The 123,046-nt window shown below is 38.1% G+C and overlaps 1 protein-coding gene across 3 annotated transcripts; it reads left to right on the forward strand.

Moving 5' to 3' along the window:
* The first annotated feature begins 27,708 nt into the window (after positions 1-27,708).
* On the forward strand, positions 27,709-78,545 carry LOC100888618 (kinase suppressor of Ras 1). 3 transcript variants are annotated; one of them, XM_030991853.1, is made up of 19 exons: positions 27,709-27,866; positions 44,321-44,468; positions 49,213-49,615; positions 50,960-51,093; positions 51,865-51,934; positions 58,177-58,290; positions 58,977-59,077; positions 61,128-61,163; positions 63,713-63,950; positions 64,588-64,651; positions 65,720-65,821; positions 66,663-66,751; positions 67,493-67,577; positions 68,019-68,107; positions 68,916-69,012; positions 69,824-69,957; positions 70,542-70,682; positions 72,509-72,638; positions 72,889-78,545. In XM_030991853.1, the coding sequence occupies exons 1-19, from the start codon at positions 27,774-27,776 to the stop codon at positions 73,042-73,044; spliced, it is 2,424 nt and encodes an 807-aa protein (XP_030847713.1). In that variant the 5' UTR covers positions 27,709-27,773; the 3' UTR covers positions 73,045-78,545. The 3 variants fall into 3 exon arrangements, with proteins under 3 accessions (XP_030847713.1, XP_030847715.1, XP_030847716.1); XM_030991855.1 differs by having other exon boundaries at positions 58,198-58,290; XM_030991856.1 differs by lacking the exon at positions 61,128-61,163.
* Positions 78,546-123,046: the final 44,501 nt, after the last annotated feature.

A 123,046-nucleotide genomic window follows, 5' to 3' on the forward strand; every position in this document is an offset into this window, starting at 1 on the left:
GATGACACCAGTGTATTGCCGGGTATCTAGGCACCGCCACCCGTGACTAAGACAATGTCATTGCTAAATATATCAGTCCCATATGTAGACATTGGTGATTCATACCAGAATGAAGGCCAAGGAGTGTACATTGTAGCTGTGAATGTTCATGGCTATACTATTGTTTAAACATATTTACCAGGGATCTCTGTACATGTATACTGAACAATTGACAAGTGACAACAATGCCCTGCATACTTGTACATGTACATCATGGGCTAAGTTCTTTGAAAAACAGTAGTTGTCTCTCTAAAACTAGAAAAACATTTAACATTTGCTGATGATGATTATTTCTTCTTTTACAGCAAGAAGCTTTTGCTAATTGCAGAAAGTTATTTTGTGGTTATGGTTCAACTATTCTGCTATTAAATGTACAGGTACATGTACTTGTACAATGTACATGTACATGCCTATAAAATATCAATCAATTTGAATTTCTCTAATGAGCTTCGTGCATGTTATATAGATTCTGGTTTTTATCGGACTACATGTGTACCAAAATAAAATCTGTGTTGTTATGGTTTGTGCTCATATAGCTTTGTTAGCCAACTGCAGTGTTATACGTGTACAGATGAATATTTGTCTATCGCACAGCTACATCGTACTGCTAATTCCTAAAACATGTACAATCATTTTCTGCAGAATTGTATGAAATTGATGAACGGAATACAATTTGAGTAGAATTATTTTGTTATTAATTGCTCAGTGCAAACAAAATGAGTGCAGACCATTTACAGTAGGGTACAGCATGTCCATGTACATTAGATCGTTTGGCCCACTACATAGTGCAGAGCTGCCAAGTCTCCCGGATCCTGCGGGAGACTCCCGGATTTTGACCCAATATCCCGTTTTCCCGACCCCATGCAAAAATCTCCCGGATTTCCAGATTTTAAGTTGTATTATTTTCATAAACGACTGTTTCACAAGACTAGCATGTTGAGTTCGTACGTACGTATACAAACACACGGCAATTCTGTAATATGAATTTTCCTGTTATCCAGTCGTCGAATATAAATTTACCGTGATATCGTACTTTATTTAACAGCGTAATAAATGAGAGTTACGCCGAACGACTGGCGGGCTAATCTAACAAACCATTGGGAACATGTGATAATGTGAGTGGTGTTTGTGTGATAGCAATTCGCCTGCTTGCTCTGCCGGGCGGCTTCCTCGCCGGCCCCCGTAGCGTCCCGGTACGTTGGTGCCGGTTTCCGATCGGTCGCGTCAGAGCAGCCAGAAGTTGCACTGATACAACAAGCAGACTTTGTCTGCTGCGATCGGCCCAAAAAACTGCACATTTCAACATCAGTTTTTGGATTGATTTGGGGACTTTTGCGATGTGATTTTTAAGTGGATTATCATTTGATACCAACATGGCAGTGTTACTGCAGAGTGGATTTTGAAGCCGACTTTTTTTTTCTGATCTCCTTTGCCGTTGGGAACGCATCGATATAACTTGCATCTTCCGAAGGCGTAAGTCAACTTTGTCCAAAACAAGGCTGTATTTTGCTCTCTGTTTGAGTATTAAAATATCATCCAGGACAATGTCGAAGTCGAAATATTATCAGAAATATAAAGATGACTACCACTTGGAATGGCCTTGTGTTGGGAAATCTACGAAAGGCGAATACTACGCATTTTGTACAGTTTGCGGCGCAGATATCTCCATCAAGAGTGGGGGAAGAAATGATGTATTTCGCCACATCACATCTGACAAACACAAGCAAACCGCGAAAGCAAGGGGCAATACAAAAGGAATACAGAGCTTTTTCAGGTTAGTATGAACAGTTCTTAGATTTGTAAAATCGAGAAATAGTCTACCCCTCTATACCATAGACCTGAGTTCATTTCGTCAGTAGTTGGGGACCTCATTAATCTCCCTAAAACTTAGACTTACTCATAAACACGTGTGCGGGACTTGAAGGGTGGATTTTCTCACGATTTTATGTTTTTATTTGAAATACTAATCTGCACGTTGACTGTTTTATGCCAGTATCATGAACTTTAATAGTTTGTTAGGTTACACACATTGCAAGACAATAGCATCATTTTTATGAATTGCTTCGATCCTTAGTTTTGAAAATTCGAATTTGACCGTTAAATCGTATTTAGCGCCCTCTCTCGGTAACAATGATGTTTTGTTAATTATCTGGCATATGCAAGGTTATTTAAAAGATTTGACCACAGAATGATAAAGTGCAGTATGGTAAGAGAGATTGCCAGAAGTCAGATAAAGATCTAATGATTGGAAAAGATGCCAAGGAATACCTGGAGAGTACAACAAGCCCAGAAGATGATTCTCCCCTTCGTCTTACAGATGCTGATTTGACATACTTCTACTTGTCGGTGAGGAAGTATTATGAATCAGCATGTGACTATGCCTTGAAAACCTGGCCACTAGATGTTAAGTTCCTTAAGGAGGCTGAAGTGATTGATGTCAGTTCCAGAAGAGATGTGTCATTTTCATCTGTGCAATACTTTGTTGAAAAGTACCCTTGCATTTTGAACAGACAATCAGAGAATGGAGACCTGGACAAGCTTGAGCTGGAATTTGCACAATACCAGGTTGAAGACTTTTCAGGGGAACCAGAGATCCTGAACAAAAACTTGAGAATAGACAAGAAATGGTCTGCAATTTCAAAGATGGAGGATGGCAATGGCTCAAAGAAATACACACTTCTGAGCAAAGTGATGAAATCTTTGCTTGTGATACCACATTCCAATGCTTCATGTGAAAGAGTTTTTAGCATTGTTAGGAAGAACAAAACTGATTTCAGGGGATCAATGAATTTGAAAACACTTCAAGCACTCCTAACAGAGAAAATTGCCAACACAGATGTCCCATGCTACCAAAGGGAGTATAGCAAGGACCTCCTTAGCAAACTCAAGCAAGCAACCTACCAGTCACTTCAAGGAAAACCCTCAAGCACACCCCAGTCCTTGCCTTCCACAAGTACATCCCCCATTTCACAATAGAGGTAACAGGAGTTCATAGTCTGAAATATGATGTGAAGTTCATATGTTATCAATTGTATGCAAATAAAATGTGCCATATCAAAGCCTTCCATTTTGAGAAATCATTGAAAAAATGTGTTCTAAAAGGGTTTCAAAGAGGCTTAAAACCAAGAGCTTTTGGGGGCCTGCCCCCTGCCCCCCCCCCCCCACCAGGGGCACTAAAAGGCCATTCTTGGTTCCCGCCAACAATGAAGTCGTTCGATGCTGCTCTCTCAGAAATCTCCCTGATTACCCAAATCAAATGTTGGCAGCTCTGCATAGTGACCTTAGTTGAAGTTTCTTGTGCTGTACATTGTAGAGTTGCATTGGTGTCCCCTAATTCTTCTTTCCCTTGAACTATGGGATGCCCCGGGCCGTGTCATCTCCTATCCAGGCATTTATCCAATAGTCTATACCTCAGACATGCAAACTTTTATATCTATTCCATAAACGGTACATGTTCATGTAGGCAACATACTGTACATGTTCATACAAATGCGTATTGAAGACCTGTAATTTCTTGGTGCCGGCAGAAATTCAGAAGCATTTCTTGGAAGATTTTACATACATGTACTTGGACATGTGCATACTGCAGAGTGACATTAAATTTGCTTTTTTAAAAAAGAGATACTCCTGGATTGATGTGTTTTAAGCCCTTGACTGTTGACACAGATTTGGAATGTAGTTTAGTTGGTAACATCTGTATTATATTCAGAGTTGATGTTTTCATGTTAAATGTAAATGATTTGTTTGCCCCCCCCCTTCCCAATCTCTGATGAAAGCTTTTTCTTAACAGAGCTATGTAGTAAAAGGCACTGCTTTTCATGGCACTATACATAGTACAGTGACTACAGTCCACACTGCCCCTTTAAAAATTGCTTGTAATATTTTCCCTTTTGGTGAGCTTCCAATTATTTTCATAATTGTTTACCACTACCGCAGTTGTTGTGTATTGTCAAAATGACCGTGAATAGATACTTGTAGGCCTACATGTGTACATACTTTTCATACAAGCTTTCAATAATATAGATATTTTATACTGTAGTGAACAAATAGGCTACAGCACCCCTCCCCTTCCCACATATGAAATAGGCTTAGTTAGAGGCTATTAAATGTTCAGAAATCCTGATTGTTACACTTTTGTACATGTAGTCATGTACATAAACATTTTAACTGCAGCATTTGTTTACATTTTGTCTCACAAGGGATAACACAATACAAAGAGTATTGTACATGTTGATTGACCTTTGCACGCACCTAGCAAGTACCCAATGGAAGATAATATACAACAGTGTAGGTCTGTAAAATCACACTAAACACTGAGCTAGCTGGATATAAACATTCCCACCATAGGCCACACACTGTAGCAGACACAATACAGTCAACCAATACAGTGTGTGTCTTCGTATTGTGCCCATGCATGTACTGCACAGCACTGCTGGATGGCAGCCTATCATATGAAGACTGATTCCATGCATGCAGTGCTAAATGTGGCTCTGTTTTTTATTGTATCCATCATTTTTTTCATACTTGTGTAGATCATCATTTTATCAGGTGTTTTTCTTCAGGGGGAAGGTCATATTTTGATTAGTGGAATAATGATGCACAACTCAGCTACAAATATGTGCAGTGTAAATTTAGATTTATAAAAAAAAATGAAAAAAATGAAAAATATCGTGTATACTGTACATACATTTATGTAAGTTACAATATCATCAGTCACAATCAATAATAGCTCAAGTGCATCTTATAATGTATACTGTACATGTACCTGTAGGCCTAGATTTAGAAGTGTTCATGTACATGAAGCCTACATGTAAATCCTGTGTATTTTGTCAAACTTGATATTTAGGCAAGTTTATGACCTTGATGTTCTGAATGAGATCACGTTTTTCAAGATATGAAGGGAAAAAAAAGGAAATTCCTCAAAAAGAGCTACTTTACATGAATTTGCAAGAAGTGGCCTTGGCCATAACTTTTTCTCACATGTAATGTAAATATATATGCATTCAGATTTCCAGTGCTCTCTTTTCTCGTCAAAGAAAAGCCCCCCCCAAAGAGGGGCATACCTCGCATACCTGAGATAACAATGACATCATGGGAGTGTAGATTACAATGGGCTTGGACCAGATAAAAACCCCATACTCTAGCACTTTGTGAAATAGAAAGACAAAAAGGTTACAATGTACATACAAATGTACTTCACTGCAGACAATGGGCAAACATGCGTGGAATGTGAGCGTGGGAACAGACATGTATATTGTATCTGTCGATTGGTAGCTTAGCAACTTAATAATCATAACATTTTTATTCTCTTTTTCTGCTCTTCTTTGATACTTTATCCAATCGGTTATTTGCCTATCCATGGGTGGATCCCCAAGTGGCAGATATTGGGCGAGTTCCTTTGAAATTTTCTTTATTTATGATCACAGTAAACAAGGGTGGAATGTGTTTTGAACCTGTTGAATACTTACACGTAGCCTGAAAAGTCGGAGACAACTGGGGCTCAAGGCCTATGCCAAATTCAAGTTAATCTACACCCAGATCAAATTGTATTCCATGTGTTAAGAGTAGGTTGGGTGATATCACACAAATTATTGCTTTTACTCTTTAATTTTTCAGAAATAACAATAAAAACATTTTAAAAAAAAATTAAAAAAAATATCACACAAATTATGCGTATAAACGATTGTATAGTAGAACAAAAAAAAAAAAATCAACAAAGTTGATAAAGAAATGTGAAATGCCATACATTGTTTGGTTATTTTGTAATTGTAGAGATGTATATTATACTTTACTGAATATACACAAATTTAACTTTATTCAAAACAAGAAATGATTGCATCTTGCATGTACACTGTTTATGTATTTCTGTAAATTAAAGATATCAATTGAGTAGCAATGACATGTAGCCTACAATTAACAATCATGTAACATTGCAATAATTATGTTTAGTGATATGATCTTTGGGATAAGTTTTGGCTCTTGCCATTAATCCTTTCCCAGGGGCCAGCAAAAGCAGAGCCCACACCCTGCCTGCTAGTGCTAATGACTGTGGCAGCAACCCTGGCATGGGGGATTAAGAAGGATTAAGCTAATCCCATTCCGAGCCTGTGGTCAAGGAGATTAGAGGTTAAAGAGGGCCAATTGCACCCCAAATGTTATGCTTGGTGTACTCATGGAGTAACTCCATTGCGTACTTGAACAAGTTTCATCCTGTGAACTCTACTACACACATTCAAAACATCAACTTTTTAAAGACACATTGCAAGTTAAAATATAATTAGAATAAAGATAAAAGTCAAAAGAGACTTTATGAGTTAAGTCACATTCCAAGATTATCTCACATTTACAAGACAAAATGTATAAAGAGCGCTATTGAATGAAGAGGATCTTAACATTGTGTTCATGTCTTTGACAAACTGAAATGACTGAGTAGTGTAAATATTATAGTTGTACTTTTGTTTGAAGTTGAAGTTGAACTTGTGCATTGTAACATACAAAATCCACCCAGAGCATGTAATGGAGGGCATTTAAACATTCTCTGCTCTCTCTCTCTCTCTCTCTCTCTCTCTCTCTTGAGACGCTACACTGTACTTCTTGACTGAAACTTGGCAGTGGAGCTATGCATGAATTTACTCTAAAGATGTTTTTCATGAATATACCACTCATTTTTCCCTGTTTGTCAGCAAGCAAGCACTGTCTGGGGGCAGCCTCCAGACGAAAGCCTTCTCACCCAGGTTCACACGACCGACCAACAGTCTGTTAACTTGGAAGTTAAGGTCGTGGTTATAAACTTCAAACTTATCTTGAAGTTGGGGTTCGTGCGGACAGAAGTAATTGTGGTTACAAAACTTTAAGTTAACTTTAAGTTAAAAATCATGACAGATCTAAAGATAACTACGAACAGCAGGGGTATTAAAGGGGGGGGGGGGTGTCCTCACTCAAAGTTACGTGCCATGAGGATGCCAGCTTGTAGACAAAATGAATTTCCCCCTCGTTGTTTTAGACCCCGTTCTCACTCACTTTGAAAGTGGTCTTAGTTATGTAAGGTTTTAATTTCACTGATCAAAGTGGTTACTTGTTTATTTCACACTGTACATTTAGTTTTCCACTCCGATATGCTTTAGCGCACTCCTGACCTACATTCATTCTCTCCTGTCTGCTAGCTCTTGGCTTCTATTGTTCTGTCCCTATTCATTCATCCTCATGCACATTACCTGCTATAGCACCACACACACACACACTCTTCCTTATCTCTTAGCTATTCAACCCAGCACACATGGCACATGGCACTCTATCTTTTACAAGCTTTTCTATTGGTTACCTATTTATTGTCCAATCTTGTGATTGGTTATTATTGTTTGATGGACTGGATGTCAGCCATCTTGGCAGCCATTTTTGTGGTTGGAATAAAAATCTAAGAGTGCAGCTCAAGTCCTCAACCATGTGAGACCACTTTTGTTTTGTGTGGGACTTTACAACTGGTGCCAGCAGTGGTTTTTCTGCACTAAACTGTAATTGCAGCCTTCCTTCATATGTAGAAGTTCCTGCAGTGTTTTTAGTGGTGAGTTGCAAAGTGAAATTCTCCCTCCATCTGTATATGAATGTGAATGTTTGAGAGCATGATATCACCCTTCTTCTGCACTGATTGACCTCCCTTCATTTTAAGCTGAGGCAGTTAGTGTTTGTGTGTATTCAACCTCCTTCATTAATTACTGAAGTTTCATCTTGACTTTTTTGAGCCTTGATTTCTTCCTACATCAGTAGTTTTGTGAATTCCTTCATTCATCCTTCATCAGTAAGTGAGATTTCCTTTACCCTTCTTCATACTGGACCTGTATTTTGGTGAATATTCCTGCATTCATCCTTCATCGGTGACTGAGGTTTTTTATCTTCACCCCTCATACAGTTCTGTATTTATTAAGCAACTTATCACATCCAGTTTGCATGTATAGTCTGCCTTTGGCTGCCGTACATTACAGCATTCTGCCATATCAACCTGCATATTCTACATAGTGTTGGCGTAGCAACGTAACCAGTTGCAGAATACACCCTCCTTCCATCATAGCCGCTCGCCACAGGTATTTCAACTGTTGAGTTTGCATTTTCTTCATCTGCACTCAGAGTGACCCCCCCCCCCCCCCTCCTTCACATTGACTCATTCAGTAAGTTTTACTGGGTTGATATCTTGTTGATGATCATATCTGTTGAGTTGATTGCTTATAACTCCTACAGTATGGCGTCTTATCGCATGGAATTGCCAGAAGTGTTTACGGGAGAGAACGGCAAAGACTTCCGTCAATGGATACGCCGATTTGAAGTTGCTGCACAGGCGTTTTCAGACACTTCTATCAACTTGACCACCCTCCTTCCTGCAAGACTAGCAGGATCAGCCTTCATCGTGTGGGAGAGCTTGTCTGCTTCGGACAAGAAGGATTTCAAGAAGATGAAAGAGAAACTCTCTCAGGTTTTCGGCCGGACACAGTTTATTGACACATTCAAGTCTTGTATTACTGCCCGAACTCGCCAACCAGGTGAGCCGTTAGAGGTGTTTGCATCAGCCATTGCTTCCTTAGTAGAAGAGGCTTTCCCGTCCTATGATGACAATGCAAAAGGTGGTGAGAGATTTCGCCGATTTGTTGCCGGGGTAGACAAGCCGCTTCAAGTGAAGATTCACGAGCTCGGAGGCTTTGATTTTGACGAGGCCTTGAAGATCGCACTTCGTGTAGAAAGAGCACACCAAGCACACGATTTTGGTATAGTAGCAGCTGTAGATGATCGGGTCCAGGACAAGACGCCTGCAGAATCATCAGTCTTACGACTACTACTGCCAAGACTCAACGAGTTAGAAAAGAAGCTGGATAGGATGTCCTTAAAGTTAGAGACAGTTGAAAGGCCTAGCAGATCTCAGCAACGCGGTGGCAGCCCATCAGGACGCTCCCATGAGGGAAGACACATGGAACGTCGTGGGTCTCCGTCACCAAGCCGTGACTACCGAAGACACAGGTCGCCAGAATATGCAAGACAGAGATCTCCTGAATATGCAAGACACCGATCTCCAGAATATTCAAGACACAGATCTCCGGAATATGCAAGACGGATATCTCCAGAATATGCAGGACGCAGATCTCCTGAATATGCAAGACGCATATCTCCAAGCCCTAATCGGAGCTACGCATATCAATCTAGGACTTCACCCTCTAGACGGCCCTATGAATCGTCTAGCAGCCGAAATCAGCAGCATCCTTCCACTGCAGGTTATCAAGTTGACTCCCATAGACAGGCTCCCTATCGTCAAGTTCGTTTTGAAGACCAGCAGCAGGGAAACTTCTGGTAGTTGAGGAAGAGGGCCATTCATCAACTACACGAACCAAGGTCCCAATACGAATAGCACCTATTTCGCCAAAGAAATCGCCCTACATCCCGATCGTTATCGACAATGTCTATGTATTCGCACTTGTAGATAGTGGATCATTCATCTCTCTGTTGAGTGCCAAATTTTTGTCATCCATTCCAGCATCGCAAAGGAGCCCGTTGGAAAAGTTGACATCCATGGCATCTACTATCACAGGTGGGCTGGTAGACAACATTGGGACAATCGTACCATCTCTGCACTTAGGGAACAAGGCTACACAACACAAGTTCGTTGTTGCACGCAACATCACTCATTCAGTTGTCCTTGGATGGGACTTTATTGACAGCCAGAATGCCTGCATATCGCCAACATCGTTCAACATGCCTGGAAATGTTATTCCCTTCATCGATCGTCAGCAATACCAAGCCCCGCTGAAATGTAAAGTTTCTCTTGTTGGACAAGCTCGGATTCCCCCAAGCTGCGAAACTCACGTCCAGGGAAGATTGTCGTCGCCACAGTTCGACATCATACCAAGAGACTATGATGGCTACTTTGAACCAACATTGCAAGATCACATTCCTGTTATCGGTGCCAGATCTCTGTTCAAGCCTCAAGATGGTCTTATTCTAGTACGCCTCATTAATCCCTCTGACGAAGCAGTTGATTTACCTGCAGACACCTGCCTTGGTCAATTCTTCTCCATTACTGGGGATACCGAAGAGGAATACAAGATCATGAGCGTAACTACTGACGCTGATCCACAAGTGACAGACAAGTCACCAGTTGCTGGTGTTCTCCCTTCTTCAGAACTCACGAGGACAGAGTACGAGAAAGCTGAACATCTTCTTCAGACCTACAGTGATATTTTCAGCACGACGTCTCAGGATATTGGTCAAACTGACATTATTCATCACCACATTGACACTACCACAGCTACTCCAATACGGCAGAGAGCTTACCGAACTTCACCAGCAATGAGAGTGGAAATTCAGGAACAAGTGGACGAACTTCTGCAAAGAGGCATCATTGAAGAGAGCTTCAGCCCATGGGCGAGCCCAATCGTCATGGTGAAGAAGAAGGACAACACATACAGATTTTGCGTGGATTACAGAAAACTCAATGCAGTAACTGTTCGAGATTCTCACCCTATTCCACGTCAAGATGATTCAATTGACTCCCTTTCTTCATCAGCATATTTCAGCGTCATGGACTTATCAAGTGGATATTGGCAGGTCAAGCTCGATCCCCAAGACACAGAGAAGACTGCTTTTACCACAGGCACAGGGTTTTACCAGTTCACTGTCATGCCATTCGGACTGGTCAACGCTCCCATGACATTTCAGCGTCTCATGGAAGCCGTTCTACATGGCCTCCACTGGTCTACATGCCTTGTATACCTGGATGACTGCATAGTCATGGGCAAGGACTTCGATGATCATTGCAAGAACCTCCAAGAAGTATTGCAACGATTCAGAGACGCTGGACTCAAACTCAAACCCTCAAAGTGTGGCTTTTTCAAGAAAGAAGTTACGTATCTTGGCCACATAATCAACACCGAAGGAGTGAAACCTGACCCAAACAACGTTGAGAAAGTCAAGTCCTGGCCTCAGCCGAGGACACCTACAGATGTCCGATCCTTCCTTGGCCTGGCATCTTTCTACCGACGTTTTGTGCCAAGTTTCTCTAAGATTGCAACTCCCTTGTCGACCCTTACACAAAAAGGTCAACAGTTTGTATGGACAGCAGAGTGTGAAAATGCTTTTCAACATCTGAAAGAAGCTCTAACCAATCCACCTCTCCTCGCCTATCCAGACTTTGAAAAGGAGTTCATCCTATCTTCGGATGCATCCCTTCATGCAGTTGGTGCTGTCCTCTCACAGACTCAAGATGGTAGAGAACGTGTAATCTCCTACTTCAGCCAAACTCTCAGCACTACGCAGAAGAAATGGTCTACTTATGATCGAGAGCTCTGGGCAATTGTTACAGCTGTTCGCCATTTTCGTCATTATCTGAGACACCAACACTTCACTATCCTGACAGACCACAAACCTCTTTTGGCTCTCAGGAAGTTCCCAATTCAAGACGATGCAACTGGGAAGAGAACACGATGGATATTGGAACTCAATTCCTACACGTTCAGCCTTATTCACAAGAAAGGACAATCACACAGAAATGCAGATGCATTATCTAGACGCCCGAGTCAAGAGAGCCAAGTCACTCCAAGATTGACGGATCAGCTACTCAAGCACATGGTGACCAATTCACTGTGTAATGCAGTCGAGACTCGTTCATCAACAAACATATCTACTCCCAATGATTCAACGAGGCAGTCTGCACCAAACGTCCTTCATCCTTATCGTGGTGTAATCCTGGACAGTGATGTAGATGTTCAACATGAACAGCAACTAGATCAAGACATCAGTACAGTCATCGAATGCGTCAACAATGGTGAGCGGCCAACCATTCGACAGATCCGTAGACACAACCCCCGGGTTAGACGTCTCTTGTGGCAGTATCCCAAATTCATCCTCCAAGACGGTATACTCTACAGGAAGAAGAAAGACAAGCTTGGTAATCTCTCATTCCAACTTGTCGTACCAAACTCCCTCATTCCAAGGGTACTTCAAGAGTTACACGGTGACCCATCATCCGGACATTTCGGCGCTCATCGCACAATACAGAGAGCAGAGTCAATGTGCTATTGGCCCTTCATGAACAAGGAAATCACTGATTTCTGCAACACATGCACAGCTTGTGAGTCCTTCCGGTTACCAACCCCTAAGCATCAAGCACCCTTACGTCCCATTACCACTACTCGCCCTTTGGAGATGGTCTTTGCCGACGTTGCTGAGCTTCCAAGTTCAAGACGAGGATTTCGCTATATACTCGTTGTGACTGATCATTTCAGCAAATATGTCAATATCTTCCCAATGAAAGATCAGACTGCTCCAACCATCGCTAAACATCTGTTTGAAGAATATGTGAAAGAACATGGTATTCCAGAGACTTTGCACACCGACCAAGGTCGACAGTTCGAGTCCAGATTAGTGCAAGAACTATGCAGCAAATTGGGCATCAAAAAGTCTAGATCGACACCCTATCATCCCCAAGGAGCTGGCATAGTCGAACGTTGTAATCGCACCATCAAAGATCAACTTGCGAAGTACATTTCTCATCAAGGAGGAGAATGGGACACTCACATCAATCAAGTCCAGTTAGCGTACAACACAAGTACTCATGCCTCAACAGGTTTGACGCCATACTACATCATGCATGGCAGGGAAGCCCGTACACCTGCGAACATCACCTGTTCAACCCCCCCTCCATCGTCATCTGGCAAGACACTCCTCGAATACACAACCAACCTGTCTGAGCGATTGAGAAAAGCATGGGAGTACACCATACAAAACACACGACAGCAACAGCAACAACAGAAACGACAGTATGATGTGAAGAAACGCATTTCGAAGTATGACACAGGTGACTTTGTTTGGTTACATGACCCAACCAACATCAGGAACAAACTTGAACCAAACTGGAAAGGTCCTTTCAGAGTATCTTCCTCATCAGATGATGGACTAAATTATGACATAGTTCATGTCCATGATGAAAAGTTCAAGCGACGGGTCCATCATAATCGTTTGAAACCGCATCGAGCTAGAGCCCCACAAGTGATGTCAACTCCCCCATCCCCACCAACCCCACAGCCTACGTCAATACATGGGACTGAGAGGACAACGACACAGTACCCACCAGGTCCCCCAGCAGAAGACGAGACTGGGAGAAAGGTGCAGACAAATCAACCTACTAGCCATGGACCAGCCTACATCACGTGGACATCTCGACCACCAGATCGCATCCTCCATCACGAGCAGTCGAACCATGACCGACCATCACGGTCAAGTTTGTCTGTTCGGCAACAAGCCTCAAACCAGCCAACCAGTTCAACAGAACGCATCCTCCATCACCGACAGTCAGACCATGACCAACCATCACGGTCAAGTTTGTCTGTTCGGCAAGAAGCATCAAACCAGCCAACCAATTCTAGCCACCAATCCAGGCTAATTGACTCAGCCCCACTTCAGCAACAACCTAGGCCATCCCTGCCGACTACCCAAACCCAACATCAGCTGCCCTCGCCGGTTGGCCAACTTCAACTCAGACCCCGATATCAACTGAGGTCGACGACTCACCAATCCCAACTTTGGCCATCCTCATCAGCTGAGCAACCTAAGCCGTCCTCATCCGCTGACCAACCTCAACCTCAGCCATCCTCATCAGCTGACCAGCGCCAACATCAGCCGTCCTCATCCGCTGACCAACCCCAACATCAGCCGTCCTCATCCGCTGACCAACCCCAACATCAGCCGTCCTCATCCGCTGACCAACCCCAACATCAGCCATCCTCATCCGCTGACCAACCCCAACCTCAGCCGTCCTCATCCGCACGTTCGAGATCTGGTCGACAGGTTAAAGTACCCGCCAAGTTTCAAGATTACAAACTGTAAAGACTTTCGAAAACTAATGTTTGCAATAGTGATAGACGATTGAAAGACTTGCTGATTTTCACTTTTCGCTGTCATACCTTGCATTCGCCATGGCCCCATTGTTTGTGACAATATGTTATTGATAGAATTCTTGATTTTTGAACGTCTTGGAAGATTTATGATATTTTTGTAGGACTTGTCAGTAAAGATAGGATTAAATTGTCAGTTTTTAATGTTTAGACAGGAAAAAGAAAAAGACGAACTTTCAAACATTTTGTCATGTGTTTTTCCATCAAATTTGTTAGTTACACGTCAATTGGGTGAACTCCTTAATGCGCCCATCTTTTATTTTCAAAAAAAGAAGAAAGAAGACTAAAATGTCAATTTTTGATTGCAATTTTGCAATTGTGCTGAATTTTAAGATACAAAAAAAAAAAAAAAAAAAAATGTGAGATTCAGATTGTATTGGTCACAGGGTTGACCTGCATTATTTTACAAAAAGGACTATATAAATGTGTCAACAACAAAAATTGTTGGGATTATTTGATTTTAAGTACATGTTTACATTGTTTTCTGAACATCATTTTTAGTCATTTGACTTATATTGATGTTTTTAGATATTTGGATTTAAAACAGATTCTTGATACATGAATTCATAAGATGTGTTTTTTTCTCATTACATAAATCATGTGTAGTCGAGATTATATCGACCATAGACACGGTATTTGTTTAATGTCTCCTTAAATCTGAGACAGTTTTGAAAGAGTTATGTCAGAATGCATGCATATTCTCTGTGTACATTGTATTTCATTATTCAATTGGCTAACTTATTCCAAAGATAATTTTAACAGTAACTCACGAAACAGTGATATATATTTTTTTTTTTTAGGTGAAGACATTGCCTGTTCATGTATTTTTTTTATTTTTTTGAAAATTGCCAAATTGGATATGAAAGATGGGATATTTTGTCACCGACAGAAACAGGAAAAAAAGGAAATTATTTAATGTTTATGTCTACAAATCATCAGACTGGAATTTTCAGGGTGAAAAAGGATAGAACCCATTGAAGTTGGGACGTTGCTTGAAAGATGTTCATTGATGAAAGCATACCATTTTTTTGTATTCGCTATATGTGTGACCTTTCAAGTTAAACAGTTTAATTTTCCCTAATATGAATAGATGCTGTTCCTTAAAAAAAAAAAAGGGAAAAAAGAGAGAATTGTACAGAAGGAAAACTTCATGATTTGATGCGTTCAGGTATTTCAAGCAAATTTTATGTGACGCATTTTCTTCGGAAACAAATGCATGTTAATACGATGTATCTTTTAAAATGAGGACATTTTTCTGTGAAGATGGTATATTATGTAAGGTTTTAATTTCACTGATCAAAGTGGTTACTTGTTTATTTCACACTGTACATTTAGTTTTCCACTCCGATATGCTTTAGCGCACTCCTGACCTACATTCATTCTCTCCTGTCTGCTAGCTCTTGGCTTCTATTGTTCTGTCCCTATTCATTCATCCTCATGCACATTACCTGCTATAGCACCACACACACACACACTCTTCCTTATCTCTTAGCTATTCAACCCAGCACACATGGCACATGGCACTCTATCTTTTACAAGCTTTTCTATTGGTTACCTATTTATTGTCCAATCTTGTGATTGGTTATTATTGTTTGATGGACTGGATGTCAGCCATCTTGGCAGCCATTTTTGTGGTTGGAATAAAAATCTAAGAGTGCAGCTCAAGTCCTCAACCATGTGAGACCACTTTTGTTTTGTGTGGGACTTTACAGTTAGACCGCTCCAGAGGAACGGGTCTTGAGGAACGGTTTGCGAGCGTACACACTCCGAGCAGTTTTTAATGGCTCAAACCGCTCCACGAGTCAAAGTGGTCTTGTTGCTATGGCAGCTCAGGTCAGCAGATCAATTTTTTCACGCGCGGAATACAAACCGTATGTACTTGTACCGTACTACATGTTTCGCACCAAAGGTCACTAGCTCACTTCCGGTCAAAGTACGCTTTCCGTTCACATTGCACGTTAGAGCGCTCCAAACCGCTCTTAATAAGACCCGCTCCTCAAGACCGGAAGGCGGTTTTCTGGAGCGGTCCAGAAGTCCACTTCCTGGACCACTTTGACCGTTCTCACTCACCTAAGAACCGCTCCTGAGGAACGGGTCTTAGTTAGAGCGCTCCAACGAAGTGAGTGAGAACGGGGTCTTAGTCCCGTGTGAACCCTCTTCGTCGTTGGTGGATTGTTGTTTATGATTTCAAGGTTACATCAAAGTAACTTGTGAACATCGTCGCTGATATTTTCCTGGTGTGCTGCACATTATCTATCCCCACCAGGCAGCTCAGAAAAAAACTTGTCATTTATGAGTTTGTTTGCTCAGTATTTATTGCTTGCTGACATTTTACTACTACAGCCAGGGCTAGACAGATAGATCTCATGTTTGATGGTTAATACCATTCATCAGCCAAGTCTCTGTTCTCTCACTCGCTACTGACTGTACAAAATGTACATGTATATACTGGGTTAAATTTCATGTCCTTGTTGGTACATCTAGGCTTACATGTTCACGTTTGAGATTCAGTGAATTAAATTGATAATGGTTTTATTGAGAATAAAAGAATAAGGTAACCTCTGTAACCGATCGTTGGCTGATGAGGTGAAATCGGATAATAAATTCTGATTGCCGATCAATGATAATGATTTTTTTTGTCCTAAAAATTGGGGTGCGTCTTATACTCAGGTGCGTCTGATACACAAAGATTTAGGGTATATATTTTTTTAAGAGTTGTTTACGTATTATCAGGATGTATGTAGATGTAACTCAGTACATAAGGCCTATTTATGCATATAAAAGAATATAGTTTTCATGTTTGCTCTCTCACACCCCCCCCCCCCTCTCTGTGTCTCATCCCCTTTCTCTCTTTCTGAGTGTTCTTTGTCTTTCTCCTTCCCCCTCTCTCAATCTCGATCTCAAACACGGAGGAGATTTCAAGAAGTAATTAGGTAATCTAATTCTTGTCGTTTAGCCCCCTTAATTTCAGCATCAAAAAGCTTAAATATGTCGGTGAAAAGCATGCAAAGTGGGAGTGAGATGCTAAAACCAGTAAACAGGGGGTGGAATTTCCGGAGGCATTCCATTTTTGGAAGATGACAAAAGCATTATGAATATGAATAAGCCCCTTGGAATACTGTTTATATGGATAATAATGACATCAGGATTACATTCTGTGCCTCCCGTACGTGTGCACATGTATGATCTAATGTGTATGAAAATTTTAATAGTGGATTGGTATATCTATGAAGCATTCTAGAATACGAAGTAAAATGCTTGGAGAGAGAGAGACAGAGAGAGAGAGAGAGAGAAAGTGAGAGAAAGAGAGAGAGAGATAGAGAGAGAGAGAGAGAGAGAAAGAAAGAGATAGCGATAAGAGAGAGAGAGAGAGAGAGAGAGAGGGGGAAGACAGTTTACTTTTTAATTGTATTGTGGCCTACGCAAAAAGGTAATGAGACCTGTTTCTAAAAAAAAAGTTTTTTAGAGACTTCTACTAATTCTGTTATTGCAATGAGATCAGCAGAAAATTAGCCAATTATTTGACCACTTTCAGTGACCAATGAGTATCAAATACGTAGCTTTTTTTTACCAAGGAGGAGGAAATGGACAGGATGGAAAAAGGTCCTGCATTTAATCGATTCATTTCCTGAAATATTGGATTTTGATTAGAAAAAAACCACACTCTGCTTTTGCATGTAACTGGTATACTGTAGTATTTACATTTACTGTATTTATTTAATTATTTACACTGCAAAAAAAATTTCATGGACATTCCATAATTTTGTTGGAAATTACTAAGCAACTACCAGTATAGGAACCCCCTAAAAATTCACCTCTGGAGTGTGATTTTCTTTAAACGCCGCCAAAAATTTTGATGGTTTTGCATTTATATTGCTTGTTCTCATGACATCGATGAAGATTCCATATTTTTGTTTATGTTACTCTCCTCGCTAGCGGGACAGGAGAGTCGCACAACTCATCAAAAACCAGAATTATCAAACATAGACTGTGTCTTTTGGGTTTTTCCAGGAGTGTAAATAGCAGTCAAAAAAAAAAGATGGATTTCAGATTGGTTTGGGGGCTACATGTATGTTTATCGGCCTCTCGTGTAACTTTGTTCAAGTTTGTCGATTAATATTATCTAAACATGAAATAAAAAAATGAAGAACCACTCGAGAATCCTCTAATAATCAATGCTTTGTATTTGATACGCTGGAGAATTCTTTCTTGGTCAAGAACGAGGCATTACAAGGCAAAGTGCATGACCCAGTGATGTCTTATTCTTAACAAACCCAAAATAACCCTTCATAATCACCCCGCATTAAAACGCCAAAGGAAAACAAAGTTCATTTTAGGCCGGCAGTCTATTGGAAACGTAATGTGGTGCGGCTAATAGTGATACCATCATCAACTTGAAGGGATTAGCGGTTAAATTTAGCCGTCTGCAGCCTATAAATAGAGCCGACCCATACCTGGGAGTGGGATATGTTAGTCCTCTACGTCACATGCTTGGTGATGACTTGTGCATCATCATCGCACTCTCGGATGAGTTGTGGAGGAGTTCTCTCTTCCCCCATTCACACCGGCACTGAATGATGGGTCAACAACGTTTTATTCAGCGCTCTGTAGCCATCTGTAGCATATAAATAGAGCCGACTGATACCTTGTGCATCATCATCGCACTCTCGGGTTGAGTTGTGGAGGAGTTCTCTCTCCCCCCCCCCTTTCACACCGGCACTGAACGATGGGTCAACAACGTTTCATTTATCACCCTCAGACATGTACAGTGTATAACCATATTCTGAGAACTTGACATTGAGTGTTGTACTGTATAGATATACAGTGTAGTCAGTAAATGTGAAAGGACCCAAAGTGTGAAAATTTAGAAATTGATTTTGCCTCAGTCACAAATCTTCTTGCTTGTCAAAATTTACATGAACCTATTGCAATTCTTCTCTCTAATCCCTGCTAATATTTCGTAATAATTTTGTCCGTGAAGTGAAGCTTGAATTATTTTATTTGCATTCATTTTATTAACTTGGTTCACGAAACTCACTGAAGATGATTGAGTTCTTCCAAATTCCAAATTCCACTTCCAAATTCCAATTCCAGCCTTGCACATGTGTGAACAGAGTTAAATGCACTAGCAAGTTAGTAACTGTATTATCTACCTGTAAAGATCCTTTTGCTTTTCAATATCATGCAGTAACAGTATTCAGAACGTACCTGTGTGTGAATGCATGACTAATCTTGTACATGTACGTCACATGGTATAAGCAGTGCATCATCGATCACGTCTAGTGTGTTAGGCCCTTTCAACAAGGCATCAAGGAGAATTTCTGGAATGTTTGCTTTACCCAATATGAGATTATATCAGAAAGAAAAGTAACAAGTTTTAAAAGAATTAAAATATCGTATTTTCTTGCAGATGGTTGATATCTTAAAGGGAATCCAGCCTTGCTATTTGCTAGTAGTAGTAGACCACTCTTTATTAAAGAAAGCAGAAACATTGTAAAAGCAGACTGGTGACAGTTTAAATGAAAGTTGTATTGACCACTATAGACAGGCGGTCTTTATAGAGAGGTGGACACTAATCTTATTGCTCGTTGTCATTTGAAACACTTCTCTCACACTCACATGTAGGGTCTACTGTATCTGCGATAGAACAGTAAATGTGTAGACATGTTATTTCCCCATTCCTGTGAATCCATGGTAGTAGATTTCATGCATCACAATTAGGGACATGTTGTTGGGCAATGTTGTTGTGCTGGAAATATACATTAGGCAAAGGTCAACAAACTTTTTGATATCCAGCGCTCTCATACCCTTTTCACATCTACCAAATATTGCTTAACCCCGGGAAATAGGTGGGGCTAAGGGGGCTCTTAGCCCCACCAATTCCTTCCTTAGCCCCACCAATTACGCGGGGTAATTTTAGCCGGCTTTCTGTTCACATTACGTTTTGCCAAAGTGGGCTAACCCCACAAATAGTACGGGACTATCTGGCCCTGCAAAATAGCAGGGTTAGCCGGGCAATTGCGGGGTTAGCCGGGCAATTGTGGTGCTAAGCTGCGTAGTGTGAATCCGAACCGGGCTAAGGAGAAGCGGGGCTAAGCAACAGCCAATCACAGACAGCGTGGTCGTGTGGTCGTGAATTTGCATTTATCGCGCGCTATGCATGCAGTTCACGTTACGCATGCATGCAGTTCACGTTTAGTCGAAAGGCGCATGCGCGGTAGCAAAAGCATTAATATTCATGAGCTATCGAATAGTCCGGGGCTAAGGCGAACGTAGTGTGAATCGCGTGATATTTCTTAACCCCGGCTAAGCACATAGTCCGGGGTTAAGAAAATAGATGTGAACAGCAAAAAAAATAGTATGGGGTTAAGGATAGTATGGGGTTAAGGATAGTCCGGGGTTAAGAAAAATAGATGTGAAAAGGGTATCAGTGTTTTGAGGTACCCAATGTGTGGATTCACATGCAATCGACATGCGGAGGACATGATGAGGGGATTTTGGGAACAATTGACATTGTGAGCTGGCAATCTTCCCAGGCATGTTGTCCATTTCATAATTCTCTAGTCTTGGCGTCCAGGCATATTTATGTAACAAACCAATTAGAGCAACAATAATGCATCATACATGAAGGCTAGTTACATGTAGGCCTAATTTTTAAACAATTCATCTGTTGAAAGCCAGAAAGGCTTGATCTCATATACCTTTTTTTACACAGAGCTAACGACCTTCTGTCTCCATACGGATTACTCTCATATATTTTGCAACCTGTTTTAATGATCATCTGTATAGAAAGACCACTCCCCCCCCCTCCCCCCGTCATGTAATGTTTCTCTCATGGAAACCTGTTGTATATGATGATTATCTGTCTGCAAAGATTTTGTTTGTTTCTCCCTTGACTGTTTGAGCGGTCTTTCGCTATAAAGCAGGTTTGACTGTACTTTCAATGTAGCTAAAATAAAATTGGTAGCAGTCCAAAAGGATCCATCTATGTCGATTATGAAACACTTGCATTTGAAATCAAAAGCCACGTCTTTTTTGTAGTGAAACTTGGGTTTATTTCTAGCCTCCTGGGAAGAAAAGGATGTCGATCTTCTTGGCAGTGTATTTCAGCATGTTGCCAGTGCCTGGGCAGTTCAAGGTTGCACTATTAAATAGTAAGCTGGAAATAGATCAGCGTGATTCACATTTGAACATCCCTCCCGAGAAAATTGTTATTTAGCTCACAAAACAACAGCATGAGCAACAGACTTGTGCTTGTGGTGAGAAGAAGAGGGAGCTGAGGAAATGTTCTTAAAGGCCATATCTATGTTTTTTATAAGATTTTACCACATAAAAAGCTATTAATTTCATAATTTATGGTGTATTTAGAGATCAAGATGCTGGTATTGTGGCTTCTGACTTTGTCCTTCCATTATAGATTTCCCATTGATTTTTATCAAAGGGCTCCTTGAAGTTGGCCTGCAATTAAAACGTGGCCTACTTCTACTGTATAATGTACGTGTCCTATCAAGGATCATGCATTCAGTGTGTTCGTGTAGAGAGGGAGATCCCTGGATCATGCAGGGCCTGGTTTCATAAAACCTGTTATCAGTCACAAGTAACATTAACCGTTATAAGCTACTGAAATCGTGGCTTGTGATTGGCTGAGAGCAAATTAGTCATATAGATTTATTATTGTTATGGATAACTGATTATATGAAACAAGGCCCAGATATGTACAGGTGTTATGATTAATATCATCTTTTAAGAACTCTGTATTGAAAAATGAACCCACATTTAATGACTTTTACTAGCCCACTTTGGAGACATAAACTTGATTCAAACAGCCCTAGGCCCTGTTTCACAAAATTTGTGATCAATAACAAATGCTAAATTTCAATGACAAATTTGCTATCAGTCAATCAGATGCAATGATTTTGGTAGGTCATAACAGTTATTGTAACTTGTTATTAATAACATGTTTTATGAAACAGATCCTTGATTTTACTTCCCCGAATTTCTGTCCAGAAATTGAAGTTTGCTAATCCAAAGTTAATTGAGAATGCCCTGTACTGAGCATTCATGAGACAGTTCTGTTGTTTTTACCCAGAATAAGTAGGCATTGTGCACAATAGGAATATGTTCTTCTACATTATAACATTGATGATTGAGAACCAAAAGGACATTTAAATTGTATCTCTTGACATAGTTTACACATAGTTAATGCCCTTCTGGCTCCAAACAGACAATATTTAGGTTATCCTGACAAGCAGAGTGATCGAAATGATAGTAAATTCTGGTCTGCCCTCTCGTTGACTCCTCAAAATGCAGTTGCTCTCGCATTCCTAATTTCAGTCTGGTGGATTCGGTTTCAGGGTCCCTGGATTCATGTTAATGCAAACTGGCATACCCTGATGTACATGTATGTATGGAGATCAGGAATGGGAATTTATACATGCATGTACATTACATGACATGAACAGTGTATATGTATGTGAAGACTACACTCAACAGCCAGTTATTCCTTGTCCATAATAGGGTTTTGTAGGAAGGAGAATAATATAGAAAATTGCTTCAAAACAAAAAAGTGTTCATAATGGAAGCATTTGAATTTGCTTCTGATTTAGCTCATACAATTATTATCCCAACATTCAGAAAATATAAGGGGTGTTTTGGAGCAATTTCTTTTTACAGTGGCTGCAGTGATTAAAGGTAATACAAAGTTTTGGTATGGGGTCATGAATTTGGTCGAAATAAACATATTGGAAGCTTATCCTACAATATGCAGTGATCGTTGTCTAGGTTGAAATCGAGTCTTAAGTTATGAAATTGTAAATAATAAACTCTTTATGGAAACTACATATCACAACTACATATCCTGAGATTTTCATGGATGCAGCTGCCATCGTATGGCCGTAGGCGCTATTTGAATTTCTTTTAAATTTACCGGGAGCACCGGTAAATTTGTATATTCAATTTATCTCGAAACCAGAGGCATTTTAGGGGCTAAATTTTCTAGTGCTTATGATACATCCACAGGAGCATCCAAATATATCAAATTTGTAAAGAATCACTATCCACCAAATTTTTAAATTTTCCAAAACTTTGTATTACCTTTAATATCAATAAACTTGCTCTTAGCTACATGTATTACAAGCAATTCTGAAAATTTATCTTGGTACTATTAAAGCTCCTATAAACACCCACTTGGGCCAACTCTTGCTTTTTCAATGGGGATAATCTTGATCAATATCGTTTCTCTTTATGCATATTTGACAAAAAGAGTTTAATACACGTAGTGAAACAACACTCGTATATCATACATTTTTTTTAAAGAATCACAGAATTTTTTTGTATGGGATGACATAGAAACTCCTGAAGAAACTGCATGTTTACGTAATTCCTGGCTTTCAACTTCAAGTATCATTAGAATAATAATGTTCAATTTTAATGATATTTTTCTTCTCTTCAATATCCATGAGACTCTCTTTAAAACATTTATTGTAGTTTAAATAATTCAATATGAAGCCACATAATATTCATCATGAAGGTTATATAGAAGAAACCATGCAGTGATTAGCAACGAATGCCAATTTGCATCTCAGCCTTTCACAAATACGGTTTGACATACGGAGTATAATCAAGCAAAAAGGCAGCAACTCCAATGATTTTATAGACTTTAAAGGTAAAGACCAGTTATGGTCATGCGATTGGATTGTGAAAGAAACGTTGTGGAATCGATCAGAAAAGGTTGATCATCTAGCATCTAGCATCTGCAAGGTTCTGGAATCATCAAAATGATAAGAAATTTGGCCCATTCTTCGTAAAGTTACAAGCACTATACACAGAAAGATGTATATGGGACTACCCTATATCTCTCACAGACCATGAGAGAAACAAATTTACCAAATATATGAATTAGTAGGCGGTTTGCCGGCAAATTTTTTATCATCATGTATTAGTCAAAACATATTCTTTCACATGATTGGTAATGAGAGCTTCCATTTAATTTTTTGAAATTGGGGCGTTTCCAATACTGGTCATTAATGGGTTTCAATATATATGATGTAAAATATCTACATTGCCATATTGAGAACTGACATCATTCTTGTTTTAAAAAATCTCTTTACTGCTCTGTTTAACAACTCATAAGGCCAACAGTCATCTATTCAGTTTGACTCTGTTGTGAAACAAACTTCTTTGAATTATATTTTGCCTGCAGTATATAGTATGTTATTGTCATAAAAAGTTAATTACCATGGTTATTGTTTCATAAACACAAGTGGAATCAGTTTTGGTTTCAAAGATCATAATATCCTGCTTCCCTTGGATGATTTGCACATTGCCAAGCCAACGTACATGATACAAACTCTATTCTACCGGGGGTTCATTTGGAAGTATTGTGATTTAATACAGATGGTGAGTTTCTGTGTTTTGTTAATTTGTAGATCCGTGTTAGAATGATAACAGAAAACAACTGTAGAGCATAAAAAGATATTAAAGAAAAAAAGAAAGAAAGATTGTTAGTATTAACAGTTAGTATTATATTCTTGAGATTCTAGTCTCACTGGGGTGTGGTTGGTAAGGGGTGATTTGATGATGAGCTTTTGTATGTGGCATCATTTACATGTATGAGTGGAATTTATGTGATGAACATATGAGACAAATATTACTCCTATTTGAAAGAAAGTAAACAAGATGGCATACCATGTTGAACGTTATTGCACAATTTGTTTGCAATAGCTACAAGTGAAAATGATAAACTCCATCTTGTATTGAACTGTAGGAACCCTCCCATGTAACTAACATTAGCATAATGAAATGTACATGTACATGACTGCATGTACATTTCTGAGACAGATCATACTCTTATTTTGAGAGAAAGAAAACAAGAGGCCAACCGACCAAGCGGGCAGTCGGGCTAGGGAGCAAGAATCGCACATCTCTAGCCAGAAATCCCACGCCCACGCAAGCACCCATGTGACTGCAGTGAACGCCCTTTGATAAAGGAACAGCTGTACACATTCACAGGGCAGACGAAAGCCTTCTCTTTTCCCCCTTTTCCAAGTATTTTGTTATTGGCTTCCATTTATTTCTCGCTGGGAAGGAAAAAACAATTATTCCCAGTTTTTATTCTTAGAAATGACAACGTTCACTGAGTATTGCAGGCATATATGTTTTTTCAAGCAATGACATATTTTGTTATCAGGTTTTAAATAATATTTTGTATTAATGAATGAAAGTATTTTCTAGTGCTGTAACATCACGGATATCTCCAATTCCGTTTAACCGCCAGTCAAAACCGGACGGTTTTCGGTTAAACGATTTATAAAAAAAATTAAAAAAAAAAAAAAAAAAAACTAGTCACAAATAATAGTAACAATTAATGTCGTTTTAGAATAATGTGTAAGATCATTAATGTAAATTAAAAACAGTAGAGGACCTAGGATAGAACCTTGTGGTACACCATGTGTTAAACTTGGATGAATATATATATATATATATATATATATATATTGAGATCTATTACAAAGATTACTTTCAAACCAAGATGACAGACAAATTGGAGTGTTGTTCTAGTTTCCAAGTGGTAAGTCATCACACCGATTACTGAGGGGCATAAATCGAAACTTTAATTTTTTTTTTTTTTTTTCTTTTTTAAAACAGGAAAACGAAACCGTCCAATTGAAAACGGAATCCGCCATGGGCGGTCGGATACCGGACGGTTAAACGTTTGACTACAGCACTAGTATTTTCACTGAGTAGAAACCTTTCTTCAGTTTTCAGGCACAGTGTGAAATTTTGTTTATAATATAAAGAAATTTGTCCAGAGCTATTAAACTTGTATTTTGTAAGCACAGTTGCAGGGGAGGGAGAATGCACAAATTGTCATCTGATTTGGGGTCCTTTTTTAATCGAACAGTCACTAAAGGTCACACACAAGAGTCAAAACCCTCCACTAGGGTTTGTAGGTTGTCACTGGATGCAGTTACCATAGGTCATCCTCCTTGTCATAATTCAAGTTCAAGGTGTCATTGCACCGGTCATCAAGAACTGCTTGATGATATTCTTCACATGCACATGAAATTTATACACAATGGGGACTCAGTGGGCGTCTTTATTTTATAGAGTTTTGAGGGTGGACCACTCACCACAGGTTCACCACAGGGGTTTTAAATCATTCTCAATCTATACCATATCTCTTCCTGTGGTTAAGGTGAAGTCTAAATTAGCAGTTAGTTATGATCAATTATGATCTTAATGTAGAAAACAAACACACTGTGAAGGACATTTGGTACCTCTGATTTACCTGTTTCCCAACTGAATGAAAACAAAAACAGAATTAATTGATCTATTCACATGTATGTTACTATAGTGCATCATATGGCCTTCGGAATATTCAGCATGAACATATCAACTGTAAACTCTTGTTTACTATCAAGTAATCAACCGTGTTTCCTTTTTTCTTTCCTTCATTTTTTCTTCTCTTCTACTTTTCCTTTCGATTCCTTTCATATCATTTTCTCGGCTTAATGTCTTCATTTTATATTCACCAATTTCATATCATACTCTTTGCATGTATTTTGTATGTTGCATTTTTATTTGTAAATTCAAGATGTTTCAGCTTTAAGCTGTGATTTAGATTTTTGATCAGTAAACCTTTTGAATTCAAAACTCATGTCAATTCAATACTCCTTGACTTTATGAAAAATGATTGTTATACCAGAGTAAAATTGTACATAATTGATTAATTATACTGAAATTCATCAGAAGGATTCAATGGACTGCTGTGGTTGAACATTTTTGCAGGAAAGCAGAGGTGTTAATGGGAGCCACCCTTTATTATGCTTAAAACTTTGATTTATAGTCCGTCTGATGTCTTTCGATTGAAACAATGACATTCTGCGAAAACAAAGCTGACGTTATTACAATTTGATGAGTGTACCCTTTGTGACTTCCTTGATCCTCCCATGCAAAGTTCACACCGAAGGTGGTGAAAACTGAAAATGAAAAGAAAAAGTTGGATTAATAAAATGTGATTCACATAGCAGTTAATCTTGTGCTCCATACCAACTGGTAACGAAAATAACCTCATCCTTCCCCAAAATAATCCAAAGACAAAATAGGGGAATGTTGTATCAAGTTTACTCTTAATGATATGGGTACACTGTAGGAGTGTAACCGACACAAAGTAATTATCCCACTCACTTTGATCAATTTTATATCCCAACCAGGGAAAAAATATTTAAAAATTTTGAGGGCTACTTTTCGAGCTTGCTTGCATGAAAGTAACACTCTCTAATTTGTTTTGCATTGAACTCTAAGCAATTTTTTCGGGGGCTCTGTTATGACTTTCGGGAGCTCTTTTACCCCGTGCCCCGTGTATTTTTGTCCCTGTTCCTAACTGTGATATTTTGTGCTATTGCGATCAAGTTTGACCTAAACTTTGATAAAAAGTATGCCTAAATTTATTTTTGTACATCAATGAGTCTTTACATGTATGTAACAGGGCTTAATCCCACTCGTAAAACAATGCTTTTGATTTTTGTTAATGTTTCATCAAAGAATTACATACTGTACATGTAGATGTAAAGAATTGTTTCATGGCAATTTATATCCGTTTGTAAAACTCCTTTCTCATGTTAAAGTTAAAATTTTCATCCACATTGGTTTAACCAGTTTTTAAATTCTGGAGTTAAAACATTTTGTTTTAACTCCACGTTATGTTTCAACATTTTGCTCAACGATGGATCTTTTTTGTTTTGATCGTTTCAGGGTCGTCTTATTCACCTGTTTGGCCGCCAGCTGGCCAGCAGCAAGCACGGCATGGACACCGGGTCAGGGTGCAGTGAGCTCAACAGGTACCCCAACTTCAAGCAGTGGCTTCACGTAGTGGATGTTCATCCTCCTGCAGCCGAGGTAAGTCTTGCAAGCTTTAAAGGGATCGTTTAACAATGTTAAATCTGAGATGCATGGCCCTACGTGTTATCAGTGTCTATAAAATGATGTAATATTGAAGTCCTAAAAAAAAAAATTTTGTTTCAAAATGGTCATGAAGTGCCTCAAAAAAGTAAAAATCTTTGATTCACCGGTTTTACCATACTCATTCCCCCCAATGTAGTATTATAAAAACTGTTAGGAAAACAAATTTTGAAATTTCAATTTCCAATCATAAATATCTTGATAATCAGACAGGCGATCGGCCTGTAAAAGTCATGGAATACCTGACTGACCTAAAAGTTAATAATTATGATTGCAGCATGAGCTAAATCTGAGACAATGTTAACGAGCCCCTTTAATATAACATAATGAAGATAGTGATGATAATAGTAATAATAATAGTAATAATAATAATAATGATAACCACAAAGACAACAACAACAATATCAATACTGTTCTACCGGAGGGTTTCTGCAATCATTACTACCTCAGCAATTGCCAGGTACTCATTTACACCTGGGTGGAGAGTGGCCAATGTGGATTGATGTCTTGCCAAAGGACGTTGCTGCCGGGCTGGGATTCTACAAAACCCACAATTTTTGTGATAAAAAGAGTTGAAATTGAGTCTGCATCAACAGTTACCTGTCTGGAGTATGTTTTATGGAAAGGGCAAGGATGAAACCGAAACAGATGCTTCCAGTAGAAATCATTAATTTCCAAGCCGTATCACGTCTCCAAAACTGCCGCTTCTCCAAAACTGCTTTGATCGATAGAAAGATATAATTTATTCCCACGGGTGACAATTATTTTAGCGTGGTATAGGGCAAAGATAATTGGGAGGTCTTCTTCTTCTCTAAGAACTGGGTGACACTTCACAGAAGACATGCCCTGTTTAATAACAGTGACTGTTTCTCTGCAGTCTCCTTTCTCACGAAACCGCCCACATTGATGAGGGCAGGTACTCAGCATGAATTTGCAAGATTTATGAATCTGAGAATATTTGATGGGGTGAGTGACTGGGTGGGCATATATGGTTAGAAAGTGCAATTAAAATTAAAAAAAAAAAAAAAAGTGAAAAAACTCTATGCATTGAAGGTATGGTCTAGCATCCAATGTTAGTTGTAGGTGGTGTACAACCCTTTATGGGTATCAATTGTACACAAGGAATGCAGTTGAAGACTTTCCAGATTTGTACAGTATATAATTTGTGATTGTGATAGTGTACAGTTTGAAACTCAAAATTGTGGTCATTTTTTCTTTAATTTATTTTGGGAGGTTTTATATTAATAATACACAGTAAGTAGATTCTTATATATTTTTAGCGAATTATATTCTAATAAAGTCTCTATGCGCGTTACATAGTAGGGTAAAATGTTGATAACTTTTTTTTAAAGAGGAAATTAGAGTTGCAAATATAGAGATATTAAACAAGATATATATATACAGGGAATAATTTTCCTGGTATCGCATCGCAATTTGCTATGCATTTTTGCATGACTGCTATACAAAATATCTTTTGTGTAGCAGTTTTCTTCCATAGAAATGTACAGAATTTCATTTGAAATATTTATCCATCAGCTGAAATTGCTAATCAAAAAATTTGAGGAAAATTATTCCCTGTATATATGCTCAGAGGATAAAGGATAATAATAATTTCTAAGCTAACATTTTCGAAAATCCGGTCAACTGCGGAATCATTACCACACATCAGTGCAGTGTATTGGGTTAGCGTTATGATGGGGTTTGGGGTTAGGTTTACTTGTGTAATGGGATATTCTACAGTAGCTCTGACAGCAACTGAAGACAATGCAGTCCCATTGAAATGTTTTGTATAGGTTTGGTTAAAGAAACTTATAGAAAAATCCACAGGCTGTGCACCATTCATATTTGTGCCCTTCTAACCGGTACTTCATGAGGCCTGTCCTCATCAGCTCGAGATTGCCAAATAGCCCGCTATTACTGAATTGGGAAATAATCCCGAAGTTACAAATTGCGTTCTCATTAGCTTGAGACTCTACTTCGAAACTTGAAACTCGAGCTTGGAAATTGGTTATTTTGCTCAGCGTTCGCGCTAGTGCAAGTCTTCTGGCTGTTGAAGATGAACCGGACAAATAGCGGGATATTTTGCAAACTAGCCCAAATTATCTTGGGATGATTATCTCGACCAAATATCCTGCTTATTGCAACTTCATGCTGATGAAGACACAAATTAACTGGATAATTTGGATTGGGATAGTTGAAATAGCGGGATATTTGGCAATATCAAGCTGATGAACACAGGCCTATGGTGTATAATTTGCAAGCGCTTGCTGCATTTAGAAATCCAGGCCAAGGTCCAAGAACATGTCGACCTGTTTGCAACCCCAAACAGCTGTTGCGCCAGATAATTGTTTTAAACCTGACGCCCAAAATCAATGTAAGCATGGTTCCTAATTATCGAGTCACGGCACTCTGCTTGACCTGCCTCGATAATGGGCTAGCTATGCTATCGCCGAGTGACCTCTTGATGGTCCTCGGTGGCGCTCTGCTGATAGCAGGATGGATTGTAAAGCGGGATCTACGAACCAGGGCAGGGTGATCGGTTGGTTATCTAGGCCATATATTGGGGTTACCCCATCTGTCATGTTTAACTACTAATACGGTATGTGGGCCTACATTATATGTGTAAGGTTAGTCTCGCACTATTCGACTTGTACTGTTCTTCGTAGTGCGTCGGCATGTTATGTTATCCAACCGCCTTTCTTGTTGCTTTGGCTTAGTGACTTTGGCTTCAGATCAAAATGACTCCATGGTACAATGGCCAAAGCATCAACATCAGCCTTGGAGTTGCATAATATGGAGGAACTGTTTGCCACAAAAATTATATCATTCGACCCCACCTGCAATCATACCTCTGCTAGGCTGGCAGAAAGCCTGTCTGAGATTTTTTCTCAAAGACTTGCCAAACATAGAATTAACCATTTTATGAAACCTGCCTTCTGACTTTTGAGATTCCAACAAGTGATGATGATGGCTTCTTGGACAGTGTCAGTATCCCCCTCTGCTGGGTGCTCATTACACTTGCTCTAGAGTGTCTCACAAATTCAAATATCGTAGACACTAGCTGCATTTACACTGCGACCAACCAAAAATCATTGATTTATCTCACATTGCGGTGCGAAGTACAAGCAAACATGACCCCCCCCCCCCAAAAAAAAAAAATGAAACTGAAGAATCACTTCTGGAGTTTGATTTTTTTTTAACACGTGTCAAAGTTTCACTGTTTTTGCCAGTGTAAACGCAAAATTCGGTATTGAAATTACAGCTTTTTGCCCACATGTCTTTTCTCCCTTCCGTGCTAAGGAAAAATCGATGATTTTTCAAAAATGGTGTTTGGGCTAGGTGTAAATGGGCCGAGCGTCAAATTTAGATTTCATTACAATTTACAATGATGTAGTTACTCACATGGCATCGGCATTTAGAGAATCCATATGGAGTATTTAATTAAAGCCAGAAGGACATTAGCCAATATATTTTACACAGGGTTAACACCTTTTTGGCTCTTAAAATATGTCAAAAACATCAAAAAATTTCCTCCCTAACTAAAAACAATATAACAATTGCCTCATTCAGTTCTAAAGGTCTCTTCTAGATGGTGTTAAGTTCAGTAAATGTCAGAAATTTCCTCTCAACCTGAAGGTCTTATACCCGTTGGCTCAAAATATATCAATATTGTCTCTTTGGCTTCGAGGCAAACTATTTTCCTCCGATTTCAGTACATTGAGATGACATTTTATGGTACTATTTATAATTTTGGGATAGACAAATATTTCAAGATTTTTAAAGGACATCATAATAACTAAATACAGTACCCATCCCTGTCAACAAAAAGAAGTTAGGGGTAATTTAGGGTAATTTGGAATTCCTCCCAAATAATTGTACAAAGTATACTGAGAAAACAAATAAAAACAAGAGGAGCAAATTATCTGTTTAGATCCAGAAGGGCGATAAATCTGTGTAATGTTGATGTGAGTTAATTCCCTTCTGACCCCAAACTGATGAAACATGTCGTTTTAAATAACTCTATGTCTGAAACGTAACCAATATGTATTTAAAAAACAATGATTTAAATTTTGTATTGAAAAAGTTAGATAATACATACGATACAGTTTGATGTACCTTTAAGCAGAGAGAAGTAGATTGAGAGATTGAAAGAAAGTCGGCCATTTTAGTGAAGTTAATTTAGGAAATGGAACAGCGAAAGGTTGTGTGAATCTTCTAGTCAATGTTTCAAATGCCACGGTACTTCTCCTCATAGATTTGGGAAAATGTCAAAGTTCCAGACTCTAAGAAACTGCATTTTATTGTGATTATATGCAATGGCATTTGGACTCGGAGACTGAAATTGTCATTTTTGTTTGTATATAGCCCATCTCAAAGAAATTAACAATCATTTGGCGACATGCAAATCATGATCTCAATTTCCCGGAAAGCCTCTCTTTCAGGGCTTAGTGATGGGGCACTCAGGGTATTCACACGAGAAGAAATTTATACAAGATATATATATATATGAAGAAACTTATTTTTAAAAAAGAGCTGTACATGTACACATAGGATAAGATTGTTGAATAAAGTGATACAGTATCAAGAAACTAGTTTGGGAATCAGCGTATTCTATAATATGTTTATTTAGAGTCAGTTTATGTTATGGTCATTGCTGGACTATACAAAATAACAGCTGGCGCTGGTCCTATCAGCACGTGCAAACATAAGCCGCCCCCATTTATACGTTTTTTTATCAAATGGATGTAACATGTAATATACAGTAGTTTAGGGACTCTTATTCTTTTCCACATTTTCATTTGAAACAATGTTCAAACCTCTCTCTAAGAGATGATTGGTACCCCCAAATCCAAAAATAGCAATGAATACAGAAACTTTCTGTTTATTCTTGCGATTTACTCTAATAAGTGCAAGACGAAAAGCTTCAGGACATTTGTATTTGTTGCTAAACCTCTATTACATCAAACAATGTTTACCTTTTACTTTTATTTACTTTTACCTATAATGCAAATTTGGAATCATCTTGTTGCTTTCCAAAAATAGATTGTTTCAAATGAGATTTTTTTCCTCTCTACTAACCTGAAATTTGAATGAATGCTCGTCACCCAAATTTACCCTTAATTGTATATGACCTACTCTTTCAAGAAGACAGTGGATCAAAACAAATTCATTAAAACATGAATCTACTAGAAGAATGCTTGGTGCATTGTGACATGGACTTCAGCACGTCGTCGCTTTCCAGCAGTTAGAAGAATAGAGCAATAAAAATTAATCAACGCAGAATCATCCGGAATCTGTGTTGTCCGTAATACATGTTGACGTCCCGACATGTTTACATGGGCTTCTGCACGTAGGATGCGGGTATTATGGATGCAGGCTCGTCTGAAAGTGTATCAGCCTTAGCAAAACACCTTCTAAGGGACCATAATAGCCTTGAAGAACACTTGACATTATACAATCTCAATCTCTGTGTCTCTCTTTTTTTTCCTTCTCTCTCTTTCTCCGTTTCTCTCTCTTTCTGTCTGTCTGTGTCTCTCTCTCACTCTCTCCCTCTCCCTCTTGTTTTGCCTCTCACTTTCTCCGCCTCTCTCTCCCTGTCTGCCTCTCTCTGCCTCTCTCTGCCTCTCTGTCCATCTTTTCATTCTCTCTCTCTCTCTCCAATCCTGTTTTCCCCTCTCACTTGACTCTGAAAAATGACTACCTTTGTATTTGTATTAAAATAACTAATTTCTTATGAAAACAACCGCTATCCATATGTTTTTTTCTTCCACATCTTACCCGGTACATAATGTAGATTTTCCTCTGTGTCTGCCATTGTTTTGCAATTTAAACTTAATTTTTCCCTAATCCTCTACCCTCTCCATCTCTCTCTCCCCCCATCTCTCTCTCCCCATGTCTTTTTCTATATTTCCTTTTCTATATTTTGCATACCTTCCTCTAATTTTCATTCTTCTGTCTCTCCATCCCTTCAAATTATTATTTTTTTTTGTCAGTGACTATTTCAAGACAAGAAATGTACCATTTATTAAATCATCTTGTTTGCTTTCTCATCTTCCCTTTCTATTAAAAAACAACAACATTCTTCCTCTTGTTCTTCAATCTCCATTTCTGGAGGATGGCTTTTTCAAGACAAGAACAACAAAGGAGAACAAAATCCAATATTAAAATCATGACATATTTACTTGCTCATTTTTCCCTACTTGTTTACAGAATTGAATACCTTCCCCTTTTCCTTCAATTTTTATTTTTCCGACCATCTCCATCTCCTCATATTTATTTCTTGTCAGTGCCTATTTCTAGACAAGAAGAGAAAAATTACCATGATGAAATCGTCTTGATATTTGCTTGCTCATTTTTTCTCATCTATTCTTAGAATAGAACATTCTCCCATTTCTGCTCACGACCGTCCAGTACTTTCTCGAGAGTAGTTTTTGTTATTTATTTACGCATCTTCTCTGACATCATCTCCTCACTCTCCGCCGCGTGACGTAATTCTCCGGCCGGCGCTCGCCCCAAACAATACGGCGACTCCGCTAAGGTCAGGAGCGTGCAAGCGACACCCCAACGACACGCTCCTGGGAGAATCTGAAGACACAATATCGTCATCGCCCGGCATTTGTGAAGAAATTAAGAGTGGTCTATTTCGGGCTGTCTCGAACATGAAGAGGCATTATTCTAGGGATTGTGTATTTGCCTGCGATTATTGAAGTCCTAGTTTTATCTCTCTCTGTCTCTTTGTGTCTCTCTGTCTGTCTTTCAAGAAGATTTACATAAATAATAACCAAGTCCCTTGTTGTCATGTTGTAAGTTTTCTTATTTTCATTTCTATGATTAGAAGAATTGAGGCTTTCGGTCTAATCACCACCAAAGTGATTAGGGTTTTAGTGATTAGTGATCAGATTTACGAATCTTCAGAATATGAAGTATTTACGAGAATACAAGTAAACTCATACAAGTAAACTCATACAAGTAAACTCTATAGAAACTCTTAAGTACCTTCTGCCATGGCTTTCAATTAAGTAAAACAAAAACAAACATAAAACAAACATAACAAAACAACAACAGCAACAACAAAAGGTATATTTTCTGTTACTTATCAATTTCTGTCTCTCTCATATCATTCTTATAACACAGTATCTTCCATTCCTCTCCTTTCATGCTCTCTCTCTCTCTATCTCCATGGCTTCCCCCCTCTCTCTCTCTCTCTCTCTCTCTATCTATCTCTTTCTCTCTCTCTCTCTATCTCTTTCTCTCTCTCTCTCTCTCCCTCTCCCTCCCTTTCTCTTTCCCTTTCCCTGTAGAATTATTCATTTCCCCACTCTTGTTCCTCCTTCTCTTTCTCCCCTTTCTCCCTTTTTTGCCATCATCCTGCCTGCCCTATCTATTTCATTTGTCCCTCTGTGTGTGTCTCTCTCTTTCTCTTTCTCTCTCTTTCTCCCCTTCTCTCTTTCTCCCCTTCTCTCTTTCTCCCCTTCTCTCTTTCTCTCCTTTTCTATCTTTCTCCTCATTCCCTCTCCCTTCCTCTCCCTCTCTCTTTCTCTTTCTCCTCCCTCTCTTTCTCCTCCCTCCTCTCTTCTTATCACCCCTCTTCATGACAATGAACATATGCCTTGTCTCCTAAACGGTCTCGGTTTACACGATATCCAGCATTTTTGTTGTTGCGTGCAATCTAATCCTGCGTCTCCATTGTCGTCATCCCTCCCAGTCCACGGCTGAATATTCATCCCTTCTCCGTCTCCGTTATGTGCATATGTTTGAGACAGAAATTCATTAAACCATGAAGCTTTCCTTATATACCGAGAGAGAGAGTGATTTTCACATCCAGGGACGTACTTGTCCTCAGAAATAGCGTCATATGCTTAGTGTCTGTGCATTGCTGATTTTAAAGGGAGTTGTCAATTTTCAATGGCAGTTTTATTTATAATTTCAGTCAATATTCATCCCTTCTCCCCCTCCGTTGTGTGCATATTCTTCAGACAGAAGAAATTCATTAAAAACCATGAAGTTTTCCTTATATACTGAGAGAGTGATTTTCATATCCAGGGACTCGTCCTCAGAAATAGCGTCATATGCGTAGTGTCTGTGCATTGCTGATTTTAAAGGGAGATGTCATTTTCAATGGTAGTTCCTATGAATATTTATCTCTTCTCTATCGTATTATGTGCATACGTTTGAGACAGAAATTCATTAAACCATGAAGCTTTCTTTATATACCGAGAGAGAGAGAGTGATTTTCACATCCAGGGACTCGTCCTCAGAAATAGCGTCATATGCTTAGTGTTTGTGCATTGCTGATTTTAAAGGGAGTTGTCAATTTTCAATGGCAGTTTTATTTATAATTTCAGTCAATATTCATCCCTTCTCCCCCTCCGTTATGTGCATATGTTTGAGACAGAAGAAATTCATTAAAAAAAACATGAAGTTTCCTTGTATACATGTACAGAAAGAGTGATTTTCACTTCCAAGGACTCGTCCTCAGAAATAGCATCATAATTCATATGCTTAGTGTCTGTGCATTGCTGATTTTAAAGGGAGAGATCATTTTCAGTTGTAGTTTATATGAATATCCACCCCTTCTCTGTCATATTATGTGGGCATTTTTGTGAGACAGAAATTCATTAAACCATGAAGCTTTCCTTATATACCGAGAGAGTGATTTTCATATCCGGGACTCCTTCTCAGAAATAGCATCATGTTCATGTACTTAGTGTGTACCTTGTCTGAGTGTTGTGTATGCTGATTTTAAAAGGAGAGATCAGATTCAGTAGTGTTTAATATGTGTTGAAGTGAGAGGTCGATAGATGAAATACCAGTTCAAGTGAATACATGTATGTCAAGTTTTGTTCTCTTGATCGACTTGCCTGTGTATATGGTCACAGAGTAAAGTGCTAAGAAGCACAAAATAGACTGCATGGTTCATAATGCTTCACCATTTTGCCATTAACAACCCTGTTTTTAGAAGGGGGAAAGTATATGCCTGTTCATGGAGGTCTTGTGTGATTGTTAAATGAAATATAATTGTGGCTAATTTGAAACATATCGTCTGTCGTCATGGTGCAATATAAATGTCCATACATTTTTTTTCTCCTTCTGATATTCAAACTCTAGTTGTTATTGTTATAATTTGATTTTCTATGTGTGTATGTAAAAGTCGGCCTATTGCTAAGACACGAAAGACTAATACCTCTGTTTTTTCATGCTTTAGGCCATATATATTTGAATGGGCAATGTGCAGCCTGAACACATGGCAACCGATATAGCTGTTGTCTAAAATTGAAGTTCTTTGTTAATTAATCTATCTCACTTCTACTTTCATCCTTTGGACTAGCGTCAGCAATTTTTATGAATTTATTTATAGCTGCTGTTGAAGGCCTGCCCGGGGGAAAGGGATCGTTAGTTTGAATGGGTATGCTTAGCCTGTATGGCACCTACATACTAATTAGCGCTGTACCGACCCCCCCCCCACCCCACTCACGCCACACTCTATGAAAATGAAATTATGCGTGATTTGGTCGCATCTTATTGAGTGTGTGCATCATCACCCGTAGATGGGTCAGTGACATCTGCTTGTGCTCTCTCTCTCTTTCTCTCTCCCCTCTCTCTCTCTCTCCCTCTCTCCCTCTCCCTTTCTCTCTCTCATTGTGCCTCTCTGCATCCCTCTCTGCATCCCTTTGTATTTCCTCCTCTTTCTCTTGCTTCCCCTTCTCTCTACCTTCCTGTATTACTCCTCATCCCATTGTCTTGCTCTCTCTTTGTCCCCCTCACTCTCGTTCCCTCTTCGTCTCTTTCCTTCCACCCTTTTGCTTACTCCTCTGTTTCTCCATTCCCACAGTTTTGTCAGCTTCTTTTCCCCTCTCTCTCTTTCTTCTCACTCCCTTGGTGTCACCACCAACTGATGTCTCTACCTCACTTTCTTCCTCTCTTTTCTCCATCTCTTTCTCCATCTCTTTCTCCATCTCTCCATCTCTTTCTCCATCTTTTTTGTCTTCCCTTTCTCCATCTCTTTCTCTCTTTTTTCCTCCCTTTCTCTCATCTCTCCCTTCCCCCCACCATCCTCTGATCATCATAAACATCGTAGCCTGTATGTGGGGTTCCCGTGCATTACGCAGGCAGAGCTCCAGGCAGTCGGTGGCGCACCGCTCTGCATGCAATACGTTCCCTGACCTTTCCATGAACCCAGGGAGATTTCACCAGGCACGCCATTCGATTCTCTTCATCGTATTCTCTTCATCTCACCCCCCCCCCTCTCTCTCTCCTGTGTGTGCTGGACATACATGCAAAAAAGCACTGGGCTCTCAGCATCATCTCCGTGCCCGGACCCATGTGTACATACGTGTGTATGGTGAATATTATGGACCCCAGATGCAAATGTTCGCATCATATCTGTCTTTATCTGATGTGCCTTAATACGTTTAAACTCCCAGTCACCCTAAGTATATTTCAATGGGAGCTGAGATGTAATCGTGATTGATCTGGGTCTGTTATACGTGTGGAGATTGCCCTGGTTTGTCTGTTGATTAATGCTTTTATTTGATTCTTTAATTTAAGATGAGGTCAAAGCAAGATTGATGGTCCAGAAATTCTCTATGCTATTAAATGGAGCAAATATTATATTTTGATACATTTTGTAGGTCTCTTCATGAATATTTGGTATCAGAACTTACTCTTCTCATTTTCAGGATTTCATTAAATTTAGAAGACCTCTTTCATGTAGGCCTACATCCCCTCTCTGACAAATATAAGTATGTTTGACGAGCAAATTTTATTTGCCTTCAATTTATGAAAATTAAACTTTAAGTCATGAAAGACCATATGGTAATGCAATAAGAATGGTTGGAAGAATGCGCATAAATTATTTGCTCTTTCCTTTTAAGCATCTGGTTTCAGGACTGCTAAACTTGTTATTATGGTTGCCATCTGGTCCAAACTAGACAATGGCTTAGGTTTGCCAGACTTCATGTTATGCTTTCATTTACAGTATTTTTTTATAAAATTCACTCGAGATTTGTTATGTAGTATCAGCCTTACAATAAAGGCAGACTTCTAGGTTGCCTTCCATGATTTTAGTTGGTCAGTGGTACCCAGATAACTGCTAAGTTCAAACTCTTTGTGATTTTTGTAGGACCATTGAACTAAAAGTTATCAAGCCAAAACACAGAACACGCATAAGTCTCTCTTAAGTCTAGTAAAAAAAGAAGCCCCATTTATGAAGCTAAACATGTCAACTTGGGGTGAGAATGACCCACGAGAGTTGCCCAAAGTTTCACGGGATCAGCGGTTCTGCAGGTTCAGGAAGAACGGATCGGAACAGGGCTTCTCTCAATAGGGACTGTACCACCATGATAAGGAAGTCCAGACAGGCCTCGGGAGATTAGACTGCACTCTTGCAGTGATCACGGACCTCTATCCACTGCAGGGTGCAAGTTACGAATGGAGGGCATAGAGAGGGTCTATCCAATGAGAACGCATTATGATTTTAATATTCAATGAATTTACTAGACCGCTTAGAAAGGAAGCAGGTCCATATCATCTGTTTGGAGCCAGAAGGTCATGTCCTTTTAGCCAGAGACAACATCCTTTTGGGTCCATATAGATGATGTTCTTGGAGAAAAGCATCTGGTAGATCCTCAGCTTCATGACCTTTCCTCCCAAAGATTTTAGTTATAGAGGATGAATGTCTTGGCCAAGGTCAGTAGTGCAATCTTCATTTTGAACCTGATACATCTTGTTTACAAGATCATATTGCTAGTAGGACCCTTGCAGGCCATAGTATGAACTGGGCATCTGTGATATTAAAAACCCTGTGGGTTTGCCTATGTTGCCAAAGTTAGATTATACATGCATTTGAACAATATGCAGTTTAACTTCAGGTTTCTCACACAAGGAAGATCACAAATTCCTGTGTGAACAGTACATCTGTATTAGAACCCTCTGGAATCATCTATGTTGCCAAAGTTTGATTTTACCCCATTCACACGATGCACATTTTAATTACAGAATGTTCTTAAATATGACACGGATCACAAATTGCAGTGTGAACTGTATAATTATCTCTATGAACACCCTGTAGAATTGCCCATGTTGCAAAATGTAGATTGAACCCCATTCACAAGATGCACATTTTAATTATAGAATGCCACCGACAGTGTGAATGGTACATTTCTATGAAAACCCTGTGGGACTGTCATTGCCAAGGCCTCGGAGCTCGTGACCTTTTCTCTATTGTCATTGTTTTCTTGATTAGTGATCTGGGGCAGAATGGCAAAAGAAAAACAATGAAAGTCTCCTGTAAAGAACTGATTAGAGCACATTTTCACACAATTCAAATTCTGTGCTATCGGTATAGAACTAACTTACCCATAATAGTAGCGAGGATGTAGTTGTGTATCAAAGAGATGCTGGGTGAACGCACTTTGGAATATATTGTTTACCTTTCAAAAATGTGTTGCATTATAAAATTCCTTTTTTTTTAAATTGAAGGAAGAAAAAAACCACACCAATAATTAGCTGATGATATAGCTTGTAGGCTATTTTAGCTCAGAGATTTGGCACTTTTGGCTCTGTAGCCAGCTATAAATATGAACTGAACTTGAGCAGTAGAGTTATTAGGATGGAATTTGATTTAATTTATGAAAAGAATCTGAAAGTTGATTAAAACTAAAAGTTGCCTTTATTTTCAGGTTATTCCTTAGCATTCTTAGTAAAAGCATGTAATAAAACATATGTAAATTGTATCTCTTATATAGAGATTAGCAAAACCCTGAGACTAACCCTTTTGAGATAAGAATTGAGAAAAAGCTTGAATGATGAATATTCTGAGAAAAACGTGCAAACAAAAGAAATAATGAAAATCAACCCATTGAAAGACAAGTTCATATGAGTAAATAGGACTGCCTGCATGGCAGCACATATGAACAATGAATGTTCTGAGAAAAAGCTGCAAACAAAAGAAATAATGAAAATTAACCCATTGAAAGACAAGTTCATATGAGTAAATAGGACTGCCTGAACAAATGGCAGCAAGTATGAACAATGAATGTTCTGAGAAAAAGCTGCAAACAAAAGAAATAATGAAAATCAACCCATTGAAAGACAAGTTCATATGAGTAAATAGGACTGCCTGAACAAATGGCAGCAAGTATGAACAATGAATGTTCTGAGAAAAAGCTGCAAACAAAAGAAATAATGAAAATCAACCCATTGAAAGACAAGTTCATATGAGCAAATAGAACTGCCTGCATAAATGGCAGCACGTGTGAACAATGACTATTCTGAGAAAAACGTGCAAACAAAAGAAATAATGAAAATCATCCTATTGTAAGACATGTTCATATGAGTAAATAGGACTGCCTGCATAAATAATAGCAGCAAGTATGAACCATGAAATTCAGATTCTGAATATTCTATTAGATTGTCCTGAAAATGAATAATATCAAATGTATACAAAGCTGGTCGTTCGTCCCAGGTCAGTCAGCCCTCGCAAGTTGACCTGGAGGCCATCCATACATTATACTCTAGCATATGTTTTATTCTTCGCGTGACATGGGACACTCTCATTTAGTGGTGCCTCTGTCCATAAAATGAAAATAAGACAATATATCAAAGTCACTGTCTAGTCTTGAGGTTCAGACGCCATTGGGGTTGTTTGTTATAGAGAGTGTACTAGTATGATGTATGAAATTGAATCGCATGACCATGCTACATGTGGGTTTAGCAATTTACAGATCCATTTGCGACTTTTCAAAACCACTGTATTGTACCCGACGTACATTGTTCGATTAGGTATTAATTTGATAAGTTCTTTACTTTTGCTGGACTACCGATTTTTAGCCTAAAATTGAATAATTTTTGGCAAGACATGGTATTAGTAGTTCCCATGTTTGGAATCATCTCAACTGCAATCTATAGACCTATGTAACATTGGAAAAAAATATTTGTGTACCTAGTTAAAGGTTAGATCGGCTCTGGAAAGCTATAAAAGAGTTCTGGGAAACTACAAATAAAGATCTCATTGCAATAAGTAAGAACCATGATTTTCCTCTGAGTGAATTTTACACCTTCTAATCAGAGTATTAAAGAGAGAAAGAGAGCGAGAGAGAGGGAGAGAGAGAGAGAGAAAGCTCAAAACCAAGCTTAGTTAAAAGTCATTTTGATACTGGATATTGGCTACAGGGTCTGTAATCACATTCTAGATATGAAGAAGAGAGGGTGACGAAGGGTATGCAAGTACCCTGTGACTCATCCCGTTCAGTGAGAGGGTAACGTCCTCCGACCCCCTTTGACCTGGATACCATGCCCTTTATGGCTTTTGTTTCGCAGCGCCCATCACTCGACGACGCCCCTAATACCATAGCCTACATTGGACTTGAAAATATATCTCTTCCATCCATTGACACCTCGATTCTAAAGCCTTACTTGTATATCTTTTTTCTTCCATCAATTGTCGTTCTAATACCAGAGCCTAGTTTATTATAGCACCTTCTCAAAGTTGGACTTGGAGGGCTGGGGGGGTCATCTTGGAGGAAGAATTTTTTAGGAATGGTTTTGTAGGATGTGGAGTGGATTCTGATGAGTGGTTGATTCTGAAAAGTGGAACAAAGGAATAGATGATGGATGGGAGAAGAACCAAGAAATGGGGAATGGGTTGGAATAAAAGATGAAAGCAGAATGGATCAGAAAGAAGGATTTGCGGACAATGAGATAGATTCGGGGTATGTTATAATCGAAGAACAGAAGGAGAGAGAGAGAGGGAGAGACAGAGAGAGAGAGAAGGCAAATTAGATATGATACAATATATGAGAGGAGAAGGAGATGAAGATAGGAAAAGAGTGAGAGAAATAGAAAGTGAGGGGAGAGGGGGTAAGAACTAAGAAATCATTGGAGAGAGAGAGAGAGAGATAGAGGAGGGGGGGGGGGGGGGAGGGTTAAGCGAAAAAACAGAGGGATGGATCCGATGGAATAAGGTAAAAGACATGTTGAAAGTATACTGTACATATGCTGTTAAGTAAAAAATGGCTCTACGCACTATCTAAACAGCAGCTTATCACTTCAGTAATCACTGAGCTAATACAATTTTTGTTCTTGAAACGTGATTTCCCTGGGAACAGACCAGATGGTTAGTATTCTCTGTAGTAAATTATACAGGTAGTAGGGAAAACCCCGTTTTAAGTCTAATCTAATCGAGCAACTGATCATGGGTGCAAGCTGGAGCTAATGGAGTGTTGGGTAGCCGATATGTGGTTTTCATGGAAGTCTTAGCGTTTCCATTACATGCAGCTAGATATCTAAACAATTTAACAACCCAGTGATTTGCCAAGCATACCTGCTGCCAAGCAATGAGTTTCTACATCTGCAAGCTTTGTTCACACTCGGTGCTACAGATCTCCTAGAGAAACCTCTGCCATTGCAAACATGAAATGACCATTGCATGTTGCATTGCACAGAGCTAGATATCTCTGGAGTGTGCTAGTGCCCTAATGATTTGCCAAGCATTACTGAATGGCAATGAGTTTCTACATCTTTAAACACCCCTTTCACACTTGGTGATGCACTATTAAATTAAACACAAGAAACTTTGTGATACAAAACTTTTGTCAAATTTGTAATGGTGTGTTAAAGCCTGATTCAATTACTTGGCAGCATGAAACATTCATGAACATATCACTTACATGAATTTACAGGTTTTAAAGTAGAACAAATACAAGAAAACCCTGGCATGGCAAAATAAAATGACTTCAACTTAAAGCTTTGTGTGCTTTAAATAGAGAAGTGTATCTTATAATAAACAGATACTGTCAGTCAGTGTGCTGAGGGAATTTGTTGTGAACAGCTTCTTTCTTTTCACCCTCTTTTGCCATTCATAGACTCAAGAAATGTCTTCACCTTGCTGCAGTATTTTTTATTTTAGGCGGTTTTTTTGCAACTTGTTTGAACAGGGTTTAATGATGCTCTTTGAGTTGTCATGGAGTCCCTGAATTATGTAAATGAAAAGGGAATGGGTGACCAATGTGACATACTTCTAGTTACTGATGTTAGCCAGTAAACTGGAATGATATAGCACTTCACCATATATCTATCCATCTATCTATCTATCTATCTATCTATATATATATATATCTATGCATGCATGTTCACAATTTCACAATTCATTGGAGTTAACTCACATGAAAAAGAATGTAATATAACAAATCATTTTCAATTTTACAATCCATTTGAATTGACTTCACATGAAAAAGAATATAACAATGTTTTATCAAAGACAAGTTGCAATCATTATACAGTTTAAAGAATGAACACACAAAGGTGATGAAACATAAGCAATTACTAGTAGAGCTTGAATCATTACAACACTGATAAAATCAATGTTTGATTTGATCCTCTCTTGACTGCAGTTGCTGATGGAGAAGGTGCAGAACCTGAGCCACCTGATCAAGCACGGGGAGTCTGAGATCAGGACCATCATGAAGATTTGTGGCTGCGAGGAGAAAGAGATCACTCGTCTCCTTGATGCCGTCAAGAACCTGAAGAAGACTTTCAACGGTACGTATGTAGCCCCCTCTATCGCCATTAGATGGCCAGTCAAGGTCCTCTCCTGTCTTGAAATTCTGGTGAAGGAGTGGCTTTCTTTGAGAGTAGAATAATGTACAGTTAAACCTGTCTATAGGGACCTTCAAAGGGAAACACAAAAAGTAGTCGACGGGTGGTCTTTGTAGACAGGTGGTCACTAAGGCAGGTTTGGCTTTATTTTTAACAATTTCAAAATTCATGAATATAATTTGGAAAAGAGATCTTTTTTGCTAAGCACTTCAAGAAATCTACAGAGGTACAAGGTTTCAGCCATTAACATTGGACGTGGCATTTCTCTTTGGGGTTGTAAAAGATTATTGTGTTAAAAAAAAAAAGTAAAAATATCTCAATCTCTCAAGATCTTAGAGGATAGCTGTATTTGCTAATTTCCTTGATAAGATAAAATGTTAGTCTTGAGATGACACAGTTTTCAGTGATTACACTTTCTCACATCTTATTTATATTGGGTAAAATCCATGAGATGATCCAGTTTTGGAGCAAGAAGTATAAAAGAAAAAAAATATTATTCCTAGAAATTTCATTAAGGGTGATTGAATTTTGTCACGCCTTGTTAATGTTGAGTAAAGAAAAACATCCTAAGATGAAACAGTTTTCAAGCATTATGTAAGAAAGCATTAATTCCTTGAATACTGAAAGAAAAAAAAAGAAGAAAAAAGGCATGTTTACACATCTCGAACACATTTTGAAACATCGTTTATTTCTTTGACTGTCATTTACACTACTGGAAAAATCCATTACAAAAAATGTTGGGTGTTTGCGCATTCCAAATTTTTGATGAGTAGTGTGCGTGGCTTGTCGCTGCTCTGCATGTTAACACACAGAAGCGAGGAGAGTCATGCGAGCAAAAACCAGAATCGTAAAGAAGTTTGCATTTACACTGAAAAAAAATCAGTGAAATTTTGGGCAGGTGTTTAAAAAACATGCACTCCAGAGGTGGATCTTTTTATTTCCATTTTTCGTAGAAACAACGTAATGTGAGAACAATCAATGATTTTTGGTTGCAGTGTGAATGCAGCTAGAGCAAACTTGTGAGTCACACTCGCCTCAGTCATAACAAATAAAAGCCTTGAGATGATACAGTTTGCTTCTCTGTTTTCGAGCAATGTGCAATTAAAAATTCTTGATTCCTCTAGAACTAGCACAAAGGGCACTTAAATTTTGTCACATCTCCTCTCTTAACAAGTAAGGCTGCGTTTAAGCTCAATTTTGAAGGCAGAATGAGCGATATGAAACGCTCATCGTAAACGCTCATCGTAATCGCAGTTCCACGGTGTACTGTTTATGCTCACTTCTCTGGCTCCTCCAGGCAATTCTTGCTGTGTGGCCCTAATTGGTCTTGCAGCTGGATTCGCAAACCTGCACTGTGCATGCTACGTAGACCCACTAGAGGTCAGTGCGTTGACCCCATTGAAATGCGTTTACAAATTGTAAACGCATCTTTTTGTGAGTTTATGATCGGCGATCATGATCGCCGTTTTTCGGTGATTCTACAAAAGTGAGAAAGGAAGCAACCGTGTTTTAAACTAAACGTGTAACAGATGCCTGATTCTGGCCAGAAAAAGTTGAGCATAAACACGCCCTAAGTCACACGATGATACAGTTTGGAAGAAAGCAAAATGAAGTCCTCCAGGACTCACAAAGAGGGTGATTATACACTGTACTTTGTCATGCGTCCTTGTTAATATTGAGTGAAAAAGGTCATAATTCGATTCATTCCCCTCCCCCCTCTACATGCTCTCTTTTAACAATGTTCTTCTGAAGGCAGCTGATGAAAGATAAGGGTTATAATTGAAGCCTTGTTAAAATAGATCATTATGGAAGAGAGCGAAAGAGAAAGTGAGAGAGACAAAGAGAAAGTGTTGGTACGTTACTCTTTTCAGCAAAATAACTTAGCTTATTACTCAATATGATGCGTGAGTACTTGAGACCTGTTTTCACTAGCCCGAGTTTTAAAATTTGTCTACTTTTTCTGATCCCGGAAAATTGGCTCGATCACTACTATATCTCATTTACAGTGAACAGGCAAATATAGTGAGTTATATACCTCACTTAAGAAATCCAGCCATCTGATTGGTCGAAATTGCATTCATAAACTTCAACTATTTCTGTAAAATTCCCAGTAACCATGGTTAAAACAGTTCTATAATCCCAGTAACCATGGTTATTAGGAAAATAGTTCAGTCTCCATGGTTACCCCATAGGTTTACATGTTAAAAAATGGTCTGAGCGATCAAGGATACCGTACGTGTGCGAAGAATTGGTCGGTAATTTCAATACAATTGAATCTGATCGATCTTACCGACAATTTTATCTTGCATTGTTGACATGAAGATGAAAATAAACTTCCAAAAACAAAAAAACAACATCTGCCGATAGATCTTGATCTAAATTCGTGCCAATATGCATTGCAAAAGTAAAAGAAGGGCCTGTTTAATGGAGCAGCCGCGAAGCATCCACCACGCGAAGCCGTTTTCAATTCATTTTAATGTATATATAAGAAAAAACTGCTATGTATGGTAACAGAGCGCGATAGCCGAGCGGTTTAAGGCGGTGATTTTAGTTACATCACCTTTTGTACGCAAGAGATCGAATCCCATCTTCGACAAAAGTTTTTTTATTTATTTTTTTTTATTTATTTATTTTATTTTTTTTTGGCATATAAAAGTATTAATGACTGCTTTAATATTCGAGAAATAGTTGTTTTTATACGCTTCGGGAAGGTTACAATTGGGCTATTGCCCTCGGCACGCCTCGGGTAATAGCACAATTCTAACCTTCCCTTGAGCGTATAAAAACAACTATTTCTCTCAAAGCAATGTCCAATGGCTTCTATTGGTAAATCAATAATGATAAATCAAAATCGATTTTGGCAACTGTCCACCAAAAAACTAGGCGTTGTGGCGTGCGCCTGTAATCCAGCTAAAAAGTGGAAGTTACAAACTGATTCAGCCGAGGACGCAGGTTCGAAACTGAGTCACGTCTTTCGGATGGTGACGTTTAAAGGTCGGTCCCAGACGTAAATAATCATATCTGATTGATACACGTCTGTAAAAACCCAATACACACACACACAAAGCAGTCATTAATACTATACTATATAACGGTTTGCCTCAGATATTGAATTGAAATTATATGTTAAAGGGCAATTCAACCCTTGTAATCAGTTCATTTGTATGAAAGCAAAATCATCCTGTTAACATAGCTAGAATAATAAACAGAGTGGCGGAAGTTTGAGAAAATTGGACCAATTACTAGAAGGTTGTGAATATTTGAAATATGAAGGTCACGTGCCAAACAACGGGATGTTTCAGCTGCTACCGTTTTCATTACCAAACATCAACAAACATCACATCAACATTTCAAAAAATCACACTCTCATTATGGTTTAACATGTGATTGTTAAAATCCCAATAATTGCCTTTGTGTGAATGGGGCTAATAATCATCTATCTCTCACCTTGGCCCAGTGCCAGGACAGACAATCATATGTATCTTTGAAGATCATCTTGTTTTCTCTGCACTGTGGTAAAGGACTTCCATTACGGTCATCAGTAGTGCGTGATAGTTTCTCGTTTATCTTTTGGTACATCGTAAATCCTTTTGCCATTGATAATTCTTGTCCCCTCCCTCTATTTAGCTTCAGACTGATGTTACAGATTAGGTGCTTGCATGTACATACAGTTAATAAATTAAATTACTTATACTCTTTAATACCAAGTTTTGGGAAAATTTAAGTATATTAACAATTGAGTTGCCTCGGTTTATGTTTCTTGAGAATGTAATAATAATAATAATCAAAGTATCAACAAAGGCCCCAATTCAACCAGTCCACCTTTTATTCTTGAATTACATAAACATCTAATGTACAAGGGGTATGAATAATTTAGTTGTATAAGAATGGATTGTTTACAATACCGTAAATCTCTGTGTATAAGGCGCACCTGTGTATAAGGCGCACCCCTTTTTGGGGGCAAACAAAATAATTATTATTATTTTTTTGCCGAAAACCCACACGGGGAAGGGCTTTCATTTAACATTGAGGTGTTGTTGAAGGCGCCGATTTGTGCTTGTGAACTTGTCACAAATAAAAGTAACAATGTCGATTTTAGAAGAATGTGTATAAGATCATTAATGTAAATTAAAAACAGTAGAGTACCTAGGAAAGAACCTTGTGGTACGCCATGTGTAATTGAATAACAATTTGAGGAATTATTATTATAAACTACATACCGGTATTGAAATCTGTTTGAAAGATTTCTTTCAAACCAAGATGACAGACAAATTTGAGTGTTGTTGTAGTTTCCGAGTGGTGAGTCAACACACAGATTACTGAGCTGGGAGACATTGCCAGGCATAGCGCCGGGCATAAATCAAAACTTTAAAAAAAAAGTGCGCCTTATACACGGAGATATACGGTAAGTGTGATGCCAACATTTAAAGGCCAAAATTACTACTCTCATATATTTTGTGATTGTACACTTGAGCAACCTTCTGGCTCCAAAAACCATATAATTTGTTTTTCCTTGTAAATCATTTGTCATTGAAACCTGTAATATACAAACCTGTATATAACGACCACCTGCCTATAAAGATCATATTCTCTCATGAGCACTCCTTATATACCGTTTTCATCTTATTACCATTTTTGTTTATGTTATTAATAATGGATATCATTTCTCTCATTCCGTCCCAAACAGCCAACTATCCTTCCAAGGACCGTAGCCTGGAGGACGGTGCCAAGAGCCCCGATGCGGTCAGCATGGGCAACTCCATCGAGACGGTCATCGACCTGTCCCGGTCCCGCTCCAACTCTCCTTCCGTGAGCAGCAGCCCCGAGCAGAAGCGGCCCTCGATCGACTCCCTCAGCTCGGACCTCTCGGAAGTGCCCTCGGTGCCCATCACGCCGCCCCCGTTCAACAATAAAATCTTCAAACTGCCACCCATGCCTACCCCGCCCCACACGCCCACCTTCAACAAGAGGGTGAAGGGCAAGACCCCGCCCCTGACGAGGAAGACCAATCTACCCCTGCCAGCCCAATCAAACTGGAACTCTGATAATCATCTCAATAAGAGGTCGGGCCCTGGCTACGATTCAGCGACGTACGTCTATTTCTGTTTACTCTTTAACCTTTGGACACGTCCAGGGATTGGTTGGGGGGGGGGGGGGCGGAGGGAAGGAGGGGGATGGGGGCATAACCATGGTTTCAGGAATTCACATCAGTATCTCCTTCATTGGATTTCATCCGTTTTTTTATTTTGACTGGCCACCACCATGCATTGCTAAAACAGCTGTGCTGAATGAATGACAACAAGAAGAGAATTCTCCCGTATATCTACACAACATAGAATGGCCATATATTGATACTTGAACCAATGGATTAGCAATGGTAGCAAAACCAATTCACACATTGCCAGAAGTGATTGGGCATGTTCATACATAACATATAATTACACTTCTACCGAGGTTGTGGGTCGTGGTTGGGGGGGGGGGGCGTGGCTTCCATGCTGTAGTGATATAGTAAAAATATAGCACCGTCTTGCCACTTTTTGGTAAAAGAAATTATAATGACGAGTAATGCCTGTTATCTTTTATTGCAATTCCATGGGAAAACTCGAGTACAATTTGTGAAGTACTCATGATGAAAAAGTAATTGTGAATTCCCACCTTAAAACTTGCTTTTTCAATGCTGTGTGTCGTGTTAATTAATTGTTAAGTACTTACCAGAGAGTATACACTCAGTGGCTTAATACTTTGTTGATTCATGTCACTGTGCCAAAAAATCTGAGGCAGTACATGCTAATGCTCGAGTTAGCTACGTACGAACATAACATTTTAGCAGTTTTTAGGAAGATACTGATCTTCGCTTTAAAACAAAACGTGTATAAGAATTGTATTTCTTCTGCTTGTTTTGAAGGGAAAACAGGATTGTCATAGTTTCCTGAATGTTGTGCTCTTTTTCTGGACATTCTATCTTTTACTTCCTTGTTATTTATCAACTATTCACCCCAAAACTGTCTTGTTTCTCGGAAATGTAACCCAATAGCACACCCACGTGCTTGTCTTAGACTCGTGATGTTTTATTTTCTTAGTGTAAGCAATGCCCTGTATTGACGGAATGCAGAATATTTTTGGCCCAATTTATTTAGAGCTTCTCAAACATGACCACATGTAAGCATTAATGTTACCCATTTTCAGGAAAGGAATTTTTTAAAGAGCTAAATTGATCACCTATTGTTCTTCAAATTGGCAATAATAATAGTTTTCTATTAATGCGACATTGTTCAAATAAAATTTAATGTCGGCAAAACCAATAATGTGACAAGTTGGTCGAAAAGTTGAAAGAAATGGCAAATTTTGATAAAAAACAATGATTTTGATGTCTCAATGTGTTGCCAATTTGAGAATGCATCAAGTGACGAAAAAAAATATCTCTTTCTTTACAGATTGGGGAGAATTCAAGTGAGAAGTCGAGACCAGCATACCAGACGGTACTCGGACGACCAAAGTGTAATGCGGCTATCCTCACCCTGTAGATCAGAAGAAAGACTAACAGACATTGGCGTGCCACCCAAACAAGGTAAAGAATAGAATTGGATTAAAAATGGCTAGTGTGAACGCTGCATGTTGTATGAAAAGACAAAAGGGTTATCAGCCTTACAACATAAAGAATAGTATTTGATTTAAAATGACTAGTGTTAACACAGAATACCTATGGTTATACCAAAGGTTGTGTAGTACATGTAGATGGCTGCAGATAAGCTGGCCAAAGCAAACTCGTCTCCAGTCCAATTTGTAACAGTTGCAGACTGAGCTGTGACTAGATCACATTGTACGTGTACAGTTTATTATTGATTACGGATGTCACATTTGTTTCTAATCAAATGTTGAAATTGTCTGTGTCCTTATTTGTCTTTTCGTGTTGTAATGCTGTCTCTTTGATTTTAATTTATAATTATAAAAATAATATCATTTCATAGAATGGATGTCACATATGTTTTCTAATAAAATGTTGTAATTGTCCGTGTCCTTTGTGTCTTTTTGTGTTGTAATTGTCTGTGTCTTTTGTGTCTTTTCGTGTTGTAATTGTCTGTGTCCCTTGTGTCTTTTTGTGTTGTAATGCTGTCTCTTATTTGAAGTCATTGATTAAATATAGACACCCTATGGAATTTGTATTTGTCCTTGATAATGATAGGACCTCCTTTATATTTTCATTTCGTGCATCGTTGTGACCATCAAGGAGTTTTTACAGGGATTTTTGCATCACTTAATATTAAATAGTTCTGTTATTCAGGTATGAAATAATAATTGGAAATAGCTCATTGTCTTTGTCTTTCTTTGTCTTTTACAGGAAAACTCGTTCCTCCCAAGTCTCCTCGAGCGACACATCGAAGTAACATGATCCACGCAATAAAACACAGGTTTGTTCCCCGATATGACCTTGGAGAAATCATTTCTGGTGTTCGGTTATTCAATACTCTGTATGTATATTCAACAGTAAAAGAATGTACTGTTAATATAGGCACCAAAAAAAAGAAATTTGGAAATTGGTGGATGCTATCTGGATTTTGAATAATGAGTTTGGGGAAGCGTTGTTATTTCATCTAACACAGTCATCTGTTCATGTTTTGTGCCGGTAATATACCCATTCCTGCCAACCGTTCCTATTCTTAATTTAAAGGAAAGATTCCTATTGTGGAGGAATGTTCCTATTTCTGGCCTTCAAACTAGTGTGACAATCCATACATTCCTCTTTAGGCCTGTTTTCATCAGCTCGAATTTGCCAAATAACCCCGCTATTACATGTATAACTATCCTGATCGCAAATAAGCCAGATAACTTGTGTTTTCATCAGCCCGCGGTTGCAATTAGCGGGATATTTGGTCGAGAAAATATCCTGAGAAATATTGGTCTTGTTTCCAAAATATCCCGCAATTCGTGCCCGTCTGAGCTAGTTTGTTATGAGCGTATCGGTTTGGTGAAGACGCAATAGCGGGTTATTTGGCAAACTCGAGCTGATGAAAACAGGCCTACTTTCTTCTTGAAACTTCTACATTAATAGCATAAAGAATAATCGTATTTTCCTCTTTATTTGAGAGATTATTATTTTTGTGGTGTGTAGGAGGTTGGCAGGTATGATTGACCCCACCCCCACGTTCCCTCGTAACCCTTTCCTTGCCCCCCTCCCTACCCTCGTCCAATATAAGTTGCCCACTTTGGATGATGACACAGACATCCCCTCACCAATCATCAGGGAAGTGTTTCACAAAGACTAAGATCGACTTTAAATTGGATTAACTATGCCAGGCCGTACATGCCACTGATTTCTCCCAACCATTTACTGGCATTGGTCTCTCAAGGGACGCACAAATCATGGTCACAGATCTACAGAATTTACATTCTTTGATAGTTCATTATTGAAGGAAACATATTATGTAAATGTCATAATAGTGAGAGCAACCAGTGGCATGAATGGCCTGCCATAGTTAAGTCCAACTTAAAGTCGATCTTAGTCTTTGTGAAACACTCCCCATATATTGCCAAGTTGACTTTCTTTCCTTGATTTAACATCCATGCCATAATTCGACATCCAAAAATTGCCTCAGATATATTTCAAAGTACAAATAGATGCCATCTGCAAATTAACCCCTCAAAGAAAAGTTCTGCAACTCAAGTCTTAGCATTGACATATCTCTTGTTAATATATTATCATACTTGGCGTCAGTATCATTGAAAAGTCTGTTTATTCCTCTTTGTAATGATTATGTAATCATGGAATGTGCAGTACGTCCGAATATGGGGCAGGTCCAAAACGAACTGTTACAAAATGCATTGTTATTGTCTATAGGGAATTCTTCATTTGTTTGGAGGATGGGTTGTGTTTTTTTTTAAGGAATAAAAATGCATTTTCCAACATTTCTTCTTTTGACTGAGCCTAATATTCAGGTGTGCTGCACAGTCCATGATTACATATCCATTAAAAATAGGACATCATTGTAAAGGGGCATGAACAGGCTTTTTAATAATGCCAACATCAAATAGAGTAAGGAGAGATATCAACGCTTAAACTTGAATTGCAGAACTTTTTCGATGGGTTAATATACCTTGCCATCTACAAGTTACATCAAGGTAGTAATCATACAGAGCTCCAAACCATATACTTCTCTTCTCCCATCCTAATCCTAATCCTAATCCTCCATAGGATTAAGGAAAAAACAAATGTATGCTAACTCATCACAGACCATTTCATTTTTATATTAACATGCATCTTCTATGGGTTAGGAGACCTAACAAGTAGCCTGATATCTAACCAATAGCCTGTTACCTAACCACTTGTCGTATCATCAACTTGGTTAATCCATTTAGCATGTCCATCTTTAATATGTAACTGTAGTATTGAGAGAGAGACAGGCCCACTTGCACACTGGTGTTCAACACTGGTCACACCCTTTAATTTGCCCCCCCCCCCCCCCTCCTCCTCCTTTTCCAACCAAACAAACATCAACTTAACTGAAACCCAGAGGAAATAGAAGAAAATATGAAATTCCATTCTTTAAGAGATAACAAACCCCTTAAGAATCATGCACACACACAAAAGACAAATTGCAAATGCAGAAATCCATGCTTTGATCTTGTGCATTTTTATCTCAAAAATTTTAAAGCGTATTTTTGTCTAAAACTCGGCCAAATCCTGCTCAAATTCTTCCAAATATGCCACCCTGCTACATCACCACCTGTATTAAACATTGCTCATTAATGTGTTCCGTTTTATTGCCTCTCCAAAATGTCTTATGGACGCGCCCATCTTCCTTCTTATTATGCTTAAAAAGGCTTTGTAGTAAGAAAACAAGAAGATATTGAAAGAGAAGAATGTTAAAGCATACAGGTGTACTTGCTAATAAACAAATTAAATTTCAATGCTGCTTTAAAGGCTTTATGTGACGTTGAACAGATTCAAATTGATATTAAAGACACAAACAACAAATAATAACCCTCTCTTATCCTTCCACTAACGATACCCACCTACCGTCTTGTATTAAATGTGACTAAATCAATAACATTCCCTCAACGCAGTTTGTTGTTAGGTGTTGATTTCAAGATAAACAATATCTTTGTCCTTATTGCTCCAATTGCTTTATAAAAGTTGTTGTGGTGAAAAAGAACTTAATCCATCATGATCTTAAAGTTTGGGATGACCAGTGTCAAATTTGAGTGTGCTACTTTAAGTTTCCCTATACATTCAACCCTATGATATTGTTTTGATCTACTCTCTTAAATGATATACCTAATTCGATTGGCTTAACTCGTATGTTGTAATTTTGTTTGTGAGTCTTTTATTTGGAGTTTAAAGGGGTGCGTTTTGGGGCGGGGGGGGGGGGGGGAGAGGTAAGGGTCACTGGCTAGCCGAACCCCTACTTCCCCTGTCTTACTTACCCCTTTTCATGTAATGTTTTAGTTACACAACAAATAATATTGGGAGATTGGTGTGATGGCACTTGTTTAGGTCGCCTATTTACTAAACCATCTCATGAAATAAGGGAGTGCATTTATTTTGAATTTTATCATGAATATTTGATTTGGACTCGGTATTAACAATGGAATTATGCCATCAGGGATTACCCGATTATCCTTGAGATAGTGACGGCCATTTGCAGAAACCTTGAAGAAATTAATTCTTTATTTGACGGGATAAAAACTGGACATTTAACATCATCAATCACTATTTGATCTTCACCTTGGCATTGCAGAATTGTCAGATTTCAAGGAGACAAAGTGTGGTCCATTATCTCAGTCTTAATGGCTACCAGTTCATTCGGTTGGAAGACCATTTGTCTAATGTCTAATGAGCACTTTCCATTTATCCACTCTTTTATTAGTTTGTAGGTGTGATTGAAGTCTAGATTTTGATCTCCCAAAGTTTTGAGAAAGTTTAGGATGGGGCTATCTGTAAATGACTGATGCTATTTCTATTTTGTTTTGTCTTCACTCAGTTTGATTTCGTACTTGATTTTCATATTTTATTTATGCCCTCAATGCTTTTGCAATGAATTTCCCAATGAACTTTATTAATGCTGTCCAAATCCCAGAATGAAGCATATGCATTTACTAGTCCAAATGCAATTATTTGTTCTTTAGCTTATGATATTGAGATGTTATTATTAATAGGAAATCTAACCATGAATGAAAAAAAAAACTATGAAAGAAAGCAGAAAGATCAGAGAAGCAGACTGGTGACAGTTTTAACAAAATCTGACCAAAAAAAGAGAAACTTATGAATTTTTTAAAGTTGTAATCAATACGTATGGGCACTTCAAATTGGCTGAATCGTTAACTGTGATATAGTGGTGGACAACTTTTCTATTAGTCCTAACACACAAAATCGCTAAAATGTATTTTTTTTTGTAATATTCAAGACTTGGGATAGTCTTTTCTTTTTAGAGGACCTGTAATATAATAATATACTCTCCATAATATGTTTTGAGTAGTGCCCCAAGGGTGGGGGCACTGACTTGGGAGAAAAACAGAAATTAGTGATATTTTTGTACACAACAAACAGGAGAGTTATACGCGACTACGTCACAATCCATTGACCAAATTGCCAATTTGAGATTCTCATAGATGTAATGATCTCATATTTCAAACATTCATAACTTTCTTATTATTTGTTGATTTATTTCAAACATTCGCCATTTTGTTTCTCGTATTTTTCTGCTTTTATTCAAATGAACTTATTACAAGGGTTAGATTTTCCTTTAATTATTTGACATGATCTATACCTTGTTGCCAATCCCTTTTGTTTTTACTTTAAAATAAAAATAATGCATTACAAATCACATGGCCTGTAAGATATGCGACAACATAAAATTGCTCAATATATGCTAGCAAAAAAATCTGCAAATTTACCCCAACTCCAAAAGTTGCTTGACATTGCCAAAATTAGTGCTTTAAACACAAAATACATCAAGAAAGCAATGACTATTTTTACATTTTTTCTATCATAGAGAGATTATGACTCAGAAATACATGCAGTATGTTGTAGGGTCAATAGTTTCAGCAACAAGCACAGTTATTTCTTTGAAAATGAAGTAGTAATTTGTTTGAATTATTAACAAATACAACAGCTGTATGTGTTTGTTTTATTTTGGGTATTATGAACAAAATTATTGTTGTTTTAACAATTTTGTTTTTTTCATTTTAGTATTAAAACTTGTATTAATGCTGCACAAAGGTAGTTTAGATTTTGAAATATATACTATTTTTATATTTATTTATTGTAGTTGAGATTTTTGAAAGGTAGATGAAAAAGCATAAGCAAAGCATTTGAGTTTGTTGTATATTCATCTACTTTAGTTGTCATTTTTTGAAGCATTTAGTGCATTATGTCAATAATCATTTACTCTTCTTTATATTTTGGTTAGTTTTTAAAATCATGACTAGACATTTATTGCCTGCATCTCATCAGCTAACAAATGCATCCTCTCTTCTCCCCCTCTCTCTCTCTCTCTCTGTCTCTCCGTCTCTCTTTCTCTCTTTCTCTCTTCTCTCTCTCTCTCTCTCTCTCTCTCTCTCTCTCTCTTTGGTACCATCCCCATCCTAACGTTTTCCTTCCTTGGCCCCTCCCCCTTTCGTGTCACATTGACACTGCCTTCATGAATGCTCTCTGGTTTGAAATCATCATCATCATTATCATATGAACTAACGCTAACTTTCATTTGGAAATGTATCACGACCTTGTCTATGACTTTCACCAATGTTTCATGACCTTGTCTATGACTTTCACCAATGTTTCATGACCTTGTCTATGACTTTCACCAATGTTTCATGACCTTGTCCATGACTTTGATCCATCCCACATGCTTGACATTGCATTATTGATTGTTTGTTAATGCATGCACCCTGCCTTGAATGTTGTCTTTCATTTCACCCCTCCCCCTTTTCAATTTGAAATGATCATTGTTATTAAACACTCTGTCATGACAAATACATCTCTTTTCTTTCTGATGTGGTCATGAATTTTCCGGATCTAATGTAAATTTGACTCGTATACATCATGCAACCAATTTCATTAATCTTTGTAATCATCTCTTGATTGTATGTTTCATAACTGCCATTCCTGTCACATCTCTTTAAAAAAAAAATCACTCTTTTCTATCATTCCTCTCTGTACTATTGTGGACTCTACCATCATTATCATCATCACTTTCTTCTCCATCATCATTGTCATTGTCATCACCACTTCACTATACTTTCACCATTGCAAATGTAATCGCCGATCTCATCTTAATGTTCTCAAAACTTCTTCTCGAAACAATTTCTATGTATTTCATCTCAATGAACCCCCCCCCCCAAAAAAAAAACCCCAAAAAACAAAACAAAAAACCAAAAAAAACACATCAACAAAAAAATGTTATCATAACGTCCTCTGTGATCATCACCTCTATTACGTGTGCCTTTTTTTTGTACGCAAATTTCTGCACTGTGTCCCTATGTCACATGCCTATGTACTCCCTTCCACTTTGTACCAACCTATATCATCTTGCCCCCTTCCCCTTCCCCCCTCCTTCACTCTACCCCCCCTCCCAATATTCTTTACCCCCTCCTCCTCCCCCTTACCACGCCTTCCCCACTATACCTTTATTCGTCAACAAACTTACGCAAGCAGATGGTCATTGCGCCCTCATAGGTTCAGCAAGAAGACGTCAATGAAGCCGCAGAGCTGCGACTACTGCCACGAGAAGATCGTCATCTTGCAGCGCTACAAATGCAAAGACTGCAAGTGAGTATTTGGGTGATCACGCAATCGCAGTGTTGATATTTTGTACCAAGCTTTTTGGGGAATAATTTGATGATTTTCTGCATTTATATCCCATTTAAACAAACAAAATACATATTTTTTTATTCATTAAAAAACAATATCTAAAAAACTTTATTAAAAATGCTGACTGTAGGTTTTAAAATTGTGGGGTCAGTGGCAAAGGGCAGTAAAACTTTTTTTTTTAAACGCCTTATACGACTATCGTACTCAGCCCAACGAGTTGGTACAATAGATGCTTACAGCCTCAACGTGAGTATGGATAGGTCGTATAATGAACTCAATCACAGGCATCATTTATATATTAGGTTAGGTTAAGGACGAGGGTGAGATTCATAAAATTGTTTGGTCTTTGATTGAAGTTCGGAATTCAAATAGAGTGAGAAATTAATTGGGGAGAAATACACCATAGGACATTTGTGCAATTAAGTATGTGGATCCATTGTAAAACAAATGGAACGAAGATGTACCCAATATCTTGTCTTTCGAGATGCTTATTACTTGCCTTTGAAAAAAAAATTGTATCAAATTTGTCATTTTACATTCATTATGTCTTTAAATTCTGTATTTGGATTGTATCGCACCTTTTTGTTCTTTTTGTCATTCATAAAACCTGTAACTTTACATCGGAATGTTCTTTCATTCATCAGGTACATCTGTCATAGCAACTGTAAATTCCATGCGGAGAAGGTCCCTTCGTGCGGACTGCCAAGAAAGTATGAAGAAATCTTCAGGGAGACGATAAATAGCGGTGAGTATGCCTGCTAGAAACAAGCTGAAACTATGCACGCTTCCGTAGATTAAGTTGCTGACTTGTAATTGATGTGAAGTAGATGTTTGTTTGGCTTTGTACTATTTATAGTAGTCCCAAGTATACATATTTTTGGTGTGTTTTATATAAATGCTGTGCACACTCCTTAGTAAGATAGTAAGATTATAGATTTATCGCCCCCTCCCCTGCCAACTTACACATATGCACAACACAAAAATGCTAATTTCTTTGTTAGATGAAGAAAAAAAAATAAAGAATTTATTAGGATATATTTTAAGGTATGCTTCAGCGTAATATTTTATAAGTATTTATTTATGAGACATTAAAACTCCTGTGTATATCTATAAAATTAGTGTTCTTTCATTCTTTCATAATTCAAACATGAAATGAGGATGATATTTTGCCACCTACGGAAAATCTAGAAAGAGATAAAGTTTCCTTGATAGTCGGTCTTAATTTGTATATTTGACAATGGTGGCATTAATGGAATGTACAATACTTAAAAACATTTTTTTTACTGATCTTTTCTTAAAGTAGCAGCAAGCAGAAGAATCTGCATTAGTTCCTGTGGAATAAACAGAATACATGCCTTTACAGAGAAGCCAAATAGTCAAACATGGACTTTTGATGGAATGTCTTATGTTTGACTGTGTGGGAGGCCTTAAATTATTCTGACATTTCATCACAACAAGAAATATTTGAAATCCAAAATGATGTTAAAAAGGAGATATTTTTAGGTTAGATTGATTGCTGGCTTATGTTTTTAGGCTCAAATAACATTTTTTGGCCAAGTTTTGTTGAAATGACGTAAATACATTATTCGATGAACCCTGGGAAAATTCACCAACAATAGGATCTTGATACTTGAGATGATGATTTGGTTGCAAAAGTGCTACAATAAATGCAAGAGGATTTTGTTTCAGTGGGCTTTTTTTCCTTCACATTCAGACTTTGGGATAGCCATCCAATGTTTACATCAGTCCATTGCAGTGTAGTTCAACAAGATTTCTCTTAAAGTCGTGCAATAGTCACCCAATGTCGTATTGGCAAGCAGTGTCTGATTTTTAGAAATAAAGACTACCGGTAGTTTTTATTGGCATTTTAACTCAAATTCATTAAAAAATAGACTTTAGCCAATGATTTTTTGTTAAAGAATGTTAAAATATTTTGTTCTACGCCTATGCTATTTGCAACTACCGTAAAATATGTTAAGTTTCTTTGATTTATATAGCGCAATGCACACTGCCAAAACTTAAGCAACTGCCTTAGTTTGAGAAAATTCTCATTAAAATCTGGCACGACAGGCCGCAAAATGTGTAATGCCCTCTGCACTTTATACAAATGGCTGCAACATGATTTATGAAGAAAGAACGATTTGGGTTATATATAAAAAGATTATCAAAAGGAAATCTTAAATAAGTTTTTGTTTGAAGCTGCATGAGCTGTAAAGTATTTAAAGATTTTTAGTTGGAAAGCAAACTTTGAAATAATTGACTGCAAAGCAAAGACAGTGTTATGTACTCGTCCAAGATTACCCATTTTGCCACCTTGTTGGATGTCCCCTTCAAACAAAATGTGTTTGATACCCCAGTGTCCTATTTTTAAATGTTTGTGAATCTTTTGGTTGTGAAGTAAAAGATTAGTAACGTCTGAGATTCAACCCCAATGCCACTTTCCCATTGCCACTTTCCCATTTTATCATTTTGATTTTAAAATTTTTAATTATTATTATTTTTATTTGTTTTAATATTTTATTTTATTTTATTTTATTTTTTATTCTTTTTATTCTTTTTATTCATTAAATATATTTTTAAATTTTTTTTTAATTAAAAAAAAAAAAAATCATTATTATTATTTTGGAGGGGAGGGGGGATTCGACTTTGGTGTCAGAGAATAGTTAGAAGTTGTTTATGTATTTTGTATACGATGCTTAAAGTGAATTAGTTGTGTGTTTTGTTGCTCAGTACACAGTGTCCTTTTAATGTGTGCTTGCCTATCTATTACCATCCCTCTTTATGTTGTCCAACAGGTCGCACCGCATCTCCCATTATGAGTCACAAGCCAGGTAGAAATATACACAGCAACTTACATGCACGCTTTGTTTGATGCTTTACCACCCCTTGGTCACACCGACCAGACGGACACCAGCTGGGCCCTGTTTCATGAAACCTGTTATCAATGACAAATGCTCAATTTTGATGGCATATTTGCTCTCAGCCAATCAAATGCCACTATTTCAGTAGCTTGTAACAGGTTACTGTAATTTGTGTTGATGACATGTTTTGTGAAACAGGGCCCTGGCCAACTGTAGACCAAACGCTAGATAACCTTACTCCCAGACGGCCAAGAATCAGTTGGTCTGGTTTGCTGGTGTGATTGAGGTATCATCCAGTGGTTCTTAACCGAGGGGTCATGACCCATGCGAGGAACTTAGGTTTTCTGGGGGGGGGGGGGGGAGGGTTGTGATGACAAGTCGGAAATTATTTATATTATATAGAAAATGAAAAATAAAACATTTGAATTTATGTGATATTAAATTACAAGGGTTAATGTGCTCCGACAAACAAATTAATTTGGGGAATGTGAGGCAAAACATGAAAAATGTGAAATGGGGTCGTGGGGTGAAAAGAGTTAGGAACCACTGCCATTGCCCGACCTCGTGATGTGTTCTCACTCTAGTCAATTACTGTTTCTGTTAACATGTGTGTGTGTGACTTTATTAGCCTTCGTGTCAGGGTATCTCATGGTTGCTGTCTTCTACTTGATCCTGTGAAGAGTGAATGATCGACTCAAATGTGCAACAATGTTTTACCAATTATTAGAAAAACTTTGCTGTGTCCAAGTTTATTCCCATACACTTGATAACGATTTTGTACTTAATAAAAAATGATATAGGAGAGAAATTAAGATTGAAACCAAAATGGCATGCTCCTCAAAGAATGCATTTTCAAAAGAGGTGTTCACACCACACAAAAATGTGTACTAGAGCAGGATGTAGCAGTGAGAACACACCAAAGCATGACTCTGTAAGCCCATATTCTACTCAATTGTGGATCCAACCCTGGGTTTAATCGCAGTTCTAGCTGAGTGTAAACAAGGTCCTAGTTGTGTCTCTACTTACAAGTAACTCATCTTGAACTGAGCTTGAACCCAGTGTCTGGTTTGGACTTGATTAGTAGAAAATGGACAAATTTTTGTGTGACCAGCACGGACCCCCTATGCCTGTTCTGCCGCGGTGCTATTTTAAAGTCATATCTGCATCAGGAAAAAAAGTTGTAACCTTTCATACCAGTTCGCTATGTCAGGCACCCTCCCGCAATGCTTGGAGAGTATGGTTCTGAAATGGCATGGTATGAAAATCTATGATGCTACTATTTTTTTTTTAATGATGACGTAAAATACGCTTCATAATTCTGTATCTTATGACACAGAACTCAGTGAAGACACGTCCTTTGTTGCACGCAGTTGCCATTTGTTTGCACATTAAACAAAAACGCAGCGGCGTTTTCTGCAGCGCTCTTCTGCACCATATCAGAACAAGCCTATAGGGGTCTGTGCCATTTCAATCATCATCATCCCTGCATGGTAGTTGCAAAGAGTAGATTTAGGAATGAGCAGAAAAAGCATGAAGCCTCTCGCCCATACTTGCACTATTATCTGTAAGCTGCTTTAAGACATTACAAGTGCTATCTAAACCCAGAATATTATCATTATTATTATTATTATTATGTCATAAAATCTGGTGCTATGACTATTTGAATTTGCAGTACTCATTAAAAGTGTGTGAACTCTTATTATAGTTTTCTTGCTGTTATCTCGAGGAAAAATGTATTTGAGCACTTTAAGACCTGAAAAAATACATGGATATGTACTGATACTGTATAGAGAGATGTAGAAGGGCAATATTGCAGTCAGTTCAAAGACCACCAAATTTTCACTGTGTTTACGTTCTATTGCATTGCATGTCATTGGTGTATGGAAAAGCTTTAAATGAAATCTTGCTTTCTCTCTTTATTACAAATGTATGATGAGAGACGTTTACAAAAAAACATTATCTTTATACTATTTTTACATGAAGCATGCATATGTATATATACATTTATGATCGAAGCAGGTTTGATTGTAAGTGAATGATTTGTATAATATAGCATATTCTATTTAAACCAGGTGATGACGGAGTTCATAATTCTTTGATTTAAACACATTGATAGGGATGTTTGAGGAAACTGTTATTTGTCCCTATAAAAGGACTATTCTGTAATACTTGAAGTTTTCGCAACATGAAACTTTTGTAAATTGTTGTACAGATAATCTCGCTTTCTGATATGTCTGATATGAAACTTAAATGAAATATTTCTGTATTATTCATGAATGAGCAAATTTATTTTGAAAAAATGAGTGTTGTGCTTCCTTTTTTTAAAAACATCATGACTCTTTTGCAAATCTAGATCAACTTGAAAAATTTGCAAAGCTTTATGTGGTACAATACTAGTAATCAAAGTGGAGCACTATTTCATGTGTTGGGTGTATAGAGGGAGGCATATTAGCCTTTTCATTGTTAAGTCCGATCACAATTTTGCTGATTTCTCCCAAATTGTCTTCTTTGTCTTCCAGCTCGCACAGACCCACCCACGGTTGTCAACGTTGCATCATCGACGGGTGACTCGAGTTCGAATCCCTCATCGACCACCTCATCGACGCCGTCAAGTCCTGCCCCGTTCATCTCCACATCGGGGATTCCCCTACCCAGCCCCAGCCCCGCCCTGCCTTCGCCGTCGCCTCGGATGATGGTACCTCAGTTCAAATTCCCACCCGATGTGAGCGATGACGTGAGCGAGTTCCTAGACAATAAGTGAGTATCGCCTGTTTTGCTTTCATTTTAATACCAAATGATTCTTTTTAAAGTTGATATTTTTGTATGAAAGAACCTTGGTAGCATTGTCCTGATGAGAGAAAATGGTGCTAAGGTAGTGCCTTCAATGCTAGAAGTACAATTAAAGAAATCTGAAAGTTTGAGTGAAAACAGACCACTATTAATGATAACGATCCGGAAAAAACTGATCTGATTGCTTTGTTGATTCTCCCAACTTTATTATTACACTTTAATTACATTTTAGGTGAATGCAAATCGTCACAAAAGACACAAAGCAATGAATTTTAGAGTTGAAACATTATTAAAAGCCTGTTTTATGTCTTATTTTCATAGAAAAAAACGGTTGGGAAAATTCAAAAATGGTTGGGAGAATTTACCGTTAGAGGGTGTTGCACAGTGACACCTTCAAAGAAAACCCTAAATATCTTTGTGGTTTGAGAATTTTGTCTGGAGTTTTTGCATGTTAGAGAGCAAGTACAGTAGAAGGAATATAGTGAGTAACATTTTATACAAAAAATGACACAGTTTTTTCATCAACCTTCAACAAAGTTAACAAGTCACTTTAATTATTTTCTTATTTATTTATTTTCCTTATCCTTGCTCTTTCTTGGTTCAGTGAAAACGTCACATCGACCAGTAGTGATCGGACGATAACTGTAGATTCACATGATACCCATGATGTAAGTATGCTCTTCCTGTTTACCAAGCTATACTTAATGTATGTACGCAGAGAAAGCATTCTCAGTGGAGGTGTCGTGGTTGAGTGGATATGTCACTGGACTGTCGATCACAAGGTCCGCGGTTCAGGTCCCACCTCGGCAAGACATCGATCTACATTTGCCACACTTGGGAATCAATAAGTAAAAAGGAAAAAAAGCCCCTCATGGGATTAAAGTCAAACCTGTGTATAAAGGCCACCCAAGGAAAACAGAAAAATTGACCACTGTAGGCAAGTGGCTGTTCTAGACAGGTTCTACAACACACACTTATTTCTGGAGAGATACAACGTACATGGTCACTGTTGACAGGTGGCCTTTATAGAGAGGTGGCGGCAAAGACGGGTTTGACTCATTTCTAGGTTATTTAAAAAGGATGCATTGCTTTTTTTCCTTCCATTCATTCAATAAAGAAGTTATCGACATCTTATACTATTATTTAGGTAGCTCTGTGCTTTTAACACCCCCCCTCCCCCTCCGCATGTAGAAAGATGAAAAGTATCGAACTTTCCCATCTATGATTATATGAACTTCTTTATGAGATGCTTTCTCCGCAGTGAAATTTATTCTTCTAATTGGCTACACCCACATCCCTTCGCAATTTTTATTCTAATGTCATGTATTTGTAATTAGTATCTATTGTCCATTTCTGGATATTTGATTTTCACTGGTATAACATATACAGATTAACATTTATAAATGAGTTTACAAAAATTATAGACATTAACAGTAAATAAACAAGGTTCAACATATGATTAAGCACAATTAACAGACGGTCTAATGTTGTGTAATAAACACAAATTCAGGACAACAGTTAACACAGTTATTAAAGCAGAGCAAGAGGAGGTGTTAGGTGATCAAACGAATTAACAAGTGAGAGAGATATACTGAGGAGGTCGGGGTACCCATACATGTATTTACGTCTTAAACGAATTTGGGAATTATTGATTATATATAATAATAAAGAACATTGAACATTGAACAGTGGTAGTCTGATATTTAATTTATCCTCTTTTTCCCCCTCTTATGCAGCCTTTCACGGATTCAGAGAGAACACTCCCGGAGCAGGTTGAACCTGTGGATGAAGTCTCTGATCCAGAACCTAACATATTATTAGCAACTCGTAAAAATAGTGTAAGTTATCTCTATGGGGAGTGGTCGAGTGGTTTAAGGCGCTTGACTGTAGAAGCGTAGGTCGAGGATTTGAATCCCGATACGGCACTGATATCCTTTGGCAAGATATTAACCTACACTTGCTACTCTCCACCCAGGTGTTAAAATGGGTACCCCGTAGGATGCGACCATCATTGTTGGTCAAACAGTTTTTGAGCGTCAAGTAACGCCTGACTGGAATGCTCCCCAGGGAGTGGATATTGTGCACACATAGTGTGATTGAGTCCAATCACTGGGGTAATAGTGTATTTGTAAAGCGCTTAAAGACATCCGAGATGTATTAAGCGCTATATAAAAGCTGACTTTTATTATTGTTATTATCAGGAAAACTAGTTAAGAGACCCCATTATATTTTGTTCTATGTAAGTCAATATTTTGCCGTAGTGATATAATTGTGGATGATAAGAACACAGACATTTTCGTGATGATCTTGCATGTTCACTCATGCATGACCAGCTCGCATTTGTGTGTTGTTATATTCGCAACTCTACAAAAAGTCACAAAATGTACAGAAGTGAAAACCTCCTGAATATAACAGCTAAAACAGTAATTTTCAATTGGTTCAAACCATTGCTGGCAGTCATACAAAATGAATCATTTTTACATGGAAAATAGATAAAGAAAAGCAAAGTTATTCACATTTAAAACATGACTGAATGTTTTGGAAAATAATGATTTTGCCCTGAAAGTGTGTTTATCAATTTTGTATACCATTGGAATTGGAATAGAGAATAGTAATTTCAATAATTTTGTAACTATGGTGATGCATTTTAACTCGTTTCTTCTCTTCTCTCTTATATAGCAAAAACTTTTATCAGAATGGGACATTCCTTTTGAGCAGCTAGAGATACTAGACCTAATAGGAACAGGTCGATTCGGGGCAGTACACAAGTAAGTTTCCTATTTACTAATTAATTTTGTCGGTCATTAGTTTTTGTTTCCCTAAAGTTGATGTTTTAGAAAGTTTGTGATGTGTTGACATTCTCTTTCCATTCCAGATAAAAATCTTTGACCATTTGTGCGACAGAATGTTTTTCTTCTCCTATCCATAACTATGTTTTTCTTTCTCTTGTAGTACTGACTATCTGACTGTCTAACTCTCTCTCTCTCTCTCTCTCTCTCTCTCTCTCTCTCTCTCTATCCCTGTCTCTCTATCCCTCTCTCTCTCTCTCTCTCTCTCTCTCTATCCCTGTCTCTCTATCCCTGTCTCTCTTGCCATCTCTATCTTTCTTTATCTACACCTCTTTCAATATGTATCTGTTAATTGTGCTGTCTCACCCTTTTTGAGTTTCATTTAGCGAGGAATATATGTTCCCTTTTACTTTACTTTACATTTTCACATTTTATTTCACATGTTAGAAGTAACATTTACAGAAGTAATTAAGAAGTATTTGAAGAAGAAGAAAAAAAATTCTCAATTCACGCCTTGCTCCTTTTAGTTTCTGTTCATACTGTTCGATTTTGGCTTTCTGTTCATTCTTGCATTTTTCTCTGATGAATGCAAGACGGAAAGCTTAAGTATGGCTCTTTTCAACGCGATTCTACGCTTCTCCGGGGGTGGGGCAAGCTATTGTGTTGTGTTGCAGAATGTCAAAGTTAAAATAGCGGCTTATTAACTTTCTTGTTTTACAGAGGAAAGTGGCATGGGGACGTTGCAATCAAGATGATGGACATCGATACTGACGATGAGAAGCAGTTACAAGCTTTCAAGAGAGAGGTGAGCTCACTTGTGCAAGTCTTACCCTTACTGTAATGAGTGGGGGGGGGGCAATATTACCTCCTACCCCACCATAGACGAATCACACGACTGTCTGTCTTTTTCTTTAACTCTTGCTTGTCTTTTGACTACAAATTTTTCAAAATTGAAAGGACCATCATAAGAGTCCTAAGCTCGTTTGTGACCTCGTGTAAATCAGAACAGTCCGCATTAAGTGGTAAGGTTGCACTCGTTGTGAGCAAGAATAAATCCAATGATTGTGGTGGCATTATCTTAGAGAATGCACTTATAAACAATTTTAGTACCAGTTAGTGCCACATAGAATCAGATTTCTACTATGGTCAAACTATTTTATCATGTTGTTTAATATTTGTTCTCATCTTACTCCTGTTAAATTTTTGTTTTTTGTTTTTTGTCTTTACTTTTTTGTCTTCTGACCAGGTGTCGTACTTCAGGAAAACAAGGCATGATTTTGTGGTTCTGTTTATGGGAGCTTGCATGAGGCCCCCTCATCTAGCTATTGTTACAAGGTAAGAATGATGACATGTTCTGTCTTTGTACCAGGAACAGTTTCATACCACCTATTGATTGTACAGCACATGTTCCAGATTCAGTATCTGAAATGAATCAAGAGTTATGAATTTATTTTGTTGAGTTAAAACATGTATGTTGCAGTCAGGTTGAATCAATTACAGTCGAACCTGCTTTACCGATCACCTGTAGGGCAAGACCACCTGTCTATACAGACCACATTTGTTTCCCTTAAAATCGGATTCTCATTGAAACCTGTACTAAAAGAACCTGTACATAGAGACCACTTGCCTGTAAAGACCACTTTTCTTGTCTCCCTTGAGTGATCTTTATAAACAGGTTTCAATGTACAACTTTTGATAAAAGCAGGCTACCAGAAGACCGGGCATGAAGCTGACAGGTGCCTGAGACATTTGAGTGCCAAAAATTTAAGTCTGAACCCCCACACTTTCAAAATGTTAACTTAGGGCTCATACATACAGACTATAAGAAGTTCAATTCAGACCTCTTTCCAAAATAAAGTTAGTGTGCAGCCCTGCATAAAAGGATTGTACAAGGTAAACCCTGGAAATTGCAAAGTGAAAATACACTGTATGCTTACTTCAAGCTAGCCAAAGCACATCTAGCGCTAAAGTTTGTTGGATTTTAAAGAAACAGTGGAAATCACATGAAATCGTACTTCTGAGATCATGTATTGTGGTATTATAATGCCTTTGTCTGTTCTTTTTTAGCCATGTTTGCATCCATTTATCAGCTGCCTTCTTGAAATTGCTCACTTTTCTCATCTTCTCAATTTTTATCTTTCAGTCTTTGCAAAGGACAGACGTTATACACTCATATACACCTCAGGAAAGACCGCTTCAACATCAATAGGACAATACAAATAGCTACACAAATAACCCAGGTAAGAGGAATGTGACTGAAAGAATTCTTTTCAAAGCCTAGGTAGCCATTCTCAGAGAGACTGTAAAGCAACTGATCACTTAAATAAAAAAGATGACAATGATGACAATGATGACGAGGACGACGACGGCGATGATGACAAAATAAAGCAAAAAAAAAATTATGTTGGACATTCAAATATTTAGTCATTAAAAAGAGAAATCATGTTACATTACTGTTTGCATGGACTTTAACCCAGAGTTAACTTCATTGTGTGACAAATTTTGTATATGAGTCGTTTTACTAGTTGACTAGTTTTACTCAAAACTTGCTTTTCCTTCATGAAGAGTATAATCTTGGTATTTAAACTTTAACTCTAATGGAAGTAGTACATGTGTTAACATTCATTTTACTATGTAATATATAGCTTAGGTATGACTTCTTGGACTTTTAGTGCATAAAGACCTCAAGTCCAAGAACATCTTCATTAATAATAATGTTTTTGATTATAAATAGTGATTTGCCCAGCAAGGATATCATTAGAATCTGTTTTTTTGTGATGTTAGAAAGATATTATGTGTGTGGTGGTGGTTATGTTACCCGACTGCTAAGAAAGCAAAAATGCTTGTTACTAAGCAACCAGAGGACCGATGGCTTTAGGTCCTCTCCGAGAGACCGGGTAATATGGATTAATGCCTTACGAAAGGGCACTAGCGCATCACCTTGGTTTCGAACCCGGCTTGCCGGATTATGAGACCACTGCTCTAATTATAATAGCATCATATTTTTCAGTTTTTTATAACATTGTTCTTAATCCTTTCTTCTTCTCACAGGGTATGAGCTACTTACATCACAAGGGGATAGTGCATAAAGACCTCAAGTCCAAGAACATCTTCATTGAGAATGGCAAGGTGGTGCTCACAGACTTTGCTCTCTTCAGTATAGGCAGGCTTTCCAAGCAGAAAACGTAAGTCATCAACTGCAAAGTGTGCATCATAGAACTGCAAATTGTGCACCATAGAACTGCAAATTGTGCACCATAGAACTGCAAATTGTGCATCATAACGAATACAGACTTTTTAGCGACAGAAGGACGTCCACTCTGTGTTAGATGAATAGTGATATGTGTTAACTTCCTTCTGGCGCTCAGCAGACGATATCAGAGTAAAGATAAGGAAACTGAGGTATCTGTAAGCTATCAAATGGCTGTTGAGAGCTAAAAGGACATTAATTCCATATTCCATGACGTAATGCCTTTCTAGCTTTCAACGAAGGATACATTCTGTTGCAAGACATATACTCCCTGACACGTGATTGAGAATATTAACTAGATTAATACTAGATTTTCTTAAAATTTTAGGGGTGCACGTACAAATATATCATGTGGACTTCGAATTCATCACAAATATGTCCTAACAAATGCACAAACGTTACGATAGCCTGAATTCAGGGGCCACCCAGTTCCATAGGGCAATGGGTTAAACCTATTAATTTTCTTCTCTCAACGTGTCTTACGTTTGGTATCTCTTGTCTTGTTTTGTTGGTATTCAGGCGGAAGGATAGTTTGGTGATACCGGACGGATGGCTGTGTTACCTTGCTCCAGAACTCATCACATCGCTCAAGATCAACACGGATGGAACCCAAGACATGGAGCTGCCTTTCTCAGAGAAGTCTGACGTCTACTCCTTCGGGTAAGAACTTCCATCAAATCGCTAGGCTTAAAGCGGGACCGCACTTCTTGTAGCTACTTGCCCCCTCTATGTAGCAAACAATGCCTAAGCAGTACCCGTTGAACCCCCGTCGTCCCCTTTTTCTTATGTTAATTGAGAGTTGATTTGATGAGATAACCACATGTCAGTGACCATGCAGGGAGTTCTAATCCCTCCTGTCCAAACTAATGCACATAGGCTTTAAATGAAAGATTTCAGTGAATTTTTGTTGTAGACACTATCTAGAAGCTATTCTTGATGGTTGGTTGGTTTTGTAGTAATTAACAATAAATATGAGGTTGTGAAATCATCAAAATTGTATCAGATTGCCCCAATCTTGCTGAAGATTGTGAACCATTAAAAGCACTCCACACACATGCATGTATGGGTATATGTGACTGCATCTCATTGTGGCATAGAAAATTTGGTCCAAACTGTAATTGCTAATCATATCAAAAAATTATAACAGCATTGCAAGAGCAATCATTTTTGTGACGCATTGGTCCCGTGAAATTCTATTATATGGATGGGGAAACAGAATGATAAAGATCATCAATTATTTTGTCACCTAAATGCGGGACTGCACTACTTGTAGCTACTTGCGCCCTCTATATCAACAATGCCTAAGTGGTATCCGTTGATCCTCCGTCTTTCCCTTTTTCTTATGTTAATTGAAAGCTGATTTGATGAGATAACCACCTGCCAGTGACCATGCAGGGAGGTCTAACCCCTTCTGGCCAAACTAGTGCAGATAGGCTTTAAAGAAAATAAAAAATTGAATCACAATTTTTGTCTCGCCTGCGTAGCAAAAAGCTAGACATAGGCGCCGCTTTTCTGGTGACGGCGGCGGCGGCGGCGGCGGCGTCAACATCAAAAACTTAACCTAAGATTAAGTTTTTGAATTTTTGATATAATTTTTAAAGTATGAGTTCTTAGTCAATGAAACTTTGACTATAGGGTAATCAAGTATTCCCAATCATGTGAGTAGAATTTCAGATCACAAAGTCAAGGTCAAAGGTCATTTCAGGTCAACAGACTTGGACTTTGTTGTTGCATCAACGTTAAGATTTTCAAAATGCTTCTTCTTCGTTATTTTTCAACCGATTTTGATTCTGATTGTTTCATATGATAGGGCTAGGAGGGGATTTAAAATTTCTACACAGAATCGTGAAATTCATCATCTATGCTAATTTATGCAAATTTATTCGAAATCACAAATAAGGCTTCTTCTGCTTCATTTTTCGACCGATTTTGATTTGGTTTGCTTTATATTTTAGAGGTAACTCTGGTACACTAAACTTCTACACAGAATTTTAAAATTGTTCTCCGTTAATTAATTATGGTAATTTATGCAAACTTATTCCAAAAATAACAACAATTGCTTCTTTTCCCTCATTTCTTGACTGATTTTGATTTGGTTTGCCTTATCTGGTAGAGCTAAATTTGGAACACTAAATTTCTACACAGAATTGTGAGATTTTGCTCCATTGATTATTTATGGTACTTTATGCAAATGAAATGAAATTATGTCCCTTCCAGGGCATCAAGTTTTTATTTTTTGACCAGTTCAAAAGTGTACCACATAAAATTTACGATATTTGTTGTTGCGAGATGCGGATGAGCGCTACTTTATTGACGTTTCTGGTTTATCATATTGAATTGCGTTATGCAGGCGAGACCGCCAAGAGCGTTTCCCTTGTTATATGTAGGAGGCATCTGGTTGCTTTATTATCAACAAGTATTATTATGCTTGCCATTCTTATCGTTTGAATGTTCATTGAACCATTGATTTTTTTTTTTTTTACCAGGACGATATGGTATGAGCTGTTGGCAGGAGAGTGGCCCTTCCACAAACAACCTGTTGAGACGGTTATCTGGCAGGTCGGCAAAGGCTTAAAACAACCGCTCAACCACCTACAGGCTTCCAGGGATGTCAAGGTATGGTATCTCTAAACCTGACTTTTAAAGCCCCACTTCACTACTTATAGCTACTTGCACCCTCTATATGGCAAACAATGCCTAATTGGTGCCTGTTGGTTCCCCATGATCCCCTTTTGCAGTACACATCAACACTTATATGCTAGATGATCAACCTTTTCTGATCGATTCCACAACATTTCTTTCAAAATGCAGTGGCATGACCATAACTGGTTTATACCTTTAACTTATTTTGTTGTTGTCTCTGCAGGAGATCCTGATGATGTGTTGGTCGTACTCTCCGGACAGCCGCCCCATCTTCCAGCACATCAAGAAAACCATCCTCAGACTACCAAAGAAGAAGGGCCTACACCGGAGCCCCTCCCACCCCCTCCACCTATCCCGCTCTGCCGAATCGGTCTTATGATGAACGGACGATCGCCACACGCCCCGGGGGAATCCCCGAGAAACTGACATTGCTGCGGCGGCAAGAGAGAGACTTGTTCCGTTGTTGTGGAGACTATTGTACAATAAAAATAAAGCGCCACCTATAGGACTACTGAAGATGATGGATGGGTCAGTGGCTGATGTGGGTTCATTAGATGTCCAGGAACCCGTTTCACAAAGCCTTTTTTCAATGACAAATGACAAATATCAGTGACAAGTCTGCTGATAACCAATCAGGAGCGAGGATATCAGTAGCTTATAACAACAACTGTCATTTGTCGCTGATGACAAGTGTTCACCTCAAGACCCGTTTTCTTCATGGGGGATCTGACCAAAGCGTTACAATGAAGACAGAGACCTTAAGAATCTTGGAAGACCCGCGGGAGACGATCTATGGAATCTAATGAACAAATCAAGAGAGATATGCCACGTTTATTCACCATATGGATCATGCACAGTCTTCAAACAAATAGCCTTCTCGATCCAGTCCACTTTAGGCATGGCTGTCATAAGAAAGACATGTTGTATCGTATTAAAATCTTTATCTCCCTCCAACATGCAGCCTTCAGACAATTTCGATTGGTAAAATAACCTAAAATAGTCTTGCCCTATCCTTACCATCCGTCATGCTTGGCTGCTTCAGGTTCAGTAGCCATCTTTGTTGATGGCAAGAGACGAACGTCTGCAGCCAGCGAAGTTTGGTAAGGACAAATAATAATAAGCTATAATGCTAGTTGTTTACTTAAGACCATTCATCTGAGACAGTTAATCTCAAAGATTGGTGTAGCTCACTGATAGAATTTATCTACGACATAATGAAATGTGTTCAATTTTTTAGAAGAGTTGAGTTATTGATCTCACTTATTTGACAAGTTGGCCTCATCTGCATGTCTACAGTAATTATTGAGAGTTTGGATAAGATGTGGTGCTGGAGGTAATCATGTACAATAAAATTTTAAAAGCAGGGAGCAGAGCATGTTCCGTATCAACTCTTAAAGATGGTCATGCATGGGTATGTAGTCCTTCGTGAAGTAGGAAACTTGGAAATCACTCCCGATTACTTCATAACACTGGGCCAATGGGTATTACGCTCTGGTCTGTGTGCTGCCCTCTATATACTCACGCTTGAGCAACTATAACATTTATCTTTCAACTGCCAACCCTGACAAAGAACTGTTAAATACAAAAAAACAACACATTCCAGGAGCACTCTCTTCTCTTCCCTCAGGATTGCGAAAATTGGTACTTGACAAGTCTCAAAGTCCCACAAACTCACTATTGGAGGAGTGACGTAATGGTGGATTGATATTCGACTATATGTGATCCATCGTGGTGTTTGTGTTAAGCCATGGATGGTGTTTTTTAAAAATTAAATCGCCAAGTGAGATTCCCATTAAATTATCACATATTTGGTCAGAAAAAGAGATTTTTAACTTTCCTCAATTATGAGTGATGTAAGGGAGATGAGGCAATAGAAACAAAGTCATTATCTTCTACGGTGACTTTTTAAGCACTCAAGGTGAAAATACCACCGTTCTCGTAAGTTAAAATTTAGTATTTGTTGCAAAAATGATATTATAGCTTGACCAAGTATTAATTTGACTCTTCTGCTTATTGATGAGATGAGGGTTGTACCAGTGTTCTAAGTCCTTCGCCCATCTCTGTAACTTCTCTTCACTATTGTACTTGTAAGAATCAGTCAATCATCAAATGCATATCTATTTAAAAAGTGGACTTATGAAACTCATTTAACAAGAAAAGTGTCTTTATGTACATGGAAAATTGATATGTTTTTTGTCAACTTTTATTTCAACTGTTTTTCATATTGGTCTTGGTTGGTTTATGATGGTATCTGATTTCTCTATTTCGTTTCGTTTTGTTTTGTTTTTGTGAGGGAAAAATACTGACTCATTCATTCCTTTCTGTTTATGAAAAGTTTTGCCAGCTGGCCTGGCACCAAGATATTTTATCAATTCAATTATTATTGCATATTTAATTGTATTGTATCATTACTATTATTTGACTGGTTATGTAATGCTAATGTCTTTATGTGTTTAACACCACCACATGGTCTTTTAATATTGCATCAATATTTTCTGTTTCTCTCTCTCGCGTCATACAGAGTAGATTTTATGTGCGGTTACTGAATTATTTGGTTTGGTATTTCTTGTGTAGCTGTGTGATTAAGTTTTATTGTTGTTGTTGCTGTTGGTGCCCTCACATCGATGACTGGAAAGGACAGCGTAGGCAAATTTCAGTTTTATTAAATGAGCTGCATTACTCCATTGGTTTGTTGAGCACCCAGATGCCAGTCTCTTTGTCCATTCAAACGTACCATAATTCTTCTTTCAAATGAATAAATAAAATAAAAATCATGTCATCGTGAAATTGATTTTCACGTTTATTTCACGTCTATACCTTCAATTTGATACTATGACTATTCAAATTCATTGCGTTAAATAGTTACTGTCATACATCGTGCAGGAGACCCGGAAAGTAGCGGTATTGTTGACCGGGAAAGTAACCCTATCGGAATTTAACCAAACTCTTTCTACAGGAGCGCAGTTAATGGATTTTGGCAGACTTTAAGCGGGTACACTGTATGTCTGGAAAAAAATGGGTAGTCCATTTAGTTAGCATTGGCATCATAATCCGATTATGGCGCGTTTCTACAGAAGCGCGTACCGGGAAACATCAACAATTACGGAAATTAACATTTAAAAATACATTTGAACATGCCAATTTATAGAAATGAGAAATATACATTTGGTACTCCATGAATGACTGCATACGGCTTTGCTTTCAAGAATATAAATCGCTGTTTGGGTTCTTTAAAAAAAAAAAAAAAAAAAATTTTAGGCTCTGGTGTCTGATATCCCCTTTTTATCTGTTTATCTTGTTATGCAGTACAGAATTCCATTCCAGTTGTTATATTATTCTATTTTTGTTCACAATCAAAGTATAATATAATATACTTCAGACAACTATTTTCAAAGTATGTTTATAATATAGCCACTGTGTATCATTCTGTATCAACCAAAAAGCATTCACCCTTAATATATATATATAAGCTGAAATTTAAAATATCTTAGTACATTGACAAAATTCATTAATTGATATCAGTTTTTAAAGTGTTATAAATTATATACTGTCCAGAAAATTGTTTTGATATTTTTAATACCTTATGAGCAAAAGAATCTGGACATAGCTTTGGAAAGCATTTCAATTAATATCCTCATTTTCAGAAACATTTTTTAACTTACCGTACAAGAAGTAATTTGTTAATGGTAATTATTACCTGTACTAACATAGTAATGGAGAAAGCAATACTATATGCTGTATAATGATGTCATCTTATATTATCTTTCCAGATTATTTCTTTTATTCCCTTTGATTTTTAGCAGATAATTTCAAAGATATTTTGACCTTGAGTAGGATGAAAATGGTTGAGACAGGGAAGAAAAAAAAAAGTCATTTGGATACCAAAGATATTTCATCATATAGAGACAAATATCTTATACTGAAATTAAGAACAGCATGGCATTGACATAACTCTCAAAATGCCAATGACTTTCTTAAATACCAATATTCTTAATGAATATTTTTACAATGTACAGTTATATGGTAGTTTCTGTTTCGGCGACAGTTCATAGTTCCAAAGATTATATGTTGTTCTTATAACCATGGCTCTTTTGACATAGTTTTGGAGATTTAAAAATGTTTGATCATGGAATTTCCCTCGTGTTGGATAAGATATAGTTCTTGATAATACCATAACATCTGCATTCTATTTTTAAACACTACTCTGCAATTGATAAACACAAAATAATTACTATGAATTGTATGACATAACCTTCCAAAAAAATGTTGGCATGTTATGGATTTTAAAGAAGAATGGACGTTTCTTTTAAGGGTTATATGTACATGAAGTCGAAAGTTTTAAATTGTAGATCTCTAATGTCCTTTTATCACTGTAATGTATGCTCTTGTACCTATCTGTATTTTATCAGTATTTATAATTTTTATATAATTTCTACTACTATGGGCTCTTGTTATCCACTGGCTCCTATTTGTTGTGTGCTCTATGTGAAAAGTTAAGTCTGTATGATGTAAGTGGTCTTTTTTTCTTTCTCATGTAATATGTTGATTAATATATTTTCATAATGAATTGAAATACCATTGAATTGCAGAACTGCCAGGAATGAAGTAAAACGAAAGAAAAAAAACTGGCAATATTGAAATTGGAAAAAAGGGTTGCTAATATCACATTACCTTCTTTCTTACCCTTTTTAAAGGGCTATTCTTTTGTCTTGAATTGACGGTTTCAATCAAATATATGTTGATTATTCATTCAGTGTTGAAAACGACATTGTGATGTTATGTTGAAATATCTGTGTGTTTGTGCATTAATTGAAAGAAATTGAGAGTTTTATTTTTCTGTTTATGTATGGATATTATATTTCTGATATATCACCCTATTATTTAAATTCTGTGAAATGTACATGATGTATGTATTTTGATTTATTTACGACAACAAAAGATGTTTCATCATAGAAAATATGCATAGTTCTTTTACCTCTTTCTGTATCATAATAACAGACACAAATTTATGTTATGCAGCTTGGATGCCGCAACCCATACCAAAATGCTACTTCTCATGGAAAAAGGGAAAAGATTGTTCGTTGAAAATCATGGAAAATCATGGAAAGTCATGGAATTTGGTTCTCAAATTCTGTAGGAACCTGAAAAAGAAGACATTTCAAACCATGGTGCAAATAATTAAAAATAAATCATGGTTTCATTAAAGAGGACTAATTTCAAATAAATTCTCTGAAATATTGACAATCCTTATAATCTCACTTTTCCAAAAGGAATTTGGAGTCACTTTCGTTAGGGATTAAGGACTACACTTTACTCAATCATCACTTCATAAAGATTCATATTCTATATGTATGCAATGAAATTCATCTACATATAATTCAGAATGTTTATAAGAGGTAGTTTCAGTGACTTAAAATTACGTCTACAACATAGTAGATTTGGTGTATAGTATTAGTGAAAATTCACACATATGGAATACATTCAAGAAAACATATCTTCCTCTTCTGTTTTTCTCCTTCATTTTCACACTGTTCTCCCCTCTACATGTGTCCTATCCTGTGAAAAAAAAAATTCACATTTTTTTCTCTAGCATGTACAAGACATGTATCACCTCCACTCTGTAACGTGCTTGTCTATATAGTATAACCTCAACACGATGTTTAATTTGATTTAAAAGTGAGAGGCATGTTTATAAATTGAACATGAAAGGACTTACAACCAGAAAGGACGCAAGATATTTGATGATGATGATCATGTATAAAGACATTATATGATATAAAATTGTAGATTTAAACCTCGTGTTCCTGGTGATAATGAAATCGCAGGTGCTGAGATGATAAAAGCAATGACAACTTCGTAATTAAAATAAGAAAAGGAAAACACTCTTGTTTGGTTTCATGATTTTTGTAAGTTCAGTTTCCTCTCATGAGATAAAGACGGCAAAGTATGTCTTTGTAATTGTGGTGATTCTCATAGTAATAATGATGATGATATGTATGATTATGGTAATGGTGATGATGTGTATGATGGTTGTTATTTTTGTGAAGAAGAAGGAGGAGGAGGAGAAGGAGAAGAAGAAGAAGAGCACAAGACAAGTCTGAGAAAGAATCTTTGAAAGTTACATTGCTACGAATTGAACAATGAGGGCGTGCTCAATGTCACTCATATAGAGATCATCCCATAATAGTTCTCTTGAACTCTTATCATGTACAAAATATATGAGAAGCAACAGAGAGAGGGAGAGTGAGAGAGAAAGAAAGGGGGGGGGGAGCACCCCCTCCCCAACAAAATAGTAATGAGACAGGTGTGAAAGCAAATGATTATGAAACAAATGAATAAAAGAAGAAGGATTAAAAGGAAAAAAATGGAAGGTAACCGCAGTGCGTAAAAAAAAATATAAAAAAATCACAGAAAACCATATATAATATCATATACAGAGGCGGCGCTCCCGGGGGGCAGGCCCCCCTCACTTGTTCAAGTACCCCAAAAGTGCCCCTTTTTACTTTGACAAGTGCCCCTATTAATTTTAAAAATTGCCCCTTTCCCTTTCCACCTCTGATAAGAGCCCCTTTTTCTTTGACAAGTTCCCATTTTCCTTTGCAATAAGTGTCCATTTTCCATTCTCATAAGTGCCTTTTTTAATCTCTAGTAAGTTCTCCTTTTCAGGTACGAGAAGCCCCCTTTTCACTTTTGATAGCCGCCCCCTTCACCACTGATAATTACCCTATTCAAATCTGAGAGGTTCCCCTTTTGCTTTGACAAGTTCCACTTTCCTTTTTAATAAGTGCCCCTTTCCCGTATAATAAGTGCCCCCATTTAAAAAGGAGCCCCTTTCCCTTCTCATAAATGCCCCTTTTCAAGTCATGACTTGACTATTCAATTCTGAGAGATATTCGTTTTCCTTTGACAAGTGCCCCTTCCCCTCCTGGTAAGTGCTCTTCTCATCTCTAATAAATGCCCCTTTTTATTTTGACACGTCCCCCTTTTTTCCTTATAAATGCTCTTTTTCCTTCTGGTAATAATAATAATAATACACAACATTTATTAGGCGCTTAATACGGGTGTTTCGAGGCGCACCATTGTCTGACTAAAAATTAACAACCAAAACTTATAATACCCCCCCCCCCCCCAAAAAAAAAAATAAGGTGCCCCTTCCCCTTCTCATAATTACCTCTTTTCACCTCCGATAAGTGCCCCTATTAAAATCTGACCAGTGCCCCTTTCCTTTCAACTTTTATCATTAGTGCCCCTTTTTCATTCTCATAAGTGCCTCTTTTCACGTATGGTCAATGCCCCTTTTCAGATGCGATAAGTGCCCTTTTTCACCTCTGATAATGACCCTTTTAACAATGATATGTGCCCCTTTTCCCTTTCTAATAAGAAACCTATCCCTTTTTCATAAATGCCCATGTTCACTTCTTATAAATGCCCCTATCAAAATCTGATGGGTGCCTCTTTTCCGTCGACAAATACCCATTTCCCATTCTCATAAAATCTGTTATAATTATGTAACTTATCAAAGGTCTTTTCCAGTCTTCCGTTTTGAGAATGTGCTTATAACCCCATCAGGATTGGGTTTTTTCTCTTTAAAAGATGTCATTTTTTGCACTGCGACCTCACAAATCTTAAAAATGCTCCTCGCTCGCTTTACTTTCTTGCAAATGAATTTTCAGACCATCACACCCAACTGCAAAGTATGATGCTTAAGCAATATCTTATATGATGTATAAAGAGAAACAAATATTGAAATCATCCCTGATAATAAGATCACAATATAGGGGTATATACCAATGTCTAAAATTGTTTTTTTTTCGCTTTGAGATTTCCCTTTGAAGTTGCCTTTTTTCCGGAAAGTGTCCTTTTTTTTGTTGGTGCCCCCCTCTTTGGAAGTCGCTCCGCCGCCTCTGATCATAAATAGAATCTTCACAATATTTTTCTTATTAATTTGTACCATCTCCGAAGTGGTTTATTATTGTGTTTAGTTTGTTTAGAACCAAAACTGACAAATCATGAGTCTTTTATAGGAAACGACAATTATGTTACAAAACTTGGATATTACACTGTCTGGCATAGTTATATATATATATATATTTCATTTATAATCCCCTCGCAAATATTAGTAGGAGAATTCTGCAGTCAATAAACAAGGATACATCAAGGAGGAAAAGGCGTAGGAGGAGGAAACTATGGTAAAGAAGAAAGAAAGAAAGAATAAAAAAAGAGGAAGATTTGTTCTAGGTTTCTTAGTCAACTAAGGAAAAAAAGAAGCAGAAAAAAAGAAGGAGAAGGAAAAAATAGTAAAAGAAGAAGAGCAACAACAAGAAGAAGAATAGGAAGAAGAATAAGAAGAAGAAGAAGAAGAAGAAGAAGAAGAAGAAGAAGAAGAAGAAGAAGAAGAAGAAGAAGAAGAACGGAAGAAGAAGAAGAAGAAGAAGAAGAAGAAGAAGAAGAAGAAGAAGAGAAGCCAAAAATGAACAATAATACAAGTTTTTTTAAAACTAGATGAATCTATTTGGATTTCCATGAAGAATCCTTGGTTATTTAAACTTCGATTATAGATACTGAAAACACAATAAGGGACACAAAAAATTGTATCAGAGAGAGAGAGAGAGAGAGAGAGGGGGGGGGGGGGGGGGGTTGGCCCGTATGGTAATGATAATGACTTCCGGGAATATAGACCTAATGGCAATAGGTTGCCATTGGCAACGAGGCAAACGAATAACAAGTGACGGATATTGTAAAACCCCATAAAGTCCCTTTACCTCACAAAGCTTTTTAATCGAGGTCTTTAGACCTCACTGTTCATTTGACTATAGGAATCATTTGACACACACCTGTCTGATACGGTTAAATGCATTTTGACCTGCTCGATTGAATTATCAAGAAATATCAATGATAATTCATGCACATAAACTGCAAGCAAGCACATTTCCTTCTTTAAATACTAGGGCTCTATTCTTTGGAGTATTATTATGACCATAGTTTTGCAGTGAGCGATTTAAAAACCAACTAAATGTAGTTTAAATGATATAATGAGAAATCCGTGTATAATTCAGCGTTTAGAATTTTGTGTACAAATTATTCATTAATTGATTTGAGAGCGCGTACGCGTACGTTAACGTTTCGGACACATCGCATTGAGTTATATATGGAAGGCCATCGCCGCCATATATCGCAAGCGAGCTTGCGGTACTGGTTAGTAGCTTACGGTAGTTAGTATAGTGCTTGCGTTACTGAGTGGTAGCTTGCGGTAGTTAGTTGTAGTGCTTACGGTAGTTGATCGGCCAATTGCTGTGCAGGATTATCGTTTACGTACACAAAACGGGAAATACAGTACCGCATGTTAAACATGTGTACGTATATTTAACTCTGGCGAATCAGAGCACTTGTTATAGCGGGCCGCCGGGTAGCCTTTTCGGCCGTGTCGCGAATTTTGTTATGCAAAGTTACACGATCGAGGCGAGTATGATTGTGTTAGTGTTACAGTATAGTTCGTAGTATTTAGTCCTTATAAGACTGGTTTGTATCTTTTAATCATACTTTATCACTTCTCAAATGGGAAAATTCTGGCATTTTACTCTCTGAAAAGTTTACAGTTTGAACACCAAAAAAGGGAAACAGATGTGACGCGGGACGGAGCTAAAATTGTGGCATCTTAGATAGCCCGACTTGGCCTGTCAATTCAATTTATATATATTTTTAATACGTCTTGTCGCAAGCAAGGAAGGGGTGGGGGGAGATGCTCAGGCTGTTTTGCAATTTAGGGCGTGGGCTGAAAGGGAACTAAAAGGAATTGATTGGGACTAGGTCTATTTTTAATATTTTTTGTTTTATTTAGGCCGCAGATCTCTGCAGATGAGCACATGGAATGCACTAGTCCAGCCTCTGTACCGTTTTCGTTTAGCGCACCCAATCAGCTGATAAAATAACACACCCTCAACGTTGAAAGTAGACCTAGCCATTCCTCTAAATCTGGGTCCTGGGTTCGTGTGGACGAAAATTTGGGGATTGCGCGATCAGTGGAGAGACCGCGCTGTGTGTGGGGGATAAAAAGAACGAACGGACTGAATCTGGACTAGGAATGCACACGAACCAAGCGTATTAAGCCAGGCGCGGATCAAGGAAAAAGATGGGGCCCAGCGCGGGGGCCTTCCCCCCAAAAAATATATTAAAACAAATTTTAAAAAAAAGAAGAAAAAAGGAGAGAGGGGGAGAAGGAAAAGAAGGGAAAGGGAAAGAAGAGAGAAAGGGAAAAAAAGAAGAGAAAGAAGAAAAGAAAAGGGGAAAAGAAGGAGATCGGGGGGGGGGGGGGGGCCAAAGGACCTTGCCCATGCTGTTGCCTCCCCCCCCCCCCCCGCAGCAAAAACAGAAAGCAGGAAGGAAAGAGAAAGAAAAAAAAAGGAAAAGAGGAGATAAAGGGAAGGAAAAAAGAGGAAGAAGAAGAAAAAAAGAAGGGGATATCGCCGACCAGTCGTGGATCGGGGGGGGGGGGGGGGCAAAATGCCCTTGCCTCCCGCCCCCCCCCCACCTCAGCAAAAGAAAGAAAGAAAGAGAGAGAGAGAGAGAAAGAATGGATAGGAAGGGAAGGGGAAGGAGGAAAGAGAGTGAAAGAAAATAAAAAGGATGAAGACAAGAAAAGGGGGAAAAGAAGGGAAAATAATCTTCTTTCGTCATTGAGACCAAGCGCCAAATACGCACCTGATCAACCCTGGCGTACTGCGGGGGGGGGGGGGGGGGGGGGGGGGGGCTTGGGGCATTTGACCCCAACAAAATTTTCAACGTTGTTTATTTCTAAATCAATACCAGTGATTTACAAATTTTGCTTAAATGACATAATTTGTCGGGATTTTTCCTCGCTTTTTAGTTCACTAAATTTTTGTATGTATTTGTTGGAAAATGACAAATTCAAAAATTTACAGTCAGGCAAGAAATATGCTTATTAAGAGGCCAATATGCCAGGGTCCGCAGAACGATGGTGCTCAGGGGGCTTGACCTCCCTCCCCCTCTTTGTTTAAAAAGTATATTAAAGAGAAATAGAAAGAAAGATAGAAAGAAAGAAAAAAGAGTGACCTGCATGTGTCACAAATAAAGTATCAAAATATGGTCAGCTGACCGTAATTAAAAGCCTAAAAACCCCTGGTCCCCACCCAGGGCTCTAAGGCGGGCCTCTGGATGCTCATCAGACGGTAATTTAATCCCTTAAAATCCTGAGCTTCTGGGGGCTGCGTCCCCTGGACCTCACGCCAATTAGTGACCTGTCAGTATCATGAATAAGGTATCGAAATATGCTCATTTGACCGTAATTAAATGCCCATACCCCTAAGCTTCCGGGGGTTCCACCCCTTATTCCCCACCGGGGTTTGCCCTAGACCCCACGCCAATTTACGCTACGCTGTATCTGAACGTAAATACTTAATCCTCCTCCACCCACTTTAAAAAAACCGTTCAGCGGGGCACATCCCCCCAATTTTTGAAGTACCCCAAAATTGCCCCTTCCTACAGGAAAAGTGTACCGTTGTAAGAAGTGCCCCTTTTTACATAGAAAAAGTACCCCTTTTAATTTGACAAGTGCCACTATGCTTTTAAAAAGTGCACCTTCCCCTTTCCGACTCTGATAAGTACCCCTTTTATTTTGACACGTACCAATTTTCCTTCGACAAGTTCCCATGTTCCTTTGCAGTAAGTGTCCATTTTTCATTCTCACAAGTGCCCTTTTTAATCTCTAGTAAGTGCCCCTTTTCACTTTTGATAAGCGCCTCTTCACCTCTGATAATTACCCTATTCAAATCTGAGAGGTGCCCCTTTTTCTTTGACAAGTGCCCTTTTTGCCTTGTAAGAAGTGCCCCTTCCCCGTTTAATAACTAACCTTTTTTAACTCGGATAAGCGAACCTTATATTTTCCCATGCACCCCTTTCCTTTCTAATAAGTGCCCCTTTTCCTTATGATAAGTGCCCCCATTAAAAATATCCCCTTCCACTTCTCATAAATCTCTTTTTCATCTCTTGTAAATGACCCTATTTAATTCTAAGAGAAAATCGTTTTACTTTGACAAGTGCCCCTTCCTCTCCTGATAAATGCTCTTTTCATATCTAATAAATTCCCCTTGTATTTGACACGTCCCCCTTTCCTTCCTAATACATGCTCATTTTCCTTCTTATAAGTGCCCCTTCCTCTTCTCATAATTACCCCCTTTTCATCTCTGACAAGTGCCCCGTTTATTTTAAGATGTGGCTCTTTTTCTTCTTAATTGGAGCCACTTCCCCCTTCTCACTTCTTATAAATGCCCCTTTAAAATCTGATGAGTGCCTTTTTTCCGTCGACAAATTCCCATTTCCCATTGTCATAAGTGCCTTTTTCATCCCTGTTAATTAGCCTTTGCACTTTGACACGTGCTCATTTCCTTTTCTAATAAGTGTCCTATCGATAAGTGTTCCCTTTTCCTCTCATTATTAGCGACTAAGAGAAATTTCCCCCAAAGCACGCTCGCTACGCTTGCTCGCATTTAGTGTTACTAAAGGTCTTTTCAGTCTTCCGTTATGAGAATGTGTTTATAACCCCATCAGGATTGGGTTTTCCTCTTTATAAGATGTAATTTTTCGCACTGCGTCCTCACAAATCTAAAAAAAATTCCTCGCTCGCAAATGAATTTTCAGACCATCACACCCAACTGCAAAGTATGATGTTTAAACTATATCTTATATGATGTATAACGAGAAACAAATATTGAAATCATCCCTGATAATGTAATCATATATGGGTATATACCAATATCTAAAAACTTGTCTATTTTTGCTTTAAAATTCCCTTTGAAGGTGCCCTTTTTTCTCCCGAAAGAGCCCTTTTTTGTTGGTGCCCCCCCCCCCCACTTTGGAAGTCGCTCCGCCGGCTCTGTGACTGTGTACATGTCACATGTGTTAATGCTCCAACACTCAAGAGCGGTCGAAGATTCCATAAATTAATACATTTAGTAGTTGCATATTTTCATAGGCTGTTAAGTAGAACATTGAACACGATGACGATAGTCAAGACTCAAGACGAGGTCAGGGACAAGCGCAAGGACACGGATAAAGACACGGATACATTAGCTCCCGTCCTTCTCTCTCTCCCTCCCTCTCTCTCTCTCTCTGTACAATTTATAATATTAACATTCCTTTCTATTTTCCGAAATTTACATACGGGTGTCAACTTGGAGGGGGGGGGGGGGGGGGGTTATCAGGGTATAAGGTTGGGGGCACACCCTTTGCATTCTAAGGGATGATGTCGAAATTAAAAATAAATAACAAGTGGGAGAGGATGGGGTGAAATATATTTCCTAGCAACGGCGCACTAAATATTGTAATGGGAAGGTGTAAATGCATCAATTTGGAGGACAGCTTAAAATTATTAAAATAGGATATGTACATGTATATACATATTTTTTTCCAATTAAAATGTATAGACCAGTTTGAGAAACACCCCTCTCAAATAATGAAATTGAAGCTCTTTACCAATCATGAATGTGAAAAAATATGTTTTTGATTAAATACGTGACGATACAAATTTTGCGGGGAAACCGCCTACTAATTGATATATATTTGGAAAATTATCACTTCGATCCGGTCTGGAAAATATCGTAAATGTACTTCAACATTGAACATTTGGGCAGATATTTCTGCTTTTTTGCAAATTTAGTTTAAAGTATTGCCATATAAACCTCTGAAGGCTATATTTAAACAATACTGAATGGATATTTTGTACCCAAAACCCTTAAACCGCATTTTTACTTCTACCCGTCTATATCTTTAACTTGGTGCCCTCTCTTTGCGTTCGATTTTATTATTATTTTTATTTTTAAAATGTGTTCAGTGTCTATTTTCAGTTGTGCCCTCCCTTTTAATAATTTTGTTAATATCATATTTTAAAATTAAACTCAATTTTCAATTTGAGTTGCCCCCTTAAATTTGTTTAAACCTCAAGTTATCCCCCCCCCTAATTTCAATTAACACCCCTTTCAAGCCCATTTTAACTCTTTTTGAACTCCTACCCCTACTCCTATATCAAACATTGAAACGCCCCTAAAAACATCCACTCTATTTCCTGAAATTGACAAAGGGTTGTCAACTTGGAGGGAGGGGGGAATCAGGGTACAAGGGTACAAGGGTAGGGGCACAGGAAATTTGGAGGACAGCTTAAAGTTTAAACAAAAGAATATGTATATACGTATTTTATTCAATTAAAATGTCTTCTTTTCCCTCTTTTCCATTTTCTTCCTCTATATTTTCTTTCCCGGCCTTTCTCTCCTCTTTCCCTTTCCCTCTCCCTTCCCTTCCTTCTCTCTCTCTCTCTCTCTCTCTCTCTCTTCTCGCTCTCTCTCTCTCTCTCTCTCTTTCTCTCTTTGCTGAGTGGGGGTAGGGGGAGGAAGGGCATTTCGTCCCCCGATCCACACCATGTTGGCTGGAAAAATCGCAACTAATCTCCCCTACCTTTCTTCTTCCTCTTTTTGTCCTTGTTTCCCTTTCTCTTATCTTCTCTTCTCTTTCCATTTGAATTTTCCTTTCCTTCCTTTTCTCTGTCTCTGTTAAGTTCCCTGGGAGGAGGGCAAGGGCGTTTCGGCCCTCCCCCCGATCTACATTTTTTTGGCGGGATTAATCGCAACTGATCTCCCCTACGTTTCACCCTTTTCTTTTCTTCCTCTGTTTTGTTCCCTTTAGCTCTTCTCTTTCCCTTACCCCCCTTCTCTCTCTTTTTTTTTTGTTGTTGTTGTGGGGGGGGGGGGGCAACAGCCTGGGAGGCCCTCTCCCGACCTCCTTCTTTTCTTCTTCCTCTTCTTTCTTTCCCTTTCTCTCCTCTTTCCCTTTCCCTTCTTTTCCTTCTCTCTCTCTTGTTAACGGGGAGGGAGAGCCCCCCCCCCCCGCTAGGGACAAGACGTACTAAACGAAGTGAATTGACGGGCCAAGTCAGGCTATCTAAGAAACACCCCAATACACTTTTAGCTCCGTCCCGCGCCGCATCTGTTTTGCTACATGTATGTTGGTGTTCAAAATTGTACCTAAAAATAGATTTTCAGAGAGTAAAATGCTAGAATTTTCCCTACCATCAGAGGGAGAAATGAATTCTTGATATCAAGAAATGAATTCGTGATATCAAGAAATCGAATTCGTGATATCAAGAATTGAATTCTTGATATCAAGAAATAATTTTACGTTGTAAAGCAATGGTAATTCTTGATATCAAGAAATATGTTTAAATTATAAAACGGCTTGCCATACTACCGTGCTGTCTGTCATGAAAATGCATAAGATGGGGCCTTGTTCACGAGTTATACAGGCCCCCATGTCCGTGTTGTAGAACACGCAACGCCGCACAGTGGGCCAGGGAGGGACCAAAGTGCGCCAAAACTATTTTTGGGTGATTTATTTTTTTCAATTTTTTTCTTGCCCAGTTGAAAGGTAATACACAGAGGAATACCTCAGTGAAATATTTAATTCCGGTATGCACAATAAGGGTATAAATTTACTACTTCAATCAGCAAAATCCTACATATTCACAGTTTTAGTGCAAAATCTTTCAATTCAACATGAAGTTTTTAAGTTATTGATATGAAATTGCTCTCACATATTCCTGATAGTTCATTTCGTTGAATGAATGGGTTAAAATTAATAGAAACACAATCTTCATGATATATTATAGGGTAATTCACTGAAAAATGGACTAATTATCCATGTTTTTTATAAATCCAGAAGAAATGTTTAGATCTCCGCAGTGTACCGCTTAAATTTTAATACCACCCTTTCCTCTGATGTCTAAGCTTCAAGTTGATACCAAATTTGGCTGCCCAAACTTGCCCATTGTTATGTTAGAGCCGATTTCCCTTGCCACATTGCCCCGAAAATGTGGGGTTTTGGGGTCCGCGGATGAATCATGAAGGATTCGTGGTCATAAATCACGGCGCGAGGGGGCGCGTGACACTTGTTCTGACACCGCAGACCAAAATAAACACATTTTTCGGGGCAATGTTGCAAGGAAAACAGCTCTAACATAATAACGGGCAGAATCGGGCAGCCAAATCTGGTATCAACTTAAAGCTTAGACATCAGAGAAAATGTTGGTAATACAATTTAAGCGAAAATCCCTGGAAATCTAAATTTCCTCGGGATTTATAAAAAAGAAATCCCCAAACATGAGTTTTGGCGCACTTTGGTCCCTCCCTGGCCCACTGTGCGCCGTTGCGCGGCCTGTAGGAGAATCTTATAGTATACTCGTCATACAGCTAGGCCCCCCAACTGCGGGGCCTGTATCACGAGTATGCCTGGAACATACTCGAGACTAGTAAGTTAAAAACCAAATATTTTAGACGAACACGTGGTGGATATCAATAAATATTATGCATATCTGCCATAGGCTTAGGAAGATTTTCAGGATTTTTTTTTTTTTTTTTTTTTTTTTTTGGGGGGGGGGGGGGGGGGGGGCTCTATCATTTGTTTTTGACCCGCCGTTTGAAGATTCCTCCCCGACTGCCCCCCCCCCCGTTGTCACCATTTTAGAAAATATTCCTTTTCCTTTTAGCCTTCATTTTTCTTCTCTCTTTGCTTTATCCCCATTTTTAGACCCACTAGGGAGGGGGGGGGGGCGGTAGGGTGATTACTTTGAAACACAGTATTTTTTGCCTTTTGGGTATAAATTATATACCCAATAGAATTTTTTTTCTTCTCTTTCTATAAATTGACCTGAAATCACTGCATTCTAAACCCTTGATATTTAAAATAAATCCCCTGAAATAATTGTTTTTAACATGGGTAAAATTAATTAAAGAAATATGACGTCGGAGGCTTAAATCACGTTCGGAATTCCATATGCAGTTAAACCATGAGAGCACAAAGCGCGAGCCGAAATTTTTCGATATAATGACTTGATAATGTAAAGTGGGTAGGCAAAGGGCGTGGTTCCAAGCGCGTAGCTAGGATTTTATTTAAGGGGGCGATAATGAGCACCCTTTGCATCCTAGGGGATGGGTGCAGGGAGGGGGGGGGGGTAGTTTCCCCCTCCCGCGCGAAGCGCCGAAGCTTTAAAAGAAGACGATTCTTTGTACCTTTCTCGACTCTTAATCCTTATCTGTATTCAGTTCCCCCCCCCCGCCGCGCGAAACGCGGAAGCTTTGACGTTTATTAATTTATTAGAGAAAGAAGACGATTCGATGTACCGTTCTCGAATCTTAATCCTTATCTGATGTCAGTTTCCTCCACCTCCAGCACGAAGCGCGAAAACTTTGAAGTTTCATTAAATTACTAGCGAAAGAAGACGATTCGTTGTACCTTTCTTGACTCTTAATCCTTGTCTGAATTCATTCCTCCCCTCCTGCGCGAAGGGCGGAAGCTTTGACGTATTATTAGCGAAAGAAGACGATTCGTTGTACCTTTCTCGACTCCTTTTCCCTTTTCTTCCTACTTCCTCACTTTTTTCCTTCTCTTTCTCTCTCTTTTTTTTTGTGGGGGGGGGGGGGGGGGCGACCGCCCCCTGGCTACGCGCCTGCGTGGTTCTAAAGTTACAAAGACACTTCGATGAAGGCACCCTTACTCCATGATTGCCTGTGTTGAACTGCCGTGGGCTTTATAACAGTACTATAAACCTCACGGGTTTATTTTGCATATGAATATTCAAATATCATAGGTAGCAAATAAAGAATGACAGATAAGAGAGGATGATCAAGCATAATGATGTGCACCAGTCTATAAATGTGAATTACTAAGTAGACTGTTCACACAACAGCTCTACAAAAAAAGCATTTGTAGCCTTTCTTTTAAGCAGTTGAAGAAATTAATAAAAGTAGGCCTACTTGAAGAAATCGTTGAATTGTAAGATATTCAGATTTTTTATATTAAGTTAAACAAAGCACTAGGTGTTAAAATAACACACATTTAACACCTTTGGAAACAAAAATACGCTAGGAACGTGAAAAACAAAACTTTTATTGTCACACATACCTATAATCGGACATATTTAAAAAACTGAAATGTGGCACCGCCCAAAAAATAAAATTCTGAGATCCTCCTTCGTCTTTAATTGCACCTGGAAATAAATCCAGTTTGTTCCTCGTCTATGTCATCGCGGCGAAAAAATTTCAGACTTTTCTTCTTTTGAGGAGCTACTTTCACATGCAGCCTCAGACAAATGTGCCAAAGAAGTTTTCTCTTCTTGTGTTCCTGGAAACAAAGTTTTTTTTTTGGCAATAGTAACGTTGGACAGTCATAACCCACATCCAATGAATGAATCGCGGTCAATGGGATGATATTTTTTTCATTCTGACCACTATAAAGAACAAATCATACGATATCATTACGCCTACATCAGATCTGATTAAAAAAGGGCAATGAATTATTTAAAAAGAACTTACTTGATGAAGTCCGGGGAGATGAAGATGTGCCTGTGATGATCTTACTCGAATGCAATGCAAGGCTATAAGCCCCCCTCAATCAATCTCCCAGTATTTATAAACTGTCAGTTTTAATAATAATTTGAATACTAAGTCGATCTGTAGATTATAGAAACGCATAAAGCTTCTAGCCCAGAACATAAGTGTGCAAATATATTTGGGGAGGGCGGTATCAATGATAGCCTATCCGAGCCCGAACAAAATATTGGGGGGGGGGGGGGGGCTCGATGATATCCGAGCCCCTCAAAAATATCAGGGGGCTCCGTGATGTTATCCGAGCCCCACAAAAATATCGGGGGGCTCCGTGATATTATCCGAGCCCCACCAACAATAATTGGGGGGGGGGGGCTGATGGTATCTGAGTCCCTCCAAAATATGGGGGGGGGGGGCTCAAAGATATCTTAGCCCCACCAAAATATGGGGAGGGGGTGCTTAATGATATCAGAGTCCCGCCAAGAAAATATTTGGGGGTCTCAATTATATCCGAGATATATATATTTTTGGGGGTCAATGTTATGCGAGATCCGATGTCTGAGCCCCCCCCCCCTCCCCAAATAAATATTTATAAAATGTTTATATTTGAATGGTAAGTCTGTAGATTATAGGTATACATGAGTTTCATGCCTAGAATATAATGATAGGGGAGGTGGGGGTTAATGATATCCGAGCCCCGCAATAAGTATTGGGTGCGGCTCAATGATATGTGAGCCCCACTTAAAATAGTGGGGGCTCAATGGTATCTGCGCCCCTAAGGGCTCAATGATATCTAAGCCCACCACAAAATTGGGGGCTCAATGATATCTATAAGCCCCGCCAAAAATATTGGGCGGGGTTCAATGATATCTGAGCCCCCCCCAAGATTTTTCATTGGGGGGGGGGGGGGGGGGGGGCTGTGCCCCCGCAAGCCCCCCTCCCCGGTTCTTAAGCCTATGTCTACGATCACGACTGAATCACCATGGTATCACCGATCTCTAGCTAGCTCTAGCTCTAGCTATAGAAATAAAGATCAGTGTGTGTTTCTATGGCATGCAACGATGGGTATGATTGGTCAACATTAAACTAACGGTAGTGTGTTTTACTTACGCTACTGAATTACTTAGACAGTTGCGTTAATGAAAACTAAAGAGCTTACGTAGGTAAAATAATCCCTAGAATGAGTATACGTAAGCTTTTCATCATTTGACTAACGTAACTGTTTAGTAACGCAAGCGCTACTCTGTAAAATCATTGGATACTAAGTGTACGTTAGTGTTTCCTTATTGGTTACGTTACTAGTTAAGTTTATGGCGGGGATGGCCTTCCATAGTTATACGTGTACGTGCGTACGTACGTACGTGCGTGCACAATAGAAATGTATATTACGTAGAAATTACACGTAAAGCCAAGAAGCAATTCGTTGTGCAATGTCATCAAACAACTCATAGATTTCTCCAAATATTTACCTAAAATTGACCGAGCATATCATTGTTCAAGGATCCTGTAAGCCAACTTACACATCAAGGTGACTTAGAGTGGAATATAGCAGCACTTTGAAGCTTCTATCGGCTAGGTTTGACACTACAAGATGAGCAACTCACCAGCGAAACCACCAGCGAGCGGTGGGGGCACTGCTTCGGGTAAGAAGAAAGGAGGTGGCTTCTTGCAGAGGAAAGCCAAGGAAAAGAAGGCACATTCAAATTCTGAAGAAACAGTCACCGAAGAGGAACTTCTACTAAAGGAATTCGTCACACCAGATGATGTCCTCAAGCTGAAAGACTGTACAGAAAGTAAGTGAATTAGACATGCAGTTTAACAGTCTGACATTGAAATTTGACATGTTTCACAATCGGAAAATATTCGCAACATTGAAAACAAGTTGAATTAGCAGCAGTGCACTGACATATAGGCCTAGTCATTAAATTTGGCATTATATTGGCATGACAACCTGGCATGTAAGTTAATATTTGGCCATTTAGAATATATATTTTATTCTATCAAGACTGTATAGACCATAGATTTGTTTCTGATCAAATTAGTTTAGGTGAATAAAGGCAAGATAGAGATAGCCTTAGAAATAGAAGTTAGACTTAGAGCACATGACATGCAATTGCAAGTGAAAGAGAAAGGGAGAAATGCAAAAAGCGATGAGACTCCAGCGAAAAGGTCAAGGGCAAACCCATATGGGCCCATGTCCATGAGAGTTTTATTTAGTTCAATTATCTGTCAAATCTACACTGTACATAGACAAGAGATATACATGTACAGTATGTACATGTAAATCTTGGTGAATGAATGTGATGGAGAGAGAGAGAGAGAGAGCAAGAAAGGGGGAACTCCTTTCAAAGTGACATTATCAGTTGTACTCCTCTATAAATACTCTGTAGCCTACATGTAGGCTGTAGTTGATTTGCAACCACTTATTGAGAAGAAGAGAAGAAATGCAAGAAGTGATGAGAGAATGTTGGTCCCGTGGTTCCTTACTTAAAACCGTACTTAATTATACATGCATTCTGATTCTTAGCTATCTTGGCCGTTGAGGAGCCTTTAATTTCTAGCAACCATGAAGATTTGACTTCATATTGAGGCAGTTGTCTTTTTTTGTTTACTTAATTTATAAGTGCATGTATTCATACAAATGTGCATGTATAATGAAGAGCATTACCGGTACATTTTATAAACACAGACGTGCACAGTTGTTTTGACAGGAAAAAAAATGTCTTGTCATTTTGATATTTCAAAAGCAAACATACATGTAATTTTTAGTGCTTTAAATAGTTGATTGCATCTGCAGACTTCATGTAAATTATCTCCAACATCATCAAGTACATGTACATGTAGTTCTCAAGGAGGGTAGTTTTCTTTGGAAAGGAAACACATTTTTGACTTAAGAATAAAATTCACTTCAGTCCTCTCAGCTGTATAACCAAAGTATGAAATTCTTGACTAAGTGGAGAAATATTTTTTGAAAGTCGCAACTATTTTACTATGTGCTTGAAACCTAAATAATCTTTAGAGGGATTAAGGAATATTCATCAAATTACAAACATTGATCTTGAAATGTCAAATGTTCAATGCATAGAATTTTGTGCATGTTTATTTACAAGTGTGAAGCTTGAAGATTCTAAAATGTTTCTATGGAATTTATGTTACTTAATTTCCATCAGAAATCAGTAAGTATGGTATCTAGACATGTACAGTATATGTACAGTCAGAACCAGTTCTAGCAAGTAGCAACCACCTGTATAGAAAGACCACATTTGGGTGGGGGGGGGGGGGGGGTTCCTTGAAATGGTGTTCTTTGTTGATACTTGATGGAGTAATCCCTTTAGCAGCTCACTCAGGAAGCCATACTGGGATGGTTGATGAGGCTGTAGCTGCAAGGAGTGCCTTGAATTGCAGAAATGGTGTATTAATGAAGGAAACCTGTGCTTTAAGACCACTTTTTGTGCAGGGCTTAAATTAATCCAAGGCCATGACCTTGGATGCCCCTCTCATTGGCCTTGGAGATGTGTTTGCGCCCTTTCCAATTCTTCCTATGTGTGCTGTAATATAGGAATGTGCCCTTCAGAAAAGTGGCCTTGCCCTAAAAATATTGAAATTTAAGACCTGTTGTGTCTCCCTTTAATTTTAGACAGTCTGTTTTAAACATCATGTACATGTACTCCTTAGAGATGAAGGCATTATTGAAGTTCTTAGTAAATGCTGTTTAATATACGGGGGCTCGGGGCAATTTAGCCCCCAAAATGCTAAAAAGAGCCCCGAAAGTCATAAAAGAGCCCCAAAAAAAATTGCATAGAGTTCAATGCAAAACAAATTAAAGAGTGTTATTTTCATGCAAGCAAGCTTGAAAAGCAGCCCCCAAAATTGTTAAAGTATTTTTTCCCTGACATGTACAGTACTGTACAAAGCCTTTGTCTGCTGTCCTTGTAATGAATCGTCCAGTGTACGCAGAATTTTATTTCATAGTCACTCGTGATCGTCTATGCATGTGCATGTCCAGCATGCTAATGGACACATCAGGAGACAATTCTCGGAGAAGAAGAATTAAGCTTGTGGCTCTGTTTACCAAGTGTCTGGAACTTGGATGGACCAGATGAGAGCTTAACACGTTCTCGTACTATACAATGTGCATCTGTCCCTTTGGGCTCTGGTGGAGTGCCAGGGTGCCATAATATATTCCTCATTTAGTGCTTGTGCCTCAGGAGAGAAGCATGTACTTTTCAATACTTGTATCATCAAACATATTATTTGTTTTTTATTTGTTTGTTTGTTTTATTTCCACTTTTTTATATTGATACAAAGAAACATACAAATAAATATAGTGAATGACATGTAAGTTTGACAAAGTTTGTCTAGTTGAAATAAAAGTTTCATACTGTTACAAAAGAAAAAAGCAGGAGACCACATGACGTAGGCGTAAATGCTTGAACATGACCGTTGCCTCTGCCGAGTTAACACAATAATAAAAGAACAACCCATGCAACTGCATTGTATTCAATGTTAAATAAGATATAAGTGAAGTGATCAAAAGTGAGCATGGCTGAATTAATTTTGAGTGAAAATAACAAAACAAATTTAGTGAAATATTTCGTGTTGAGAAGTGCATTTGTGCAAGTTGCAAAAAATTTAGCTTGGTGGAACAAAAAGAGACTAATACCGTGATATTAATTGTGTGTTGGTTTCAGTTACGGGTGATAATATTCAATGTATGCAGGGTCCATTCCTGTTGAAAAATAATAGCTACAGCCTACATGTACATGTACTGTATGTCATAGAATTCTCTGGAACTTTAATAGGAAAATGAATGAAAAAAATGAACAAGGGAAACAAATGAAATGGTATTTGATCATCATGACATTGGCAGTTCTGTCACCTTTCCTTTACTCATGTATGGAATAATGATAAACGATATCTGTATACATGTAGACATTCATGCTACATTTAATCATTGTTGTTATTATTAGCATTATTAATTATCAATACTTATTTGGCAATCACTCAAGTGCTCAAGTACTGGAGTAAATAATATGCAGCACAATTAAAATATAATCAATAATTACCTGTAGATGCTTACCGGTAGGTAATTAGGAAAGAAGAGCGCAATTTCTTCCTCACTTCCCTCACCCTGTATCGGGCCCCATTTATGCATTTACATGTTATCGACCATTACAACACTAATACAAATACCTACATTGACACCAATGCTGCTCATATTGAAAAGACAAAAGGAGACACTGGCAAGAGGCATTTTATGACTGTTCCCTTTTGACCAATGTATTGTAACCATGGTGATGCATTGGTTGTACATGTACATACATTTGTACTTGCAGGTTGACTGTATGGATGCGTATATGGATGTGCATTGTGTGTCTATGTACAGTGTAGGCCTCTATACACATGTTCCGCAAGGGAGTAAACAATCAGTTGCAAATAGAAGATGGTAATCATGATGTGTGTCTAATACCTGAAGGCCTACATGTACATATGTACATTGTAGGTTTGTAGATGATTTGTATACATGTGTAGATGGCTACTATGGACCTAAATATACATGTACAACTGTTCATTGTACATGTACATGTCATGTAGGCAATAATTAATGCATGAGTACTTACATGTATATCTTTTCTTAGCAGTATATAAATGTACATGTACATGTACATACATGTACACTGCATTGAAAATGATCGCTTGAATATAACATAGAACATACAACATCATTTTAAAGTACATACATGACATGTACATTTACATACATGTACACTGTACAAGAACATGTAAATATTTTCCCCATCATAATTTAACTTGCATGGTAGTTGCATTGCATTATGATCACACAATTATAGATTATGCAAACATTGTATTTATAGCCCTCCTCTTCAGGATCATCTCAGCAAGGTGTCCATTTTAAGATAAAGTATTGTATTCTTGTGTACAGAGTCAAAATACATAGTACATGTACATGTACTTGTACTTTGCCACTCCTTACGCAAACGTACAGTAAATGTACATTTGATTCACGTACATCCCTGCAACCCATTAAGTACATGTATTCACGACTTAATGTATCTACCGTATTTGCCAGCGTAAAGGCCGTAGTATTTTTGGAAGAGAAAATATCTAAAAGTCGGGGTGCAGCCTTTGCGGCGAAAGAGTAAAAAAAAAAAAATGCAAGTCAAAACCATGAAACACAGCACAAATTTGTATATATGGGACAACAATGAAAGGTGATGGACATTTCTAGAATAACACATGTCTTACCGACAATTTTGTGTTTTTTTTTTAAATGAAGGGCAAAGTTTTGCCAATCTCGTAAATAAAATTCATAACTTACCAACCAAACTCTACTGGTAGATCTAGATTAAAATTTTTGCCGTCGATCGCGAGAGCTAAGCTATGGCGCAATACACAAGAGAGAGGCGCAGTGTTTACATCAGAGAAAACTGCAGGATATGGCATCAGTGTGGGATGGCCGAGCGGTTTAAGGTGGGGATTTTAGTCACATCAACATTTGTACGCAAGAGATCGAATCCCGTCTTCGACAAAAGTTATTTTTTTTAAATGTAAAAATCGGGGGTGCGGCCTATGCGGCGCTGCGGCCTTATCGCCAGCAAATACAGTATATAGTTCACTGGATAAAATTTAGTTTTGTAATGTACAATGTATACTTGTGTATGCATGTAGCATTTAAGATGTTAGATTAATGATTTAATAATCAATACTCATAATCCTCTATTCATACAGTTTCATAGTAAACAGAAACCTTTGACACATCAATGACACTACTTTAGTGTCAGTCAGCATTCAAATATATTGAATGTATTACAGTTAACAATGATATAATGTATTTTTACCCTTACCAAATGTTATATGAACCTTATGTGAATAATTTATTTGTCCTGATTTATGTTTCTTAAGAATGTGAAAGCTACAACTTAAAGTAGTCATCAAAGGCCCTATCAGTCCACCTTGCATCCTTGAGTTACACAAAAGCACACACCCATCACACTTTACAAGGGGTATAAATAATGTTGTTAAAGGGATAGTCGAGTTCTGTTGCAGAGGGTGCTACTCAAAATATTTTTTTTGTGAGATAATGAAAAACTGAGTGTCAAATTTGGAAGAACATACAATTTAAATGACAAAATCATCTGTTTGATCAAAATCGGTTCAGAGACGGCTGAAATATCCAAAAATATAACGATTTCTAATCTGTACCACCATAAATATTAGGTAATTTGAAAAAGCCGTTGAAAAAACAAAATAGCGCCTTTTACAATTGTTTTTCAGCCAATGCCGATTCGTGTTGGTTATATTACTGTAAATAAATAATAAAGTAAATAATTAATTAATGGTCACCGTATTTTTTTGAAAGTGGAGCTGAATTGGTATGATCGTATTGGCTAAATTTCACACATTTTGGGATCTAAAATTACCTTTTATAGCAATTTTAGGTTCTAAAAGGGCACTATAAATGTCATACCTGTAGATAAGAATAAAGAGCAATAACCTTGCACTTTGAAGGCATTTGAAAACCAAACTCAACTATGAACTATCCCTGTATGTAATGTACATAGCAATATACCTGAAAGGTCTACCGAACTGCCAAGGTTCTTTCTATTCATGATGCAAGATTAGGGAGTCGGGAGATTAGTGGGAGTCGAGAATGGGCGAGGTGTTATACAGAACATTTGCATGATATTAAAAAGAGTGTCGCCCAGATTCAAGCAGGGGGTAGGGGAAGGTGTGATGTGAGTTACAGAATGAGATCATGCATTTCTAGGACTGATGATAACCCTTTCAGGACAGGATTTTTTAAAGGGCTAAATTGATCCCATATTGTTCTTTAAATGGGCAACAATAACATTTCTTTTATTGCTACATTGTTCTAATAAAAGTTGAGTCTCTGAAAACAACAAACATGAGTAGCAATGTTGTCAAAAAGTTGAGGGTAAAAAAAAAAAGCAAATTTTTATTGAAAAAAAATGTAAATTCAATATCACAATGTGTTGCTAATTTAAGGATTTTAAAGTAGCATCATACATTTTAAAGCTTTTTTTTCTATTTAAATTCCTGGCATCTTATGCAATATGGTCATGAAACAAATGTGGATGCAATGTGAGCAGAATCTTTTGCCTCTCTTATGCATCTGGCATATTTTTAGGGCTCTGAATAAAAAATATCAAAGTCAAACTACAAAATGTGGAATGCTTGTCGCAAAACTGGTAAGGGATAAAGTAGTTATTAGGATATGTACTTGTACACTGTACGATAATCTTCCAAACTCACTTAACGGTGTACAAAAATGAGAAACTCACATTTTCATGTAAAAACAATCTTTATCATTTAATAATAATAATAATAGTGGGTTCTTGTATAGCGCTCATGTCTGTCAGATTTGACACTCCTGGCGCTCCTGCGAGCATTGAATTGTAATTTGTGACTGTTCTCAGACTCTACCTTCTCTTTAAGGAAGCCTGGACCAAATTAGAAAGATGTAGAAGATGATGAAGAGGGGGGGGGGGGGGGGGGTACACAGAAGGAGATGAAGTAGTGAGTTGATAGGGAGTAGTTATAAATGGGGATAGGCAGACTTGTCAATTAAAGTGGTACATTGAGATGAATATCGAGTGCGAGCGGAGGGAAAGAAGACTTGATAAGCCGGGTTTCGTTCGTTCAGAGTGTCACAATCTCTCCGGGATGAGACATGTCGGCAAGCTGAGTAAGCCACCTCGCCGCCGCAGATCAGTCCCGAATGATTGCATTATAGTGGTGCTAACATGCATCCGAGTCGAAGGGAGCTCCTGGGGCCCGTTTCACAAAGCCTTTTTTCAATGACAAATGACAAAAAGCAGTGACAAATCTGCTGATAACCAATCAGAAGCAAGGATTTCAGTAGCTTATAACAAACACTACCATTTGTCGCTGATGACAAGTTTTGTGAAACGCCCCCCTGTGGGAAAGTGACAGGAGAGAAGAATGGAAGAACAAGCCCATTATCCAAAATGCCTAATGCACTTTATAAACACTCTCGCTACTCCCAGCTGGTACTGAGTAAAAAACCCGCTAAAATTAGTTTTCAATGATTGGTTCATGACAGATGTATCCATTGACAACTGTATTAAATACATTTACGGTACATGTGTATGACAATAATAATTATATTAAACGACGGGGAAAAAAATATTTTACAAATTTCGTGGGCTACTTTTCAAGCTTGCTCGCATGAAAATAACACTCTTTGTTTTGCATTGAACTCTATGCAAATTTTGGGCTTTTTTAATGACTTTTGGGGGCTCTTTTCGTCATTTCGGGAGCTAATTCCCCCCGACCCCATGTATTTTTCCCCTGATAGGCGACACGTGCTTCATTGGACTAATACATGGAGTGTAAAGTAAAGTACCGGTAGTTGAAAATACATCTGAAACTTGGCAGTAAGCTCCTCAACCTCTTATACTAACTGATCACAAAATACTGGAACAAATGATTGAGACTTTTAGCTGAGATCTGGAATAACCTATAACTGCTCTCTGACTACGTTTGTATCTTTAAACTGTGAAGAAAGAAAGAAGCTATCGGAAGCTGCCAGTGACGTACAATATATAGAAAGCTCAAAGAAGCTGGAAATCTTGGAGTAATGTGTCAGAAAAATATGCAGGTTAAATATTAAAAAATCTGCTGTGGAAAAGTTTGGAAAACATATCTGTACCTACTGCCCTGTAAAAAAAAAAAAAAAAAAAAATGCTCAAATAAAGCAAACGGTAGTTTTACTTTTCTTACTTCTTTTGAACATAGGATAATGCAAACGAGAAATGAAACTCAGCTTTTCATTTTAGAATGCACAGATTCTCCAAATTGTATCATATGTATGACCCCTTAATGTTTTAAGTAAATGTCAAAGCCATTTCTCTGCCTAGGCTATTAGGGACACTTTCTTACAGCACGTTCAGACTATAGGAAAGTTATATGAAACTTGTGTAAACAAACGGTGTATAAAGAATCATCATACACTATAGTGAAAGGAGCATACAGACTAGACAAAAATATAGTATAAAGAAACATGGTTTATAGAAACTAATTTTGATGAGGTAAGTTGATATGACAGCTGGCCAATCATTAGTGCTTGCTCACTATAAGCCCCGCCCAGTTGTACGCTTTTCATTTGCTACGATGTTCAGATTAGAGTGGAACCCTGATTCTTTATTATTGAGTTTAGATCAGACAAAAATAAAAATAGTATAGGTATACAATAAATCTTGGTAGTCTGAACAGAGGGTTATTTTGCGGAAAACTGATAACCACCGACTGTTCTTCTAGATTCACAGTAGGTCTGCCGTCATCAGCTCGAGATTGCCAAATATCCCGCAATTTCTGATTTGGGAAATAATCCCGAAGTTACAAATCGCGCCCTCATCAGCTCGAGATTTGACCTTGAAACTCGAGCTCAAAAAATTAGCTTGACATATTTTGCTCGACGTTCCCGCATAGTGCGAATCTTCGGGCTGGTGAAGACGCACCAGACAAATAGCGGGATATTTTGCAAACTAGCCCAAGATATCTTGGGATGATTATCTTGACCAAATATCCTGCTAATTGCAATTTCAGGTTGATGAAGACGCAAATTAACTGGATAATTTGCGATCGGGATAGTTCAAATAGTGGGATATTTGGCAATCTCAAGCTGATGAAGACAGGCCAAGTATTGCATGTACCTTAAGCTTTTGTATTTTCATTTGTCCACTTACATTGACCTGTCTGTGGTACCCTGTTATGGATAAATGTAATGAATTACCTGGACTCAGGAAGGCAGTGAGAGAGACGCTAGAGTGACATTTAGCAAAATTGAATCATGTTGTTTTGCAAAAAAGTGCGGGCTGGCCGAGATTGGTGACTCTTAGCTCTTTCAGACAAGAGAAAACGTACAAAGAATCACCAGCTTATTAACTGCAAAGTACCCCACCACGCATTGGTACATGTACAGTGCATTACTATTAGGGTTAGGATTAGGCTCTAAGGTCAGGGTAGGGGTACTTGTGTGATGGCCTGCGATATATTCTGCTGTTGTTCAGAAAGATATGAAAAATCCGGTACAATAACCATGGGTCTGTAAACTGAAAAAACCGTTTTTCAGTTTACAGAATGTCTTATTGCCATCAACATGTTTATTTTGATGGTCTGAAAGGGGAGACTTGCTGATGGACAAAATACAAGCATACCGGTACACGAATGTTGCTGGAGAAATATGGGACAAAGAATTGGAGCTGAACTTCAGAAGCGTCCACAATGAATCATCATTTCTTTGCCATAAGAAAATGGTATTATGTAAAGGCTTACATACAGTACAAGTTCAAACATCTCCCATTTCAAGTAAAACACAGGAAACTTTTTCATCGTTCATGATGTCATAACAGGGTATGTGTTTGTATTCAGTTGTTTCAATTGAATTTTACAGTTTACGTGTAGCTACGCTCCACAGTGTGCAACTGTTTATATTAACTGAATTGTTCAAAATTGTATAAAATAAACTGTCAATAATGCATTCAATGGAATAAAAAACAAAACAATAACAACAATGATATTTTGTTGGGCGGTTCAATAAACTTATTTTCAGGACAATGCATAAATAGTTGAGGATTATTGGTATTTTATATTGCAGCGTTTATCGTCAGACTTTAGCCAATAGTTTTTAAGTTGGAAAAATTGGGATTATCAGTGTAAGGAGAAAAAGTTTCACATCATTAAAGAAAGATAGAAATAAAGAAAGAAAGAAAGAAAGAAAGAATAAAAAAAAAGAAAGAAAGAAGTTTGAAAATACAGCAGTATGAACATACAACCTGTAAACATTTATACATGTATATGTATGTAAGTAACTAGTGAACATTTTAAGTCGCCCACAATTGTGTACCTCTTTTTGTGAGAGGTAGAATAATGTCACTAGCATTTCTTTTTTAGATTACAAATAATATCCATCTATACATACACCAATTATTTTGCTTGGAGGCTATTTTGAGCGATTCTGCATATATCTATTTCAGATTTAATGGAGTGATCACTCAAAGTCCTAACGAGAGACAATAGAGGTAATTTCATGCCTCCTATAATCTGATTAGGTGTATAATGGATACCGTGCTGTTGGGAGGGATAATTGCTTTTCAAAATAGAGTGCCATGTTTTCAAGATAAGATTCAGTATCGAGACCAAATGGATAGAGAAATGAAACATACTTTATACTCTCACATCTATAATAATTTCCATTCTGTATATAAGTATAATTACTGGTATGCTAGATATTAGGATGTTCCATCCAAGATTTCTTTTAAATTTTAGTAAAACTTTAAAAAAGTTGGTCGCTATGATGATCTGATGGTGCCAAACAGTTAATGCTTTTTTAATATTTTTAAAACAAATTGCGAACAGCACTCAATGTACAATTTTACATGTGACAATTGCACCGGTATTCATTATAGAATTTATTCATTATGATACGAGTGTTTTCTTGTCTCATCGTGAAATCAACACTCTAGAACAGAAACTAAATTCGGAACTGCCAAAGTTGACTTTATGGTTTAGAAGTAATGTGCTCTCTCTCAATGTTCTTAAAACAAATTATATTCATTTTAGAGGTAGAAAATCTAATGACAACCTTGCTCTTAATATTAAACTAGATGATATTTCTTTAGAGAGAAAGACATGTACGAAATTCCTTGGTGTCTATATCAATGAAAAACTTGACTGGAGCGACCATGTAAAACACATTGTTACACCAATCTCCAGAAATATTGGCGTACTGTATAGAATAAAATGTTTTGTTTCTGATAGAATATTACTTATGCTATATAATAGTCTAATTTTACCACATATTTCTTATTGTAATATTTTGTGGGCAACATCCAAGTGTGTGACTAATAATATTCTTCTGTTACAAAAGAAAGCTGTACGCATATGTACCCGAGCTGGTTATCGTGACCATGCTACCCCACTATTTGTTAAACTGAAATGCTTAAAGATTGATGATATTAACTTCCTCCAAATTGCCATATTTATGTTCCGTTTTAATATCAAATTATTACCTACGTCATTATCTTCAATGTTCCAACCTAATAACATGGTTCATTCGTATTCAACAAGGCAGTCATCGAATTTACATGTGGTCAATCCTCACACTACATTAGCCCAGAAATCAATCAGACACAGAGGTCCAGATGTATGGAATTCTTTACCTAATGATATTCGAAATATAAAATCAACAAACTCTTTTAAAAGAGCACTCAAGTGTATTATCATTTCACAGATGTAAGATATTACTTACATTATAATCTATTTATCAGTTCTAATTAAATCTAACATAATTTTGTTACTAGGCCTAACGAATTTTTTTTTTTCTTTCTTTTTTTAAAACTTTGTAAATAGTGTAAATAGTTCACTACAAAACTTTAGGAATTTTATTTGTCATATATTATATATTTGAAAGGTGTTGTAACGATTCAAGCTCTATTTGCTTATGTTTCATCACCTTTGTGTGTTCATTCTTCAAACTGTATATAAGTTGCAACTTGTCTTTGATAAAACAATGTTATATTCTTTTTCACGTGAAGTTAATTCAAATGTATTGTAAAATTGAAAATGATTTGTCATCTTATATTAATTTTCATGTGATGTTAACTTCAATGAATTGTGAAATTGTGAACATGCATCAATAAATAAATAAAAATAAAAAAAATAAAATAAATGCAATCTGGTCCAGGCATACAATGATACATAACATTTTTTTTTTTTTTAGGAGATAAAGAGAAAAAAAAACACTTCACAGCAGCTTTGTATTGTTAGTACCGTATTGTATCTTGCTATTTTAAAATGCAATGAAAATCAAAGAAATTCATTTTTTTTTTCAGGGGGGGGGGGGGGGGGGAGATAGGGTTGGGCTTATCAAAACTAGAAACAATCTCTAAACTTTCTCTTTTTATCCTTTGACATTTGGATGCCTCCTGTCCTATTCAAGGATTCCCGGAGGTGGAAGACTTGCCGTCTGTTGACTCTGTTGAGAGCTTTAACTCTGCGTTACATGAGCAAAGCCCCCCACGGCTCTTTGCAGACTTTGTCTTTGTTAATCTAAATTCATGAGCGCTTTATGGCCCAAGTGGAACAACATTCGATTCTGCTCCGCTGTGATCACTTTCTGACATGTAGATTGAAGCGATAAGACAATACAACCCTTTCAAATTACGCGGTTACGGCAAGCTGAATCATCTTGAAATGTAGGGATGACCTTTTCATTTCAGTTCAAATGTCTGAGCTCTGTCTAGCATGAAATGATATTGCAACTACATACACGTTAAGCTCGGTAAATGACCCACTTGTCTTAGCATGGGTGTGTTCACACTTGATTATGTTCTTTGCGTTCCTATACATCCTGTACATCTTTTCTATAGACCACTTGTTCAGAGAAAAGTAAGGACAAGCTTTTCTTTTCAGGTCAAACATCTGAGCACTGTCTATATGTACCATGAAACGATACTGCAACTAAAGCTTAGTAAATGACCCACTTGTCTTAGGCTGGCTGCTTTCACACTGGATTATGTTCTTTGCATTGAACCTAAATATCTCGAAAGTCATTTCTTGTTATCTTGCAGAGGACGTGATGCACAATACATGACCGCAGTTCCACAAGTCAATTGGTTACAAATTGGAATGCTTGCTTCTTTAATGAGGCATATATCTGTTTCATTGTTCCAAGCCACATTGAAAGGCTAATTAGTTGTAAATATACATGCCTTCTCACTCTCCATTTCCCATATTGCACATCTTTGAGCAAGGCTTCACATACATGAACATGAACGTGTACTGTATGCTAATTGGTTGTATCATTGTATGCATGGATTCAGCTGCAGTGCGGTATAACATGAAATGCCTGGAGGAGAGTTTCTTTTAAATGAATGAAATGTTGTTCGTAGCATGGATTCAACAAGTAAATCTATCATTATTATGTTATTTAATGAAAGGATCCTTAATGATTGAATAAATTTACATGTTACTCTACTTTAAGGTCAATCTTTAGTAGATGTGAAATGACACTTGACAAGACTAGTGAAGTATTCATATTACTGGTAAAGCAAAGTGACAAATAACTTGTTGCTGTGATACATGTGCATGTATCTTTATTCTATGCAAAGATAAGGAAAAGGTGCACACCTTGATTCACATTATACTTTTTATTTATTTGTTCTTGTTTTTTTTTACAATTGCGATTCATAATCAATAGCTCACTTTGCCAATAATTTGTCCATTATTGTAACAGCTCCAACCATGTAATCGTAATTAATGTGAAATTTAGTTTTCATTGAGTTGACCACGTAACAGTACGCGAGAGAGATCCCTGAGGCTCATCAGGTTGAACCACAATTCCATCTCAAAATCCAATCTTCATAAACAGCCACACACATTTAAATCCTTTCGATAACGACATCTCAAAGCTGAAATACAAATTCTAGTCCATTGATCAGTCACTGTGTAACTGCACTCTAACCATTGATCGACCAATTTATCAACCAATGTACCGTATACATTTGAAATTTAGAATTCATAGAGTTGACCATGATTCACACATAAGCCACACTCATGGGGGATGTGAGGTGGATCACATTGAACCACAACTCCATTTCAAATTCTGATCTTGGCAAAAATATTTTACCTTTCTAAGTATCCTTAACTCATCCAGCATACCAGAATGTATAAATCTATTAGTGAAATAGAGAACATGGAGTAAGCCTACTGTATATTTTTCAGTTGACTGTCCTGTCCAAATTTTAAAACTGTTTGTTTTTCTTGGTTTCTCCCCTGGAAAGGATCATTAAAAAGAAAAACATGCCATAAAGTTGTATAAACTTTGCAAAAACTCTATCAGGCAATACATTTGTTAAATATAAAAGTTACATGTAGGTTTCCTCATTAAAATTATGTCATTTTCTGTCCTATTTTAATCAGAGATTTCTTTTTATTGCCAAAGACCTTTAGTTTTAGAACTTTCCAGAGCTAAGTTACTCGCTGCTGTATATATTTTGTTATTGCATAACAGGGCATAACAGGGCTAAAAAATTCCTGAAACTGTTTTTCATAGGCGTCTGGATTGAAATTTGTAGGGTCTGTCTGCTTGAGTTCCATGTCAAAATGTTGAAATGTGTCCCAGGTGCTTATAAATAAACTTTCAATGATACATGAAACTGTAGGAGTCATTCAATGGAAGAAAAAACAAAACAAAAGCGTTAGCCCAGACTCCAGTAACGTCACTTCACCATGACGTCATCGGGCCAAGACTTTTGTTCACCAAATCCCCGGAGCCATTTATATACAGAGTTTGGCCAACTCAGTTCTAGTTCCGTCACAATATATATGGAAATCCTGCTTTGTATAGGGCAAGCACTAAACAGATTTTGTATCATCTGTTGAGAGCCATAAGGGCGTTAAATCTGAATGAAATGGTTTGAGGATTCCATGACATTTGCTCCGGCGACAATTGCTCCGCTGTAAATTTCATACACTAATCGAATGGCTTACTTCAACCCTGGATTCAACACTATACCCTACCCTAAACCTAACCCTAAACCTAACATAAAACCCTATTGAAACCCTAACCCTAACCCTACATCTTAGACGAAATAAAGCCCGGAGCAATTGTCGCAGGAGCAAATGTCGTGTCACCGGTTTGAGTTAACGCCTTTCTGGCTACCAGCAGACGGTACGCCATGATGTGAGCACTAGAAACCAAGTTGGCCAAACTCTGCATGAGATGACTCTGCATCAACAGTACAGTGTACATGTACACTACCGCTCAAAGGTTTTGGCACATCGGTTCGGTAACGGTTTGGTGCGCAATGTCCTTCGGTAAGCCTCCGAGATTAATCATCCATGATTTTGTTGTTCACCGCAAAGTCCCGGTTCGCAAACGGTTCGCAAACGGTTCGCAAACGGTGAGCATACGGTTCGCAAACGGTTAGCAAGAGAGAGCGCATGTACCCTATCTGTAGATGATGGGAAACAGGCTCTTGGAGGAGCATCTTTCAGCTTGTCCCAGGCAGAGATTCATGTTTTTCGTGATTGCCTTGAGGTCGGTGAATATATCAAGGGTCCTTCTTCCCCACTTGCATACACTTAACATATGTCCTACGCAATCAATGATGTCATCACCGTCACCCTTCTTCGGCTGCATTCACACATCAATTCCACGGCCCAGAATCACGGTTTTGAAACACGTTCAGTTTAAAAACATGGGCGCCCTTCTACACCCTTCTTCGGTTGCATTCACATATCAATCCTCGGCCCAGAAGCACGGTTTTGAAACACGATCAGTTTAAAAACATGGTCGCATTCAGCAGGCTTCTACAGGAACATCTTCTGACTCGGTCACAGGCTGGGGTGTACATGTATTCATGATTGCCTTGGGGTCACTGAATATTATCCAGAGTCTCCTTTTCTACTAGCATACACTTAACATGTCCTAGATCTATGCAATCAAAGATGCCATCACCGTCGCCTTACATACATATTACATGTAGCAGGTGTTCATTCTTTCTCCGAGATAGAACGAAATTGAAGTGGAACGCAGGAACACTACATTGCAGCGTTATTCCACAATTCTTGAATCTTACATGCTCTTCATGATACATAACCTGGATATCACAGACAGAGGTTTATAGTACATGTATGTTTTTGTGTGCAAAGTGTACATGAATTTTACTACATTTTACAGCCCTGTATAAACCAAAAGGCTTTCATATTCTTTCTGATGATCCAATATTGCTCCAGTTACATAATTCCCTCCAAGCTTTATTTCGGCTATAAGTTTAGATTAGGACTTGTTAAATTATAGTACTAAATTGGGCTTGAAGGCTAGTTAATTTGTCAAATAAGGATTAGTATTTAATAGAAATTGATGGAGAATATAATACCCATTGGGATTTAATTGTCAGAACTAATAGTAGCTTTCTTTTATTGTATAAAATCATGAAAGATTGGCATTAAAGTGCTGAGCCCCTTAAAGTTCAGTTTGCATCATCTAATACCTCCAGGTTCCACTTTAATTCTTTCACATGGCATCCCAAGTGACATATTTAGGGTCTGTTATCATATGATCCTGGTTAAATTGAGCAAATTAAGGAATCTGGATTTGAAATTCATTCATCTGCCCATAGAGGTGTTGTGGTCTAGTGGATACGTCACCCCACTGCAGATCACAAGGTACATGTACACTGTATGGGGTTCAAGTCCTGCCGCGACACTAATGTCCTTTGGCAAGACATTAATCTACATTTGCCACGCTCCACCCTGGCGTAAATGGGCACCTGATATGCTTGAGCGCGCCGCTAGTTAGTTTGGCAGCTTGGCTATAACCAGGGTAATATGTGTAAAGCGCCATGAGCGTCAGAACTTCGCGAATACCGGCGCTATTTAAAAATCCATATTATTATTTATTATATGCACTGGGCCACTTTAGCTGTAAGCCTGGCTGTCCATACATGTACACGTACTGTACACATGCAGATGATTTATGCCATTGCTTTGAGGCAGAAAATAAACAGATGATGGGGGGATTGCATCATTAAGCTCATTTACATGGCAGAAAAATCGTAAGTTTTGGAACTGGAACCACCATCCCCCCATACAAAAATATAAACATCATCGGTTATTTGCTAGTTCTGTTTTTTGTGAGTCGTGCTAAAGTTTAAAATGGGTAGTTGCTTAGCATCTTCCGACAAAACTCTAAAATATGAGGACAAAAACGATGGTTTTTGCTTGTTGTGTAAACACCCCTTCTGATATGCTTCCCCCCCCCCACTCCAATACTATACCTCCTCCATTACATCTAGTGGATGTCGTTGCTTCTGTGTAGAGAAGATTCTCATTGTCAAGATGTCAGCCAGAAAAAAAAAAATTGATAAGTTCTTCCAAGAACTCGTCCATGCACACATACATGTCACTGATGATAAAAGATGAGCGGGTATAATGCGACGGCGCTGGCGGGAGAGAACGACTTGCAGGTATTGATTCATGTCAATGATTGTCATTGATCTGGAGCCTGGCCTCTCTGTATTCTGACATGCATTGTGTGCTGGGAGCCAGAAGGGCGTTACCTCGTACCATATTTCATGGAGTTAAAGATGAAGTTGAGTTCTGGTCATGCGATTGCATTGTGAAAGAAACGGTGTGGAACCGACCAGAAAAGGTTGATCATCTAGCATATAAGAATTTGTGTGTATTGCAAGGTTCTGGAATCATCAAAATGATAAGAAATTTGGCCAAGTCTTGGTAAAGTTACAAACACTTGCACAGAAAGATGTAAATGGGACTACACGAACACGTGGCGTAAAAAGCCGGCCCCCGATTTTTACGATGTTACATGCATATTTAGAATATAAAGGCATTTGAAGAGCCATGCTTTTCAGGGAACATGTCTTAACTGATGTTCTTCCACACTTGCATAATAAGAATGAGTAATGCTCACAAATTATTTTTCACCTCTTCCCAGAACTCAACCTTCTCTTTAATGCCCTTCTGTCTTTCAGGAGAAGACACGCCTTCCATGCCGCGCAAATGTTTTGAGAAATCATTACTTGGGGTCCTCGGTGTCTTTCACTCTTGGCGAATGTTTCTAGAAATCATCAACTGTGCCTTACTGTGTAATCCGAGTTTTTAAAGATAAGCTTGAGTTCTGGTATTGATAGAAAATAAATTCTCACAGAACCCAACAATACTGACACTGAATGTTCTAGATTACAAGTAAATGACATGTGCCGAACAAATTTAGTAGGAAATGTATAGGGGCTGAGTAAAGAGCATGGAAAGATAAGGAATTCTGGGTAATAGGCCTGATACCATGTGCTTTAATAACACAGGCTACTATGTGCAAAACGAGAGTTGTTGTTTTTATTGAAGATGATTTCCAGCAATTTTTTGTGAGTTTGTTTTTATTTTACTAGTTCAAACTTCAAACAATCAATCTACTGCAGGATAAACAATCCAGAATGAATTATAGCCATGTTCTCTCGACATACGATGCCCATACCAGAGCTCAAGATTAGCTTGAATGTCTTTACAAGCTGGTCTGTCTGCCAATCTCAATGTGATGAGCCAGCTGGGAATTGGAAAGCAGTACTGCTATCAAGTAATAATGGAAGCAGGCTTCTTACTAATTCAAGTTTGAAACATTACTTTTTAATGATAAGTGATGTACCAGTCATCATGTCAAAGTTTGCTACGTAGACGTGACAATCGAAAAGCCCTTATTCTTATCTGAGATCTGCAAAGAATTTTCAAACCAGTTGTGTGTTGTAGGTGCAGTGTATCTTTAATAAGAGCAAAGTCAGAACCTGAGTCACAGGGTCGGTACAATTACCTCTAATAAAAAATAACCAAACAGACTGTATTTCTTCTTAAGTTTCAATTTGCTGGTTTGCCATTGGTCATCAAGGATAGCACTTTATTTGCTGTAGCTCACTCTCCCCAACCTCTTGTGGAAAGATATCTTGGAAATTATTATTCATTGGACAAGAATATTGTAGTATACACACACACATGCATACACACATATGTGGATTGTATGTGGATGAAAACAGACATTACTTTGACTTCAGCCTGGAAACAAATCATTACTGGTAACTACTGCATATTCATATGGTGTACCTAAATTACTACATTAAACCACATAGATAAAATTCAAGTAGAGGTAGTTTTATATCCATTATCCACATAACGTAGAACACAGCTACTGTGAAGGGGGGGGGGGGGGGAGGAGCCTGCAAGAACTACATGTTAGAAAGAAGAATGGAGGGGAGATCAAGAGAGAGAGAGAGAGAGAGAGGGGGGGGGGGGTGAAGGGTGAAGAGAGAAAAAAATAGGGGGAGGGGGAGAGTGAGAGTGTGAGAGTGAAAGAGGGAAACATACATATAGGTGATGGAAATATATTGGCTACTCATATTCAAAAGGATATTAAATCATATCATCATGCTTCCACCCTTCTGGCTCTCGAAAGACAGTATTATGTATGTAGACTACATGTACAGTGCATGCAGTTAAAAATACAGAGATATATGTTCTCCATATTTTCTATCATAGTATATTAAAGTAAATTTGCCATCTTTAATGTTGGTTTGTATTTCCTGATTACGTGCTGTGTAATGATCGAATGGCACATGCATTAAATTATTGATAGAATGCACTCCTCAGATCCCTATGTAAATGTGTGTGAAGCCCTTAGCCTCTTGCGTGTGATTAAAAACAAATCAAACACCTTGCATGATTACTTCCAATGTTGCTACACGCCATGTGTAAAAACGATCAAGAAAAATGAAAGTGATGACAATTTCTTTGCAGATCGTCTTTGACAGTGTTAGCTCGACTTGACTTGACAAAAGATTTACTCAGGGGAATTAATGTCAAGCGATCGTTGAAGCAGAAATAGATGCTGTTCTCAGGCTCGGAATGAAATCCATGGGAGAAAAGCTGTCGTTGCCATGGAAACTTTACTTTGATATATTCTAGTTTTCTGCTCACAGTGTACCGTCTGTTCAGAGTCAGGAAGGCGTTGACTCTCTGGTTTAACTCAGAGTTAACACCCTTTTGGCTATAAAAAGACCATATTTGGGCAATCTCATGAAACTCATGAATTTGTCCTTTATCAAAGTGTATGCACATCCGGCATAAATGCAGTTTCATATACATGTACCAGTGTACAAAAGAAAAATATTTATTCATGTGTAGGAGCTCTTTTGAATACTCTATTGATCAAGTGACTTTGTCTCAGTATTAAAAAAAGAAAAATATTTTATTGCATTTTTTTAATAACACTTTTTTTCTAGGGCTCTCTTGGATCTACTGTATCTAGCGCTAAATCACACGGTGATCTGATTTTGTTGTTGATGGTGATTGTACCCATGGATAGTTCCTGTAGCTTTTATCATCACAGAAATATGAAAAAGGGCTCGATCTCACATCAGATATGACTTTGAAAAAATACTCAGGGTGAAAAAAGGGCATTTATATGCTTTATATGCAGGTAGATGTAGATGTATAGAGGAGCAGTATTCTTCTCATGTATGCTACATGTATGCCCCCCCCCCCTCCACCAATGTTTTACCGACCTCCCCCAATGTTGCTCCAATTGATCTACAGGTATAGATGTAGAGGAGGAGTATTCTGCTCATGTATGCTATGACTCCCCCCCCCCCCCAGATGTTGCTCCTATCTCCCTCCCCCAATCTTGCTCCAATTGATCTACAGGTAGATGTAGAGGAGGAGTATTCTGCTCATGTATGCTATGACCCCCCCCCCCCCAGATGTTGCTCCTACCTCCCTCCCCCAATCTTGCTCCAATTGATCTACAGGTAGATGTAGATGGAGAGGAGGAGTGTTCCTCCGATGAATTCTAGACACGTCTCACCAAATTGTGACCAAAGGAAGTTTAGTCTTGTGAACTAGACCGGAGATAAAAAAAAATCAACATTGTAACAATGATCTTTAATATTTGCCACTGCAATTTTTTCTTTCAGCATTATTTCATCAAAGATATTATGGGTTAGGGTTTTTACATCAGGGGGTGGGGGGGGGGGGGATGTTTCACAAAGACTAAGATCAACTTCAAGTTGGACTTGACTATGGCAGGCCATTCATGCAACTGGTTGCTTTCTCCATTGGTCTCTCAATTATGATCATAAACAGCCTGCCATAGTTATTAAAGTCCAACTTAAAGTCAATCTTAGTCTTTCTGAAACACTCCCCAGGTGTGACCTATAACAAAAATGCTCAATGTTGAAATGTACCAAACTTGATGAATGCTTCCTTTATATACACACACATAAATGTACATTTACAGTGTATTACTGGCAGCAGTATTTTGATATACATACTGGTAATTGAATAGCTTTATGCTGCACCTCTCAATTCAATCTACACTTTGGTGTATATTTTGGGGGGTAAATATTCTAAACAAGGAGCAGTTTCCTGTCTGTTACAGGTACTCACATAGCGAGTGTAATGTGTTCAGGATGCTGTTGTCATATCAACAGATTTTTCTTGTCTATATCCCTGTATCCATTCATACTGACCTTTACTAAAACCTTGAATATTGCTTGCTGATTGCTGCTTTATTCATTTGTGTAAAGCACATGAAACTTACATAAAAAGCCTGGTCGGCATTCTAAAAAGAGGGACCCCTTTTATTATCAAATTTTTACTGTCGTAACAAATAGCATGGAAGCAAGACTTATGCATATTAGTGCTTTCACAATGACTCGTAATCAAGATTTGTTATTATAACCACAATTAATATTACCTCTTGAAAGAAAGAAAGATAAGAAGTTAAAAGAACCGTTTCAGCTCACTAAGTAAGACTACCAGCAGCTTATAGTGTTACCTGTCTATGGCTTTCCTTACCTACTCCTGGACAGTTCGATTGACATGAAAGGTTCAGCCATTTGGTGACTCTTCCTCTGATGCAAGTGCACCATGTCCTCCATACACAATGGATGTCTATTATATTGATTTATAATTTCGTTCTTTCGTCGGCATCGCTTCTCCATTGTACCACTATAATTGTGTGTACATGTAAAGGCTGTGATGAGACTGATGAATCATAAAGCACTTATGAAATACATTTCATATCTATACGGTACATTAAAATATCTGTAATCTGTTTAGGAGAGCACCTTCACAATGCCTTTGATGGTAATGACAAGATGTTGCAGTTTATATAAAGGCAAAATCAACTTGTTAGTAGTCATGTCATGTCAACACACTCACATTGCCATTGGTATCCATGGAAATTGGAATTTCATTGGAAGTCTGAATAATATGAAAATCAATTTTTCCCTTTACAGTCTTCAAACCATACCCATTTAAATCCCACATCTTTTTGTGGGATACATGTAATAATCCTACGTCTTCCTACGATATTCACCAATAATGTTGATTATTAGAATTGGATCTCTTTAATATTCCTTGACCATATTCATAGCATTTATGAAGTTCTACATTTTCTTATAAATTTTTATGAGGTACTCCTCTTTCTTATAAACACCTGATAATCGATTGTAAGTGCAAGAAGTTGTGTAAATTTCGATTAACTTACTATAAGGATTTTGATAACTGTTGACATGAATAATTTATTGTTAAAAGGCTCGGGTATGAATGCATCAATCATGACTCAGCAATGGAGTTAATATTTGCCTATTAAAGTGGAAGTCTACCTGGATGATTTCATGGTTTTAATAAAAGCCATAAAATGAGAGAAAACAACTCATTGGAAGTTTGAGCATTTTCCAATTAAATATGGGAGTAAAGTCTTAAAGAGTATTTTTGAAAGACAGGTGGTTTTTATGAGGTACTTCAATACATGTACCTCAACACCTGATGATCGATCGTAAGTTCAAGAAGTCATGTACATGTATATTTCATTAGTATCCTTGCACAATAGGACAATAATATTTTGATTACTGCTGACATGAATAATTTATAGTCACAAGGCATCGGGTGTGACTCCATGAAACCATGACTCATGCTCAATGGGGTTTAAGACTTGCCTATAAACTCTTTACATGCTTGTGTTAACAAATGGAACAAGCAGTGGATTACCATAACCTACTTTTGTTGTACCAGATAAGGGTTAATAAATACACAATCCTAAATGATACACATTGGCATTTATACATGCATCTTGTGAAGGGCAGCTACGGATGCAGGTCCAGCAGACATGTTTATTTCTAGAAATTCAAAATGTTAAGATTTTCCCTCCGACTACATCTCAGCACATATTGTAGGTAAACCATCAATATTGTGAACAGGTACAGCTAATTACCTCTCCAGTTCACTTCGTTATCTTTTTGGTATAAGAATATACATATTTTTTTTTAATGGCTAAACATGTTTTTATGCCCTTCTGCAAAGCACTTAGTGATATCATCTGTTCAGAGCCAGAAGGTTGTTACATTTTAATTCAGTGTTATAAACTACAGTCAAACCTGCTTTAGTGACCACCTGTCTACAAAGACCACCTGTCTACAAAGGCCACATTTGTTGTTTCCCTTGAAAATGATTTCTCATTGAATCATGTCCTAAAGGAACCTGTCTACAAAGACCACCTGTCTACAAAGGCCATTTTTTGTATTTCCCTTGGGCAGTCGCTATAGACAGGTTTGACTGTATATGAAATAGCATCCTTCTTGCTCCAAACAAACGAGCGGTTTGGGTCCATGATAAGCATACATGTATATGTATATTATGAATGACTGCACTGACTGTATGAGTTCATATCTACTGCTGATAAGGTTTGGAAGATGTCGGTTTTCATCAGAATGTGCAAGATATCTTGTTCATGTACAGGATGTACATGATGTAGGAAAGCTTTCATCACAATTTGTTCGGTGCTAGAAGGCTGTTAACTCTGTGTTATGAGTTAGTAAACTCCCTTCTTGTTCCAAACAGATGATATCATATCCACTGAGAGTTAAAAGGATGTTAAATCCTATTCTTTAATACAGTGCTAACACCCTTGTGGCTCTTACTAGATAATATTCTCAGGGAGATGGATGTACATGTACATGATGTATGAATGCTTTCATCAGAATTTGTTTGGTGCTAGAAGGCTGTAAACTCTGTGTTATAAGTTATTAAGCTCTCTTCTGGTTCCAAACAGACAATGATATATCATCTAATGAGAGTCATAAGGGTGTGAAAGCCTTTTCTTTCATACAGTGTTAACACCCTTGTGGTTCTTACTTGAAAATATTCTCAGGGCTAGGGATCATACCAACCCATTGACTACTGAATTCTGTTATTTCCATAGGTTAAGTACAGGAACTTCCAGGATCCTGAAGGAAATGGGTTAACTAGTTAACTGTTGCTATGTACTTGTATCATCACTAGAAATCTGCTAATTTTTCATAATTTGTACCTAAGGTGCCCTTGAAATGCCTTTGTGGAGCAAAAGAGCTCTTTTTTATGTACTGTTCCAAAATGTATTAATTTATTGTGTGGAAGTTTATTTTAGTTCTGTTCTAAAGCACTGAAGGGATTTGAACTTTTACAACAAGTTCAACTTTGAAACTCTGTTTCATTAACAACTGCACAGATGTCTGTATGAAATATCCATATTTCCACCCATCTTGCCCAGTCATCCATCATATCACTGACTAGTCAAGGATAAATTCTGACTATTGCAATCTCTTAATATCTCTAAATTGAAAGATAAAAGTATTTTCAGAACACCATCCCCAGGGAATCTTTTAAAACTGGCCTCTGCAGTTGATAGAGGGGGTGGGATCTTCACGTCGGCAGACCCTACACCCGAGCAACCCCATCCTCCTGCATTCTCACAGGCACAGCTCATACATGTGCATAAACTGCGTGGCTTCGGCTCGGAAATACTCAATCGGTAGGCGTGAAATCTACTTCACATAAATGCACGCATATTACATTCATGATATGTGCGAACCAGTTGGCTCACGATCTAGGAATGTGGGGCACCGTTTCCCCCCACTCTCATCGACCACATTCAGTGGGACGTAAAAGTGGGTGTTTTGATCCGTCAAGGCACTCTTTGCCAGCTGCTTAACTCCCAATAAACAGTGAATGAGGAGCAGGAGCGTGACATTTAAGTTATGTTTTGAAACATTTTTGTGTGCATACTATGTACTTCGATAGGGGGTGGTAGGGGGCTGTGCAAAGGGTTATGTGTACATGTATATAGTAAAGTCAATCTTTTGTTCATATTTTTATAATTGTTTTTTGTTTAGGGGAAGGAAAACCAAAAGTGGCAGTCGTGTACTGCAGAGACAGAAATATCTCATGTTGTAGAACAGTTGGTCAACAAGAAAATTATTCATGTACATGTAGTTGTATATTGTATAACCATGAGTTGAAAGTAAAAATGGCCTTATGTACATGTCATGTTTATTAGGGGCTGTACATTTATCAAATGTTGATTGGAGAACAAAATCAGCAGAAAAAGAACTAAGATGTAAATGTTGTTTCTGCTTTCTGTAAGCAATATAAACCAGAGAAAACACCTGGGAATTTAAGAAAGAAGAATAATTCATAAAATGACACAAATTGTGTGTGAATTGTTCCATTTCCTTTGTTTCATATTATAAGCTTGTCAGAGGCTATTAACATAGCAACATAGATCTACATGAACATGAAATAGCGATGACACATCTACATGTACATACTGTCTATTTAAACTCTTTAAATACCCTGCATTAAGAACTCCATTAGCAAGTACTCAATGTCTGAAGAGTCCATTAAATTTAAATACAAACTTTACCTTCATTTCCTGATAGGAGAGTTGAAGATAACGAGATCGAGAAAGAGAGATTGAGAAAGAGAAGAAAAAGAGAGAGTGATATCGAGAGAGATCTTCTAGAGAGAGAGAGAGAAGAGAGAGAGAGAGAGAGAGGAGAGAGAGAGAGAGAGAGAGAGAGAGAAGAGAGAGAGAGAGAGAGAGATAGAGAAGAGAGAGAGAGAGAGGGATCAAGAGAGAGAGAGAGAGATCGATAGAGATAGATAGAGATAGAGAGATCAAGAGAGAGATAGAGAGAGATCAAGATAGAGAGATGGAGAGAGAGAGAGGGAGAGAGAGAGAGAGAGAGAGGCAAATAAGTGAAATTGTAGTAGAATCTACAGAATCACTCCCTCTTATCAATTAGGTATGCAAAAAGATTGCTGGATCAGATTTTGTGTGTGCGCTTTCTTCTCTCTGTAAGTTTGCTTTCTGATGAAGTTTGCAGTCATCGGCCAGCGCAAATACGGCATGCTTGATGTACAGACACGAATGTGGCACTTACTTGAGCTGCACTGGTGTTTGTCTAGAGTTTAGGATTGCCTGGTAAGGAATCATATGAGAAAGAGAGAGAGAAAAAGAGAGGAGGTTGAGGGGGGGGGGGGGTATAAAGAGGATAGAGGAAGGAACGGGGACAGGGGAGAGAGAGAGAGAAATAGAAAAGGATATCATTACATTATGTTCATGTTAGTTTCGTGTTCAACAGTTCAATGATATAAAACTGACCAAGAAATGATTGCATTCTGTGTTTTAATTTCAAGAGGAGCCAAGACTTATCATCCTGTCTGACTTACATGTATCTTGCTAATAAAGGATTGATCAGTAACAAAAATGCTACCGGTCATGTTTGTTGTGGTTGTGCTCTCTAATCTTTAAAAGTTTAAATTCTTACTATTTATCTGTAAGAAAAATACATATCAAAATCCTGCCTTGTCACACATGGACTAATTCAACTCTGACCCTCTAGGACTTGCTGGAAGGGCCTTAAAATGTCTCTTTCAGAAGTGCCTTTGCAAAGGCCTGAAGGCTACGCCAACAGTAAACGCCTGGACTAACCTAATAAGACTACACCGATATCCCCACGTTTCACCTCCTCTCAGTTAGCGATAGATAGGCCCACTGAGGCCGAGAGACAAACATATTAGATTTGGCTTGTTTATTTTCAAAATTGACTCTTGATGGCGCATCCAATGAGCATCCTGAAAGACAAGAAGAGCAATTAAATTGAATAGACTGTTCTCACATCCGCCAGAAGTGGAAGATCTGTTTGTGATCTGTCTGGGGAGGGGGGGGGGGGGGGGATGGAAGGGTCAAGTAGATTGAATGTATGCATACAGTGTACATTTCGTCTTTCAAGTTTGTACAGAATATTGATTTCACTGAAATGAGAGAAATATACAAAATATTCTCCCCCCCCCCCCCAAAAAAAAAAAAAAAAAAAAAAATCATGCACAATGTCCATAGACAAGTTGGTATTTTCCCTTTTCTTTTTAAAATATAAAAATTGCTTTTGATATTTGTATACGCATAAATATTTATTATGTCAACAAGTTTGTTTGCAATCACACACCCATTTTTAATGCTTCTGAAAGTAAAAGCAATACATAAAATTGGGCCAAAATATGTTACTGTCAATATATAGCTTGGGTAAAGACATGAAAAAAATTAGTTTCAGCACAACAAAATAAAAACATACAATAGATGAAAAAATATATGATAATGACCCAAGGGCCTCTTAATCAAATCATTGACTTCCTCATTTTTACTCAAATGATAGCATTGCAATCTGATAATGCTCCTTTGAAATTTCTGCTTCAGGACTTCAGGGGCCTGTGTCACAAAGCCTTTTTTCAATGACAAATGACAAAAATCAGTGACAAATCTGCCGATAATCAATCAGAAGCAAGGATTTCAGTAGCTTTTAACAAATGCTGTCATTTGTCACTGATGACAAGTTTTGTGAACCCCCCTCCCCTCAAGGTGGTTATAAAAAGCTTTAATGACCACCTCAGAAATCTCAACTAGCAACCGTACGACTTTGTACTCTTATCCAGCACTGAAGGCGTTGCATGACGGTCTGTCACCGCTTTTAATGATGTATTTTTTTTCTCTCTCTCTTTTCATCTTAACTGATAATGGTAAGATGAAACAATCTTTACAAACCAAACTCATATAAACTTATTGTCATAAGTGATGTACCATTTAGCATAGAAAGATGTAGTTAGTAACAGTTTGTTGTGAAACTCCTCCCCACATCCCTCAGACCAGAAAACAAAACAAAAATGAATTTAGGACAAATATTAACAACATTTGTATCACCACTCCCATCCATCTCCCTCATGTCTTTTTGTTTTCTGAATGTTAAAAGTATAAGGTTTGACTTCTAAGACTACTCTATTTATGGTCATGGAGAGGATAATGTGGCCATTGCCGAATCTAATGACTACCCTCTCCGCCGGTCTTGAAGTAGTTTATGCGACCATTGGTGAATCTTCTTTCACGGGTCTTAATTGGAAAGGCCCAGACATCCAGGTTCATCCGCGGTGCCACGTCCTGAGGGTGAGGCTTTTTACAGGGGGCTGTGAATGCCTTGGGTTGTGGTGTGGTCCTTTTGTTTATCTCCTGTTCTGTACCCATCCCATCACCCCTGTATGTGCCCCTTCCCTACCCTTTCTTTACCCTTCCTGTACCCCGCACTCTACCCCTCCCTCCCACCCTAGAACTCCTTTCATCAGCACTGGGCTGTTGCGAGGGATATTCTTATTGGACCTCTGTTTATCTCCTGTCTGAACATCTCTGTCTCCTGTCTGTACCCATCCTTTACATCAATCTGTACCCTTCTTCGCCCCTGACTGTACCCACCCTCACCATCATTTTTACCTCATCCCCAACTGTCATCTGTACCCCTCTCACAACCCTTCATTTGCCTGTTCTTGGCAAAGCTTCTAAACATTGTACCGTTCAGTGTATAATCCCTACAACTTGGTTAACACAACTTGAGTGATGTTACAATTTGCATTTCAAAGGCAAAACAAGCATTAAAAGTAAGTCTTGACATTTACATTTTTCATATTTCCGGATGATAGGATGAATGATTAACCAAGTTTGAGAAGAGTATGGGTAGCATATTTTCTCTCATGAGATAACAGATTACAAAGAATAAAATACTGTAAACTATTAAAAAAGACAACTTATCACCATGAAACCTGTCTTTAAAAAATGTATTCAATAACAGATTTCATGCTATTGTATTTTTCCTTTTTTGTCGCCAATGGCTTCATTTTAAGAGGAAGGAGAGAGGGGGGGGGGGGGGGAGGGGGTAATGTGAAAAGTAGAGGGAGGAAGGAGGAAGGGAGATGGAGGGAGTGAAAGGGAGGGAGGGAGATAGAGAAGGAGGAGGAGGGAGGGAGAAGGGGTGGGGAGAGGAGAGAGAGAGAGAGAGAGAGAGAGAGAGAGAGAGAGAAGAGGGGTTTATAGATTTGGATCTAAATTTCCTGTTTGTGTAATTTTTTTTTCATGAATAACCATGGCTCTTTATCACACACCTTTTATATGGGTGCACACCTAGTCGCCTTTCTCCCAAGTTTGAATGGGATACTCTCCGAAAGGGAGGTTTTAATTGCGTGACTTGTTGTCACCCTCTTTTTGCGTGGGAATGACGCCATCCATTTCTTTGTTTAAGCCCGCATCTGTACCCAGTCAATATCCCAACCTTCAAGTGATTTACCCTTGAATCTGGTGTCAAATTATGCCCTCCTCTGGTTATTCAGTCGCACATACTGTATGTACACTTCCAGGTTTCGCATCCATGTTTCGTATTAGCATTTGTGAAGACCGATGAGAAGGTGGCGCAAGCACGCAGTCATGCCCGTAGCCCGGGGCATGAATGTTGCTTCGCATGAGGCACTGGTTACGAAAGGGGAACATTCAGTCCATAAATTATGTGAAGGATTATATATCGAGTCCTGGTAATGGAATTCCATTTACACCACAGAGAGAAATGGGCTTGAATTGATCGATAATGAATCCAAATCCTCCCCCTTTCTCACATGGTGCAACTGTAAGCCTACTGCATAATGAATTGTTTATAATGCAGAAGATGGGTTGTTTACATGTACACCAACAAAATATATAAGCATGCTAACCAAAACTGAAATCCCATTCATTGGAATGTATAACTCTTATTTTGTTGGCTGCCAGCAAAAAGAGCTGTAAGAGCTAAATATTGACAACAGTAGTAATAGCTTTCTTGCCGGAAGCCAGCGATTTGCACTTAGTTCCCAAGTGTTGTGCATGTCGGTTAGGAAGATTAGTGTGGTTTTCTTATCTGTCATTATTTATTACTGAATGGTAGCCACAAAACACTTTGTGCCTGAATCATTAGGCACATATCATTTACATGTATGTGCAGTCGGGTAGGAACAATCAGTTTAAGTTTGGTATGATTCACGGTAGGAAAATTTATTTTTCTGTCATTTCCAGAACTGAAGATGTGCCCTGACAATGACGGTGCATTTTATAGTTGGAAATATCTATGAGTATTTGCCACTTTGTAATGAAGAAACTACTGCCATTGAGTGTTTACAGTTTGTTATTTAAACACATCCAGACACTTATGTTACTGCTGATGATAATGTGTCATACGTATGTTGCATTTAACATGCACTTTA

This window comes from Strongylocentrotus purpuratus, unplaced genomic scaffold, assembly GCF_000002235.5.
Source record: "Strongylocentrotus purpuratus isolate Spur 01 unplaced genomic scaffold, Spur_5.0 spur5_scaffold_2, whole genome shotgun sequence".
In the NCBI taxonomy this organism is placed as follows: domain Eukaryota; kingdom Metazoa; phylum Echinodermata; class Echinoidea; order Camarodonta; family Strongylocentrotidae; genus Strongylocentrotus; species Strongylocentrotus purpuratus.

Excerpts from the sequence above, each read along its gene's own strand:
- LOC100888618 (XM_030991853.1), top strand. The coding sequence starts at position 27,774 with ATGGACACCGGGTCAGGGTGCAGTGAGCTCAACAGGTACCCCAACTTC. Across the intron at positions 61,164-63,712 it reads CATTATGAGTCACAAGCCAG|CTCGCACAGACCCACCCACG; the intron begins GTAGAAATATAC and ends TTTGTCTTCCAG. Across the intron at positions 68,108-68,915 it reads CATCTAGCTATTGTTACAAG|TCTTTGCAAAGGACAGACGT; the intron begins GTAAGAATGATG and ends TTTATCTTTCAG.